This window comes from Engraulis encrasicolus, chromosome 14 (assembly GCF_034702125.1).
Source record: "Engraulis encrasicolus isolate BLACKSEA-1 chromosome 14, IST_EnEncr_1.0, whole genome shotgun sequence".
Taxonomy (NCBI): Eukaryota; Metazoa; Chordata; class Actinopteri; order Clupeiformes; family Engraulidae; genus Engraulis; species Engraulis encrasicolus.
The window spans coordinates 38,727,454-38,839,953 of record NC_085870.1 but is presented as its reverse complement, the minus strand read 5'-3'; the positions used below and the strand labels follow the sequence as shown (position 1 = coordinate 38,839,953).

Here is a 112,500-nt window from a genome sequence, read left to right as displayed (position 1 = left end):
AGAAGACATTCAAAGCAAAACAACGACTATATTTTCCCTCTGTGTGAGATGGTTGTTGTACTGTGGTGGCGCCGGTGCTCTGAGTGCTGCTCTGCATTTTAATGCGTGCTGCCTGCCTGCCTGCCCCTCGCCCATGACTCATGAGGGAGGGAGGCAGAGCACCTGAACGCACTCCAGACGAGGCATCATCATCGGAGCTCAGAGCCCACCTAACAAGTCTCTCTGATGCCATATGCCTACAGTATGCCCCCCGGGATCCATGATGAGTGTGATGTGGGGTGATGGTTGTCAGGATGACGAAGGGAGTGTCATGTGTTTTGGGATGGGCAAAGGTGTAGTCTGGTGGCATATGCCTATGTGTCCCACTGGTAACCTGCTAAGTATGGTATGGGGTAGGTAGTGGTGGTAAGGAGGAGGTTGCCAGGATGACTCAGGGACTATGTTGTTTTTGGGGATGGACATCATCATATATTGTATCTCTGAGGCGATATGCTTCCCAATTATACTGTTTTCAGACCGACCATGCTTATGCCCCCTGGATCCATGGTGAGTGTGATGTGGGGCGATGGTTGGCAGGATGTCATGTGTTTGGGGATGGGCAAAGGTGTAGTCTGGTGGCATCCCTTATGCAAATTGACCATGCTTTTAGTGTAGTAAGTATGGTTTTACTGTAGTAACCATGGTTTCTCTAAGTGCTCTGAGCCAACCATAGTATTATTATGGCTTATCCATGTTTTTTGGAGGGGGTAACTATGAAATCTGTGGTTCCTGACTAACCATGGATCATGGTTATTCATGGTTTTCATGTTTTGTTCAGCATGGTTTTGTGTCTATGGTTTAATCATAGTCCCAAACCATGCTAAAAAAAAACATGTCATGGTCATGTGTCATGGTCACCCAAAAACCATAAAAACTTGCACAGCCGTTCGCAGCCGTGATATAATGGTTAGGGAGTTGGACTGAAGACCACAGAGTTGCAGGTTCAAATCCCATCTTTACCTCTCCCTACACCTCCATCCATGACTGAAGTGCCCTTAAGCAAGGCACTCAACCCCACATTGCTCCAAGGACAGTCACCAATTTGTGCGTTGGATAAAAAAAACCCAGCAAATAAGTGTTATTTAATGAACAATTATAAACCGTGGTAAAACCATGGTTAATTTTATAGTTAAACCATAATGAAATAAAAAACTGTGCCTAACCATACTAAAAAATATATGAAATCATGGTTTATCATGGTCAATTTTCGTAAGGGATATGCCTATGCATCCCCCTGGTAATCCGCTAAGCATGATATGGGATAGGTAGCGGTGGTGGGGTGGTGGGTGCCAGGATGACTCACAGACTTAGTTGTTCCTGGGGATGGATGATGGCACCACACATCTCTGGGGCCATATGCTTCCACACTAAGGGAGGTGGTGTGTAGAGTGGGGGCCAAGAAGACTCATAGCCTCACAGTGGCAGAGTGCTCATAGAGCTCTATGGTGTGATTGTACATAGACTAGACTAGAATAGGAAGGGTTTAGGGAAGGGAGACAGAGTTGCACCATGTGTCCTGGTGTCAGGTCAGTTCATCCCTCCCTGGATCTCAGCATGGGGCACACATGCACAGTCCGCCACACATGTTCAGTCCAACTGGGAACCATGACAGTGCCCGTTCCGACACCTAATCTGGAACCGCGGCTGGCATGTTCACGGCGCAAGTCTGTGAATTTTAGAACCGGAAAGTTGGTTCTCGATGCGATGGGAAGAAGAAAATACTTGTTTTTTCTTCGTGAACCATGGTGACAACGTGGATGTCAGCAGGTTAATCCGGGAGAGTCCGGTATGTTCAGAGCCCGATATGAATGCGAACGGTTCCCAGGTAAGCACTTAAATTCATTCTGAACGTAACTGGTGTGGTAACTGGCCCCAAAACTGTTCTGGTCGGCCTGCAGTGATAGCAATAGAGGGCTGTTGAGAGTTCTCATGGAGTAGGATGTGATCCTATAGGCAAAGGGAGACATAGCACCCATACATGTATACTGTTTTCAGGCTGACCAGAATGGTGCCAGTGCCAGTGCCAGTGCCAGTGCCAGTGCCAGTGCCAGTGCCCGCACCCCTTAAGTTCGGCACTAAAGTGCTTACCTGTGGTCCCCTCGTGTTAATACTTGGCTTTAGACTTTTCCACACCTGTCTTACGCAGATGAAAAAATAAGATTTTTTTGGTTTGCATTGTGAACCAACTTTCCGGTTTTCGAATGCTCAGACTCGCCGATGCGAGATTTGGTGAGGAAATGGGCACTGGTACTGTTCTCTGTCGGCATGAACATGCCTGAACGAAAGGAACGATATGAGTGTCCATAGAAGACTATAATGTGATGGGGAAGGGAGGCGGAGTTTGTGGAAAAAAGGTTTGCACACTCCTTTGGATTTTTTTCTTCTTTAAGTTATTTTTTGTTTTCATTCATTCCTTGGCAAGCATGATGACGTTTTAACCTCTCTGTCTTCCTCAGATTCTCAGGAATTCTCAGGAATCTGAGGAAGACCGAGAGGTTGAAATGTCATCATGCTTGCCAATAAATGAATAAAAAGAAAAAAAACCTTAAAGAACATAAAAATCCAAAGGAGTTTGCAAACCTTTTTTCCACAAATATGTAATTTTTTTGTTCAGCACCAGGGATTGTGAGCACAAGTAACTCTCTAGAAGGGAGGCGGAGTGCCATAGAGGACTAGGAGGCAGAGTGGCACGTCTCTCTGTGGTGCCATATGCCAGCTCTGTTCATCCCTCCATGCCTCCCAGCATGGTGCACACATCGTCACACAAGCATCTGGGCCTGAGTCAACCCCTTTCTCTTCCACTCTTTCATCCCTCTCTCTCCCTTTTCCCTTCTAGGTAATCACTCTTCCACTCTCTCTCATTCTTTCGTGCCTGCTCTCTTACTGCATGTTGCCTTGTCTGTCTGTCTGTCTGTCTGTCTGTCTGTCTGTCTGTCTGTCTCTCTCTCTCGCTCTCTCTCTCTCTCGCTCTCATTCCTGCCTCTCCCAAACGCACACACAAACTCTCTCTCTTTTCCTATACCTATTTCATTTTCCCTTCTCTGTCGCATTATCTCTCTCTCTGTCTGTCTCTGTCTGTCTCTCTCTGTCTCTGCCTCCCTCCCCCCCCTTCTCTCTCTCTCTCGCTCTCCCTCTCTCTCCCCTCTCTCAAACGCACACAGAAACCTTCTGTGCACTCTCTCTCTTTTCCTATAGCACTCTCTCTCTTTTCCCTCTCTGTCGCATTATCTCTCTGTCTCTGTCTCTGTCTCTGTCTCTGTCTCTGTCTCTCTCTCTCTCTCTCTCTCTCTCTCTCTCTCTCTCTCTCTCTCTCTCTGTCTCTCTCCCCCTCCTACTGACTTAATCATGTCAAACGCAAAGGAACACTACACATAGTATTTCTAACATGATGGGGCAGATCAGTCATTCCCTATTGGTATCAGACATGTATTATATAGATTCTGAAGTATGTGCAAGCTGAAAGTGGATACATGTAGGTCCAAGCAAACCCAGCTATGTGAACTCAGTTCATATTGGAGGATGCCAAAGTAGTGCAGGTTGAATAGCACATTCACAAGCCAGACATTCGAGACAGTTAAATGAGTCCCCAAACAAAATTTGGCACGATTCCTCTAAAACCCAAGGGACTGTTTGCCACTCTTCTGTGTGCAGGTCCTCCAACAGTCTTCAGAACTGCAGCAGTCTTAGTAATATTGCTTTAGCAGACTAGCACCCCCTGGTGTCTGAAATGGAAAAGTGCAAGCGTGCAATCTACTCTCATGCGCCTGGCTTGATGTTGTTGTGCATACAAATTTGAGTTAAACAGCATGTTAAGCCCCAAATCTGTCATCTGGGCCACCTGAGGGTCTTGTGCAGTCTACAACAAACAGTAGCATAGCTCTCTTTTTCTGTCTTTTTTCCTCTTTGTGTTCTGTTCAGTCTCTCTCTCTCTCTAACAGTAGCATAGCTCTCTTTTTCTGTCTTTTTTCCTCTTTGTGTTCTGTTCAGTCTCTCCAGGCATTGACAGTAGTAATGTTTCATGCCTTTACAGTACAGTACAAGTTAAAAAATAATTTAATTTTGATGCACAAATGACTCATCTAAGTTATTTCCCACGCATTTCTCTCTCTCTCTCTCTCTCTCTCTCTCTCTCTCTCTCTCTCTCTCTCTCTCTCTCTCTCTCTCATCCTCCCTTTTACCCTATCTGTTGCTTTCTTTTTGTAAATATTCCTCTGTCATCTCTCCCTCTGTCTCTCTCCGCTCCCTCTCTCTCTCTCTCTCTCTCTCTCTCTCTCTCTCTCTCTCCGCTCCCTCTCTCTCTCTCTCTCTCTCTCTTTGTATCTCTATCTCATTCTCTCTTTTTCCCTATCTGTTGCTTTCTTTTTGTATTTAATATTCCTCTGTCATCTCTCCCTCCGTCTCTCTCTCTCTCTCTCTCTCTCTCTCTCTCTCTCTCTCTCTCTCTCTCTCTCTCTCTCTCTCTCTCTCTCTCTCTCTCTCTCTCTCCCTATATCTCTATGTGTCTCTCCTTCCCAGGACACCTCGGGCATCCCTCTCCACTTCTGGGGGGTGTTTGACGGCCACGCTGGCTCCGGGGCGGCGCTCATGGCCTCCAAGCTGCTGCACCGCATCATCCGCGACCGCCTCTGCGACGTGACACACCTGCTGGAGAACCCCTCCACGCCGCCCCCTATCTGCCTGGCCAAGAACGGCAGCCCCTACCAGGCAGACGGCAAGAAGGGCGGCGGAGGAGGAGGAGGTGGGGGTGGAGGTCAGGAGTCGGAGGAGCCCCAGGAGGCCCAGAGCGAGACGGCCACCACCCACTTCCACATGGAGAAGGTGGTCAGCCTGGAGGGCCTGGTCACCGGCATCATCGAGAACGCATTCAAACAGATGGTGAGAGCAGAGGTGGGGGACGGGGGACGGGTAATGGGGGACGGGGGCGGGGGAGCGGGGCTTCACCTGAGGGGTTCAGGACCCTGAGTATGGTCCAGAGCTGAGTCAGTCGACTGAAAAACTCAGAATCGTAGAATCTCATAATCTCTCCATCACTCGCTCTCTCTCTCTCTCTCTCTCTCTCTCTCTCTCTCTCTCTCTGTTTCTCTCTCTCTCTCTATTTTGGCGCTGCTTTTTTCTCTTTTTCTCTTGATTTCTCTTGGTATCACCCATACATATAAACACACATACAGGCACACACACATGCATACTGCATACAGTATTTCTTTGCTGACATGGGGATGCTAGTGTATAGATGTATCGGACAAAAGGATATCAAACTGTTTTGTAAATGAATAAGTTAATTGATTGGAACTTTTGGCAACTAACTCGATCTGTATTTTTTTACAGACAGTGCCACACGGATAAACAGACAAATCTTAAGTGATTTTGGCATCGCAGGACAGTTGATTTACAACAAAACTGCAACTTGATACATTGCTAGGCTTTTTCAGCAAAACCCTTAGTATCCCTCTGAATCTTTTATTGATCTGGTTCTGGACAATTTCACAGTAGGCCCAGTATTGACTGAATGGAAAAGGGCCAAGGTTTGGCAATGAATGCTTGTGAAACCCACCAATTGCAAAGCCTTATAAAACCATTGGGCTCACAACCAAAAGTACCACTGCTCTTCAATACTAAAGAATTTCTATTCACATTGTCAGCTTCACACTCACACAACTTTAATAGACTTTTTGAAATAAAGAATCTTCATTTTGCCAAGTGCACAAACTCCAAAATCCACGTTCGAAATCTTAATAATAATAAAGATTTTTCTTTTAAGCACTTCTCAGAATGCCCAAGACAATGAACATCAATCAGAATGAAATGGGACAAATGTTTTGAATGCCAGGATGACCTCAGTTGCACAAACAATGAATTGGCAAAATGCAATTAAGCAATTGACAAAAATCAATCAAACATTGAAGTAAGTGCCAAAGGACTCTGTCTGGATCTTGTACATATTTTTCCCTGTGACAGTACTTGGGTGCACCTAGGGTCAGACTTTTAGAGAAAGACCTGGGTTTCCTTTGTATGGAAATGCACAAACTTGCATATTCAACGGCATGCAGAGGCCAGCTTAAAGATCACCAAACAAATACTCAAATAAAAGCAAAATTATTCAGATAGATTAATTTCACATTCATTACAATGATCTGTTTATCTCTCCCTCTCAATATACTCAGCTAAGAATGACCTCAAATTGCTGATGAGCCTACAATTGGGTGCTCCCCTCACGGCATTAAAAAATACTGGTATTATGATAGCTACTGCTGAAAATTGCCCTTTGGTATATGCAAGGTCTCTACAAATTACAGTCGTAATTGACATTTTATAGTGAAATCGGGTGACAGACTGAAGCAACGAGTTTTGAAAAATAGCGTTAATTGTCTGCCCATGTTTGATGGAGCAAGGCACGGCAGACCGTAATCATCTTTTATTCCTGTGGCAGCTTTGCACAGATTGAGTGATAATGAACTCAGTTCTGTAAAATATCCTTTCACCTCCCTCTGACATTGGCACTGAGTTTTCTCCCCGGCTCAGCCAGTGATTCTGTCTCAGCATATTATTTGCTCGGGTTATGCACTGCGGTACATGGCAAAGTCTATCAAATCCTTTTCACCATCGCCAGCAGCCAACAGACATAGTGTTGTACAACAGGAATGAACTGAGTAATAACGTTTTTTGCACAGGGAGAGGGGGAAATGTTTTATTGTTTTTTCACAATGTTCCATTGCAAACGACTCCTATAAAATCACGCCAAGGCTTTTGTTAAAGGGGCCTTTTCAAAGTTACTAAATACAAAATACTAAATACAACTAAATACAAAAATCCCATAATGACCCTGATACCTATTTACCATACTTGGTTCTTTGTTTCAATTATTTTGCATTAGATTGTACATTATTCACCTTTTTGTTATGTAGAAATGGTTAAAGTGGTTTTGACCTCTATATTGATTAATAGAGCAAAGAAATTGAAAAAGAGGAGAAAAAAAAGTTTGAAAAAAATGAAAGAAAATGATACACCTCTATGAAGAATAGCCAGTTGGCACAGACGGGGAGTTACCACATAGGCATATTACACACAACATAGAAAGCTAAATACATGTAAGATTGGATGACCTGATTGAAAAGAAGAACAATGAATTGCATGTAAATCCTTGCAAGACATTGTAATAACAGAAAGACACAATTAGCAATAGCTGAAATAAACATGTCAGGGGTGAATTTCTCAAAACCTAAGTTGCTTACTACATTAGCTACTTTGTTGTTTTCAATGCATTTTCCCATTGGCAACTACCGAAGTTGCTAACAGGCTAACAACTTCTCTTTTGAGAAACTCACCCCAGGGCAGCTGTGGCCTAATGTTTAACTTAAGGAGATGGGGTCTGCATCAAAAGGTTGCACGTTCGAATCCCACCCTCCTACTCCCTACCACACTCTAGGGCTAAGGTGTTGTTGAGCAAAGGACCTTCCCATACTGCCTCAGAGACTGTAACCAATGCCCTGTAAATAACTGTAAGTTGCTTTGGAAAAAAGCGTCAACTAAGTGTAATGTCATGTAATGTAATGTAATGTAATGAGTACATTCCAATATGCAACCTTGCGTCCTCCACTTATGCTTGTGGCCTCACGTTTTGCTCATGCCCCGCCTCTGTGGAGAAAACAATTAAGTTTCCCCGCTGTCAGCCTAGCCACAACCATTTTTGTGGGACTATTCTTCATTCACCATCCAGTTTGCAAATGAGGAAATTACTTTACAATTGAGCTTTTGCGAGATAATGAAATATAATGCTGTTGTCAGTGATGTCATCACGACGTATTATTTCCTGGTAAGAGGCCACAAGCACAAGTGGAGGACGCAAGGTCACATATTGGAACGCAGCCAATGTCATGGGAGATTGACCTTTGACCTGCTGTGCCCTCTGTGCAGGATGACCTGATCGAGAAGGAGAAGAGCTCCTACAGCATATCAGGAGGCTGCTGTGCCATAGCTGCCATCCACCTCATGGGCAAGCTCTACGTGGCAAACGCTGGCGACAGCAGGTATGTCTTCAAATATCCCATTGTATTGACAATGACATGTGCATTGCTAATTAACTTAATGCTATAATAAACTGCACTGGCATTGTGATTGGAAAAAAACAAGCCATTGTATTTACCATTACAGCACTCTGTTCTGTCAACGAGGTTATATCACTTTTGCACCTGAAATATACTGCTTTACATCACATAATTATTTATTTGGACATTGCATACCTATGAAGTCACTCAAAGCTGACACCGGTCCCATTCTGTACAAATAGTACTCCAGCTGAAAAGTAGTACACCAGCTGAAAACATAGTGACATGTCCATAAAGAAACAAAGTAGAAAGAGCCAGGGATAACCACGTGTTGTTTTGAGGTTTGGTTTGTTTGGAAGTGTTACAGGCAGCTACGGTGTCTGTTTATCATTACTGGCTTTCTGTTGAACAGGGAAAGCCTAAGAGAAAAAAGGAATAGAGTAAACATGACAGACTGTGTTTGTGTGGTGTTTTCATAAAAGACATTACTTCTAAGACCTGGGCAAACACAGAGACCTCAGAGCTCTTCAGAAGTGCGAGGGAAAAAGCCTCTGGTATCCAAATGTCAGATTGATAACAGAACATTTTTATGGGAGCCTTAAGATATGTTTTTTTAGCTTGATACTTTGTTTGTATTTATTTGTTTCTTATTTATATATTTAATGCTTTGATGCCACCTATTATCCTTTCAAAGCAACACCCTTGTGTAAAGTATTTGGGATCTGCTGTGTAGATCTCTGTATACAAACCTTCAACCCACCCATCATTGTTCTTCATAACCATCAGTTTCCATTTTATATCACTTTCATATTGGCCTTGTTGTTGTTCAAAACAAGGCTTAGCTGTGTTCACAGCAGAGTATCATCACCATCTTGGCTGCTGAGCAGTCACTTGGCAGCTGTCCTTGTAGTTTCTAACACCCCCTGCTGGCTAAATCTTGTAACGACAGCAGGGCGATTGTGCTGCATTCCAAGCGAGTTGCATCACCTCAGTTTAATCATGCTTTGATACTTTTTTCCCTTGCTGCTAATGTCACCGGCTAGACTAAATAATTACACTTTGGGATGATGGTGCCAGACGTGCAATACATTTTATTCTTCTCCTCAGCAACACTTCACACTCCAATCCTCTTCCACTGCAGAGTATTTACATGAGTGTAAACATTAGGTGTTCATACTGTAATATGTCACTGTGAAATGCTGTAAAATATAAACACTGTCTTTATCTTTTTAATCTCGCTCCTAAATGTTAGTCTATTATTCCCTGTACTGATTTCACCCTGTAGGTCTATTTGTAGGCCCATGCAAAATGTTGTCACCATCTTTTCAGCAGTGACCAGACCCAGATATACAGAGCTAAAATACAGAAGAGTGAAATGCATGTTGCTTGTTGTCTGTTCTTTACAGGGCCATTATTATCCGAAATAATGAGGTGATTCCCATGTCCAACGAGTTTACCCCGGAGACCGAGAGACAGCGCCTGCAGTACCTGGTCAGTGTAACCTCCTTGTAAGGAAACGTCCTTTAGTGTACCAGGCTATGATGGGCAATGCCCTGCTGTTATGCCATAGTGTATGTAAACTGAAGATAGGAACTATACATTAACATTAGTTACATTGTCCAGTCAAATGTTATGAAGCTACTGTGTAATTGTGGTAACATTTTTATATACATGTTTATACCGGTATTACTGTATAGCAGGGCTTGACATTAACTGTGGCTAGTGATTTTCCCAAGTCACTAGCCAGCAGGTATTCCACTAGCCACGGATTTTATATAGATTTTTTCTCTATTATGATGGTGTACGTCTATCCTCAGTCAGAAGATGAAGTGCAAAAGCAAGATGATTATATAGCTTTCTACATGGAAGTATATCAAGCAAATAGAAACCGAGCTCAGCTTTTCTTGAAATTAAATACAAACATTTGATACTCAAGGGGCAAACAACAGAATATAGACTAAGATGAGTATGTCATACCAAGTACCAAGTACCATACCAAGAATAAGCTGCCAGCCAAAATGGCTAGTGACACTAAAAGCATTAGCCACGGCCAAGTTTTACCAGCCGGTTTGCAGGTGCCAGTGTCAAGCCCTGCTGTATAGCCTTCATGGTTATATATATGGGCACAGTCGGCATCAGCCAAGCAAATGGTAACTTGTATGTACAGTATGTTTATGTTTATTGTATATTTATGGGATGCAGCAAAAGATATAGGCAAACGTCAAAAGATATAACTTGTCTAAGCTTGTTTTCAAGAACACGGGGGCAGGTTAGGGAGGTGGACTTACGGTCAGAGGGTTGCAGGTTCGAATCCCACCCTTACCTTATATCCATCCAAGGCTGTAGTGTCCTTTAGCAAGGCACCTAACCCCCACGTTGCTCCAGGGACTGTAACCAATACCCTGTTAATAATTGTAAGCTGCTTTAGATAAAAGCGTCATCAAAGTGTAGTAATAGTAGTAGTAGTAGTAGTAGTAGTAGTAGTAGTAGTACTAAGTAATGTAATGTAATGTAATGTACTGTAACACTTTATTTTAGTGTTACATCTATTAGCACTAATATATACAAAGTGCCTGTAAAGTACCTTGTAAGGCATGTACTAAGCAAAAACAAACATTTGTTAGGCATGTATTCGGAAATGTCTTGTTTAAGCATAATAAGGGATTTATTACCAATCTAACCTTAGTAAGGACCTAGCAGGCCATACTGTAGTTGTGCTTAGTACATGCCTTTCAAGTTACTTATGCAGGCATTAACACTGTTATGTATATATACAATGTATATATTGTAACATTATATATACTGTAACGCTCAAAACAAAGTGTTATCTGTAACATTTGCAGGTACTGCACTGCACTGCAATATCCTCATTCCCCTGTTGATTTGCACGTCAGTATACTGAAGCATTTCAAGCCTCTGTGCCATACATTGTAGTTGATGAGAAATGTGCGGTATATGATCAAGGCAAAGGAGGGCTACGGTGTTACGCTCTTGCCACAGACATTTCTGATATCTGATAAGCAGCACAGGCGTGCAGTCTATGCTATTGCTCTTGCTATTGGTCCCCCCCCCCCTCTCTCTCTCTCTCTCTCTCTCTCTCTCTCTCTCTCTCTCACACACACACACACACACACACACACACACACACACACACACACACACACACACACACACACACACACACACACACACACACACACACACACACACACACACACACACACACACACACACACACACACACACACACCACAAAAATGCACTGTACTGCACTGCAACACCCAGCATACTGTAATATGTTAAAAAATATGTTACTGTAAGAAAGCTATCAGACCACTCACACGGTTTGTGCAAGAAAGCTGGTCGCTGGCAAAGATTATTTCTGACCTTTTTGACATCATTACATAAACCAATGCCTGAAGGAATGTAAAAAATGTTGGCTATGACTGCATGAAATGCCGTGTCTTTAGAACGCTGGTATGCAGAGTGTTGGTTATCAGTTACTGCATGTGAATGACTAATGTGCACATAGAGTATCTGATTGTGTTTGTCAGTTATTGTACAGTAAGATGGAAAGTTGCTCATGTCCATTTTAAGTAGGTATACATACAGTATATTTTGTTTCTTGTAATAATTATAGTAGTGGGAAAAGACCCTGAGAGGATTTATGTCACCTAATTTCACACTGACCAGAGGAACTCACCCGTGCTTGTCTTTCTAGTAATGTTTCTTTTCAGTGTGTGTGTGTGTGTGTCTGTGTGTGTACAATACATAATTGAGGCTTGGGCATTGAATTACATTTTGTTTAAATATAAATGGATCGTGTGTATAGTTGTGCGTTCTGGCATTTACACTGGCGGCCGTGGCTGTGGCCAAACTCTGTTTGTCCATTCAGGGCTTCCTGAAGCCGGAGCTTCTGGGAAATGAGTTCACACACATCGAGTTCCCTCGGCGGATCCAGCACAAAGAGCTTGGCAAAAAGATGCTTTTCCGAGACCACACCATGACGGGCTGGTAAACACCCATGTTTTTTATGTTGCTGTATTCTAGCATTGTTTGTGTGTGTGTGTGTGTGTGTGTGTGTGTGTGTGTGTGTGTGTGTGTGTGTGTGTGTGTGTGTGTGTGTGTGTGTGTGTGCGTGTGTGTGTGTGTGTGTGTGTGTGTGTGTGTGTGTGTGTGTGTGTGTGCGTGCGCGCGTGTGTGTGTGTTTGTCTGTCTGTCTGTCTGTCTGTCTGTCTGTCTGTCTGTCTGTCTGTCTGTCTGTCTATCTGTCTGTGTTTGTGTGCATGCAGCGTACATGTACTGTATGTCTGTGTTAGTCTCTGTGTGCATACGGGTTGTAGGCATGTACGGGTGTTTCTGTTTTCTTTTTTTGAACCACAAATATTTCTGAAATATGAAAGAGAAAATCTGTAAGCACTTGCCGGTTTATTGAAGTACTCAGTGTATGGCAGCCATGTTTCTAACGTTTCTTGAGCTGTTTTTTTTTTGTTCATATCTTTGTTTTCCTCCCCATGAAGGGCTTACAAGACGATTGTTGAAGATGATCTGAAATTCCCATTGATCTACGGTGAAGGGAAAAAGGTAACAAGCCTTGTACTTGCATGTCTGTTTCTGCGTTTTGAACCATTGTCTGAGAACACAGCAATATCATACGATCGCATGCTCCTTCATCCTTCTTGCTTCACGTAATAACACAAACCGAAAGCAAGCATATCGGCTCTGTCAGTGTTATTGTAAATCGAACAATAGTGCGGTGTAGAGACAGGCATCCCATTCAGACAGTTTCTGCCTTCCAGCCACGTGAACTCATGACCTGGCTTTCTTGGAGTACAGCACCCACCCTACTGTAAATCCCTCCCTTTCCATACACTTTAGCCTATTACACGCATCTCACTTGGCAGGATGTTGAGCTAGGGGAGGGGTTCCCAAACTTTTTTTTTTGCTGGCACCCCCTTTTGGACCTGAGAATACGTATATTCGAAACCCCCGAACCCCCCATATTCCAATCATATTTTGTCCATTAATTTTGCTACCCGTTTCCATTCTGAAATTCACAGGAAAATGAAACATATTAATTCACCATACCGCTGAATGCTATTACTATTACTATTACTATTACTATTACTATTACTATTTATAGAATTATGTCAGCTGTTAACCTGTGGCTTTCCTATTTCTATGCAAAGTCCCTTCTGTTTGCGACCGCGCTGCAGCACCTCTGCAACCCCCCAGGGGGTCCTCCTGACCCCCAGTTTGGGAACCACTGAGCTAGGGTGTAAGTAAAGTAAAGTAACCTCTGTCTCCCTCCCCCCCTGAGGCTCTTGAATGAAAGGAGGCCCTTCATACCACTCTCTCTTGTTCGCCTGTGCACTGTATTGCAAGAGGCCCTTGGTCAACTGCTTTAAAATGATGAGAGGCCCCTGTCAATGTTGTTCCTGCTCACTGATAAGGATTGGAGACTATAGCTGTGACGGGGGACTAGCCTGCAAATACTTGCACCGCCTCACTATCCGAATCTGTCCATATTTCACTCTAGCTCTAGCTCTCCTTTCCTCCATCTTTCTCTTTCTCGATGTCCTTATCTTGCTTTATCACTCTGTATATCTTTCACATTGTCTCTCTTTCGGTCATGCTCTTTCTCTGTGCCTTTCTGTTATTTCTATTTCTCATTCAATCATTTTCTCGCAGTGTCTCTCTCTCTCTTTCTCTCTCAAATAGTTTAAGAGAGAAACTATACAGTACTATAATATACAGTACTTGCTTCACATGTATCCCTCTCACTCTATCTCTTTTTCTCACCATCTCTCTGTCTGTCCCTGTCCCTCTCTTGCACCGTTTCTTTGCCAATCCCCTCTATCCATGTTTTTCTATCTCTCCATCACACTGTCTTTCTTCCACTCTTACCATATCCTCCTCTCTCTCTCTCTCTCTGTTTATCAGTCCCTTCCTCACATAGTTTACCTGTCTCTCTATATAGTCTTATCTACCTCTCTGTCTCCATATGCAGTATGCTTCCCTCTCTCCCTTCTTCCTCTGTGGCCTGGTGAGGTGCTAGTGCTGCTGTGTAAGAGCAGAGGCTGCCTCTGGAGAGTCTCATGACGGTGTGGGAGCTGTGCTGCTCCCTGGCCTCTAAGCTGCCCTAAGTGGATTTTCCCAGAAGCACATAGCACACTAGCGACACTCCCCCACATCCACACTGTATACTGTAGCACCCCAGCAACCAGGCTCCCACTCCAGCCAGACTTGTGGTATCCCTGGGGCTCACTCTAACACTGTGTGTGTGTGTAGTGTGTGTGTGTGTGTAGTGTGTGCAGTGTGTGTGTGTGTGTGTGTGTGTGTGTGTGTGTGTGTGTAGTGTGTGTAGTGTGTGTGTGTGTGTGTGTGTGTGTGTGTGTGTGTGTGTGTGTGTGTGTGTGTGTGTGTGTGTGTGTGTGTGTGTGTGTGTGTGTGTGTTTGTGCGTCTGTCTGTGCATGCAGCGAAGCGTGCATGTGTGTGTGTACGTGTACAGCATGTGTCTGTGTGTATGTTGTCATACTTTGGACGTCTTTCACAATGACGATTTGTGTCTGCAGTAGCACAGTGCGAGGGCATTGCTGCAAGAGTGTTTGCAAGAGGTCACGGTATTGTTCATTGACTGCATGCCCCGTGTTTGACACCGCTGCATTTCTTCCACACAGGCGAGAGTCATGGCTACCATCGGAGTGACACGAGGCCTGGGAGATCACGACCTGAAGGTCTACAACTCCAACATCCACATCAAACCCTTCCTCTCCTGCTGCCCTGAGGTGGGTCCTGCCAAAACCAAAATCAGGAAGGCTGAGGCTGGCACTCAGTGAAGACTAAAATGCGATGCCCATACAAAAGCGGTCGCACAGTATGCCATACTATTTACAAATACGCAAACGTTTCTCATGACCTCATTTTCAGTGCAAAACCAGAACAAACATTTGCAATGAAAAACCCACTTCAGTATGGGCATCTCTTTTTAGTTTTCTCTGAGTGCGAGCTTCACCCTTCCTGATTTTTAACTGCTCTTAATTCAAAGCCGATGCACCACAGCACTACAAAAGACACTTTGAAAGTCATTCATTAGATCACTTTCTACCAAGACCAGCCATAGTGTAGCCTGCTCTTAGATTGCCTTTCTATTATCAAATAAAAGGAAGCTCCGGAGGCACTCTGCTGTTAGTCTTTCTCATTTTTTTGCCACTTTGTGGCATTTTGTATCGAATATAAAAGAAAGATTAACAGCAGAGTGTCTCAGGACTTTCCCTCTTATTTGGTGTTAAAGCTACCTGCCGTCCTGCCTTGAAGAGCACCTGTCATATTGTTTACATCTCTCTTGGCATCTCTCTTTACACAGATGCGCCCGTCGGGCCCCGTAAAAAGACTCAAATACATCATAACAACATTGCTATGACATTGCCAAGAATAGATTAAGGTTATTACAAATTTGGTGACAAAGGGGTTAAAATACCCTCCTACTAGTTTCCTACAGAGAGTCTGAACCTGAATTAAGCACCAGTTACAGGTGGGAGGGTTGAACTGTTTGGGAGTTAAAAACATTTGGGCCTGATTTCAGGTCATTTGAGGTTGTGATTTCTGTAATGCGCTCGTATGGAATTCCTCATCGTTGACTTGTCACATTGTTCCCTACTCCCCATTCTCTGAATGGCCAGGTTGACTGTAAACTGGTGCAGCCTCACCCAGGACTATCAGACCTAGATGTGACATACGGCATTGGAAAATGACAATGAGTAGGAGCTCAAGGCTGATCGTAGTGTGGCTGGTTGTAGTGAGGACAGATAAAGCAGATACGACAACCTCAGTTGACACAGAGCTGTTTTTCTCTCTCTTTTTTTTACCTCTGCCAAGGAGGTTATGTTTTCGGTCTCGTTGGTTTGTCTGTCTGTCTGTTTGTTTGTTTGTTTGTTAGTTTGTTTGTTTGTTTGTTTGTTTGTCCGTTTGTCAGCAGGATAACTCAAAAAGGTATGAACGGATTTGGATGAAACTTTGAGGAGATGTTGGAAATGACAAAAGGAAGAAGTGATTACATTTTGCTAGTGCTCCGGATCACGATCCAGACCCAGGAAGCTTTTAAAGATTCTTCACCAAGGCAGGATAGTGCAAATTTTGACATTCCAGTTTCTAACTCCACAAAAAGAAGGCAAAAAGACACATAGGGTCTAACATAGTCAAATGTTCTATCAAACCGCTTCCTCGGCAGAGGTCTGCACTCTCTGTGAGTGCATTCCTATTTTTTTGTGATGTCCCTGAACATTTTGAAATTCCTTCAAATCTGAGACATGTGCCCATAAATGTGGGTCATGCATGTTTGATGTCAGCCAACCTAGCCAACCTAGCAGCAGTTTTCCCAAAGCAACAGAAAATGTTTGTCTGTCAAGCTTTGCCAATTTGGATTTTGTTGGGTCTGTTTGATCTGTTTGGAATCTGTTCTATTGTTTCCCGCCTGGAGCACACAACTGTTTCATGTCAGTGTAAGGCTCTTTGGAAATGGTGACAGTTACCAGACGACTAACATCTTCCAGAAACGTCTCAGAGAGACTAATTTGTCAGGTGTAAATCATTATAGAGATTATCAGTAATGAACACAATTCTCAAACCTGTTACGTAACTGCAACACTTGCGTAACGCTCTTAAAGTCTCTAGCGTGATTTTCGAAGATAGTGCTTCGCGCATAGCTATCTGATTGTAAATGACAAGTGTGTGTTCAAGCTTTGTATACTGCTTGTATCCTACTCGTTTGCTGTAGATTGTAGTCCAAATAGTCATTTCCTGGCATATGAATAGGTCCTGGAAAATAGCATTGCTGTGAATTATTTTTTTTACTTTTCAGTTATTGTTTGAATATACCACACATGTTATATCATCAGGTGACCAACAATACATTCCAATACTTGCAGTCAGCAAGTATCTGCTTTGCTGCACAAATGATGACAAAATATGTTACCAAGCCGGGTTTATGGTCTGTTTAGAGTTACAGCACATTAAAGATGAGAAGTTGAGTGAAATCTTTTTAAAACAGAAACATGAGCCATCTCAATAGGCCCATCACCTTTTTTTAAAACCCGCTCCTCTCTGATCACATATGGATCCTCCTAGAATAGAATGTGTGACTCAAGCCGTGTGGGTGAGCAGTAGTGAGAGGTGTTTGGTGCCCTGGAGCAACTGTGATTCACCAGCCAGCGCGCTTTAATGCAGCGGAACATTTCCCATTCGGAGAAATCAGAGCAGAGGGAACGCTTATCTCCTTGTCTCTTTTTGAGAGCCAGCTTTGTAATCTGTATGTACTGTATCACCATTGAATTGACAGAGCGGATTTCTCCTGTTGCTCGGTACTGTATGGACGAATGCAGCCGAATCCACAAACATTGTACAGTTGCTCACTGTAAAAAAAACAACAGATTCTAGTTTCCAGATTAGTTTCCATCAGCCAGTCTAGTTTCCGGGGCAGCAGTGGTCTAGTGGTTAAGGAGATGGGCTTTAGATCAATGGGTTGCAGGTTCGAATCTCACCCTTCCACTCCCTACCACACTGTATAGCTGAGGTCCCCTTGAGCAAGGCACCTAACCCCATACTGCTCCAGGGACTGTGACCAACACCCTGTTACCAACTGTAAGTCACTTTGGATAAAAGCATCAGCTAAGTGCAATATCTAATGTATTGGGAAGTGCAGATTTAACAGGGGTGTGACTTGTTAAAAAAACAGAGAGTGGATTTTTTTGACATTGTGCATCCATTCCACCAGTGGAGTTTTAGTCGGACTGTATTAGTCGAAGAAAAGATTTTCATGCTATCATACTAAACTACCATGACATTACACATTAAAAAATGTTATAAGATTGTAAGCAATATTCGTGCATTTGCACTAATTACTAATATTTGTCCCCATCAGAGATTGAAATAATTTAACAGAGATAGAAGAGATAGAAACCAGGGAGAAATCCGCCCCCTCCTTCCTGCACCCTGGCTCTAACAACCCCCAAAGCGCTCCCCACCCACGTCACCTCTATGTATGTATTGCTCTGTGTTCAGGTGTTGGTGTACAATCTGTCGGAGCACAAGCACGGGCCGGATGACGTCCTGGTCATGGGTACAGATGGCCTGTGGGATGTCACCACCGACCGGGAGGTCGCGGACGCCGTGTCAAATTTCCTCTCGTGCTGCGAACCCAGCGATCCCATGAGGTACTCCATCCTACTACAGTGTGCAGCACCACACGCCCCCACTGCACTGCCTGTTTTCACAAAGTGACATGACAGATCACCCCCGAATGACATTACTGTTGTTACCCACTCAACATGTCACTCATCATCAGCTGTGTGAATGACTTGCTTGTCAGTGCTTCGCAAAATGAATTATCTAGGAAAGTGTCATTCATGGGCTATAGGGAGCAGGTCGTTGTTGCCAGCTATGGCATAAAAAAAGGATACGAGATGTGAAAACATTTAATGCTTTAAGGCTTTTACAAGACCTTAAAGTATTTTACTTAAAGACATTAAGTATACTCAATACCTTTAAGTATTTTACACCAAAACTAAAAACTGGATATGAATTTATGTTGGCACAAGAGTGTAGGCTGTGTTTTCATTATACCGGTAATTATTGGGTGAACATCTCTTTGTAAAAAAATAATGTATTCTCATAATCTGCATGAGAAAGAGAATTTAAAGTTGTTTGCCCTAATTTGTTTGGCCCAGTGTAATCATGCTGAATAGAAAATTGCATGCACTTAGTGGCGGATGGGATGTATTTCATGTAAAAAGCCAGTAGATGTCAGTGGACACACACATACTTACAAATACACACACACACACACACACACACACACACACACACACACACACACACGCACACGCACACGCACACGCACACACACACACACACACACACACACACACACACACACACACACACACACACACACACACACACACACACAGACACAGTGCTCTATCAAATATTCACATGCGGTAATTCCACACAAAACTTTTGACTTTTTCGATGGCATCAGCAAGAAGTCCACACACAACACATCTCTAAGTGCTGACTGAGATTTTCCCGCACTCAAAACAAAATTGTCCAGACAGAGCCCGGGTGTTGTTATATTATTTGCATTTAAACAAGATTTTTGCTGTTTGTGTAAATATTTATTTGCTATTTTCCTCCTATCCAAAACCCCTCACCCTCCCCCACTACTCCTTCTTCGATGTCTCAGGTACACGCTGGCAGCCCAGGACCTGCTGATGCGCTCGCGGGGGGTCCTGAAGGAGAGGGGCTGGCGTCTGCCCAACGAGAGACTGGGCTCTGGGGATGACATCACGGTCTTTGTCGTTCCCTTAGCCGGAGCCGAGACAGAGACATGATAGACCAGCCTTCACCCCCATCACGAATCGCTGGCCACCGAGCACAAAGCCCCAACCACCAGGACTGGGGACTGGGGATGGGGATGGGGATGGGACAGGGTGGGGAGGGTAGGGGAGAGGAGGGGAGGGGAGGAGAGGAGAGAGACACAGCCCCACCCCCCTCACCCTTGCTGTCATATGTAAAAACAAATGGACACTGGAAATCTCGGGGTTAAGGCAAACTTGTGTGGACGTTTTCCCATCCCATGTCCATCGGATCTGCTCAGGTGCAACAGGGCTCCCTGAAGTCCTCTTGCTCCTGACTCCACTAGCCTAGTGCCGCTCCAGTGACTCCAACAGCAGGTTGTGGAGGACATCACCAGGATCCTCAGCTGCGCCTCTCCTCCACATCACCTCTATCTTCTTCTTCTTCTTCCTCTTCTTCTTCTTCTTCTTCTACTTACCCCGTCACACTTCTCCTCTGCATTGTTGTTGTTGTCGTCCTCCTCCTTCTTCTTCTTTTTCCATCTTCTTCTTTTTCCTTTCTCTACTTTTTCCTTCTTCTTCTTCTTACTCCTTTCTACTACTACTTTCTTCTCCTGCTCTTTAAATCCCCCCTTTTTAGTAACCCTCTCCTCCTCCTCCTCCTCCTTCTTCTTCTTCTTCTTCTTCTTCTTCTTCTTCTTCTTCTTCTTCTTCTTCTTCTTCTTCTTCTTCTTCTTCTTCTTCTCTTAGGCATTCCTCCCTGCTAGAGGTGACTGAGGTTCCTTCATGTGACTGGATTCTACCAGAGGGCATCTCCCTGGCCTGCTTACTGTATTTTATCACTCTCATGTGCCACTAGTACCATCATGGTGGAGTATGGATGTGATGTGAATGTGATGGCTGCACCCCGTAACATGGTCCTGGGAAAGTCTTAACTGTGGGTGTCTCTTAACGGGAGTTGCTGTTGACCTGTAGACGAACAGCATGGGGGAGAGGAGGGATTGTCAGCGGACTTTGAAATGAATCTCTCATGGCTTATTCATGAAGATGAGAAGGTCTTTTTTTCCAGGATGGAAGCACTTTATTTCTGATTCATCTGTGTACGTAGCAAAAAAAAAAAAAAAACTGCACTCATGTCCACGCTTTTCACAACAAGTGACGACACCGGCAAGTTGCAGACACACACGGCTACCATCTAGATGCCTATGTGAATGTTTCATACCCACCTTTTCCCCTTAGTCTTGTGCCCACATTTCTTGTATGAAATCGCCTCTGATCAACCAAGGATTGCAACGGAGTAAAGAAAGTATTATTATCAGGGAATTACCATCTCCCATAGTCGAGGTAAATACCATAATTAGAGGATCAGTTTGGCTTACTGACAATCCGTAAATGATTGGAAGAAAAATAGCGCCCAACCTTCAGCAAAGCTTCTGCAAGCCAGGGCCACGCTGCTATTTTTGCACACTTTTGGATGAAAAAAATAAATAAACATGGTTCCCTACCTCTTTATTATAGCCATGTAGAATGTAGTCAACAACTGAACAAAAGAAAAACACACACACACACAAACACACAAGGCTGTGTTCTCCTTTTACGTGTTCATCTGAGCTTTGCTGCCACACTTTTGCTAGGCGTTCTCTCTTGCGGCTGTAGATTTTTCATGTGTAGCTACTGTACATAGTCAGTAGTGTTTTAGATGCAGTTTCACAGATGCAGTAGAGGGGACTTGAACAGAGCTCCACCACGCGAGCAGACAAGTCGGCTTGCTAAGGACCTGACTCAAAGCTGCCTTATTGTTGCGATTGGTGGAGAGCTTCAGACGTGTCCAGGGCGAGACTGGGAGATGTCTCTCTCCCTGTCATACAATACAATACAATACAATACAATACAATACAATACAATACAATACAATCTGTATTTATATAGCGCAATATCACAACTAAAGTTGTCTCAAAGCGCTTTCAAAATACACATACACACACTTTCCCACATTCACACACCAGCTCTGGAGGCTGCCGCACGGCGCCAATTGTCCAGGGTTCATGTGAGAAGGTACAGTACATACAAGCATACACACACACACACACACACACACACACACTCTCTCTCTCTCTCTCTCTCTCACACACACACACACACACACACACACACACACACACACACACACACACACACACACACACACACACACACACACACACACACACACACACACACACCAGCTCTGGAGGCTGCTGCACGTCATGCAGAGCACAGGAACAGTTCCACTACCAGAGATGGGTAAAGTAGAATTAGAAGTGCTGTTACGGATGTAATTACAACACTAGTAGTGTACTTCTAGTTCTACTTTATACATATCTTTCCATTACACAGTAAATGTGTTCAAGTGTTCAAATATCACTGCAACAGTACTGTGTAATTATGAATGACATAGGATATTTATTCTGAGAGAAGCTTTGGTTTAACGGTCTCTGGTCTGTGATTTTTGGTGCATGGTGCAAATCATATGCACACTCTGTAGCCTACTACCACCCCCATTGCTGATTCATGTTGTGCTGTATCATGGCTTTATTTCTCAAATGACCTCTGTCTGTGTGACGTTTTGCTGTACAGTGTAAATTTGGGCAAAAATAAACTTTTTGCTTTTTAAAGCAAGTCTGATTCTTTTTATCCACCCTAAGGTCTATGTGTCTCATCTAAGCATAAAATTGGTAGTTTGAAATCACACATTATCTGAGTAGGTCAATGAGAAAGACTAGCAAGGTACGTGGTGGAAAGTCGCACAGAATCTTTTTTTCCTCCATTTGAATGCTATATGAATTATCAGGGCTGCTGACCGCTTTGGCAGGGCCCAGGACAAAGTCATTTGAAAGGGCCCCCCTGTCCAGTAGATACAATGTAATGAGGACCCAATTCTGGGCCACCTCTCTCCTTGGGCCCAGGATAACTGCCCCCTTTCTCCCCCTGTGAATTATTGACAAAGTCCCTCATAATCATTTTTAAATATATATACAAATGTACCTTTTGCATATGAATGACTGATGACAGGCACAATGTAACTCGGGTGACTTGAAGACGCTAATAATAAATGCAGGAATAACAAAAGTATTTTTGTCAATAGGTTGCCATGTCGTAGTCCGGCGGATTAGACACACAAAAGGGCCTAATCGTGCACTTTTGAGTAAAAGCATGAAAATTGGTACACATATCCTTCTCGATATGCTGATTAATATTAGCGTTGGAGGCGTCGCGAAAAATGAAGAATTTTCAAGATGGCCGCCAAATCCAACATGGCCAACCCAAATTAATGAAACTACCTGACACGTTGTTGTAAAAGCATGAAAATTGGTACATATATCCTTCTTGATATGCTGATTAATATTGGCATTGGAGGCGTTGCGAAAAATTATGAATTTTCAAGATGGCCGCCAAATCCAATATGGCCAACCCATATTAATGAAACTAGCTTATACTTTGTAGTAAAGGCCTGGAAATTGGTATACATGTCCTTCTTAATATGCTGATCAATGTTATCGTTGGAGGCGCCGCGAAAAATGCTGTATTTTCAAGATGGCCGCCACATCCAATATGGCCAACCCATATTAATGAAGCTACCTGATACTTTGTGGTAAAAACATGAAAATGGGTGCCCAGTTACTTCTTTATATTCAGATTAATAAAATAAATGGAGGTATTGCAAGAAAGTATAATTTTCAAAATGGCCGCCAAATCAAATCTGGCCAACCCATATTAATGAAACCATTGATGAATTTAACACCCACTTTGTAGTAAAAGCATGAAAAATGGTACACATTTACCTCTTGATATGCTGATTAATATTTGAAATGGAGGCATAGCAAATAAAACCCGAATTTTCAAGATGGCCGCCAAATCAAATGTAGCCAACCCATATTAATTAATCCTCCAGGTACATTGTGGGATATACAGTACCTCTAGCAGTTAGTGATGACTGCATAGGCCTTGTGTTTAATATGCCTGTCATGACTACAAATTCAAAAGGATCAAGATTTCAGGGTTGCTAAAGTTCAATTGATTTGTCAATTCATGGACATGGTTAAGACATGGTTAAAAAAAGAAACCAATAATTAATTACTACTTCTAGCTGTACTTCAAGGTTTTCAAACAAACCAATAATTAATTACTGCTTCTAGCTGTACTTCAAGGTTTTCAAACAAACTGCAATCCTGTCCCATGCATTTTGTATGGGTATGTCTTGCCTGGTTAACACCAGTTGATCTCACAAGTGAGATACTCTGAAGGTTACATATGCAATTTCTCATAGGAAAGGTGCGGTTTAAAATTGCCCATAGCCGTTAATTGGGTGTTACGAATGTTTCATTTGGCATGTGCATAGCCCAAAGCCAATCGTGTCAGTTGTATCTTTTCAAACAAACTGCAGTCGTCGGCTTTCCACCCTTCCCTGCTCTCTGAATGGAGCCCAAGATCTAGTACTTTGCTGAGGGATGGAATCTATGCTGTCTTTCATATCAGAGATTCAGATTGTACAAAGCAGCATGGGATTCCCCAGGCTGTGGTATATCCTATGCCCAACATCAATCAAACTGCCAACAATGCCTAATTAAAAGATACACACAAACCTTGAATAAATGGAGAATGGCAGTTGGTGCAAAGTCAACTCAGGGTATGTAAATTTGAGTAACCTTGAGTGAAAGTTTACTTGTACAGTATTAGGATTCATTTTTTGGCTATAATAATGGTGTGCAAGATTTGGCTTATGGTGAACCCCCATTTCTGTATTTGAAGAGTTCAGATGCAAAACCCCCTAACTCCATTTCTGAAGACCTGCACTTCTATATTTTTAGAGAACCCAGTTGTTGGTTTGGTTTACATTCATGTACTTGATAATACATATAAATAGTTATATTACATAAATAAAATAAAAAAAATTATGCAATTTTGATAGCTTTGTATTAAATAAAAATAAATTAAGATTAATTTCTGAAAAGGCACTTAGGGGGTTTTGCATCTGAACTCTTCATTTGTAGTTCGAGGTATGCAAACTATGCATCATATGCAAGGTGAAGTTGAAAAGATTTGATTTAACCCCCATGTTGAGGGGGGACAAGATTTTGTTTTGTGACCTACAGTACTTGAGTGAAAGTTGTGCACATGTATTTCAATGATAAATGGCTCAAATCCATTGAAACATGTGCCATGTGATATTTATTGACTCATCAAAGACTACAAATATGTTTCTACTACAAGTACAGAGAAATTTATACTGAGATAAATATAGGATATTTTATGCCCATTTATACATCTATGGGTTGGCCATATTTGATGTGGGGCCAACTTGAAAATTCTTTGATGAAAAAAATACATGTGTTTTCATGCTTTCGCGGCAAATTGTGCCCTGGTTTCACTAATGTACTGTAAGACAATATGCAACACAACATATATAACATTAGTAGGCTAGGGTTTGATGTTTCGAAATTAGGCTATGTTAGTATCACTTCCAGAGTAATCTTTTTTAGGACTATTACGTGTGTGTGTGTCCGTGTGCGTGCACGCACTTCTCACATGAACCCTTCAATATTATTATAAGTTACATATCAATAAGTATGTGTGCTGATTGCATGCTCCTGATACAAAGTGCATGGTGGTTTCAATAATATGGGTCAAACATGTTTGATTTGTCTTAAAAATTCAGATATTTTTTTCATACCTCCATTCCTAATATTAATCTGCACATAAAGATGTAACTGTGTAGGCTACCAATTATCATAATTTTACCACAAAGTGCCTGGTAGTTAATATGGGTTGGCCATATTGGATTTGGCGGCCATTTTGAAAATTCAGTATTTCTCACATCTAATATTAATCAGCTGAAATAGAAGGAAATGTGTAACAATTTTCACGCTTTTACTACGTAAATAATGGATTCACTCATCTGCTATACAATTCCTGTTATATGGGTCGGCCATATTTCATTTGGTGGCCATTTTGAACATTTCAATTTTGGTTTTACGCAACAATTCCATTTCTAACATTAATAGGTACATCATAAAGTATGTATTTACCAAATTTCAGGCATTTATGACCATGCATGATGGTTTCTCACTAATATGGGTTGGCCATATTGGATTTGGCGGCCATCTTGAAAATACAGAATTTTTCGTGGCGCCTCCAACAATAACATTGATCAGCATATTAAGAAGGACATGTGTACCAATTTTCAGGCCTTTACTACAAAGTGTCAGGTAGTTTCGTTAATATGGGTTGGCCATATTGGATTTGGCGGCCATCTTGAAAATTAATTATTTTTCGCTACGCCTCCAATGCTAATATTAATCAGCATATCAAGAAGGATATATGTACCAAATTTCATGCTTTTTACAACAACGTGTCAGGTACTTTCATTAATTTGGGTTGGCCATATTGGATTTGGCGGCCATCTTGAAAATTCTTAATTTTTCGCGACGCCTCCAACGCTTATATTAATAAGCATAGGAAGAGGTATATGTGTACCAATTTTCATGCTTTTACTCAAAAGTGCATGATCAATTCACCAATCCGCTGGACTATTAGTAGGCCTGTTATATTGGTCTATCAAGTTGGATTTCACACTGTGTTTAGTTTGGTATAATTTCATTATGCCGTCTTGTGCTGTAAGCATAGACATCATACCTAGGGTAGGCCAACTAACTTTTTATGAGAATGATTCAGGCCTATTCCGTTTATAAACTGTACATAACATCATTTGCCACCGCACTACAGGCAACGGTGCCTGCCTGCCTGCCCGTCTGTAACCGAGCACAGCTGCTGAGGATGATGTCATGATTATTAACAGTGGAAAGGGAGGGTTCCCAAGCATCCCAACAGCAGGCTGCCTCCTCCCCAACCAAGAGATTGGGCGCCAGTATCGCTGCCTTCCTTCCTATCAGTGGGAGGATCACCGTTTGCCAGCCGCCGCCTGACGTTCCTTAGCAATAGCCTACACCGCGTAATTCACTGCAGTGAAGCTGACAAGCAGGGCAAAGAAAACGGAAGAGCCAGAAAGGGCAAAAGCGGGGGAAAACAGAAATCAGGTAAGGGCAATCTGTGTAGCTGGTAACGATTGGAATGTAGTTGTACAGTCGCGAGGACAGAGGAATGGTCGCTGAAGAAGTAGCCTACTTTTCCTCGGTGTGGGGGAAAAAGTAGGTGGTGGCTCGTGACCAGAAGTAGTTCTAGCAAATCCGCAACTTGGCATGGAGGGTTACTTGCTCAGATTTTTAAACATCATTTAAACACGGATGGTCTATTTTTGTTACTTTCGTGCGTAATCCCATGCGTCTCATGTTGGTAACAAAACATAGGCTACTGGGTCGAATGTATCCTTGAAATCGCAACAGTATCGACTCTACACTCCACTGGTGGCAACAAGTCTTTAAGTGTTACTTTAGACTGCTAAGCGGCTCTCTGCTCTGCTGCGGTAACATAGGGCGTTGTACTGGTCCTCTGCTAAAGGTTGCAAAGATTGTGTTTTAAGAAACGACTTCAACTTTGCTCTTGGCGACACCCGGTCAAGCCTTTTTTGGTAAGTTCATTTGTGATCTGTATGAGTTGTCTGTTTTTGTCTTCGCCGAGTGTAGAACATACCAAGCGTTAGGGCGTTGTTTGATTCCTGTCGGAGCTGAAAACACCCTTGTGCTGAGCAAAAGAAGTGTTTGCCGAAGGAGTCGTAAACCATTGAAACTTGACGCTAAATACTTAAAATATTACACAATATGCTTACAATGGTCAATAGAAATATAACTACAACAATGATTGTATGTTTCAGGGTCCCCCAGATAGCACGCGCATACGGTGTTAATAAGGATACTTGTTGAAACCAAGTCGGGAATGCGTAGATGTTGTCTATTTATAGTGTAGTGGACAGACTGTCACGGTTTTGTCGTTTGTGTCCAAAAACATGTAGCGTAGACCATCTGTGTGGTGGTTCTAGGCCATAAGTATTTGCCAACATCATTAACCCTCGCTCTTCTGATCGCGTTGTCCAGATAACCCCATCCACCTTTTAAGAAATGGTGAGCTATTGGAATTTGTTATGACAACCTGTAAAGAACTCCATGTAACTTGATGCATGGGCTACCATAGGTGAGGTCATCATGTAGCCTAGACTACCAAATGGTACAGATTTTAACATGATTTTGGATGGCAGAGGGTACTGATATGAAAAAAGTCTGGTTAAAATTAATGAAGTTACAATTTAAATTGAAATTATAAGTTAAACGTATCAGAAGCAGTAGACTTAATCTGAAATATGTATTTTCATTTCTGGAGTGAGTGCACAATGGAAGTTCAAAATTGTGGTAGTGGTTTTGGAAGATTTCAATCCAAGGTGGTCTGTTGAACCCCCCGTCCCCCAAATCAACAGCTTGCCCATCAGGCAGTGTGACACATGCCATATGAACACCACTGTGTGTCAAAAACATGTCACCGATGATTGGGATGTCATCATTCTTCTTCTTGGGGGTGACAAAACGGCGGCAGGTCATCCCCATGATGTGTCACAGGGACAATTTAGCCCCAATCTGCTCCTGCTCGCACAGCCCACACCAGTCCACAGCCAGACAAATGAGTCATTGCAATGATTGTGACTGAGAGAGTGGGCCTGGGCGACGACGCACCTTCTGTGGAAGGTAATGCGATCGCTTGAGGGGTTTTTTTTTTTCGTCAGAGATGAACGCGTTCCAAGGCCTCGTATCTCATCTCAGATCAATTTGAGGCAAAGAACCAGTCATGCCCCTTACCCTCCACCGCCACGTCCACTCCCACCCCCACCAGCATCCTCCAAGCCCCAGCCTCCCACGCCTTCTGAAAACTCCCCACTCTGAACGGCTCTGCTCCCCTCTACTCTCCTCAGCAACCCTTGACTGCCTCTTCACCTTTCATTACCACGGGCCGAGCTCCCAAGTGTTGCTGGGGATGGGGATGGGAATGGGCCGATCTGTGGGAGGCTGATAACATGCAGGCCCCAGGTCGACCTGTTGGAATGGATGCTCACTGCAAGACCTCTCCTCTCCTCCTCATGGTGTGTGTGTACGCGCGTGTGTGCGTACGTACGTGCGTGTGCGCGTACGTACGTGCGTACGTGCGTACGTGCGTGTGCATGTGGTGAGGTCAGGAGAAGGTGGCGTGCATGACTTACAGAGGGGAGTAAAGCACAGGGGAAATGGTACAACGCGGGTGTTGCCATGACATGAATGATTACGATCTCGAGCACTGAATCTTTTTAGACGTGTTGAAAGTCCATAATTGTGCCGCCGTGACACTGCTTCGCTTCTTGTTACAGTAAATTTGCAGTGTATAAAGGTGACGCACCTGCTTTTAAAGCACATGGTGTGTCTGCTATCTGGATTGATACTTTGCCCCTGCCCATGCCTTGCCGATATGGGCCACTAAATAACATGCTGACTGCATAGAACATAAAGCAGCAATGTGCCATGATTTCTCACACCCCACTCTTTGCAATTATGCAACCAACCATTAGTCCTGGACACAGAATTGGACCGCTCTGAATAAATGGTACTCTAGTCTCAGGCAGTCTTGCCACCTACTCGCCCCACACATTTGTGGCTGGTTTTGGTATGTGCCTGCCTGCCATTTCACCTGAATCAAAGCTGCTGTCAGAAATTGCACTAAATTGTTATCCAGGCAGACCTGGTGCATGTGATTGAATGGCACTCGGTTCAGGCCCAGTCAAGGCTAGAAGGCTAAGACAGTGCTTGAATGCTGAATGTGGGTGTCCAGGGTGATCACTTCCCTCAAGTGCCTCTGTGGACTGTAAGTCATACTGCTCCAATCTGCTCACCCAGTTCATCAATACCTATTTGGCTCAGCTGGGCGCATCAGACCGCTCAAAACTGCTCTGAACGGGCTCTGAAATCATTTATTTCGGCCACTTTTCAGCGCCTTTATTGCAGAACAATTAGATATTTATGACCTGGTAGGTGATGAGGTGCCATTACGTCGAGATTAACAGCTCTATTGAACTTAATAGCCTTGCACTCGCACTGCTGCCCTGGGGGGAGCCAGCCAGGTAACTGAAAAAGGCTGAACGGAAAATGGAATATGACAAGTGTAAAGACTGAGCCAGCCACATTTGGATGGTTATTTGTGTTTCAGCCTGTGTTTGCAGCATGAAGCCCATCTGAGATTGTGCTGAGGGTGGGGAAAATGTATGGCACATTAGGGCTGTTTGTGGAGCTTTGATAGTTTACACATGATAGTTTACACATGGGCAGTCATGGGTGAGCGGTTAGGGCGTCAGACTTGCATCCCAGAGGTTGCCGGTTCGACTCCCGACCCGCCAGGTTGGTGGGGGGAGTAATCAACCAGTGCTCTCCCCCATCCTCCTCCATGACTGAGGTACCCTGAGCATGGTACCGTCCCACCGCACTGCTCCCCAGGGGGCGCCACTGAGGGCTGCCCCCTTGCACGGGTGAGGCATAAATGCAATTTCGTTGTGTGCAGTGTGCAGTGTTCACTTGTGTGCTGTGGAGTGCTGTGTCACAATGACAATGGGAGTTGGAGTTTCCCAATGGGCTTTCACTTTCATGAAGATGCTGGGATTAAAAACCTAAGTGAGTGAATGTCTAGGGCAGTCTAAGTCCCCCTGTGAATCTAGGACAGTCAAAGTCACTGGAATCTGCTAGAATACTGTTTTTGCGTTTCATGTTTTTCATGTTTTTGCTTTTATAACTTGCTGTATGGTGGTTTGGTTGTTGGGATTGGATGTTTTGATCCCTTTTCATTTTCTACTCACTGGTACGTTTTGCTTGAGGCCTACTATTTCAAGAACCTGGGGTGCAGTGCATGATGGGGCTGTGGGAAATGAATGCCTCTTTTCCACTGCCGGTTTTCTGGTAGGCCTACAGCTTGACACAGCGCGACTCGGCCGCCACTTTCTGCTTACAATTGAGCTGTGTTGTGCCTATTTGAAAAGCAAAAAGTGGTGTCCGAATTGCGCTGTGTTTGCCTACCCAAAAGCCTGCAGTGGAAAAGAGGCAAAGATGGTCATCCTTGTTTTTATGGCCCGTCACGTCACTATAGTTTGGGCAGATCATGGGAAATAATTGAATAGTTCAGAGCCTGACCAGATGTGCTAACCCCAACGTAAGGGGTAGCCTAGCATAAGCCAATGTAAGGAGCCGTGTGTCTTAGTTTTTCTGTTCTCAACAACAAACCCCACTTGAAGGATGTTTGCCGCATATCCAGTCGAGTAACTAAACCTGCTTTCCAGAGTAGCGCCTTGGGCACTGAATGGCATATATGAGAACATGAACAGGTACCTCAGCTGACTGATCCTGAAGTTTTTCATGCTTTTGAGACTGTTGCAACTCATTTCGTTCCCCTGTTTTCCCATTTGGATGTACATGGGTATGTTAATGGCACTGTATTTCCCCAGTAGCCTCATCCAGCCTCTTCTCCTCCATAAACAGCAACGCGGGACAGGGGAAGAAGGACTTGAGCGGTTCTCGTTTGTTTTCATTGGAATGTAAACTATGCGGTCTGATCACTTTCCGGCTTCCTGCCGTGCCGTTTGGCAAACGGTTTTAAGGTTGGAGAGCGAGCCTTCATCTCATCTAAACCCCCATGGCAGAGTTGGAACGGGAGCTTGGCCAAACACGGGTTTGTCAAGGCACCCAAACACACTGAGTCACGCCTTACCATTGAAGCGCATCTCCTCCATGACCAGTTCTTTTCAAGAATCCACCTGGTGACGTGAGGAAGGTCTCTCTCTCTCTCTCTCTTTCTTTCTTTTTTTCTTTTTTCTTTCTTTTTTTCTTTCTTTCTTTCTTTCTTTCTTTTTTTTTTCTTTTTTTCTTTCTTTCTTTTTCTTTCTTTCTTTCTTTTTCTCCTCCTTGTACCCATCACAGCTAGCTCCGTATTAAAATGAATCTTCGGCCTTCCTCTGTTGACAAAGGGTGGTTCTGGTGTCGTGGGCCGCGATGTTTGACACAAATCATCTTTGTCCTCGCAGACAGTGCGGTAATGAAACAAGACACTCTGTTTATGCTGGGAGCAGCTCATTCCACTCTTGGCCTCGTTTACGCTGATTCCCGAACTGCCGCTTGCCTTGCTTGCTTGCCTGGCTATTTGTTTTATTATCACCATGTCCTAAGAACCTTTTGTCATTTCCCAGAACAACGCTTCCATGATTTGAACCCGAAACCCCCACCCACCCACCTCTCCTTCCTCTACCGGAAAGAGTAACACCAGGAAGTACACTTGCAGCTTTGATTCCTGAGGGTCTGGGGGTCTGGCCTGTGTCCTACGTGCTGTAAACACTCAACACAATTTGTCAGGCACGTAAAACAAAGAGACCGCAAATGAATAACTCTCAGCAGTCCTCTCTCTGCACCCCGCACAACCCCCCCCCCCCATCCACCCAAACTGACAAGTTTGCTCATCCAATTACGAGTACAGAGGAAAGGCATCTACTGTGCTACTGTGCCCCATTTGTGACTGACATGCTCTCCCCAACATCACCACTGCCACCCCTTCTTGTTCGCATGATCTGCCCTGTCGTGCAGAGCTGGTAATCTGGCATACAGGGTATTTTCCTGGTGGGCAGACAGTCCTCAGGGGCCTATGATTTGGTTTTTTTGGTTAGTTTGTTTCATATGTTCTTTTAGAGACTTGCCCACAATTTTGAAGGGGCGGCCCATCAGTGCATTCTTTATATATAAGTGGACTGAGGCCATCGTAATTGTTGTATTGGGGTCGGGGTTAGGGGGATGGTCAATGCCAAAAATGCCCCGGCCGGTTTGTGGTCCCAGTCCAGCACTGCTTTCGTGGGTATGAGAGTAGGGCTTTATTCGCCCTGTAACCGTTGAAGAGCAGAGCTGTTGCTGCCCCACCCCTGCAGGTCCACCAACGGGGCCAGCTTGCTTGCCCTGGTTGCATAACCCCAGCTCGCTCAGCCCTGGCTGCCTCCTCACAGCAGCAGGAAACGTTGGAGCAGGGAACAGGCGGCTGATTGCCAGGAAGGACAGGGCAACAGTGGGGACCTACGAGGGCTCTCCTGTTTGCTCGCTCTTCTGTGTGTCTTGTACTCGAGTCGTGTAACCTTTTTTTAAAAAGAAAACATTGCTCAGAAAAGCAGTTGTTTATTATTTTTTACGGGAGTACAGGAGATTGCATCAACGCTCGTGATCGGAAGAGTGGGGAAACGAAACTTTGAACTTCTACTTTGTTGGCTAGAAAGATTAGAAAAAAGTTAAAAACATATTTTGGCGAAGAGAGGAACTTCACAAGATCTGAATTGAGAAAGCAGTTGGGAGAAACTAAGCAGGACTAAGGTATGTATTAGCTTTGGATCTTCTCCACCCCTCTTAACCCTCATGCATCTGTCATTAACTCTGATGACTGTCTGCCCTTGTCAAAGTTGTGACCTCTATTGCTGTCACAGAGAGGCCATCTCATCAGTGAGATGATAGAAAGTGTTGAAGTGTTGTTGTTGTGGGTTAGGTAGGGAGTGTGTGAGGAAAGAGAGAGACGAGTCTGTCAAATTTTTATTGCTGTGGCACTGAAAGAGGGCTAAGTACGTACGCTGAGTCAATAGCCTTGGTCTCATTAGCCGCGCTTCAGCGGCCCGGGGCCGCCCGGGGCTCAGGAGAGTGGCCGGCTCGGAGCTGCCGGCCCGGGCCATTTTTTGCCTGATCGGACTCATAGCCGACCCCAGGCACATTCAGGTACACGCCTTGTTTGTGAAACGTCAGTCGGGCACAGCCCACTTTCGCCCCAAATCACAGAAGGACAACAACAGAACGACAAAGGAGGAGAATAAAATGGAGCAAACTCTGCTGGAGCAGGTCGCCGTTTGGCTCGTAGCCTACGGACAAAGACGACAAGAACTGCAAAGAAAATGGCTTGCCTTTCAAGAACAGTTTTATTACATGGCAAAGTTGTCGATTCAGAAGCTGTATGGGACGCAGCGCATGTTAAGAAGACAAAGACGCATGAAAATACGAGCAGCTCGACAACTGAGAGTGAACAGAAGGAGACGTGCGAACATGCCCAGTTAATCCCCCCAATCGCGCACAGAAGCATGAGCCCCGGACATAGCGAGACATGAATGTGCAGGTAATTGAATAAGTTACGTGAAAGGAGACCAAATCCCTGAGACATAGCACCTTCATCAGTTGCTATAGAAAATTATATCATAGCCCCGGACATAGCGACACACCCCCTCGTTGCGGCGTGCCACCTGTCTATTCATTCATGTTATTTCCATCCATTTGACATTAAAGCCCTTGTGTAAATTTCAAACTGTGTTTGGCGATCAGTCTGAAACGTGCGATATAGCCTACCAGACCTTCGGCGATAATAGCGCAAAAGCTAAATAAGCCGACATAAATGTCATGTGTGAGTATTTGTGAGACACTTTTTATTGGTGTCCAGTGGAAAGCATGCCAAATCACGATAATGGCACAAGAGTTGGCGGCTAAAAGCAGAAAAAAGCCGACATGACTTAGCTATGACATCCCAAGTTTAAGTGTAGTGGTGCCCATGATCCGATAACAACAAAAAAGTTATGTTGACTAAATAACTTTAAAAACACAAACAGAAGTGCCAAGGTTGCATCCTATGAAATTATGCCATAAGAAAGCCAAACACCCCAAACTAATGCTTAACCATAATTTGCCCAGAATTTAGCGATAAGTCCCCCATGCAGCCACATTTTTACACAGAGGTTGACCCCGCCTCCGAGCCTCGGCGGTGCTTGCTGGCCCATCGAATTCGACGGGCCAGGGAAATCGGCCCTTAGCCCCACAACCTGGCCCGGCGGCCATCTTTAGCACCTAGCCCCCTTTTGATGAGATCACCGTCAGCCCCCTTTTGTCCGGGCCAGCCCGGGGCTGGCCCTGCAATGAGACCAAGGCTATTGAGAGTTGGTGGTGTTTTTCCACCCAAAATGCACTCCTCCGTTCCGCCGTACCCAGGCTCCCAGCGTTCATAAACTGCTTACTGTACAGTACATCACCAGGCCATAGCACAGCACTGTTGGAGTCCACAATTGCTGTTTAACTGTTTATTTTACCGGCAGACCATAAAATCTTGGCATTTTTAAGGGGCCTTTTGAAAGCAATCCAGTTTTATTGTTTGAGGATTCGCAAAAATAATGTTCATTCGAAGCAGATGCTGAAAAGAACAACATTTGTTTTTTTTCTTGGAAAGCATCGCAAACATTGTGTGCATGAGGGAAATCTGTGTGTAAATCAACTGGATTTACATGCAATATAAACCATTTACTTCCCCCTTAGCTCAGTTCAAACTCTGCTTACTTACTCACAGGCTGAGAAGGTCTTGGCCTCACTGTTGTCCCTGCAATGTCCATTTATGTGTGCGAAGACAAACAAGTCATAAGGCTTATCGCCTGGGTCCCTCTGCGCATTTTTATGGGGGGTGGTTGTCTGTCAGTCGGATTCCGCTTTCGCTATCAGCACCAGCGGGGTTTGTCAGAGGGAACGGGTTCAAAGGTCATCTGTTTTAACCAGTGGTTGCCAACGATGTGTGCTAAGCCGCTTGCATAAAGGGATCATGTTTTAGGTACCGGGGGAACGCTTTAACTTTGCAACACTTTCCTGGCCCTAATAAGCACGTTTGCGTCCTTACTACACATGCATGCGTTACACATACACAAGCTGGTTCCCAGCCACCCCCTCATGTCCTGGGCTTCTCGGCTCAATGTAAACACTTGGTCATGGTGAAACATTCCTCACGGGGGTGTGCGAATACGAGGAGCCGCGCAGTGCAGTGAAGTCGACCCTGGTCACTCACACAGACCTCAACCCTGACCACTCCCAGACCTCAGTTTGTCTCAGTAACCTCTGGGATGGTGTAGTGAGGATGAGAAAAGGGTTAGCTTTTCAATTGGTTTGTCTTGACATGAGACGTTTGTTTCCTGGTCTACTGCTGACAACAGACGTTTGAAGTGTTCCCAGACATGTGTAGTCTATGTCTTGCAGTTGTGGGTGGGTTGTGTCTTTCCTTCCACTTCTAGAGGTGGAAGGTGTTTTTCTCTGTCTTCATTTTACTTTCAAATTGAATTGTTGGTGCTGACATAATCAATACGGGGTGGGTGAGTACACAGAGAGATAAATTGTCTCTGTGAGTTGATGAAATGAACTAGTATGTCCCTGTCTTTAAATATTGTTTGGGCTTTTTATTGCCTTTATTTGACAGGATAGTGAAGGTAGTGACAGGAAGTGAGTGGGCAGAGAGAGATGGGGAAGGGTTGGCAAAGGACCTGGACCGGGAGTCGAACCCGGGTCATCTGCACAGCAAACGAGTGCCCTACCATTTGCGCCACGGTAGGGCTAGTATGCCCCTGTCTTTCAGCAGCACTGTAGCAGTAACTGGATGTAAGGGACAGAATTTTCAGTCCTTTTCAGGAGCACAAAAGGAGGTTTGTGGGTCATCACTCTTGAGAGTGAGCGAGTGAGCGCATTGCAGGCATCGGTGCATCTTCATCCTCATGCTCTTGGTAGGCCATCTTGACACATCGCTGCCCAAAGTGAACACGGCGTAGTAGTCCATGATTCTGGTGAAGAACCGTTGGAAAGTTTGTGCAGTAGCACAGATTCAGTAACACCCTTCACTTACTGCATATGATTGCAAATGGCTCGTTTGCTGGAATTTTTTAACCACTGTGTTCATTTTCCATCGACAGGCCAATGCCTGTGCACACGTCTTTGCAACAACATCAACAACCTCTTTGTCACCCTGTTCCGGCTCGTTGACTGAACTTGTTTTTTGTGGAAATGCACAAGTAAGTCAACTGAGAAAATGGATAGCCTAGAGATCTCTAAAAGCGCATCGTGTTTGAATATTACTTAAATGTGTAAAATGTATGGTCACTGGGGGCAAGGGTATTGTTGCGCTCTAGATGTTTAGAAAAATAAGAGTAGAGCAGACGTTTCAGGTTGCTGCCATCATCAGTTCTCACGTGAGCGTCTGAAACGTATGGTCACTGAAAGAAGTGGGGTCTTTTCATTCTTAGCCTACTTCCTTTTGGTGTATGCAATGCCCATGTTTAAGTGATTGTTATGAGGCAGAGTGGTATGTAGTGTCGTTTTCTTCCAGTTTGTCTGTGTAACTGACCAACAAGAAGAACTAGTTTGATTTCAAGCCATGTCATTCGCTTGACATTCCCCAGTCAAGAGGAAATCTTGGAATGTCCCAAAAACATTGACAAGAAATCCCATTACGGCATGAAAAACACTGCACCAAAAATAACTACAGGAAATGACGCAAGATTCCATCAACCACTATCTCCATGCATTTTATCATCATTATTGTGTGTTTGTGTTGTTATATTTGTTAGTCATACATTCCTGTCAGCTGTCCCTTGGAACAAAACATTTCCTTTTCCCCCTTAGATGGGTGGGACAGCTATGACGTTGCCCGTTGGCTGTAGGTATTGGGTTGCTGCTCGATGACTGGTACCTACCCAGCGTTAAAGAGAGCGAGAAAGAGAGAGGGGGGGGGGGTGGCAGGGAGGAGTGTTAGGCTTTCCAAGTTGCCTTCCCCACAGCTCTGGATTTTGGAGTCCACTTCCAGGAACAAGAGCCCACACAAACATAGTCTGGCCGAGCAAGAGAGTGAGTGCCATAGCACAGCACAGGGGGGTTGGGGAAGGACTGGTTTGGTCTCTCTGTGTGAGTGTGAGAGTTGGTGTTTTCCTCTACTCAGACCTCGTGTTAGCAAACATTCTTATTAGACCGTCTCTGGTGTTGGCTCTGATCAGGTGAGAAGTTGCTGCTCATTCTGATGCCCTCCAAGGTCTGCATGTGTATCATCATGACTCACCGACGTCTTTGATTAACTTACAGTTTTGAATTAGTTTTGTGAAAACATGAAATAACAACAGTGTCAAAAGTGTGAGTCAGAAGGCCCTCAAGATTAAATGTCGTTTCAGTGTTATGCATTATGGGACATTTCAATGTGGAGGTCTTATTATAATGAATACAGAGGGGTTTCTTTAGTCCCATTTGAAGGACATCCAGTGTACATAATAATGGGTTATGCTTATGGCTTTCAAATGGATTTTAGTAGGTGGTCGGTTAAATATCTTGTCACCTGAGCATATATGTGGTAGGATTTGGATGCCTAATTTGGGTGTAGGAGGCCTGTTGCCATAATAGCAGGGTAATGGTTTATTGTGCAAAATCCAAGTATAGACTACATGTCACTGTACCGAGGCGAAGAAAGGGATTTGGTGTTCTAGGGAGTGAAGCCATAAGATTAAGGAAATTATCTCCCCAGTATTGCAGCTTGCGTTATTTTGGTGTTTAAATAATTTTGCCCTCACTGACACCTGTAATGTCTATTATGTACTGCATGTTAGGGATGCAAATTATCGATTAATTTATCAATCGTTAGATGATTGACCTTATCGATCGCTTGATTAATTGATAAGCGCATCTTCCCCAACCCAATTAAATCTAAAGTAGACTAAAAAAATAAAAATAGAAAAAAATGCTAAAATGCTGAATTTAAATTGATTTCTATTTATATCATTTAATCCAAAGGTGATTGAAATTTTCCCACTCTACAACCCTCTTCACACACACACTTTGTCATGCCCATTTCGCCTGGGTCTCTCGCCAGTTGAGTTGGCAATTAATTGCAATTCATTTTATTGATTGGATTAACATTTTAATGGACAATTAGTTAGTTAATTAGTAAGACAATTAGTTAATCGATTAATTGTTGACATGCCTAATTTATGTATTGCCCTGGCTGTAGCACCAAGCCTGCAGACCTGAGTTTGGTCTGGCAAAGGTTCCAAAGACAGGAAGTTCTCATCCGTGGAATGCACCTTTTCCCATGAAATCATACTGCATGTTGGCATGCTACTAGACAACGCTACACCAATCAGAGTCTCAGACTGAGAACTCAGACTCAGAATGATTTTGTGAAGAAAGAAAGATGTTTTCATTGGATCCCTATTTTCAGTCAATCTGATTTGAGTGGCCCAGTGGAATGTTATCGGTCTCCTGCTCTCCTCTTTACCAAGTGGTCGTTTTCTTCCACTTCCTGGTAGGAATGTTCTGCTTTCCCTCAGACTACTGCGTGTAAAGACAGAGCCCGTCACTGACAGCAGTGTAAGCAGGTGGAGAGGAAAGCAGCTATTCCTCTGATAATGGCTAGAGCCAGGGCCTCTGACAGCTTTAGCTGGGCCCAGGACAAAGTCATCTGAAAGGGCCCCCACACCCAATACATTTAATATAATGAGATTGAGGACCCAATTATGGGCCCCCCATTTCGCTGGGCCCGGGACAGATGACCCCCTTGTCCCCCCCCCCTTCACTGGCTAGAGCAAGTCTGCAGTCACACTGCACTATCACCAAACAGGAATGACTGCAAAGTTTAGTGGCAAGCGAAACTGGAGGGAAAGCACACGGTGTACTTTTTCCAGTAAGTGGCGATGGAGGAAACTGGTCCGATTCTCCACGGTCCAGCTCCCTCCACCACTTGTCGATGATGGCGTCGGGTGTGCACGTCGTCTGATGATGATTTCCCCCGGTAGTCTTCATCTGAGTCACATCCCCATTGCCGTCCATTACACACAAGGCAACACCCGACAGGCAGTCTCTCTCCCAGAGGAGACAACTGTGTAAAAATAAGTGGATAACTTAATCATGACATGAAGACGTCAGTGTATGGCGCTCGTGCTTGCACTCACATGGGACAGCCGTGGATTAATGGTTTTAGAGAGGTGGTCTTCAGATCAGAGTGTTGCAGGTTCAAATCCCACCTTTACCTCTCCCTACTGCACCTTCATAGCTGATGTGCCTTGAAGTTGAACAAGACACCTAAACCCCATATTGCTCCAGGGACTGTAACTAACACCCTGTAAATAAATGTACGTCACTCTGGATAAACGCATCAGCTAAATGTAATGTAACACACACACACACACACACACACACACACACACACACACACACACACACACACACACACACACGAGTGCATGCATCACAAAGGGGAGCAAGGGAGAACATACAGGTCAGACCTAGTACTGTCTTAATCCTCTTCTTGGGTTTTCACTTCAGTGAGAACGAGGTTTCTTGACGGGGGCGGTTTGCAGGGGAGTAACAGAATGGCACTGCCAGCAGCCTGGACAGGCAGGCAGGCAGGCAGGCAGCAGCAGCTCCTGTGGCCATGATGGTGGGCAGAAGTTGCTGAGTGGGAAGACATCTGTGGCAGCCCAGTAGCCTGGCGGGCTCCAAAATAATTTGTTTGGTTTATTTATTTTTTTATTCGCTCGCTCGCTCGCTCACTCGTTCGCTCGTTCTTTCTCTCTTGTCCTCTCTCTCTCTCTCTCTCTCTCTCTCTCTCTCTCTCTCTCTCTCTCTCTCTCTCTCTCTCTCTCTCTCTCTCTCTGAGCAGCGCAGGGGTGATAAGTGGCTGTTTTGGTGACGGGCCAGACTGCAGCAGGGAATGTCTGACGGATTAGGCCGAGAGATGGAGAAGAGAGGGAGGGAGGGAGGGAGGGGGGAGAGAGAGGGATTGAAACAGAGTGAGAGAAAGAGGGAGGTGGCAAAGCAGATGGGGGTGTTAGGAGACGATGGGACTGGGGAGAAGTGGAGGGGGGGGTGTTGCAGGCCAAAATGCACAGATGCGCCCAGCCTGTGCCACCCATTCATCATGCCTCTGCTCCAAGCCATCCCCCGCCATCACTTCCTGCCCAAGCCCATAGCAGCAGTGGCAGCGGCAGGCAGGGGGGGCTCTAAGTGCCGCAGAGCACTCGCCAGCCCACCCCCATCACCAATCACCATCGCACCACCCAAAAATGGCCCGCCGGCTCTTGAGGTGGCATGGCCGGCATGTGGGTAAAAATGCCATAGCACTGTGAACCGTGCGCACTGCGCACCATGCACACACACACACACACGCACACGGTGTCACAACACAAAGTGAAAGAGTCTCTTGGGGTCGCGCTCGCTTAGTAGGGAGATTAGTGCTGCCGACAGTGATGATTTTTCACCCTAATGGCATGCAGTGTTTTTCGGGTGGTGGCAATTTTTCACAGTGACATCGTTCCCCCCCGTACGGGATCATTTGATGGAGAAGTGGTGGTGGGGGTGGGGGTGGGGATGGGGGGGGGGGGGGGGTTCTCTGGTGCAGTCAGGAGGATTTTACCAATGTTGCATATCAGTCTGAGAAACATCACTCAACCAAGACCAAGGGCATTCTGGGAGAGAGGGGCATGCATGTGTGACACACACACACACACACACACACACACACACACACACACACACACACACTTCCCCTCACTGCTTCAAAGAGGGTACTTTCTCATCAAATGTTTTTAGTCATTGAGGCTAATTTCCATTTTCATAGGCTTTCCGAGCATAATTATGCCACGTACGCTCTCGCTGATAAAAAGGCACCAAAAAAACCATTGCGAGGACTAGAAATGGGGAAGCCTTGGGTGTCTATGTAATCCTCCCACTTCTTTCCTCCTCTCTCCTAGTTCTCAACGCGCCGCCACAGCTCTCTGCTTCTCTGAGTGGCCCTCTGTCTCTCCTAAACAACACTGGTGCTACTGCGTGCGCGTGTGCTGCTTCACCATCCGTCCTCATTTCAGAGAAAGGTCGCCCGCCCACCTCACCTGTGCAATGCAGTATGTGCCAGCAAGTGCTGCCTGATCTGCACACAATGCCTGGACACGCAGAAATTTGCATGAGGGTTTTGTCTGTGATTATACGGGTGCCCTTTCACAGAAAAAAAGGCATTGGCACCTCACGAATGCAGGGTATCCGTATGCATGAAGCATTGATCTCCACATAATCTCGGTTTCTGGTTTGAGAGGCGATCCATCTGACCTGTGGAGGTCTTGTAATTAACCTGTAATCTCCAGAGGATAGATTGGCATTTTGGAAAGGCAGTGATATTAATATTGAATCCTGTTTTGCTTTTCCCCCCACCCATCTCTTCTCCCTTCTTCCCTGATCTTGTTGCTTCAGCCTACATGCACACCGGGATGTATGTCGTTGCTATTTTTGTTTGAAGGTGACTAAGGCTCGAGCGTGGCAGAAATGTATGAAGGAAAAAAACACAAAGGAGCGACATTTCCCTGCGTACTTCCGAAGACAGCTGGGTCGGCTCCTCTAAGTGCTGGCCTGTCCTCGCTGCGCTGCCTGCGCTCTCGTGATGTATCGCCTCCTGTCCGGGTTTGTTCTCTTTTGCAGCACGGACCTTTTTTTCCAAACTGGGTCACCCTGCTGTGCTCACTGAAAGCCGCAGTGTATGCATATCCACCAGTTAAATCATCTTCCTATCCCAAAAAGAAATGGTGACTGGAGCCGTCTGATCCTCCATGTAACCATTCTTTCATACTGGCACCATCCGCCAAATGGACGTGTCTGACTGTTAGGGGTTTGTCTTTCAGTGTATAGACTATACATGCAGTCTGATTGGCTGTGGGAACCATCACAGCCAGAAAAGTTGCTGGAGGAAACTGAGCCAACGGAACTGATGGGCCCACGCTTCGCCTGTTTCGCGTCCGCCCTACACACAGTCAATAGGATCTATCGGATTGGACAGTGCCAGTGTGAACAAAAGGTTGTTTGCAGGCTTGTGATTTGGCGATGTCCGTCCGGCCTTGAGGCAGAGGTAGCAGGATGAGGCAGACTCCTCAGGGCCCCATTGTGATGGAAACCCCCCAGACGGTGAGGCATGATTCACACAAACCGGCCATTAGCTTGTCTGTCAATGCGACATCCGCTTTTAGAAGTCCACCGAAAGCATCCCCCACCCCCCAAACAAACCTGTGGTCAAATGATCAGCAGATGGGGTTAAATTGTAGAAGTACTTTTTCTAAATTAAAGATTTTGTTTGCTGCAACACCTGCGGTACAGTAGATTTAAAGAAATTCTGCTTCCCAGGCCATGTTGTTGATTCTTAACAACTTTGTAAACAACTTTTAAGTAAAGTAGACAAAAGGGACCACAGTCAGTCAGCCCTCATAAACCAACCGTGTCGCTGTGAAGTTGTTTGGTGCTTTCAGTTGTACTGCTGAGGGAAATGGCTTCTCCAGCTGTTTGGCTTTCCGGCCATTTTTGTACCCCGTCTTCCTGTCCGGCGTGTCGTGGCGACGAGGGGAGCGGAAAAGAAAGAACAGGGTGTGGTCGATGAGTAGCCTGATCCCTCTCCCTCTCCCTCTCCGATCTCAGCTCCCTCTTACAGTATACATGGCCACAGTCTATGTCCCAGTTTTGCAGAGCTTTAAAAGGATCTCCTCTTGTTATACTGGCGGTACGACAGCAACTGTATCTGTGTAGGCCTATGTGTGTGGGAGAGACAGAGCGCAGAAAGTGTATGTGGATACTGTGTCCGAGAGTCTACTCATTCTTAGCCCTTAACAGTCTCTCAAAGTATTGAGAGTCCATACAGCCACTCTTGTCATCCTTTTTGTACAAGTGTCTCTAAATTGTCCTGTTCATTATGCATACTGTGGTGATGTAACGCTCTCCTGTGTCTGTGGCCCCTCTTGTTCAGATATGGCTGCCATCCGGAAGAAGCTGGTGATCGTGGGGGATGGAGCGTGCGGGAAGACCTGTCTGCTCATCGTCTTCAGCAAAGACCAGTTCCCCGAGGTCTACGTCCCCACCGTATTTGAGAACTACATCGCCGACATCGAAGTGGATAGCAAGCAGGTTGGTGTCCCCCAGTCCCACTGCTCAGGTTTTGGTGGTAGCCATGGCTTAATGGGTAGCCTCACAATGCACATAGTTTCACCAGTGAGACGCGGTAATAGTCATTAAGAGGTTAACTACCAAAGTAGTACAGTACTATGACATAAATGCAGGGATTTAGTAATGCACAATAACTTGCTCCTTGCCATTCTGGTAACAGCAAATTTCTAACGCTGTGTCTTAACGGGTTAAGGATATGGGCTTTAGATTAGAGGGGTGGCAGTAGGGTTGAATGCCACCTTTCCACTGCACTCCTACCTCACTCCATGGCTGCGGTGCCCTTGTGCAAGGCACCTAACCCCACACTGCTCCAGGGACTCTAACCAATTCCTTGTAAATAACTAACTCACTTTGGATAAAAGCCTCAGCTAAGTGTAATGTAATTGTACTACTACGCTGCTCACCGTTATGTAGGGCCAGTGTGTATGTTTTGATATGGGTTTAGGCCTTTTTGTTTATGTTGCGCTCCGGCTGTGGTTCTGGGGTATGTTTCTTGACAACATCATTGCAATCCAAGTTAGCAACTTACTTGGTTGCAATGCAATTTCTCATTGGAAACCTAGTTGTGATTTGCTAACTGGTTAGCAACGATGCTTTTGAGAAACGGGGTCCAGTAGTCTCTTGTGTACCCCTAGACAACGTGCATCAGTCTTGTTGGGCCGCAATGCACTCTGTTGCTGAAGGCAATTGCCAGTATAGGGCAGCAACTAGTTCTGTTAAAATAATATTTTTAATATTGGGTCATATTCAATTAATTAATTTAATCTAATACTACATCGCAGTGGATAACCGTAGTTTCATTGAATCTGGACTCTAATCCACAAATGTACAAATAAAAAATGTACAAATTAGAGTATCAGATGGTGATAATTAAATTGTGGCAAGAAGGCAGTCAGACCTTTTTGGTTTAGGATTGTGTAGGTCTGTGCATGGGCACGCACGCACGCACGCACGCACGCACGCACGCACGCACGCACGCACGCACGCACGCACGTACGCTGGTCAGTACTCATACTCCTCGTTCAGAACGTTTTTTTTCTCATGCAGCTGCCCAGCCAACTTTCCAAAGTTTTTGCTTGAACCCTCTGTCCTTCAGTCCTTAGCATGATCCATAATCTGATGTGAGGGCTTTTCTTTTTTTTATATAACTTTATCAAGCGAACTCGCTGACCCCAACCCCAACCCAGCCCACCGCTTCCTGACAGCGCGACAAATTTGGCCAATCAGCAGGAACCATCAGGAGACTCCAGTTAGTGCTCCACTTTTTTTTTTTGGCTTGGTCCACAAGGGAGCGAGAGGGAGAGGTCCTGTAGCACAGGCAGGGGGTGGGTCATGAGAGTGGAGAGGAGCTGAGGAGAGTGGAGAGAGGACAGGAGTGGAGTGGAGCCGAGCCGAGCCGTGCTTTCCTCTGCTGCATTTGTATCCACTTGTTATGGTGTTCGATGGGGGTGAGCAGGGCTCTAAACTAACACTGGCCAAATGCTGGTGAAATTTCAGTTTGGCTGGTAGAAAAGACCCAATTACAAGCCTCTCTCACTAGGGGTGTAAATCACAGCCTTCATGACGATACGATACATTATCGATTTCTTAAATCAGGGATTCGATTTTTTTTCCGATACTTAAGAATTTCCCACGATATGATGCGATTCGGTTCGATTCGATTTCTTCCAATTACTTTTCCACTACTATTGTATTATGGAGCTAGGGCATTTCACAGGGGCCAGCGATTCGATTCTTACGAAAGCCCCACGATACGACGCGATTCGATTAAATCGCCGGCCGATACTTCCGATACATCGATACATTTCGATTTTATTTACATCCCTATCTCTCACCCATTACTGAGTGTGTATTTGACTTGTAAGGTTAACATCTACTAGCCATTTTGGCTGGTGGTGAAAAAAGTTATTTTAAGGCCCTGGGGGTGAGTTATGGTATAGCAGCAGACCCTCTACTCAAAAGCCCCCCTTCCTCACCAACATTCCCCTTTGGAAAGCTCCAAGACACCCCCCCTCCACACGTCCCTCCTCCTAACTGAACTGACCACCAACTGCACAGAGAAGGAGCTTGGTGGTGAATAACAGGAAATGGCCGCACTCCCCGGTTTCCTGTTCAAACTGGGAAGCGTGGGATGTCTGGCTGTCCCCTTTTTTTTTTTTTTTTGGGACCCCCACGCCACCCAGTCCACCCCTTTCCCCTCTACCCTCTCCAGCCCTCCCTCCCCCGTGTGATAAACGGATCGCCTCATTTCCTCCCTGCCTGTGGGGGGAGAGAAGGGTGGAAGAGGGATGGCATTGTTTTTCATTACAGGAAATGTTGAGCTCAGGATTTGAGTTCTGTTGCCATGCGACTCGTGCAGCTTATGGTGGCAACTCCCAAACACACACACACACACACACACACACACACACACACACACACACACACACACACACACACACACACACACACACACACACACACACACACACACACACACACACACACACACACACACACACACACACACACACACACACACACACACACACACTGAACCTCCTCAGGCTCCTCATTTTTTGGGATTTATTGGCCACAGATGAGCGAACTTGGCAGTGCTGTGCAGCCCCACACCCCAAATGTTGAGTTCTGTCCTCCTCTAGGACCGCTCACTTTCTCATACTCACACCCCCTGCCCCCTCTCTCACCTTCTGAGAGGCTCGGACATGAACAAAATAGAAACACTTTTTTCCTTGTTCTGTTTCTCACACACACACAGACACACACACAGACACACACACACACACACACACACACACACAGACACAGACACACACACTCGTGACTAATACACATACAGGCAGAACGAAAAGAGGCTCCACTTTTTTGTTCCACTTTCCCCCCAAAAGTCTCTCTCTCACACGACACACACACACACACACACACGACACACATGGAAAAGTACCCCTATCTCTCTCTCTCACACACACACACACAGCACACACACACACAGCACACACACACACACACACACACACACACACACACACACACACACACACACACACACACACACACACACACACACACACACACACACACACACACACACACACACACACACACACACACACACACACACACAGCCAACCTGCTTGCAGTGCAGGCTCATTACTCAAGCAGGGCCCGTGGTGGCTGCCCACGCTTTGTTTAAGCCCTGTGGATGGCTACGGCTATTTCGGGAACATTGAGTAATACCTGCTTCCTGTGGCCCCGCACTCACTCGCCTATCGCCTATCTCCCTCTATCTTGCCAGGCGTTCTCTCTCTCTCTCTCTCTCTCTCTCTCTCTCTCTCTCTCTCTCTCTCTCTCTCTCTCTCTCTCTCTCTCTCTCCCTCTCACTCTCTCTCTGTCTCTCTCTCTCTCCCTCTCACTCTTTCTCTGTCTGTCTCTCTCTCTCTGTCTGTCTGTCTCTCTCTCTCTCTCTCTCTGCGGTGATGATGCTTGAGCTGCTCGTCCCCTGGAAAGCATCTATCAGAGAACCAGCAATCACCCCCCCCTCCCCGAAAAAAAGCACCCAGTCACCCCCTACAGTGGGTATCTTTCTGTGAGGCAGACGAAAGGTATCTGGCACGATTTGCCATGTCACTTCTTAATCAAATTGAAGCCATTAGGTCGCAAGTGATTGGATGATGCCAAGGCAACCCCCCACCCTTGGCTGCTACTCATCTCCATCTCCCGCCCCACCCTCTCCTCTCCTGTCCTCTCCTGTCCAAGGCTTCTCTTCACCCTCCCCAGCTAATGAGGCAGAACCAGGACTGAGAAGCCCCCCTCACCTCACGAGCTCCACCTCACCTCACCACCTCACCAGCTCCACCTCCTCCTCCCTCACCCTGGGAGGCTGGGAGTCGTCCGGTCTCGTCCTGTCCCGTCCACTTTACAGCAAGGGTTGTAGTCACACTAGCCAGTAGGGGTGTACAAAGAAATCATAGAGGCAATGCATCACGATACTTCATAATAATAATAATAATACTTTCGTTTTATATAGCGCCTTTCAAAACACCCAAGGTTGCTTAACAAGGTGTTGTGTAGGAATGTATGTATGTGTGTGTGTGTGTGCGCTTCCGTGCGTGAGTATGTATGTGTGTGCATGCATGTAAGTGAATGTGCTTGTGGAACTATTTTCATGATATACCACACTGATTCATGACGATCGATAAATTAATAATAATAATATCAAATTTGCCACTGGTTCGTTTTGTTCAGTAGAGAGATTTCTGTCGCAATGGCGTCTCTCTCCCAGATGCTAAAATGCTTAAATGAAATAAATGGGACTTATGAATGCTATATAGAAACTGACAGAATAAGCTGTATTTCTACACATTTACTGAAGTAAATATCGCAATGCATCACGATGGTACATGAATCGCATCGTGGCAAGTGTATCATGATGCGCATTGAATGTCAACCCCTTGCCAATACCCACCCCTAGTAGCCAGCCATTCATGTTTTTTTAGTATGATTCCCCTTCACCATTCCCACATGACGCACGACATCCAGCAGTGATTCTCCAGACAAAATGGAGGCTGGTCCTATAATAGGCAAGTCGGTGTCAAGGCTGATGCCACTTTCAGTTGGGTGCATTATTCGATTTTTTTTTTCTTTTTTAAATGAGTGGCTGAATATGAGCTGTCACAAAAGTCCCCTCGCCTCGACCTAAGGGTTCCATTTTAAGGGTTTGTTTTAAACTTTTCAGAGCATAAACTGCGCCACTGTGACTATTTGGGAGTTTCAGCTGGTAGGGAGGGACTGGACTGTAGGGTAGTGGGGGGTGGGGTGAGTCTGGGGAATGTTGTGTCTGCTGCTTTCTAAATGATGAATCCCTTGGAAAGGGCCCTCACATGCTACTAATTCTTCCATTTTAAGCCATGACTGGTCCCAGTTGGAATCGTCCGAGGCTTTTATTTTTTTTCTGCACTTCCTCCTTTTTGTTGTGTGTTTATTTTCAAGTCCCAGGGGTAGGTTGGGGTTTGTTTGTGTGTGTGTGTGTGTGTGTGTGTGTGTGTGCGTGTGCGTGTGTTGAGAGGGTGTGGGGGTCTTTCTGTGGAAGGGTCAGTTGTGGGGTCCTGGCTAGAACATTTTTGTAAAGCGGTTTCCTCTTTTTGAGTGTCTCCCTCCACAAACACACACACACATACACACGCACTCATACACATTGTACATTGACACACATGCTAAAGCATGTGCTGCAGTTCACCCACCCCTATATCCCTCTCTGGTTGTAATAATTGAGATGGTTACTCCCTCTCCTCCACTAGTTTAACATTAACTCAAGCACGGACATATTGCTCCCACATGGAGTCTTTCATGTCTCGTGACGTTATACTACAGGAGTGAAATGAAGTTATTGTAGCTATTGGCATGTAATGGGAGAACCTAGCTGAAAATTCCTCCCACGAGTCCCCTCATTTTTTTCCCTGTTGTGTTGTTGTGATATGTTATTTCTCACCCCTATTTTAGAGGGTTTATTTAGTAAGGATTGGCAGAAATACTCTGGATCCATATGCCCTCAGTGTTGTTAAGAATGCAGAGAAGACATCGGAAGGGGGCAGGAAGTGTAGTCGCACTGTTTTACTCCCATAATACCCATGTGAAGCGTATGCATATGCAAATACTTTGGTGTGCGTGTGGGATTTGAAATGCTTCAAAGTCCATGCTCAATTAACAGTAACCCACATTATGTCCGTCTGAATGTTGAATGCGTACTTCTGTAATCTGGACTTTTGTGACGCATGTACCGGTCGGGGTTTGTGTATTTGCGTATTTGTGTTTGTAAATGTGCTGCTCACGCAGTTGCTTATGTTTTGTGAAGGACAGTATTTAAAGTTCCTACATCACATCAGTATTGTGCATTTCTGTGTTTTTTTATTTTTTATTTATTTATTTATTTATTTTAAACAATTGTCTGGTCTTTTTATCTTATGTTTGGATAGTACAGTGTAGGAGTGGGCATTGGGTGATTCTATCACGATGCATTATGATTCATGTACTATTGCGATAGATTGTGATATTTACTTCAATATGTGTAAAAATACAGCTTATTTGTCAGTTGCTGTGTAGCATTCATAAGTCAGTTTATTAAAGCATTTTAGCATCTGGAAGAGGGCTGTCATTGCAACAGAAATATTACCTACTCCCTCTACTGAACAAAATCAACCAGCATATTCAGTTTTATTATTATTAATCGATTGTAATGAATGAATCAGTGCTGTGCAGTATATTGTGAAAATAAGCATTGCGATACATTGTCATGAATCGGTACATTGTATTGTGAAAATAAGTATCGCAATACATTGTCATGACGATATTTTGAACACCCCCAGTACAGTGAAGTTGGATCCTGGAAATGAGTGGGGGAGAGGGATGAGGTAGGGCTAGGATGTGACGCAGCCTGGATTTGAACCTGGGTCCCCATGTGCGTAGTGTACCAGCCTATACAGTGGTGCTCATATGTTTACATACCCCAGCAGAATATACGGTTTCTTGGCGATTTCTCACAAAATATGAAGGATTACACAAAACCTTTTTTTCACTCATTGCTAGTGACTGGCTTAAGACATTTATTAGCAATCTTCTGTGTTTACTCTTTCAAAACCATGGTCACAACCCAAACTACCCAAATGACCCTGTTCAAAAGTTTACACACCCTAGTTTCTGATACTGAATATGGGACAGTTTAACATCCGGGACCGCTCTAAATTGTTTGTGGTAGTTGTGGATAAGGCTCTTAATTTTCTCAGATGACAAAACAGCACATTCTTCCTGGCAGAATGGTTGTTTCCTATAATATCTTTGAGCCACTCAGGCTAAACCTCAAATGTGAGGTTCCAGCAAGACACCCAATGATGTTGAGATCAGGAGAGTGAGACGGTCGCTCAAAAACTTCATTTTATTCTTTCTGAAGCTAATAACAGGTTGATTTGGCTTTCTGTGTTGAAATATTATGTAAACATATGAGCACCACTGTATGTGGAGGGCTTGGTGCCCTGTTCCACAACACCCCCTACAGCATTGTGTGTTTCCAGGTGTACTCTGCTGCCGTGCGCGCTTGTGTTTATGCTGGAAAGTACTTGAAAGTTCCTCGATTGCTTCAGCACTTTGTGTTTTTATGGACTTTCAGGTGCACTAAAACTGCAGTGCACGTATCATCCAACTGCAGTGTTCCGGATAGTGGATGCCTTTTGTACTTTGTGTCCTGCATTTTTACATTGTGACCTGATTGTTTTTTTTTTCATCCTGTTGTGTGTCTGCGTGCGTGCGTGTCTGTGTGTGCGTGCGTGCGTGTCTGTGTGTGCGTGCGTGTCTGTGTGTGCGTGTGTGTCTATGTGCGTGCGATTCTGTGTGTGTGTGTGTGTGTGTAAACCAGGTGGAACTGGCCCTGTGGGATACAGCTGGCCAGGAGGACTACGACAGGCTGAGGCCCCTCTCCTACCCAGACACAGACGTCATCCTCATGTGCTTCTCCATCGACAGCCCCGACAGCTTAGGTAAGCACGTGGAGCCCAGGACTACTCTGTACATGGGGAGAAGAACCAAGGGGAAAAGAGATGGAGAAAGATATGGAGAAGGAGGCAGACTGCCCCGACAGAGGTGGAGAGGGGAAGAAGGGAGAGGGAAAGTGAGACACGGTGAAGAGGGAAGATTGCACCAAATATCTTAGGTAAGGTAAAACGGATGTAGCGGAGGACAGAAGAAGATGGAGAGACAGAGACCTACACAGGGTCAGAAAAAGATGGAGAGACCGAGATTGGAATAGGAGACAGAGCAAGAGAGGGGACAGAAGTGAGAGAGGGAAAGACATGGCGAGGGAATACGGCCCTCACAGCTTAGGTAAGCATATGTAGCGGTGGACTACTGTCGAGGAAGGGGGAGAGAGGAGAAGAGAGACAGCTTTGGGATGAGGGGATACGGAGAAATACAGAAGAGGGGAGTGAGGGAGGGAAAGAAAAGAGAGACAGAAGAGGGGAGAGATCCAGACAGTTAAAGTAAGCAGATGCTTCACAGGGCTGCTCTCTGCATGAAGTGGGAAGAGGCAGAGAGACAGACAGCGATGGGAAGAGGGGAGACGGACATAGAAATCGAGAAGAGAGAGGGATGAAGAGAAGACGAACAGACAGTGAAGGTACGCAGATATAGCAGGGGAGCGTTCTGTTCATGGAGAGGAAGAGAGACATTGGGAAGAGGGGAGACAGAGATGGGAGGAGGAGGAGGAGGAGGAGAGAAGATGGCACTGACAGCTTCGGTAAGCACACACTGCTATGTAATGAAAGAAAGACAGAAAGAGATGGAGATGGGAAGACGGGAGACTGATGGGGAGATGAGTTGGGAGTGAGGCAGGCAAACAGAGGCAGGAGAGGGAAGGAGAGGCAGGAGAGGGGAGTGAGAGAGGGAAAGGGAGGCAGGAGAGGGAAAGGGAGGCAGGAGAGGGAAAGGGAGGCAGGAGAGGGCCTAACAGTTTAGGTAACAGATGCTGCACAGTTGTTGCTCTCTACACCAACATGCCATCATGCCAGAGCGTTAAGATAGCACGCCGACTTGAACCATCTATGGTGTTTGTGCATTACACCTTTGTATGTTAACAAATGGTTTTGGTCAGGGCACATTTTCACCACATTTTCACCATTCCCTTGCTTGTTTTGCTGTTCTTGGCAAAAGTGAAGCAGCAGAAACGTTGCTTTATTGTCCGGTTAGGGCTCGGCATGGTTTTGGTCAGAGCACAGCAGAGCATTTTTCGCGTATAGCAACAGCAATTCGCAGCGGCAACAGAAATTCACAGACATGACGGGAAAACTGTGCAAACCTTGTCGCGTGACAAAAGCGCTTTCCCGTGGCGTTGAGCACGACTTAACTCCCAAAGGAATCACACCTGTACGCGGAATGGACTTGCGTGAAATAAATACGCCTTTGCATGATGACAGTCTGTGTACACGCAGAGGAAGAGGGGAGAAGAGAGACAGCAAGGAGAAGTGGAGATGGAGAGGGCAGTGAGGAAGAAGAAAAGAAAGAGTAGACAGGCCCTGACGGTAAGCAGAGGCTGTACAGGGCTGCTCTCCACAAAGAGAGGAAGAGCGAGAGGGACTGAGGGAAAAAGAGAGAAGACTGCAGGGAACAGAAGTGGGAGAGGGACAGTCCAGGTAAGCAGCTGCTACTTAGGGCTGCTCTACGTAAAAGACGAAGGGTTAGAGCATGAAAGCAAGAAACAGAAAGAAGGTCAGGGAGAAGAGGGATGGGAGAGTGTGAGAGAGTCAGAGTCGGTGGTTTTCAAACCTTCTCAGCTGGGACCCCCTTTTGGACTAAGAATATTTCCGTGACCCCTGACCCACCACAGTCTTAGCCAAGCAATGGATTTCTAGCAATATTAGCGGACAAACTATTCATGGAAAATCTAGCAATATTAATGGACAAAAATATAGCTAGAAAGGACCACAGGACCACATCTATTAACCATACAAGTGAATACTGTTACTAACCAAATAATGGAATTGTGTTAGCTGTTCACCTGTGGGTTTCCCACCTCCAGTTTGGGAGCCACAGGTTTAGAGGGCTGCTCTCAACACCAAGGCAGAGGAACAGACAGGGAGAGACAGAGATGGTAACAGAAGGAGAAAAGAAAGATGAAAGAGACCAAAGAGAGGAAGGAAGGAAGGAGTGATTGAGTGAGTGAGTGTGAGGGAAGAGATGGGAATGAGAGAGTGAGTCTGGAACAGAGGGAGAGTGAGGGAGAGAGAAATGAGAGTGAGGATGAGAATGAGGAGAGAGATGGACTCTGCACACACATGCGTACAGGCAGAGCTATGAAACGATGGATAGAGAGAAGACTAGATGTAGCCTCATCACGTGCATAGAGGGAGAGAGAAGGGAGTGTGCATAGAGAGAGAAGAAAAAAAAAACGAGAGGGAATGAGACGGGCACTGTAGCTGGAGAGAGGGAGAGAGAAATTGACTTGGCACGGTGTCAGCTCTTTGCCTGCAAAAGAACATTTTGTACTAGGTTAGGCTTTTTGTAGCATGGGCATTGTGTGTAGGTGTGAGTGTAGGTTTGTTTGGTGTACAAGAGCAGGAGGAAGACACCGGGAGACGATGTGAGGGAGTGTTCAAAATGCTCCACAGAGTCGATGACGTGCGGACCTCTCTGAAGATGTCTGTGTCAGATATCGGTATTGAGGTCAAATGATAGACATATCTGGCAGAGCAGCGCTCCCACAAAGACATGATGAGGATGATGATGATGATGATGATGATGATGAGGATGAGGTGATTAGGAGCTGAGGGAAATAGTGCTGTCCTCATATGCCCTCTCTTTAGCTGTGACATGCCAGCTTATGCTCTCTAATTCTGTTCTCTCGTTCTCGCTTTCACTCTCTCTTGCTCTCTCCGTCTGTCGTTCTCTGTCTCTCTCTCTGTCTCTCTCTCTTGCTCTTGATCTCTCTTTCCCTATCTCTCACTCTCACTCTCACTCTCACTTACTCACTCAGACACACACACGGACACATGCACACAGCTGACCCCTGGTTTTATGATGGACTCTTCCGTTCATTTAACATCATAGCTTTCTTTGTAACATTCTTCTTTCATTCCCTTTTTCTCTGTTCTCTGATCGTATATCCATCCATCTCACCCTTCCTATTCTTCTTTTTTCAGTCTTATTTTATCTCTCCATCTCAATTAAGCACACACACACACACTTTCTCTCTCTCTCTCTCTCTCTCTCTCTCTCTCTCTCTCTCTCTCTCTCTCTCTCTCTCTCTTCTCTCTCCTCTCTCTCTCTCTCTCTCTCTCTCTCTCTCTCTCTCTCTCTCTCTCTCTTCTTCCTCCTCTGCCCCTCTGTTGCCTCTTCTCACTCCCTCTTTTCCATTCTTCTCTCCCTCAAGCAAAAAAAACTAATGTAATTCTCATTTCCGTATGTTCAATCCCCCCCCCCCTTCAACCTCAAAGTTCCCACTAATCCTCCTCCTCCTCCTCAGAATGCCCCCCTGGTTATTTCACTACCTCTGCCACTGCACGTACACAATAGCGCATTCTGTCAGAGCGTTTGTAAGGCCTGTTGAATAAGTGAAAGGGCACCAGAGGGAAAGCGGGAGGGAGGTTGAACTGTGTGCGCTTGCTCTTGCTCTGCTCGGACCCTAATCCATCACCGGCTACAGCTAGCTGCTGCTTTATGGCCATTGCGTAACGCACCTTCGGAAACCCGGCAGCCGTAGATCATATCGGCTTGCTCAACAACAGCGTTACATTATGCAGCATACTTTAAATCGGCCGAATATCTCCAGTCAGCACGCAGCACTTAACCCCCAAGACCTCTGGGCGCATTGTGTTGTGGCCATCCATTATCTTTTCAAGCTGAAAGGGACCTGGAGAATGTGTGTCCACGCGTGTGGGGTGGATGTTTCTTTTGTTGTTGTTGCATTGGTGTTTGAGGTATTTGTCTGTCTAGGAATATTTGCTTTCAAAATTCAGAAACGTGCATCTTGCACTTTGGAAACTGAATCCCATGGTTCAGCCTCTAAGGAGAGAATGCAAGAAGACCTGAGCCTTTTAAATATGAGCTACATAAAACAAGCAGAGTTACATTTTATGTATTGCTGATGAACTCTCTTTTGCGTGTAACAGAGGCCAACAAGCAGAGTGTTGTGTGGAACGTTAGTTAACCTCCCTCCCAAAGTCTCATACAGTATCGTAGCGTTGAGCTTTCGGACTGGTCCTTTAGCTCAGTAGTATTGTGCTGTGCCTCTCGTGCTCGAATTGGAGCGTTGACTGCGAGATGGTGGGTTCAAGCCCCGAATGGCGGACTGCGCAGGAACACGTCCGTTGCATTACTGAACTCTGTACCTCCCCACATTTTCTGTAGTGCTATACTCTGTATATCCCCATTTTGTGTATTGCCGTTCAAGTCCTCTTTTCTAAGATCCTTTTGTATTGCCGTTCAAGTCCTCTTTGCTAAGATCCTTTTGTATAAGGTGTGTTAAAAGCAGTGATGACTTGGGACGTGGGTGTCTTTTGTGTTTTCAAAGAAGACTTCTGTGAAGGGGTAGGGGATGTTTTAAAATATGAAATGCGCTACAATACAGATAAAACTGCACTTGATTAAATGTGTGGTTCCCTTGCTTGTGATCACCAGAGAACATTCCGGAGAAGTGGACGCCCGAGGTGAAGCACTTCTGCCCCAACGTGCCAATCATCCTGGTGGGCAACAAGAAGGACCTGCGCAATGACGAGCACACACGGCGCGAGCTGGCCAAGATGAAGCAGGTACAGTACAGTATGCACACACGCACACGAGCACAACACAACCTGGCCAAGATGAAGCAGGCACAGTAGACGCACACGCACACGAGCACAACACAACCTGGCCAAGATGAAGCAGGTACAGTAGACGCACACGCACAACACAACCTGGCCAAGATGAAGCAGGCACAGTAGACGCACACGAGCACAACACAACCTGGCCAAGATGAAGCAGGCACAGTAGACGCACACGCACACGAGCACAACACAACCTGGCCAAGATGAAGCAGGCACAGTAGACGCACACGCACACGAGCACAACACAACCTGGCCAAGATGAAGCAGGCACAGTAGACGCACACGCACACGAGCACAACACAACCTGGCCAAGATGAAGCAGGTACTGTAGAGTATGCACACACGCACACGAGCACAACACAACCTGGCCAAGATGAAGCAGGCACAGTACACGCGCACACGCATGCAAACACACACATGCACACGTTATGCATTCATATTCCACACATGCACATAGCAGGTACCATATAGCACCTACATGGCCATATTCTACCTGCATATGGACCATGCACACACACACACACACACACACACACACACACACACACACCAACACACACACACACACACACACACACACACACACACACACACACACACACACACACACACACACACACACACACACACACACACACACACACACACACACACATATTTCACATGCTTACGGACACACACACACACACCAACACACATATTTCACATGCTTACGGACACACACACACACCTCTACACACAAGCCAGAGTGCACACCCATATTTTGCATGCATATGGACACGCATACATGCACATACTGCACACCCTACACCCAATCCCTAGTGCACACACAGCACATTTCCTCATCCCAGCACGCTCTCTCACTCACTTTCTATTCCACACTAAATATGCATGCACACATTCCTACACAGATTATCATGCGATGTTTTTTTCAGTGTGCGCATTTGTAAACATGAAAATCCAAACACTGGTGGTACACAGAAACTTGCACCTTTGACATATAATTTTACCGCCATCATTGCAAATGCTGCAATAACTTAAACCTTTGACTCACAATTTTCCCATCATAAATGAATGAATAAATAAATAAATGCAAAACAGGCACGCACACACACGAGCACGCGCACACACACGGACACGTGCACACACACACACGGACACGTGCACACGCACGCACACGCACACGGACGGACAGACACACACACACACACACGGACAGACATGCCACACGGACACGACCATGACCATATATGAAAAGACACAAGCAATCACCACATACACACTCCACTCGTGCAGGAGCAACAACATTCCTGTCTAGTCGCTCACTCCACAGGTTTCAATGCTGCTTCGTTAGTCGGGCCCATTCATCATGGCTCTTGTCAGCGTCCTACTGTCTTTAATTAAGAGGCAGCTGATCTACTGGTGCAGTGCAGTGCTGCGTGCCACCCTCCCTGCTGCCAGCCACCCGTCCAGCCGTCTACAGCACACCGCACCACAGGCTTACTGACAACACCCTCCTTAGCACACGCTAAGCAGCAGCGTCACCACATCTCCCCAACGGAGCCTGCCTAAGACCGAAGAGATCTGCCATGCTCTGCTCTACAGAGGCCCTAAACTCAGCTCCTAAGCTGAATCCAAATCTTATCTGTGTCGTGCAATGTGTATAAATGTCTTGGTCTACAGCAGGGTTGGGGAACCTTATTCATTCGAGGGGCCACTTCAAATTCCTCCAAGGACCGTACTATGAACACAACCCAGGATTTCCCCCTGCACTTTAAGCCTAGGCCTATATTGAAGGCAGCCACCTTTTAAAACAGACCCCACCTTCTCTAGGTCCCCTGAATATAACTATTGCAAATGTGATTTATAAAGATTCCTTCAACAGGCCTGCACAGCACACTCCTTAGCACACGTTAACCACTAGCCCCTCACTCATAAACATCATGGGCCCAACAGTGTCTTCAAAAGACTTGAGAGATCTGCCCCGCTGTGTTCTCCAAAGACCGAAGCTCAGTTCCAAAACAAGATCCAAAAATCTTCACTATGTAGTGTACACTGTTAAATATCTTTTTAAGACTTCCTGACCGCACCCTCCTTACCACCACCACAGCCATTTATTGAAAAGCATTATCGGCCCAAAGAACTGGACATGGCTTCCCCTCCAAAAGATCAGAGAGATCTACTGCTCTGTTCTCCAGAGATCTGGGCTCAGCTCCTAAGGAAAGTCCAAAGTGTTCATTGTGCAGTAGTGCACTACTGGAATAGGAACGGTGTGTAGCTCTCTTATTTTGCCGTCGACAGATCACACTATATTGTGCACATTTTTGCATTTGGCTACAGCCTTTTCAGAAACAGCCTTGCTTAAAGACAGAGACACATGCACTACTATTTTATTCTCAAATCGGAAGCCAAAGATATAAAGATCTAGACATGGTTTGTTTTCCAAAACCTAGAGATGGGTCCTTTTTTATTTCTTTTGCCTATGTCTAAATATGGTTCCTTCCTTTACCTATGATCTAGACAGAGCTCAGTTTCCCTCCCCACCCCCCACTCCACCCCAACCAGACGCATCATGGCTGAACCCTGTCATGTGGCGTGTCTGACCAGGACCCCCTAGTCCCAAATTAATCAACGGGGTTGCGTAGCTAATGTAGGCACCTTCATTAACAGTGACACATGCACACACGTGCGCGCACACTCTCACACACACACACACACACACACACTCTCCCAGGCAGCAGGAACATCAGCAACGCTGCGTGAAGGGGACTCTGCAGGCTCTCACAGCGTATGCATAGCAATCAGCTCTGCACCAGGGAGGAGGGAGAGATGATGTGGAGAGAGGGAGAGAGATGGAAGGAGGGAGGTACGTAGTACAGAGAGAGGGAGGGATAGAGCGAGGTAGGTAGGGAGAGAAAGGAAGACGGGAGGTGGGGAAGGAATGGAGGAATAATGGCTGGGTGGTTGTCGTAGAGGTGAGGTGGGGAAGCAACAGGAAGATGGAGGGAAAGAGGGATGAAGGGGAGGGAGAGAAGGAAAGCATGCAAAGAGGTGAGGGCAGTAGAGGGCAAAAAGAAAGGAGGATGACCGATGGGACTGAAGGATGAAGTATGCAGGAGGCGTGCCGGAGGGGTGTGCGTGCGTGCGTTTGTGTGTGCGTGTGTGTGGGTGCGTGTGTGTGTGTGGTCACATGGCGAGACAGAGAGTTGTTAAGATGGAGAGCAGGAGGAAGGAAGAGTTGTGGAGCTGTGGACTAAATGAGATTATACAGTCTGATTAAGTGCTTCAATTAAGTAAGAGAGAGGGGTCGATATAAATGGTCAAATAAAAGTGTGTGTCTGTGTGTGTGTGTGTGTGCAAGTGTGGTTTCAATGGAGCAATTCGACTTCTCCTGACGGGGCTTTTGGCAGCCAGTGGTGGTTCCTCTACAAAGCTGAGTTGACATTGGCCAACCTGTGTTGCCCTGAGACTGTGTGTGCATGTGACTCCTGAGAGGCTTTCCTGGGGTGAACGTGCAGAATAGCAACACTCCTCAAACACGGCAATTATATCAAGTCTCGTTACTGCGGGTATTACGGACAACCCACCACCACTCATTGGGTGTGTGTGTTTGTGTACACATCTGTGTGTACGTGTGTACAGGAATGACATTCCCATTGCTTTAAAAAAAAAGGGGGAAAAAGGCAGACAACATGTATCAAAACAAGTGGCAAGTCTCTCTCTATACAGCTCTGTGTATGGGAATGCAGACACGATCAACGCGTGACATTTGTCGCTCAGATTGTGGACCCAGAAACTGTGGCTGGCCGTCATTCGACGGAGAGAGAGCGAGCTAGAGAGCGAGAGAGCGACTGAGAGGGAGAGGGAGAAAAACATCAGGAAGTCTTCAACAATGCATGTCAGGGGACACGTGCAATCTCTCAGGATGAAGGGATGGCAGTGTTGCAGAGCGAGCACCTTACTAGCACTGGGGGAAATGGTGTGTAGTAGTGCGTGGCGCATGTTAAGGTGAAGATTGCGACGGGTGTTGCAGCTTTGGTGAATGAACGGCGCCTGTGGTGTAATTTGCGGCGGCCTTCACCGTAACTTGCCCTGTCTCAAATGGGGCACCAAGACGTTTAAAAAAATGACCCCAGTACATCGGTCCAATCGAAATGTGTTAGTGAATTGCATGAACGGTAAAAAACTCCCAGGCCCTTTTTTGACCAGGTGTGAACTTGGATTTCCAATGAGATTAGGTGCCAAGGGGGTTTATTACACTATTGAAAGAGTAGTTATTGCTGTAATTAAAGGGTTGATGTGGTTTCCATGTCACAGCTTAATGGACTCCAGGTCAGTCTTGCTTGCAGTCACTGGAGCAAATGTGCGGTTGGATGACTTGCTCAAGTTACGGATGGTGTGGCAGTGTTTCCTGCAGAATGTCGTTAGTCAAGGTGGTGGTGGTGGTGGTGGGGGGGAGGGGGGTAGGTTAGAGGGGTCAGAGACTACCGTGACTACCATCATTGGAAGGACTATGCTGTGCAGTTTCACATGAAAACACATACATGTCAACATTTTTGGTGAAACAACTATTGTTGTGAAATTAAATTCACAATAAAGAATATCTTTTTAAGGGTACTTACTCAAGGCAGTAGGTGTTTGCTGTTTGCTGTCAAAGTGCTGGGGGAACCCTGTATGGGTCGGGATTCAGGTCTATTCCAATTCCAATCCCCTGTAGATAAATGATGAAGTCGCTTTAGATGAAAAGTGTCACTGTGTCATGGAACTAAATGTAATGTGTAATGTCCTCATTAATGTGAACTCTGTCTCTCCCTCTTCTCTCCCCCCTCAGGAGCCGGTGAAGCCCGAGGAGGGTCGGGACATGGCCAACCGCATCGGGGCCTTCGGCTACCTGGAGTGCTCGGCCAAGACCAAGGACGGCGTGCGGGACGTCTTCGAGATGGCCACCAGGGCGGCGCTGCAGGTGCGCAAGCGCAAGAAGAGGGGTGGCTGCCTCCTGTTGTGAGGAGGCCCACGTGGGTGAAAGGGGGGGGGGGGGGGCGGCAGTATCCCCCCACCACCACCACCACTACCCTCCTGATATATACCCCCTCTCCTCCTCTCTGCTACATTCATGCGCCACCAACTGAGAAGAAGAAGAAACCTATACAGGATGAGAAAAATCATTGAGGGTGGTGTTTACCAAACAACATCTTTTTGTACTGTATTTTTCACATTTCACGCCAACCAGAGGAGGACTAATGAGCGCAAGTGCAAAGAAAAAAAAAGAAAAGTAAACAAAAAAACCTGCATTTATAAAAAAATTAAATAAAAAAGCCACCCAGTCTGGGCTGTAGCACAGATTAGATATTGAAATTTTCCTCCTTTTTTGCCTTCATTTATTTGTCTGTCTGTCTGTCTGTCAGCACAATGGGTCTTTGTGTGTGTTTTTATGTTTGTTACTGGGTGTGCAGTAAGGAAATGGTATTTTGTTGTCTCTGTAATGTTTGTACTCTAATCTTTTTTTTCCACGCCCCTCCCCTTTCATCTTTGTGTAACATGGACTTTCATTCCAACATGGGGCCAAAGGACCTCTGGCTCTCTCTCTCTCTCTCTCTCTCTCCACTATCACACTCACCCAGCTGAGGTGAAACCGCCCAATAGGATGGAATTTAGTTCATTTCAGTCCGCAAGGGTTAATCATTACAATCAGTGCCTTTTGTGTGCACGGTATACCTGTCTGTCTGTCTCTCTTTTTCACAAAAGGATAATGGCCTTTTTTTGTATCATGCACATTTCCTCACTACTTGTTTGTTTTTCTTTTCTTTTTTTTAACATTTCCTTTTTCACATGTAATGGTGCTCTGCAGTGAATGTTTGGCAAGGCAGGCCACCGAAATGGCAAATCATCATATCCAATCTCCAATCGCCAGGCGACTGCAGTGCAGACTTCAAAACCTTCCCTTGTTCTCTCCACACCGCCTCTGTGCGCACACACACCATAAACGCACACACTGATCCTTTTCATCTTTGTACTGTCTATATTGGGCCAACAGTTCAAGGCAAAAGGTCATATTGAGGTCTTGTATTCCCACAAATAACGACATGAAACACAAGATTGAGGTTGGCTGAGGGGCTTGCTGTGCTGTACCTGGCCATGACTGAACCCTCTTCTCCTGATTAAAGGCGCTCTATGTAGGATTAAAAGTTTAATTAATCACTGTCCTGAGTCAGCCGATGCTTTTTTGAGACACTAGTAAGTGAACGATGACTCGCAACCACTTTCACGGTCCGCTGTCAGAAAACCCCAAATGTAATTTTGGCGAGAGCGGCCCGCTTCGAGTGTCGTGGGAAACACTTCTCATACGAAAAATCACCTAACATACTGTATTCAGATTTGTATCGACTGCTGGCAATCCGTGATGAAAAATTCACACAGCGAGTTTATTTAAACAGCATTTTTTTCATGACTGTGTAGATTTTGAGACAGACATGCCACGGGCACCGCACAAACTACATCATCCTACATTGTGCTCCTTTAAGCTCTGTGCCAGTCTAATGCCATCTGCCAGCTACAGTAAATGCCCCCCCCCCCTCCCTGCTGAGACGCCTGCCACTGCACTCCTGAGCTGCTGAGGGTTTAATGCCAGGCTGCCTGGGACACCAGACCTCAAGCTCCTGGGTCACACGCACATGTCCTCCAGACATGAATAAGTCTATGCAGCGAGTGAGCCCCTACAAGGTGGTCTGTCAGTGTATGCTCACGTACTACTAGGACATCAGAGTTCATTTGGCCTGGGTCATGGCCACCTCCATTGATTGGAGGGAATACTTGAAGAAAGTCGTTTGTTTGTTTGTGGCTCAGAAGTTAGCCGGCTGGCTAGACGGGCGCGGCCAGGGCTGGTGGAGCTAGTCCAGGCAGCATGCAGGCAAGCAGGCAAACTTCCCTCAGCCCCCATATTTAGTACCCCCTGCTCCAAACACACACACACACCTGCTCTGCTCTGTATGGGGGAGTGAAGGCCTTGACAGCAACACAGTGAAAGGGGGAAGGGGAGGTTATAAGAGAGCAGAAGCAGCAGTACCAGCTAACCAGGTGGCGGTTTCTCAGTGCCTTCCTGCTTTGAGTGACAGGTGACCTGTGTGCCTTTTATGTTCAACTGTAGACATTTAGGCCACAGATTCAGACAGGTGTGCTAAAAGTTGAGCTAAGTTAAAAAAAAAAAAAAAAAAAAAACGCGCACAAATGCAGTGAAAAGGGTAAAGTGGTTCATGTGACGTGGCCTTGTTTCGGTTGAGCATTTTTTTTCTCTCTGTGAGGCAAGTTATGACTAGTCAAAGAAACTTGAAGTCTTCCTAAGGAATTGTACCTTCTGTTGTTTTGCTTAGGGCAGCATTCCACATATCTGCTGCTGTGGTGGTGGTGGTGGTGGTCAAATGCTTGGGCATGGTCCGGTGTTGTTAACAAGGCAATGAGTCGGTGTGAGCACTGGGCCTTTTTCACATGATCTCAGAGACTTTCGATTCAATGCTTTTGAAGTATCTTCTGGTATGGACATAAACATAACCCCACTATGGAAACCGGTAAACGGTTTATAAGTGCTTCACTTCAAAAGTAAACTTGTTTGACGAAATTGCGAAAAAAGGCTGATGAGAAAAGAGATTTTTCCTCACCTAAAAAGTTCACTTCCCACCTTTTAAACTCCGACTTCTGGGATCACTATAATTTTCTGACATTGGAAAAAAACACTGTCAACAACAGTGCACCCAAGACTACATTTCCCAAGATGCAACTGGAACATGATTTAGTGGCATGCACTTGCCCTCACACAATGCATTCAGGCTGACCTTTGCTGCTGGGTTGGGCCGTGCTAGTGCCAGTGCTGTGCAGTGCAGTGCCATTCGCACTGATGAATGTTCCATTGCGGTGGCATGTGTGATCGTAATCAACAGGAGGAGGGGTGGCGACTTGACTTGTCTCGTCTGACGAATGGGCCTTCAGCAGTGCTGTGATCTGTAATTTAGCAAAATGTCGGCAGAGAGGCAAAGCAGAGAATGCTACTGTACAGAAGTATCTGGTTTCACTGCTTGAGGAGGTGTGTAGGTTCCCCATTCCCCGTAGGCCAAAAGAATGTGAGAAAGTACAAATGCTTGGATTCCTGTGTGTGTGTGTGTGTAATGCAGAACATAACACACTGCAAGTGAACATATACACCCCCTTTTTTGACTTAGCTGTACTTGCCAAGCACAGTTTTTTTAGTGTTTGAGTCTGTAGTGGTTGAGGAACTGTACCTGAAGTGTGTCACCCATGGGTATGGCTAATGACACTTACAAGAAATCCCTCTGCTTTTGTTTACGCTGTCCATATCCGCCAGCCAGCAGCATGGATCCCTCAGAACCTGGCAAGGACGGGATTAGATTACCCTGTTGCTAAAGCAGAGGTGTGTGTGTGTGTGTGTTGGAGAGAGGGATAGCGGTAGAGAGAGGTAGAGTGCACTTGTCACATGATCTTCCCTCTCTGATGGCATGTGATCTGTTAGAAGAGATGTGTGATTACGGTTGAGATTACCGGCAAAGATGACTAAAGGGTGTGAGTGAGTGACTCAGCCTAGGTGACTGGTGTCAAGGCCTATGAACGTTATGAACGGTTGGCAAGGAAATACCATGTCTCCCACAAAAGGCATTGTTTTAGTCATGTGTTAAGTTTGATTCTCCAAAGTAACACCTCAGCAAATTATCGCCATTTTTTCTCCCTTTTGATATACTGAAGATTGCAGCTCGTGTGTATTGTGTTTTGATGGTATCAGAGGACAAGAAAATGCCTTGGTAATTGTATTACTTTTCTCTGTTTGGGATCACGGGTCTCCAGTTTGAACAGATTAAAGGCATGAAACTCCTGAGTTAGTGCAGGCTGCTTTGCACATATCACACACACACACAATACACCCACACGTATGCACAGAGACACAGTCATCAATGACCAACGTCAGCATTTTTGCTCAAGTTTACAACCTGCCAAGGAATTCTGAGTAGTCAGGGGAGACAGTTGAGACAGAAGCACACAAGTGAACAGCACAACAATGTCACAATATCTTAACCACAAACAGGGTTGAAGCCCTCTACACAGGAAAACAAATCACACACACACACGCACACATCAGCTGAGAATCGCCACAGCACGCACGGCCATTGAGATGTGATATTTGCCTTCATGCCATTCCCCTGTGTCACAAAGGCACAAGCTATGTATATCAAGGGTGGTGTTCCTCAGGCCAGGTTTATTCAGTTGGCCAGCTGTGTGTTGATTTTTTAACTTTGTGATTGATATTCCGAGCCCATTATGTTCTGTTGTTGAGACATTACTAGTAGGTTTACATCTTAGGCCTACTGAGTTTACCTATCTGGGTTTGTCCCTGAGTCACCTTTGTATAATGCACCCAAAGGTTGAGAAATTCTCAACTGGGTGTGATCAATTGGTGTTGTAAACCACGCAAGTCAGAAGCCCTGTGACTTTTTTTTTTGGCTACAAGACTGAAATCACCAAGCTTTTTTTTGTTAGATTTACGACAGCCAACCGTAGTTAACCGATGTGGGCCTGCCACTAAGCCACGTACTTAGGAACTACCAGCCCCCAGAGCTGTAAAACATAGATGTCAGCATGAGCTCACTACACCTCCCTCACGTCCGTCTTCACCAGAGGCACCTCCTGCTAAGTGTTTTATTATTTTTTCGTTTGTCTGTTTTCTGTGTGCGTGCGTGTGCGTTATCTTCCTTTTTTCTGGAAGTATTAAGACATGATTATCCAGATTTATACAAAAGCTCACTGTTATAATGCTTTGTAAACAGAAACTAGTGTTGTAGTGAATGTTTTGATTTTAAGTGAAACCAACCAATGTTAATAAACTATTTTTGAGAGAAGAGCACCCAGGTTTTGGTTGTTCTGCATTATTGTTCCCACACACAGCATTTACAGGTATATCTACAGCATTAATGTTTGTGTTAATAAGATTATACATTAGCAGATTAATCCTGTTTGTGATCGTGGCGTTTCGACCTGGGATAGGTCACTATAACCAACACACAGCACAACAATTCACACAACCCATTCTTTTATTGCTTTCCCACTTCCATTACAGTACACATTTTTACTTTAACTGACAGAATGGTTCTGAATATACGAGCCCGTTTCATCTTGAACCAAATATCGGCCAATCCCGTGATGCATTCAGAGCCCCTAGTATGCAGCTGCTGTGTAGGACACTAGAGGTTCATCTGAATCAGAGCAAGACACCATCTAACAAGCAAAGAGGCGAAGTGCTTTATATCATCCATGAACTCAAAGCGTCCTTACAAAGAGTGGAAAGTCCCTTATGGTATGCCCATTGAAATTAGGAGAGAAACAAAGATTAAGGAGTGGAGAGAGTCACAGACAGCCCTTGTGTTCATTTGAAATAAACTATGCACCAAATTCATGCTTGTAAGTGCTTTTTTTGTCATGTAAGAGAATACATAATATTTAAAGAAAAGAAAAAAAAATCACTGTTAACTTCATATTCCCCCAAAGTCCTTAAAAAGAAAGTGTCCCCTTTAGTAAACCAAAATTGATCCATAAAAATAAAACTCTTTACTATCTAACCATGGCAGCTACTGAATGTGGGAGATGTTTCCAGGTATTTTTCAAAGTAGGCACAGATGAAAAGTCTCAGGACCTGCTACAATAGGTGTGGTCTGACGACGGTACACAAGTGCTGAGATGGAAAGTGAAAACAACAGTGAAGGTGAACAAGACTAGCGCCAATGCTGAGAAGAAATATCTTCATCGTTGAAAACACAGATGCTGGGTTATCAGAAAACGAACGGCCACAGCGAAAACAAGTTGAGTAGATTATGAATCAATTATTATCCACTTGGTCACTGTATGTAGGAGAAGGGCTGGTTTGATTGTCAAGGCAGAAGCTGGTTGTGTTTGGATTTGTCTCGTGCCGTCGGGCCGATCTGGAGGTGCTCCGGGCTGGGTGTCCCTGTGCTCACTGTTCGTTCCTCCACTCCAGGTGGACATGCTGCTGCATAGCGCTCTCCTCCAGCTCTGCACGGGGATGGATGGATGGAGTATATTACCACACTTCATATACAGAAAACATTAGATGCCAATGAAATCATATTCATCACAATAGGAATCAATAACACAAAAGTAAAGCACAGTCACTAGTAGGGGTGGGTATTGGCAAAGGGTTCACGATTCAATGCGCATCACGATACACATGCCACGATGCGATTATATCACGATGCTTTGCGATTCATGTACTACTGTGATGCATTGCGATATTTACTTCAGTAAATGTCTAAAATACAGCTTATTTGTCAGTTGCTGTGTAGCTTTCTTAAGTCAGTTCATTCTATTTAAGCATTCTATAATCTGGGAGAGAGCTTAAATCACAACAGAAATATTACCTATTCTCTACTGAACATAATAACCCGTGGCAAATCGAATTTTATTGTTATCAAATAATCAATTGTCATGAATCCATGCAGTATATTGAGAAAATAAGTATCACGATACCTTGTCATGAATCGATGCATTGTATCGTGAGAGTAAGTATCGCGATGCATCGATTTGACGATTATTTTGCACACCCCTAGTCACTAGAGTAATCAATAGTAATTTACACAGTGCATCACCATGGCCATGGAAAAAAAGCCCAATCAACTGGGGGACCTAGTTATCGCATACATGTAAATGACTCTTGAACAGGTATCTGCTTAATGTTAGCAGTGTATAAAACAGTAGAGGTTTAAGTTTAAAGATTTAAGAGTTTAAACATATTATGGAGCATTATGGTACCTACATTGGTACATACCCAACAACAGTAACCATAACCCCATGACTAACAGTGTTAGTACATAACATACACCAAAAAAAAAGGTATGGTAAAATAAATGATGTAGTCAATCAAAAACATGCACAGGCAGAGACTTTAGAGTAAAGGCATGACGGACATGATGCATACCTGCCAACCTTTTAAAAAAAAATTGAGTAGCAACTTATCGCGGCGCGGCAATTCACGGCGCAACAACTTGGCATGGCAAAGCAACGGGGTCGTCGGCGGGCCCATCTGAGAGGCTACTTTGTTTTGCATAGTCTGCCCTACACCTAGGGTTGCCAAATGTCAACAGGGAAGATATGAGACACTTCATTCAGGCAGGGGGGTCCTCCCCCAGAAAAAAATGCTTTTCTTAGATGCAATTTCCTGCATTTTAATGCATTTTAGCCTAACATCCCGTGTATCTGGCAAATAGTTTATCTTGCTCTTCACAGTACTTTGAACTACCATAATTTATTAAACTTTCATGAAAGATTTTTTTTTTTTTGTTTCACACCATAACACCAATAAAATGCTATGATATAGTGTGCTGGAATTCAGGCCTCTAAATTAACTTTACTGATCACCAGCCAATATTGCTGTTAATCTTACTAGTCAAACATACCACCAGTCTGGCTAGTAGGCCTAAGTGGCTATTAAGTTATCCTATGTACCAGCCAAACAGAGCATTTGGTCACTTGGGGGTGTTAAGGAGCTGGAATTGAGTATGAAATTGAAGCATTTGCAGATTATTTTTTTTGGCTGTAGAAGGTACATGTAGGAAAATGTATAATTTGATTATAAAATACAGAGGCATTTCAGTGATTTTTATGAACAAAAAGTTGAATTGTAATGATTCTTACATCATCTCCCCCAATACTAATAAATGGTGATGTCACCTTCTGTGAAGAAGCATCAGCAGTAGAGAAAAAGATAAAGAAAAGTGTTATCTACAGTAAGATAGGATAATATCAGGTTAATATTATTACCTTGGGGGCTAACATCAAAATCACACTTTCAGCATTCATTCAGTACAAAATGCGTCATGTAGTGGCTCTACTGAGGGACGGGGGCTAATGGCCAATGCTCTTGGAACTTCCACAGTAACTTTTGAGGGGCATCGCTTCTTTTTTTCACTTCTCTGCATAATAGTAGGCCTATCTACCCTCATCTGCCGTCATGAGTTGGCTATTGTTCACTGTTCGGCACATATATGATGATAGGATAATTGATTTTATTAATAGATTGCCATACGTGATTACGGATAGTAGTCGTGGAGTGATGCATATTTGGTATGACGCACGACCTGTTACACCTGTTCACAGAATGGGCCATGACTCAGGGGGAACAGTATTCCTATACGGTGTCATGGTAGGTTACGGATGTAGACCTACTCCGAGCACAACCGTTAGAACTATCGCTTTATTTTCCAGAGTTAAAATGATCCGGCGCAAAGGGAAACCGAATTTAGTTTGCTGCTAATCAGCTAATTTATAGCGCGGTCATCGACACATTTTCTCATTCGGAAGTAATCTCGTTTCGGTCCAATATCAAAACAAGCAACAACATATTGCCGTCAAATACGGCGAAACATTGGGTGAATCATTACGACAGACCTCGGCCTTTATTTATTTTCATAAGTTTAGGGATTTAGCAATTGGACGCAATTCACTATTCCCATACAGGCTATTTCTCAAAGTCCATTTACCTTTGAAACGGTGATTTTGACGGTGCTCACTTGTAAAACTACAGCGACAGTACCAAGATGGATAATACATGATGACAGGAGGAGGACACTTGTTTCAGAGATTATAGGAGTAGGCCTAGGCTACATTAACCAGTCTCTCTGCTTGTGTGATTTCGAAGCAAACTTTCTGTCGGCACGCAGCTGATGCCTCGGCTCGAGAGGAGCGCAGCATAACAAATGAAGACATCCAAACTAGCGCTCTGATTGGTCAATATTCCCCCCCACACGTTGCTGGCCAATGGAAAGGCCAGCGCGAGACAATTGCAAGCAGAGCCATGTCTACGGCTCTGTCTGGTTGCAAGTCTACAGAGCAATTTATAAGGGCCCATGAACACACTTTGCTATTGGTTTTTCCCGTATTTTGAAGTGACAGCGCCGTAGTTTGATGTCAAAATCCGTATCTGCTACACAAAATGCGTAATGGTCGGCAGGTATGATATTGATGGCTAATGCAGTTATGCAGTCATTTCCACCAAGAAGATAGTGCTACGCAACCCAAACATCCAGGCCACAGTAGTACGTACCCTCAGCCTCCAGATTAATGTTGAGGGACGCGAGCCTGGTCACCACGTCGTCCTCACCCTCCGCGTCATTATAGTCAAATCCAGTGTAGCCTCCCTGGTCTTCACAGTACTGAATAAACCTGCACACAGGACATGCAGGTTCCAACACTTCATTTTTACATTTACTAAGTCCTCTCTGATAATTAGTTCGAATAGATCATGAAACACAGAGGCGAATGCAGGTAAACGATGCAATAAAACATCACCTATTCAGAGAACAGAGAATAAAACAGCTCTATTTCAGACGAGATTATGTCACCATTGCATTGAAAGGGTTCATTTACAAATGGTCATAAACTTGACAAAAAATGTATTTCAATAACAGGTATATTTTGAGGTTTAAATCATTTTCAAGGGAAACGTGTTATGAGCATTAGAGACAAAAGATGGATAATGCAAAGCCAGAAGTTAATTCAAAACGTCAAGCAGCGATCAGCAGATGTGCCCCCTCACCTCTCCCAAGTAGTATTCTTCTTTAGAATAACAGGGTTTCCCACCACGACCAGCAGGGCTTTGGCTCGAGTCATGGCCACATTAAATCTCTGTGGAAACACACCAGCATCTTGGAATGAGTAAGCGAGGAGGAGACACGCTCAATATTATTTTGAGCAACTGGGTACATATACACCCAGCTGACATGCTAATAGTCTCGGTTTAGTTTCTAAACATGGAGAACATTTTCCTGCACCGCGCAGCATATATTTTCCTTAAATCTCTGTCGCTTGTGATGTTTTCCTTGTATCGCATTGAGGTTAGTGAGTTTACACAGAAATGGCCAAAATGTAGGCGCAGTGCATTTCCAGGCTCAGCAACACAACAGATGATCCTGATAAAACTACTGTAAATAATCCTCCAGCAATAATACAGTACAGCGGCTCGCGGTGGAGCTGGCTGTGTGTGCTCAAAGGCCCTTTACAACCAAGGCCTCATCTTATACAGCCAGGCAAGGCAGCCCGCAAGCCAGTCACCGCCAGTGAAGAGCAGCCAGGCAGCAAGGCACCAAAAGCAGATCTCTGACAGCAGCGGGTCAGTGCTTTTACTCAAGGACACTTCAGCAAGAAGGCCAGGGAAAAGGAGAAGACTTGTAGGGATGTGTAAAGCTCTGTCATCGGTACAGGACCCTTTTCACACTGGGAGATTTAGCCAGAACATATTTTAACATTCTAATGCTGCTCACCTTTTGTAAAAAAATAAAAACTGTACATGCTTTTCATCATTGGCTGCCCTACAATTTAACACTTTTTCCCGTGTCTAATTTTAACTGCAGATCTAACAGATCTTTTACCTTGTGTGAGGCACCTGTGGCATACCAAGCCAACTGATTCAGCCAATTCAGAAGTGCCATTATGGGTTCATGAATCATCAAAGAGATTATGGATACATTATTAAGGTTTTAAAAAGGTTTAAGGAAGACACCAATGTAACCGACGGATGTGCTCTAATCCGGTTTTAATTATTTGATCAGTAGCAGTCTGCCATCCTGTTGCGGAGATCAACCTGATTTATTAGTTTCATCCTGATTTTAGTAGTTTGTATGTCGATTGCATGGCAGTACAATGTCAGAAAATAACATCTGGAATCCTTTCAATGGGAGACTGACCAATGTCCTGGTTCATATAACTCATCACCATCTGTATAACACATAATCAAGCTGGGGTTAGATATAGTAGATGTCGGCACACTGGAAGCTTCAAAATAAAAATGCAAAGATTTTAATCACCAGTGATGTGTGACTGAAGCGTTACGCGAGTGGTGATTACAACCATGCACTATACATGTATACATGAACACACACAAATGATCAACCGAGAGTTTCCATTTAACGACTCATTTATGCATCAACCAACTTGCTGAAGATGATTTCACAAAACTTAGACAAAGTTGCCTAGTCCTCCTTTAATATTCCCCTGCAGTACCTTCTCGTTGGTGAGGAAGCCGATGTTGAAGTCTTGGTCCATCTTGACGTAGTTGACGCTGCTGCGCACGGTGGAAACCATGACGACCAGCCTCTCCTGGCCCTGGAACTCCTCCACTGAGCCCACCTGCAGCGGCACCACACAGCACACACCACTTAATAACAACAACATTACTGCAATCGAAGCTAGGTTTTTAGTGACAGGCTTGCTTTGCCTATATATTTATAGAACTCATCACCCTCGAGAGTCTGCAACATCATAAATCGATCTGGGGTTAGATATACAGTATATGATAAAAGCTCAGCCGCAGCAGTAATGCAAGGTTTGGAATCACAATCACATTACAGAAATACTGTATCTAGCATGGTAATAATTTAATTTAGTGCTATACAGTGCCATGCTGTATAGTGATAAAGTATTTGCTATGTTACCATCTACTGCTGCATAGTGCATCTGTTGGCTGCTCCATGTTTAATTGGAGAGGAAAGAATAGCTCTGCATTTTCAAATATCCAAAAATGTCATTACTACAGATCTCATTCAGGCCTCTTCTACAAACTGAGGACTAATGTTTGTGAACACAGGAAATGTTATATCCAGGGGCTTATAATACAAAACTGGTTCAAGAGTAAACCAGGTTAAGCTTTGTAGTTCTGCCCCTGGAGGGAATGTGTATTACTTTCATGGCATAATCTGTAGCTACCCTGTAACTACACTGTAATAACAATGTCCAGTCTCCACAGGCAACAAAAGTTCTGGAAACTTCAAACAACCCCAAACAAACCGTGACAAACGGCAGGGGAGGGGGGAGAAGGATGAAACACTTCCTGTTTTGTTCAGTCATACACAATCAACAGAAGTGTGGTCACCAACAATCGCTGTGTGCACCCTTAAATGGTGAGTTATATTAATGCATTTCACTTTGACTACAAAAAATATTCTCATCCTGTTTATTTAGTTTATATATATCATTTACATAGTTTTGTATTCCAAACATACTCTAGGGCTCTCATCATGCGCTCAGATGTAAACAGAGACGCTTGAGTTCTGTATAAGCTTTGCTGTAAAAATACAGTTGGCACCATCATTATCCGTGTGTAGAGGTGACAGCACCGTGAGATGAGAAACAGCACCCTACCCTGCCACATCATTGGCATTGGAGGAAATCCATCAGCGTCAATCTTAGTCATAAACACAGACACCTGGCAGTGAGCGTAGCAGAGTAGAGCAGAGCAGATCAGAGGAAAGCCATTGGCATTGCACCCACCTTAATGTCATTCCACTGATCCAGCTCCTTCACAGACCTCAAGGCCTTCTGGATCTTCTCAACCTGTGGAGAAGTACAAAAATATTATATAAGAAAATGAGGACTACAGGCTCTTCTATTAGATGATTTACCTCTTAACTTAACCTGGTTTACTCCTGAATGACTTTTGTAGTATAGGCCCATGCTCCAGTAATGCAGTGTACATACCTAACTCCAGTGATAACCATAACCATATGGTACGATTCAAGTGCACAATGTTTCATGCTTGTTACAGTTTCAGTTACATTAATTATGTACAGATTAACGTTTAAAATTCAGAGTAACATTTCGAAGATCCAGAAAGTTATCCAGTACATTGACTGAAATTAAATCATAATCTCAGTGGTGGTTAAAATATATATAGATATATGTATTTTAGATGCACTAAACAAAGAAACCATACAATAAAGTGCCACAACAGATTTTTTACAGATTCTTTACTTCTGTGAGATCGTCTTGGCAGTGGTATGCAGTCTTGTTTTTTTGTCAGAATTCATATCCAATATATGCTGAGCAAACTAGAGGGGTGTCATCTGAGCAAGCATTACAAATCTCACAGAGACTGCCTGCCAAAACCCAAAAAAACACAATGCCCGTCAGCCAAAGCTCCTGTCGATGCAGTTTGCTATGCACATTTGGTTGGTTTGGCTGAGTTGTGAATGCTTAGCTTTGTCAACGCCTTCATGGCAACTTCAGCCCACAGAACATCTTGAGACACTGAAGTGCCAGCAGAAAAAAATCCTTGATCTTTTATGTGTCAGGTTTTGAAAGCCATGCAGGCCATGGAGTTCTCAAGAATTGAAAATCTATACTGGCATAAAAATACACATTTTTCCATCCCTCACACTTTGAGTGCTTTTCATCTCAGAGTGGCAGCAGTCCATACAAAATGATTTTGTCTACTGTGGTACGTCAAGCCAGATTTTATTTTTTACTATTATTTACTCCCGTCCTCTTGTACTTGCTTGTGGCCTCATGATGCAAGGCAAGACATAATTCATTATAGAACGTTATTTTCTCATTTACAATTGGGATGCTGAATGGGGAAACCCCCCCCAAAATTTGCTCTGCTTAGGCTGACAGTGGGGAAACTTCATTATACATTATTGTATTATAATTATTGCACATGATCAAGCACACTATTGCAGTGTGATTAAGTGAAAAAGCTCATGTCGTTCATTCATAAAAGATTTCTACATGGGCCCACTACTAGGATGGAGGTGAGGTGTCAGCGGAGCACGAGGCCACAGGCCATAGGGGAAAATGGCAGTTACCGTTTTGAAGTGAAATGAACCCAAAGTGTCTGCTTACCTGTTTCCTGTAAGGAGCGATGATGCCGATGTCCTTGGAGGTGAGTTTGGGGACGCCCTTCTTGCCCTGGGTCTGCTTGAGCTTGCTGAGGTAGCCGATCAGGGTCTCCACCTCTGTCACGTTGAAGAAGGAAGGGCTGTTTGCCTCTCTCTCGTCCTTCCCCATCACCCCATGGAATATAACTGGGAACCCCTGCAGTGGGACAGAAGATTCAGAACAGTCACCAACGTTAAAGTAACAAAATGTGAAATGTAAAAACCAAGCAACAAAAGAGGAGGTAGCCGAGCGACTCCTTCCCCATTACCCTGTGGAATATGACTGTGGGCAGAAGCAAACAGTCACAAACGGTTTAAGTCGTAAAAACGTAGCAATAGCAGAGTAACTGAGACTTGAGAAGAATATAAAAGCATGAGAAATCGGTTGAAAAACACCTGGACCTATGCGTATTGGCCTTAATATCTCCTGGATTTCGACTTCACCCAGAGCAAACAAGTACCCGAGTAATATTATCTGCAGTCTTCTGAGCGCTCTAAGCCCCTTTGTGTCTGCTTAAAGTAGCACTTAGGCCAGTGATCCACTATGTGTGATGCAAGCTTTGCTTTAAAAAAGGTACACTGTGTGAGATTTTTAGTTGTTTATTTCCAGAATTCATGCTACCCATTCACTAATGTTACCTTTTTCATGAATACTTACCACCACCATCAAATTCTAAGTATTCATTATGACTGGGAAAATTGCACTTTTCATACATGAAAAGGGGGATCTTCTCCATGGTCCACCATTTTGAATTTCCAGAAATAGCCATTTTTTGCTGCAAAAATGACTGTACTTGGGCCATACTAGAAAATATTAGTTTATTAATTAGTGAACTTTCATGAAAAGATCAATTTTGACAATAGGCAACCCAGTTTCAATGAGCAGCATAGTTGCAGTGCCCTTTTTGACCATTTCCTGCACAGTGTACCTTTAAAACACCAAGCACTTCTCTGTACTCCTTGAAGATGTTTTGATAACTGTAGGCTAGGCTTTAATGATATGTGACCAACCACCAGAAAACAGGCCGCAAGTAGGCCTGGGCAAAAGCTGAGGTCTTGAAGAGGCTACTCAATGCTTCAGAACACAGTATTCATTTGTCTAAAAGCATACAACGGGCTAACTTCATTCACTTTTCTACGAGCGAAACACACTTTCAGAGCTGAATTCTCTGCCATTCTCATATCCAAAGGCCACAAATTCTTCAGACATTACTGGATTGCCATGTGTATCGTCATAAAGCTTAGAATCTGCACTCTGAGATTCTATGATTAATTCAATATGCCCTGGGCCACTTGCGGACTGTATAGCCTACCTCCGAGTCTTGCTTGGCTATTGGGCACTCACTTCACCATATGGTCGCAACGCAAGGTACATTTGCATGAAGTTGGATCGCCTTGCCACAATAATGATCAGGAGCGAAAGATGGATCATCAGAGTAAGGCCGGTTTGGCCTTCAGTTGCACTAAAGTTTGTGAGTGAAATGGTCTCTTAGAGCTCTGTTTTTTTATTTCCTTGCCGTTACAACCCCATGGAGGGTTGTAAATGGTTCCTGGCTTTCACCTTGTTACGAATCGATGAGCCCCTTAAACGTTTTGTAAACACTTAAGGACTGAAAGAAAATACTTAAAAGTCTACATTGAATACATTACTCTATACTGCAACTGAATCTAACAAATAGTAGCCTAGCATAATCAAATCTAACAAATGTTGAATACTCACGTCTCGTCACTGTGTGTATAGTGGTTAAATGGTCAAAAGAATATAAAATAATCCATTATTACAGCATTGAGCATTCATTAAGAGCTTTCATGATAGTTAAAAACACACTATTATTTTTCTCATTCATCATTTCTTCCATGTAGTACACATTCATTATTGCATGTTATTGGACCCTTTTTTCCATCTCCTTGATGTGAAAAAGCTTTTGTAATTTATAAATGATTTCTACATGGGCTACTACTAGGAGACAACAGCAGCAGCAACAGCTGTGGCTTGCTCCTGCACAAGTTTTAGCTAAATCTTTTTAAGTTTGCTTTAAAAAAAAAAAAAAAAAAATCCCATCTCACCCCACTCCTCCCTAATAACATGTCCAGGGATGCCGGGCTAACTGGGAGAGCAGTCAGGTGAGACAACTCATCTCCATAGCTGTGAAGCTTTGGAAGCCATTACCCTGGCCCCGTGTTCCTTTGTGCTGCTGGTGGAAGTTGCTGTATCCGACTTGGCTGTGCTATTTAGCTATGCAGTCCAGCTACAAATTTAATCACCCCCACGGTAACTGTAGACGACTAGTCCGTGTGGGCTTGTACTGGCTTGTTGAAATCTTATTAAACACACTTCAGCCTATGTTAATTACTTCTTGCGAAAGGTGTGTGTTTAACGCAGAGAATGAGGTGCGTTGTCTGCACGCATGCACAGACACACACACACACACACACAGACACATGCGCACAGCCATACACACACAGGCACACACGCACCCATATGCGCACACACATGTAATTATAGAGAGACCTGACCTGAATCTTAGCAAAAGGGACCACGGATTCGAGAGAAACCTGTGCACACAGACAGACAGACACAGCTGCTGCATTCAAATGTGCTGAGCTCCTCCTGCTCCCTCGCTTTAGTGCCACACACACACAAACAAGCAAATAAGCAAGAACAGGAACCACTTCTCCCTGTATTTCAGTAGGTAATTAACCATGGAAGAAGAATGAGTGGCCGCCTGTATGTGCCCACGCCCGGGTGGCGTAGGACACAGGGTATTAGCTGTATTGGCCATTCGCAACATAACAGACCTTCTTGGGCAGGTGCTCCCAGTTGCAGAAGGCATCACGGTCCATTTTGTTGGCAAACACCTGCAGCTCGTTGTCATAGAAGAGCTCATTAGGCATCTTCAAGATGGCTGGGTGAGACCTGGGAGAGGAGAGGGAGGGAGGGAGCAGACACGCCAAGCAGACAGGGGGATGAGAGAGAGAGAGAGAGAGAGAGAGAGAGAGAGAGAGAGAGAGAGAGAGAGAGAGAGAGAGAGAGAGAGAGAGAGAGAGAGAGAGAGAGAGAGAGAGAGAGAGAGAGAGAGAAAGAACATTGAGAGAGGGTGAGAGAGGGAAGAAGAGCGAGTTATAGGGAAAAATGGAAAAGGCGGGAGGGAGAGAAAAAGAGGAGGGGAAGGGGACAGAGGCAGAGAGGAAAGGAAGGGAATGGAGGAAGAACGGGAGGCACAGACGGAGAGAAAGAAAAGGAGGGAGGGAGAAGGAGGAAGAGGGAGGGAGGGAAGAGGAGAAGAGGGGGCAGGGAGCAACAGGCAGAATTGGAGATGAGACCCTGAAAATGGCAATGACACACAGGACGAGATAATTGTAATACGCTTGCTTACTGTGGCTATGTGTGTGAGCATCAGGGGTGGAAATTAACTTTGTACAGTAATGTGAACCATTACCAGGAAAATGAGAAATAAGTCGTCAGTGAAAAATCTATAATAAATCAACCAGGGAATCAATAGCAAATCATTATTTTTTATCTGAAATTCAGCAACTTAATTTTTCAATATTTTACCAGCTTTTAGCTGCTGCTGGATGGAGATCTCCACCTCCCATAATTATTGGCTGGCTTAGTATGGGTGTGCTTTTGTGTGCACGCATAATAGGTTTATGTGTGTGTGTGTGTGTGTGTGTGTGTGTGTGTGTGTGTGTGTGTGTGTGTGTGTGTGTGTGTGTGTGTGTGTGTGTGTGTGTGTGTGTGTGTGTGTGTGGTGTGTGTGTGGTGTGTGTGTGTGTGTGTGTGTGTGTTCTCCCACCTGTAGTTGCGCAGCAGCTTGGTGACGAAGCGGCCATTGTACTGGTGTGTTTCTGGGCTCTTCTGGTAGACAGGATTATGCTTCATCAGCCTCTCCAGCAGAGAAAGACCTTCACATCACACACACAGACACAGACACAGACACATTCAGATAAACACACATAGAAAGACAGACAGACAGACAGACAGACAGACAGACAAACATGTGCGCACACACACAGGCGTGCGCGCACACACACACACGTGCGCGCGCACACGCACGCACACACACACCAGCCGCACGCGCACGCACACGCACACACACACACCAGCCGCACGCGCACGCACACACACACAAACATGTGCGCACACACACACACACAAACATGTGCGCACACACACACACACACGTGTGCGCACACACACACACGCATGCACACACACACACGCATGCACACACACACACGCATGCACACACACACACGCACGCACGCACGCACGCACACACACACGCGCACACACACACACACGTGCGCGTGCACACACGCACAGACACACACACAAACACACAAACACGTGTGCGCGCGCACACACGCACAGACACACACACAAACATGTGCGCAAACACACACATGCGCGCGCACACACGCACGCACACACGCAAACGCACACACAGACGCACACACACACACACACACACACACACACTCTACAAGTACAAGGTCACCAGTAAAGTACTGACGACTACTCACAAAAGAGAGTCAAGACTTCAGGGAGCCCTGCTCCCCAGTCTCATTTACCATCCAGCACTTAGATGACTTTAAAGTCCCTGACAGAGGCGCAGAACAGAACCCTCTGACTTACTTAGTATGCAACGTCTCCACAGCAATTCATACTAGCCGAGTAGTCTGGGGTTTTTGTGTTTTTTTTTGTTGTTTCTATTTAGATGTTGCAAGTGCTGTACTAGATGAGAGATATGGAGGAGCGCATTTAGGGAGTTTCATCAGAGATAAATATATGTTTTGGCTGCTAGGAGTGCAGAATGTGAAAACACACTGAGGCTTGTTTGCTTGCTCTGCCATTGCAGACGTCGTCTGGCTTTAAAGGGACAGTTTGGTCAATTTCAACATGCAGTTGTAATGCTCACACTACCCTGGACTTGTCAGTGCCTGAGATTTTTTCTTCTTCTTCTTCAGCCGTTTCCGAGATCCTGGTCATTGTAATGGGGGCAGCTCTTTGTTTACATTTCAAAAAAACATTTTTATTTATTCCCAAAAACATCCAAAAGGTTATAAAACATCAGCAGACAACTAGCAAACAGCAGTACCTTTTGGGAAAATATTTGGAGTTGGCCTATGTTTCATTTTTTAAAAATGTAAACAAACGCTGCCCCCATTAGAATTGCTCATATCTCAGAAAGGGCTGAGCCGAAAAATGTGGCATCACCAGGTACTGACAAGTCAAGGGTAGCGTGAGCAATACAACTGCATGTTGAAATTGACCAAACTGTCCCTTTAAGTGCTTGCAAACGGGCAGTTTTATCAGCAACCACCCACCCACCAACGGCAAATGTCTTTGGACAAGCAGATTTGTCCGCAGAGTAAAACATCAACAGAATCTCCAAATAGATGTACTGCATATGGACAAAAAAAATTGTGAAAGAAATTAAATCAATTAGTGTCGTTCATCAACATTGATCAAAATGTTCAAAGATATTTTAAAAAAAAACTGGAATGGGAAACTGTACACTGCATGCTTTACGCAGTGTGTATTGTACACACGGAGATATACAGTTGCTTTTGTGGTCTTCAACTAAGATTGTTCATCTTTATTCATGCATGGTTACTGGAAATAAAGTTCAAAGTTTAACAAAATATTGCACATGTTGCTTCATGTTAAATGGATATTGTTTTGTACAGGTGTGCCTGAAGACTTTTACTCCATTATATTTGTAGTGTACATGGGCCGTGTTGAAGGGCCCTTAATGCACGCCGTACCTCCTGTGGCACGCTGTAATAGACATTGAAAGTTAATTACCATAGTACTACACTACTATGACAGTGTACGGGGCCTTTAGTAATACATTACGACGTGGTCATTGCCATTCTGGTAACAGCTAATTTATAATGCTGTGTCTTAAGGGGTTAATGAGTGTTCAGATCAGCAAACAGACGATGAATGATCAAACATGTGGTTCAGTGAAACCAGTTTTTTTATTATTTGCTTCATGTTCCATGGCAGCATGTGCAAACACATTATCTAATACATTAGTTTCATCCGTGAGTATTTTGCATCAATCATGGCATTTCGTAAACAAGCATGAAGGCAGAACAAAGCATCGCCTTTTGAATGCACCATTTGGTGAAGTTAACACAGTAATATTCAAATGGGCAAGTTTAGATAACCTGACTCTCACCAGCTGGTATGTTTCGCCCTCGTCTTGTATTGTGTATTGTAGTGTGTATTGTATTGTACACACTGAGATATACAGTTGCTTTTGTGATCTTTAGCTAAGATTGAACTTTATTTCCAGCAGTGTTAATTTCGTCAACCATGACTATGACTAAAATATTTCGTCAATGCCCTTTTTTGATTTTCGTCATTTAGACTAAGACTAAGACTAAATTGGGAAGGCAATGACTAAAATATGACTAAGACTAAAATTGATTTTCGTCATTGTGACTAAGACTAAGACTAAATTTTAAAAGCTGACGAAATTAACACTGGTGTTAAATAAAATAGAGAAAAAGACCACCAGTGTGTGAAGAAGGTTTATTCTGCACAGTGTGATATATGTTAAAAAGAGAAGCAGTGTGCGGAGAAGGTTTATTCTCTACAGTCAATGGTATATGTTAAAAAAGAGAATCAGTGTGTCGAGAAGTTCTATTATGTACAGTGTTGACTAAAATGACTAAAAATCGACTAAGACTAAAATTGATTTTCGTCATTTAGACTAAGACTAAGACTAAATTGGGAAGGCAATGACTAAAATATGACTAAGACTAAAATTGGTTTTCGTCATTGTGACTAAGACTAAGACGAAATAAAAAAAAGCTGACAAAATTAACACTGATTTCCAGTACCCACGCATGAATAAAGATGGACAAAGTTTAACAAAATATTGCACATGTTGCTTAATGTTAAATGGATATTGTTTTGTACAGGTGTGCCTGAAGACTTTTACTCCGTTATATTTGTAGTGTACATGGGCCGTGTTGAGGGTGTTTTGCTTCATTGTACTTTCATCGTTTGTGGCTGTGCTTGTGTTGTCTTACTGCATGTTGTGTGCCTTTCAGCTATACTATGCTGTGCCCTGGTGTGTGTGCTGCCTATTATGAGCCGATTCATTTCATGCGGTGTCAACTGGCGTGTGCTGTGACTTTGGCTATGATGTGTTTCCAGTGGGATTTTGTGAGCAGGGCAAGGTGTGTGTGTGTGTGTGTGTGTGTGTGTGTGTGTGTGTGTGTGTGTGTGTGTGTGTGTGTGTGTGGTGCGCCTCACCTAGTCCATGGCCCAGTGCAATGGGGGAGCGGAGGATGGGGCCCAGCTGCTCAGGGTCTCCTGCCAACACCAACTGGCCCTTCTGTGGATGCAGCAATCCTGGCACACACACACACACACACACAAGCTCATAAAGCTCACACACATGTGCACGGTGGCAGTGCCATAAGGAGCAGAATATCGCGCACAGGCGTGCACACACACGCGCACTCACACAAACGCGCCCGCACACACACACACACACACACAAGCTCATAAAGCTCACACACATGTGCACGGTGGCAGTGCCATAAGGAGCAGAATATCGCGCACGCACGCACACGGCAGTGCCATAAGGAGTAGCATATCACACGCACACACACACACATTCATTATTTCATCAAGAGGAGGAGCATGTGTGCCTGGCAAATTGAGCTGAAGAATCCCCAGCATCCCTGTAAATGAGCCAGCTCTGGGGGAATCTGATGACAGAGCTGACTAAGTGTAAGCCGTTAATGACACACTCTCAGATGTCTGAATTACACCGTAACATCTCGCATTGTTTTCACTTGTTGCTTCACACGCAAACCCGAAAGTCCTGTCAGGAGGCGCTTTGTAACGAAAACAAACTCTGGTGAAATTGTAAACAAGGCGTGACGGATCGTAATTTTTTTCACCCACGTACAGAAATGCTCAAAATCAGTCTTAAGGCAGAGCCAAACGAACCTGACGTGTGTAAACACGAACACACACGGAGCCTTAATTGCTTCATCAAGAAAAATTGTTAAAGCACCAACAGTCGAGATCCCTCACAACTGGTGCTGCATCTTAATGAAGGAATGAAAGTGTGTTTCCAACAGTATAACAGCGTCAGTGTGGTGGGGAACCAGGGGCCTCATTTATCAAGCGTTCTTAGGCACAGATCTGTGCGTAAAGCGTGCATGCAATCATTCCTGAGCAAAGTGTGGGATTTATGAACATGTACTTGAACGTAGAAATGTGCCTAAATCTACGCACACCTCAGACCATGCGTGCCAGTGGAAGAAACACGAAATTGCAAACAAGGTACCGTGCAAGGTACAGTTTACTTTGAATGACAATGGAGTATGACAGTGTGCTATTTTACAGTGTTTTCGTCCATGTGTGTCTCCTTCTTTTACTTATTTTGAAACACTGTCCTCCTCCTGTCGAAAGCACCTCAACTTCTACCGCGGAAATGTGTCTATCTCCGCACGTCCCGCCAGCGCTTTGACTGGCGCGTGTGTCCGCGTGTGTTCATGATGTGTCCAAACAGGGTGGCGCCTTCGAATTAGCATGGCATTTGAATATATTTTAATACCATATATGGTTACTTGGAGGCGTTTTGGGATGCAAATTACCCCGAATGCGCGCGTGCACAGTGATTTGGAAGGTGTGGGATTTATCATGCAGACGTGTGCGTAGGAGCAGCCAATGCACGTTTGATAAATCCCGATTTTTCTGTACTTGCGAACATTTTAAATTTCACTCGTAAGACACAATTTAGAAGACATTCTACGAACGGATGATAAATGAGGCCCCTGGACTTTAAGGATGAAAAGTCAAAACGCCCCTAAAAAGGTTGCTTGGAATAGATAAGTACTGAGTTGTTAGCTTTTAAGGGTGTTTCTATTTTTTCGACCATACATACAGTTTGAGAGCGAGTATTTATGCCTCATTCAAATTGGACTTAATTTTGTCAATATAGCTCATGGGGGGGCTACCCAACGGATTTAAATGGGCCTGCACCTTGGCTGCACACCAATGAGTCCCCAAATGATTTTGAGAGTTGAGAATAGATGAGAAAGGTACTTGTTGTTAGCTTGATGTAGGTGACTTGAATTGAGACACAGCTCTCTCGCTGATTTGAATAAGATAAATGGCTGGAGCAATTTCCTATCATGGTTACTGTCGGAGATGGTCTTCCTGGACTAGTGTGCTCTACAATGTACCCGCAATCCCGATGAGGCACTCTGGTTCCACGGCTTGTCCGGCCTCATCCACGAAGATGTGCGTGAAGTGATCCTTGGGGAGGCCCCCAGACACCAGCCTGTGGGGGAACAGCCAGCAAATGGTTGCACTTTCATTATGCTTACTCGACAGGGACGACACACATTACCCAGCATTTCATATTGAATTTAAAATGTAAATGTGTGAGCAGGACTAGGAAATGAGCCCATCTTCCTGTGCGTCCCCCTAGTGGGTCTGTACAATAACACATAATAGAGCCCTATTAGAGGATAACTTCAGGGTAGAGTGAGCATTACAACTGCATGTTGAAATTGGCTGGACTTGTCAGTACCATCTTGATTTATTCCCAATAACATCCAAAAGGCTATGCAACATTAGCAGACAACTAGCAAACAGCAATACCTTTTGGGATAATAATTTGAGTAGGCCTATGTTAAGAAAGTTTTTAATGTAAACAAAGGCTGCCCCCATTACAATAGCTCATATCTCGGAAAGGGCTGAGCCAAAAAATGCAGCATCACCAGGTACCGACAAGTCAAGGATAGCGTGAGCAATACAACAGCATATTGAAATTGGCAGAAGTTATCCGGCTATACAAAGACACTACAACAGGAGAATGACAAGAAGATCCAAGAGAAGCCTTTGTCAGAGCCAAAATCAGATCCGTGTTTACGGTCCGATTTTGTAAGGCATCACTTGGACGGTTGAATTTAACCCCCATTTAAATTACCTTGACATTAAAACAATTGGTTAGAAAAGATCAGGTCAAATTCTTCAATTCTTTAATTTAACTCTCATTCTGGCTGTGAAAAGACTATGGCCTGACTTTCAATATGTTCCGCAGATTGTTTCCTCCAGCCTCCAACCTCCAACCTCAATGTTATGGATGATCCAGCTCAATACGAGCTCAGAAGTTATTCTTACACAATATTGTGCAAAAACTAAATTCAGAAGTTACTCTCTCATTTACAATCAGGATACTGAATGGGGGAAAAGTCATTCTGAACTGATTGACAGCAGGCAAACATTATTATTTCATTCACTGGAGGGGGGGGGGGGGGGAAGCTGGATAATAAGGGTGGAGGACGGAAGAAACGATTGGATTGAGTAGCACTCAGTGTGTGACCTCCTGTGACTGTCCAGTTGTCTACAGTACATTCTGTGGTCCTACCTGCCGGCAGTGACCAGGGTCGTGACCATGACCTTGTAGTCCATCAGAACATTCTTGTCAGGGAAGATGAAGGTCTCCTTCTGCCCATCCCAGTTGCTGTGTTTCTACCAGCGAGACAGACCAGAGACCAGGGACACGTGAACTATATAAATACACTCCTCACAATAAGTTAAGGAAACTGTTATTTACACTCGCCCCAATTGCTGCTTTTTCTACCAATGACAGAATAGACCAGAGGCAGTCGACTAACCAAAGTATGTGTTTGAATTATGTTATGTGATCATAACGGAAACGTACATCATTGTTGTCAGTGGTTACATAACATTGCACTTAGCAGATGCTTTCATTGGAAGACACTTGACTGTGAAGGGGGGGGGGGGAAATCCAGTTTATGAGAACTAATCTGTCCCTTGATGCAAGTATGATAAATTAGTCTTATTAGTCCACATTTTTTTTTCCATTTAACGATTTTTTTTTTGCTTCCAGACATTTAGATCCACACTCCTCTTCAGAAAACAAAAGGCCAGAAGTTGCTCTCTAGTCAGTAAAGTAAAGTGGGAGGTTTTGGCAGCAGGGCTGTATTACAAGGGCGGTTTTCATCACGCTGACACCTAGTGGCCCAAAATACACAAATAAAACATTACTCTTCCCAACCCAAATAAAACATCACTCTTTCCTAACCCAGCATTACTCTTACCTTTCCCAAGCATTACTCCAAGCTTTCCCTCAGCACTTTTTAATTAAGGCACGTTGAAAACAAACACCTCCCACCTTGACCAGGTCCCTTGGAAACATTAAGATTTTGTATTGACATTTTACAATAATTTCTTAATTGTAAAAATTGTAACAAGTGGTGCGTTGGGGTGGGGGTTCATATCATATGATAGAAAGACTATATTGTGTTGCTTCAAAGAGAATAATAGAAATGGGTCTCTGATACTGTCTAATCACACCCCGCACCGCACCCCACCCCACCCCACATACACACCTCTTCCCCAAAACACTGCCTTTGAGCCCTTTAACGTTCTCTTCTGTATTGGTGTGGATGCAAAAGAGCATTTTGGGTATTTAACAAAACCTCTTAACCCTGGACCCTAACAAGGGGCAGTAATAAAGAATAATTTACAGAATAGTTATTTTCAGCTATGCATCATCAAAATGGTTTAAGGTTATTATAACTATCTACAGTGCTAGACGAATGTTAAATGTGTGTCCCTACAGTCCCACGCCCGAGTTTAGGCATCAGGCCCGAAATCTTTCAGCCCTACTGATGTACGGTCTTGCTTTAAGGACTGACTCGCATTACGTCAGACAGAGGGTCCAGGAATGTTTTCTTTTTTTTTCAAAACGGCTCTGTCCAGATCATATTAAAATAAAAAATAAAAAAGAATGAAAAAAGCCAGAGATTGATCGGCTCCATATACTGACTCTGAGCCTTTCCTGTTCCCAGCTCAGTGTACTTCCTGTCTCATTACCGTGAGATACTGTGCGGGTCGAGCCCAGAAGTCAGGGAAACTATTTGTATCACACCAGAGACTCATGAACGCCGAGACGGCAACAACAACGAGAGAAAAAAAAAACGGGCACACCAAAACAAAACAAATGCCATGCTGGCTCCATTCTCCTTGGAAACCCAGCCAGAGGGAGGGATTGGTAGATGGCAGGGTGCCTCTTCTCTCTCTCTCTCTCTCTCTCTCTCTCTCTCTCTCTCTCTCTCTCTCTCTCTCTCTCTCTCATCTCTCTGCTTATCCTTTATCCCACCCCATCGGGGGAGCAGGCTAACTATAGTGCAATCATATCACATCAATACATCAAAAAGAGCACTGGCAGAGGCGCCGACACATTGAAATTGGAAACTAAAGATGAACTAGCCGACAAGCTGTCCTCATGCGACACTTTATCATCAGTGTTTTTTCCCCTCCTGAATGGAACAACCAATCCGATTGCTGGAGGGTTGGAGGATGAATGCTGTTTACCTCAGCATGGGTTCGAGTGTGTGGGCTTCCACTAACGAGTGACGATATGACTAGAAGAGCTGCTAACAAACAAATAAAAGAAAAAGTCATGCACTGATGATGACTTATGGCCGAAACGTGTTTGGGTTGGACATTGTTTTTTAAAAAAAGGAAGAGAATTGTTTTTCCCTTTAATTTCATTGTGTTCTCTTTTGTTTTTTACCCACACCCAAAATCGAATTGTATCCTGGAAGTAGAGCACAGCTCTGCTTTTCAGATGATAGACCAACGTCGCTGACTCCACACAGTAGCATTTACTGGGGTCGCATCTGCCCCATATTATTTATTTTGCTACAGTGCTTCATCAGGGTGGACTTTTATGAGAATATTTTTACAGATCAGAACTTGGCAGTCTACCAACCAATCAAAACAACAGGGTTAGATGCAGTGTGTTGGTTGGCAGGGATATGGCACAAGTACTAGTTTTCAGAATGAATCAAATGCATACAAGGCAGAACATTACTCTATTCCATGGAATAATTCACCAGATGTTTGGGCAGTTTAGTCCTGGTATGGTGGGACAAGTGGTGCTTGTAGGGGTGCATAGGGGTCTCAGCAATATTTTTGGGGGTAGGGTCCCAGTATGGTGGAATAGGCTCTAAGGGGTGATTAATTGTAATGATGAAATAGGGACAGGCCTCACCAGTAGTTTGGGTGGTATGGTCCTTGGCTGGTAGATATGTGGGTGGTGTAACTACCTACTCACCAGTAGTTTGGGTGGTATGGTCCTTGGCTGGTGGATATGTGGGTGGTGTAACTACTCACCAGTAGTTTGGGCGGTATGGTCCTGGGATGGTGGATATGTGGGTGGTGTAACTACTCACCAGTAGTTTGGGTGGTATGGTCCTGGGATGGTGGATATGTGGGTGGTGTAACTACTCACCAGTAGTTTGGGTGGTATGGTCCTGGGATGGTGGATATGTGGGTGGTGTAACTACTCACCAGTAGTTTGGGCGGTATGCTCCTGGGGTCTCGGCTGCTGGCGTAGAGGCGGTAGATCTGGTGGGCATCCACGTAGCCCAGCATGCGCTCACACAGCAGGTCAGAGGCGCTGTTGGACGGGGCACAGGCCAGGATATGGGCAGACGAGTCCGACATGTGGATCTACAACAACAAAAGAGATGTTTGTTCACAACAGTGCTGAGTGGATATAGGATGATCGGCAGGGAGTTCTGGAAGGTCTCAAGAGAGATGAACAGACCAAGGATATGGATCACTGGAACCATGTCGTGTGGTCTGATGAGACCAAGATAAACACATTTGCTTTAGATGGTGTTAAGCATGTGTGGTGGTAAACAAGTGAATTTTACCAAAAAAGTGCATCATCTGGCTAGTCAAGCATGGTAGTGGGACTGACATCGTTTGGGGATGTATGAATGCCGTCAACATTGGAAATCTGAATTACATCTAAAGAAGCATGCATGTCAACATGCACTGTGACTACAGAAGCAGATCATGATACTCTCCATAGGATTTCATTCAAAACTCACACCCATCTATTTTAGCCAGGTGCAGACTCAAAATGTACAATTTCAATGTACTGAAAGGTTGAAACACACACCGATGACCTCCGTTTTGATCCCTTTTCATTTTGAAATGATACAGTGAATGTAGTTGCTACCAGTGGTTCTAAAAAGCATTAAGCAAAGGCTGTGAATACTTTTGTAAATATGATTTCTTTGTTTTATATTTTTACACATTTTCAATTTTTTCAAATTTCAAAACAACTTGTTTTTCACATGGTCATAATGGAATAATTTGTGTAGGATTTTGACAACAGAGATTCATTTGTAGCATTTGGAATAAGGCTGCAAGATAATAAAATGTGAAAAAAGTGAAGCGCTGTGAATACTTTCCGGATTGACTGTATCTGATGCTTTTATCCAAAGTGACTTAAAGTTCTTTTTAGTACAAGGTATTGGTTAGTCCCTGGAGCAGTGTGGGGTTAGGTGTCTTTCCTTAAACCGGCAACCCTCTGATCTAAAGCCCATGTCCTTAACCACTAGGCCACGGCTGCCCCCTATCATCCATGTATGTGATCATGGAGTACTGAGGGATTTTGCATATCACAGCAGATTCTGGAACATACAATGACTTGTACTGTACATCACAGTAGATGGAAGCACTGAAGTGAGTTAGATGTAGAGCTGCTGCGCTAGTCGTGAGAGAGACAAACAGCCAAAAATAGAAGAAGAGAGCAGCTTCCTGAACCTGATTGATGGCCTCCACCAGCGTGACCGTCTTGCCGGTTCCCGGGGGCCCGAACACCAGGTAGGGAGCCGGCCTGGAACCCCCCGCCAAGATCCGCTGGATAGCCGCATTCTGCTCCGGGTTGCTTTCCAGGTCCCGGTTAGATATCCTGGCAGAACAAAATAGAGGAATATAAATAGATTTGAAAATTATAGAAGAAGCGCAACACTGCTACAGTTACGGTCAAGGTTTTTATGTGAAAGCTGACGATGCTTCTTCTATCATTTAACTTCCATTGAGATAGCTGCATCTGCAAACAAAGATTCAAGCTGTGCAGGCCACCTCCTCCATTGTACTTGGAATACAAATACATTAAAATAAATAAATAAAAAAGTAGAGTGAGCAACAGTTCCTGTAAACTTTTTTCTTTTCCTCTTGCATCGTTCCAAATTTGCAGTAAATGTCTATTAAAACTTAACTAACGGGACTTCCGGCCGGCCATGACGCGGATGGCAGCATAAAGCGGTAGCTCCCGAGTAAATTTATATTTCAAGCCCTAATTCATTAAATTTCAAACAGAACTATAATTTACACATTAAGGGGCAAATATGGCAGGTAGGGGCCAAAAAGACTCGAAAGAACCCAGGACACAGAGGCAAACAGGGACTCGAAATACTGCTAATCCAGTCGAGGAGCCCACGGCTAATTTGGATCTGATACTTCGAGAGTTAAGAGAATTCCGACAAGATAACAAATCACAGATGGAAGAAATCAAGGAAGAACTTGCCAGAACCAACACAAAGCTGGAGGAAGCCGAAAGTCGAATCGAAAAGGCAGAAGAAAGAATTCAAAATGTCGAGGATATTGTGTCTGAAATGCTAAAGCTACATGCTCAGATGGAAGCGAGGCTAACCGACCAAGAGAGCCGCTCACGGCGTGATAACCTTCGGTTATACGGGATCCCAGAGGGGGCTGAAAAGGTCAGTACATCAGTGATTGAGTTTGTGGAACAGTTGATACGGGACAATCTTGACGTTGGCGATACAGCCCTGAACATTGAGAGAGCCCACCGCTCACTAGGAGATGTGCCCCCACAAAACGCCCAGCCAAGATCTGTCGTTGTTAAATTTGCCAGCTTCCTGACCAAAGAGATGGTTCTCAGGAAAGCGTGGCAAAAGAAAGGCTTATTGCTGGATACAAACCAAATTAACGTGGACAATGACTACCCCCCGAGGATTCTACATAAAAGAAAGGAGTATGCGGCGGTTCGAAAGATCCTCAAGGACCATGACATCAAGTTCAACACGCTGTTTCCTGCCCGGTTGAAAGTGCGATATCAAGAAGGGGAGGAGATCTACGACACGGCCGAGGAGGCAACAAGAGATCTGGCTCGGAGAGGTTTCGACATCGCCGCCCCTGTCAAGCAACCGGAGACGATGATGGAGCGCCTAAGGAAATTATCATGGCAGAGGACCGGGCGAGCCCGCCGGCGAGGGAAAAACACCGGCGCAGAAGCGCCAAACTACAAAGAGCGTTTACAAGCATTCCGAAGAGATGAATCTTCCCACAACGCGGGTAGCGGTTAGTAAGGGAAAAAGTGAATGGGCTTGATCCCTGCCTCAATATGGTGGTGAGTTTGCTTGTGTGTAGTCCATAAAATAACAATGGTTCAAACCTTTGCTATAAAAAGTTATACTGTGCTATTATACACTCGGGAATACAAATGGACATGGGACCTAAAGCGGACACTTCAGGGGGCCCTCCTACTTACCGAGAGGGAGGCTATCCCCCAAACCCACCTACCTCCACCTGGTGGAGGGTCTTCAGTAAGACTCATCGCGTGGAAGTTTTTTTTTCTGTTTATTTCTTCATTTTCAGTTCAATGTTTACAATATGTATGTTTGCAGTTGTTCTTTACTGCACAGGGGTAGTTTTTCACTCAAATAGGACATGATTATTGACGAGCCTTAATGCAGAACGTAAATATAGCCACATATAATGTTCATGGTTTAAATAACCCAGTCAAAAGAGGGAAAATTTTAGCACAGCTCAAAAAAGATAAGGTTCAAGTAGCCTATCTGCAAGAGACTCACCTAAATACCACAGAGCATGCCAAACTTAACAGAATGGGTTTTAAATATGTTTTTGCATCATCAGATAGGTCAGGACACAAAAAAGGTGTTGCTATATTGATAGCAAGGGGCGTGAATTATGAACATATGTCAGAACTCACAGACACAGAAGGCAGGTATTTGATGATTACAGGTAAATTAGAAGGCACTGTAGTTACTTTACTCAATGTTTATGCTCCTCCAGGCAGTGGATGGCTGTTTTACAGGAAAATGTTTGATTTGATGACAACTAAAGCGCAAGGGGTGGTCATTTGTGGAGGGGACTTCAACACACATCTCCAGCCATCGCTAGACGTCTCAAATGGCAAGTCTGAGACAAAACCTATTAGTAGAAAAATGGTTGACTTAATGAAGGAACTGGGTATTATAGATATATGGAGAGAACTACACCCTACTACCCGAGACTATACATACTATTCAGCACCACATTCAGTGTATACCAGGATAGATTATTTCTTTATTTTCAGTAGGGATTTACATAAAATTGAGAGGTGTAACATAGGTCCAATTACTCTTTCAGATCACAGTCCTGTGTTTATCCACATGTCATTTAACAGGGAAAAAAGATCTACACTATGGAGACTGAACTCAAATATACTGAACAATCCAGATATTAAGAGGTGTTTACTAACGGAAATTGACATATTTATGGACTTAAATGATAATGGGGAGGTCACACCTGGTATCCTCTGGGATTCACTTAAGGCTGTTATGAGGGGTAAAATCATCGCCATATCCTCCTTTTTAAAGAAAAGTAGACTACAAAAGCGTCAAGAGTTGGAGACTAAACTAAAGCACCTGCAAAGGGTCCACAGTACCACCTCAGATGAGGCCGAAAAACAAAAAATCAAAGAGGTTAAGAGAGAGATAGAGGAAATGAGCACACAAGAAATACAAAATAAGCTTCTTTTTCTAAAGCAACGGTACTATGAGGTTGGTGGGAAGGCAATGAAATTATTGGCTTATAAATTGAAAAAGCAGCAAGCAGACAACACAATTTCTAAGATTCGAAATCCTGATTCTGGGGCAATTGAACATAGACAAGGGAAAATCCAGCAGTGTTTTGAAAAGTTTTACCAGACATTATACTCTCAGCAACATATAGACAATTCTTCACATATTGATACATTTCTGGCTGCACTTGACCTCCCCACTATCTCTGCAGAAGAAAATCAACAACTAGCTGCAGCAATCACAACAGATGAGATTAATGCCGCCATCTCAAGGTTAAAAGCAAACAAGTCACCAGGCCCAGATGGTTTTACTGGGGAATGGTACAAATCTTTAAAAGAAAAGTTAGCTCCTATATTGTTGGACACTTTCAACTGGGTCTTGAGGGAAAACAAAATTCCACCATCTTGGAAAGAGGCAACAATTTCAGTAATCCCCAAGGAAGGGAAAGACTTGTTGGAGTGCGGCAGTTTCCGCCCTATTAGTGTATTAAATATAGACTACAAATTATTTACATCTATACTGACACATAGAATTGATAAAATTCTACCAATGTTAATCCACACAGACCAGACTGGTTTTATAAGACAAAGGCAAACTCAGGATAGCGTGAGAAGAACACTTCATATCATTAATCATATTATACAAAAAGATACAGAAGCAATGTTGGTAAGTTTGGACGCAGAGAAGGCGTACGACTCAGTCCGATTGTCCTTCCTGTACAAAGTTTTATCAAAATTTGGATTTCATAAATCAATCATCAAGACATTCCAAGCCCTATATGACAAACCTACTGCCAGGATTAAGGTAAATGGAGCCCTTTCAGAATCATTTACCCTGGAACGGGGAACAAGGCAGGGATGTCCAGCCTCCCCTATGCTTTTCGCACTATTCATAGAACCCCTGAGTCAGTGGATAAGACAGAATGGTGACATCAAAGGGATAACTATACACAACGAGGAACACAAACTTGCCCTTTTCGCAGATGATGTTTTAGTATACATAACAAAGCCTAACCTGACATTCCCTAAACTTATGACTGGATTGGAAAATTATGGTGCCCTTTCTGGTTATAAACTAAATGTCCAGAAGACCCAAGTGCTAACATTCAATTTTTGTCCCTCCAGCTCCCTGGTAGGAAAATACAATCTAAAATGGGAGACAGACCATATTAGATATCTTGGAGTAAATCTCCCAAAAGATATCACAAAACTAACCTGCTTAAATTATGGGCCACTAAATAACAACATTAAATCTGACATACAGAGGTGGGGCTCTATTCCCTTCCTTGGTCTCTACTCAAGGGTGGAATCTATAAGAATGAATGTGCTACCAAGACTTTTGTACCTCTTCCAGAGTCTGCCAGTGGACATACCAATAAAACAGTTCATAGAATGGGACAAAATGATATCTAGATTTCTGTGGCAAGGCAAAAGGCCCAGGATTAGGTTCAAAACTCTCCAACTACATAAAGACCATGGCGGTCTTGGCCTCCCATGTTTGCGGGAATATTATTTTGCAGCCCAATTAAGACCTCTTCTGTGCTGGAGCAACCCATCATATTCCGCAAGATGGAAAGATATAGAGAGCAATTTCAGCAAGATTCCTTTAGCAGCAGTAATGGCAGACACAAAATTAATAAACAATATGATTGGGAAAAACAACCCATGGATTAACACTACATTGAAAATATGGCAGAAAGTAATAAAACTTTGCGATTTAGAACAAAGCATAAAAATACTACGTTGGTGCGCCTATGACACAGATTTCTCCCCTAACACTTTGGATTCTAGTTTTAAGACCTGGTCTAAAGTAGGGCTGACTACTTACCACTCCTTTGTAAGCAAAGGCGCACTCAAAAGCTTTGAGCTTTTGCAGCAGGAGAATAGATTACAGCCTCAAGATTTCTATAGATACATTCAACTAAGGCGATATTTTCAGGAGAATATCGCCAGAGCGTTAGAGGGGCAAAAGACGGGCATCTTAGATGTGCTCCTTGTGACAATTAGCTCAGGAACTTGCAAGAAGGGTGTATCTAAACTATATCAAGCATTACGCCAAGCTAGCCCAGACAACACCCTTTACATTAAACACAGATGGGAAAAAGAAAGTGGCATTATAATATCTGATGAAGAATGGGGAAATCTGTGGAGATTGCAATGGGGAACAACATGCTCAAACACATGGCGCGAATACAGTTGGAAAAATGTATCTAGATTTTTCATAACACCACTACAGCAACGTACACAACTGCCAAGTACTGCCTGCTGGAGGGCTTGTGGGGCAAAGGAGGCCAACCATTTTCACATCTTCTGGGATTGCCCTGTAGTATCACCTTACTGGCAGGATGTCCATTACCACCTGAACAAGGTCTTTGATGTAGACATTCCTTATAGTTTTGAGACTTTATACTTGGGAAATATTACAATGGATGTCTGGGATTACTGGGATAAAAAGCTGTTACTTATTCTGCTGGTAGCAAGCAAAAAAACAATATCCAGGAGATGGTTAAAGCCAAACCCTCCTACAATAGGAGAGTGGTTAGATGTAATTCATGATGTATATACAATGGAAAAGTTGACCTACTCCCTAAAAACAAAGTTAGGAGACTTCTCCAGGATCTGGCAAAGATTGACTGGATATGTTAAACAAGCGAATTTAAGATCAGATTTTGCTTGAGGCACCTTTTTCTAATATATACTATGTACATGTCCTTTATTTCATTTTGTCATTTCTTTTTCTTAAGCAATACAGTGAAACTCCCCTCAATGTTCAAATCTTGTTCTGTTTTCTCATTGTAATTGGGAAAAAAAAAAGTTTTGTCGGAAAAAGTGGCTTAGACATACAGTGTTGAGAAGACTGGTGGGATATTCTCTGGGGATTCTTCTGCCGTAAACAATCCTATATATACCTTTTTTTTTGTTTCTTTTTGTAACCAGTTGTGGATTTGGCAAGGAAAGTGACTCTATAAACAATGAGGGGAGAAAAGCCTGAATGATATCCTGTGATGTATGTATCTGTTAAGCCTTAATAAAGAAAAAATAACAACAAAAAAAGAAACTTAACTAACTATCCCGCCATCCATTCTGCCGATGTTAACACATTTTGCATCAAATGTTCCAATCTGGAGTTGAGAGTAGCAGCAGCAGTAGCAGTAGCAGTAGTAGTAGTGATAGCACTGTAGCGAATGGCGAGACCGGCGAGATGAGGGGGATGAGGGCTGTAAATCTGGGCTGCTGTAAAAATCTGGCCTGCGCACACGGTAATTGAACTATCCGCCAGAATGTATTCATAGCTTTATCACATCTGTCAGTTGATTTTCTCTCCGGCCATCGCCGAGAGCCAGCCGCCGGCCCTGTGATGAGAATACAGATTTGCTCGGTCCAGAGAGCAGCGGAAAGGGGGTGACAGGACCGGAGCCGGCCCGGATCTGAGCCCGACTCAGAGAGACACACTACAGAGCCAGAGGCAGTAAGAAGAGTGAGCAGGTTGGGCTATCTGGAACAGTCTCACAGGTGGTGAGAGAGAGTGTGTGCTGCGGAACAGAGAGGAGCAGGGCAGGGTAGAGGAGAACAGAGCAGAGCAGAGCAGAGCGGAGCAGCCAGTCCCCAAAGCCATTAACATGGACGTTTACAGGAGGATTGGCATTGTGTAGATATGTGTATGTGCGTGTGAGTGAGACAGTTAAAGAGAGAGAGAGCAAGAGAGACACACAGAGAATGAGAGAGAGAAAGGAAGAGAGACAGACAGAGAGAGGCAGACAAAGTCAGAGATTGGGTATGACTATGTAAGAGTGGGGTGTGCGTGCGAGGGTGTGTCTGTGAAACCAAGAGCAGAAAAGAAAGGAACTGATCCCGATTATGCATGCATGTGTCAAAGTGTGCCTTTGCAGATACGATGTACTAGTATGTGCACACTGTGCACATAGCATATACTCATACACCCAATGACCCATACACCCAATGACCCACAGTGATCGAGCGCAGAATATACATGTCAAGGAAAACGCAGACACAGGTAGATTAAATAAAGCATGTCTAGGCCTGCAATGACTGCAAATTAGCTCTTGAACAACACATTTTCCTGATTTCTTTTCTTGCTTTCCTGCATATGATGAATTCAGATGCAACACCTTTCTGATGAGCATCATTTTTGGCTGGCCCCACTTCGAGCACGCAACTGGTGAAATCCTGGTGAAAAACAGGTTTTATTCACTTACGCACGCTTACGCGAGTGGGAGAATACAGCTCTATGTTAAATGCAATGCAATTTCCCATTGGCAACCTACTCAGTTGCTAACTGGTTAGCAATGATGCTTTCGAGAAACGAGCGTGTATGCCTGGGGTCTGACCTTATACGTGGAGGGGTTGGCGAGGTTGCGCTAGAGGTCTCGGTAGGGAACAGCACAGGGCCTAGCTGATGTTGGTTGGCCAGCTCCACAGCACGGTGCTGCAGCTTCAGAGGATAGCGGCTGACGGTGAACTCCACATCAAACTTCATGTTAGGAAGGAAGTCTTGCAACAGCCTGTTGAAAAATAACACAATAGGAATATGAAATGCACAAACACACGCACGCACGCACGCACGCACGCACGCACACTTGTGATCATATGCAAACATGCATCTCTGAAACGCAGTATAAGATTAAATTTCAGTTTTCAGCCTTAGTTTAGTTAGAGTAAAATTGATAGGTATTGTGTGTATAAGTCATGGCGTTCTGCCAGAGATATAACAACAGTATCTCTGGTTGTGCTGATAGAAAAAAAGGCAACATGTAGCATAGAAAAATGACTGAAACTATGTAGCATAGAAAAGTGAAATGGTAGGTAGTACTAGGTGAGTGGGGCACTGAAATACTGAACATTAACTTCTATGCCCCTTTCAATTACAGTAAAAAATAGCTTCCAGTTCATTATTCCATGTGTGTACCATCAAAGTTCAGATTCATTTTCCTGAACGAACAGTACCCTAGACATCAGGCCCGCTGACAGCTTTGGCCAGGCCCAGGACCAAGTCACCTGAAAGGGGACCCTCACACAATGCATACAATGTAGTTCTGGGTCCCCACTCTCCGTGGGCCAGGGACAACTGACCCTTTTGTATCCCCCTGTCGGCTTCCCAGCTAACCATTGACCTCGACAAACACAGCTATTTAGTGAGTCACACAAAACTCATGCTTTAAAGGCAAAGCATATCAAAGTAGACTTACTAATGAGGGGCATTCGTTAGGTTTCCTCATCAAATGTCACAGGCAACATTAAATATGATGACTAATAGCTGCATATAATGAAAGAAATAATTATGACACATTTATCAGTAATGCTAATTTGAGTCAGTGAATCATCAGTGACAAGATTCCTCCCAGAGACTAAATCCGTATTAGACTGATCCCAAATCAGCCTGGTCTTGACAACCTCTTCAAATTAGCTGGCACAACCCACACTGCTCCCTCAATTAGCCCAGAGGGCGTACGCCTATGAATGCTAACGCTAACATAGTCACAAAATCATGATCAGCCATATTTCACAGCTATTATGAGGGCAGTCTAAGCCAGGGGAATAAATCTAATGAAATCTTGCAATGTCACCAATAATAACCCACCCTACACTCAACGTTTCACATTAGTGATGGGCACGGGACCTTGTGGTAATGGAAAATGTGTGTGTGTGTGTGTGTGTGTGTGTGTGTGTGTGTGTGTGTGTGTGTGTGTGTGTGTGTGTGTGTGTGTGTGTGTATAGGGAGGAAGTGAGGGATGAGGATTTGCAGTTCTGGTTTTCATATTCCCAGCACTGCTTAATTGCTTTAATATCTGGTGGCAAAGAGCTCTTAATAGTGATTAATGCAGCTCCACTGATGTTGGTTAAACTCTTTAACACCACCTCTCTTGCTTTTAACCCATAACCCATTAAGGAAGCCTCCAGATAAACCGGCACTGTACCATCACTCTTGGAAAAGAAGCAAAGCAAAATGATAAGTCTAAGATATGGTGTGAATGTGATGTTGTGCTATGTCCGTTGTCTGTGTCTGTGTCTGTGTCTGTGTCTGTGTCTGTGTCTGTGTCTGTGTCTGTGTCTGTGTCTGTGTCTGTGTCTGTGTCTGTGTCTGTGTGAGCGAAAGAAAGAAAGAAAGAAAGAAAGAAAGAAAGAAAGAAAGAAAGAAAGAAAGAAAGAAAGAAAGAAAGAAAGAAAGAAAGAAAGAAAGAAAGAAAGAGAGAAAGAAAGAAAGAGAGAAAGAAAGAAAGAAAGAAAGAAAGAAAGAAAGAAAGAAAGAAAGAAAGAAAGAAAGAAAGAAAGAAAGAGAGGATTGTGTGCCTGTCCTACACACTTCCTGGAAAAGCCCAGCTTGACTCTGTCTAGCTCCACTCGGTGTACGTAGCCGATGTAGACTGTGAGCGGCTGTGATGGGTCTCCTGTCTTGGAGGCCTTCAGGTAGTCTCCTCGCAGCACTGACGGCCTGTTCTCCGCCACCCCTGGCACCTGAGGGACACAGACACAGCAGCACTGACACTAGTTGTATACTACATAGGATGATGGTTTCCCACTGCCAACCCCAGCACCTGAGGGACACAGACACAGCAGCACTGACACTAGTTGTATACTACATAGGATAATGGTTTCCCACTGCCAACCCCAGCACCTGAGGGACACAGACACTGCACTTGACACTGACAACTGTCAATTGTATACGTACATCAGTGGTTCCTCAAGTCTTTCTGCTGACCCCACCTCTTTAAGACCTAAGAATCTTTTTACGACCATAACCTCAAATAACTTTAGCAATCACACAAGTGAATAGCGTTACTAACAATTTTATGAAATTGTTCTATAATGTTATTTTGGTTCAATGTCACAAATACAGTAAAGACTCAAGTGACTGAAGCTTGAGATATGGATTGGTCATGAACTTCTAAATAAAAATACATCTGAGTGTCTCACTGGTTGAATGGTTCCCTATACTCAGAGAGCAGTGAGTCACAGTGGAATATGAGTTGGCATCGGTACAATGGAACAAGTACAATGTAGCCCTTTCTTTTTTTGACACATGGTTCACTTAAGCTTAACATTATGTTTGGCATTTGTATTGTCGTGTCTCCCCACAATGCATTTATTCTACTGCCAGAGCAATGAATGACAGCACTTTTCTTTCTGCTTCATTGTACTTTAGTCAGTTTCATTAGGATTTGTTTCATTCTGACAAGTCTGTGATATAACAATGGATATTATCATTCCCAATGAATTCTGGCTGGCTCATGAACGCCACATCCTGAGTAACTTCCTATTTATTGTCTAATAATGATTTCATAAAAATGAATATGGTCATTTTTGCTGAAACCTTAATATATTTCCAAGATGTTATTGGTTGATGTTGCATTTTTTAAACCTTGCTGCCATTTTAACTATTATCATTACTACATCAATTGTCACATAATTAAAAAAATCATTAGCCACTGAGACCCGAGCACTTTGAATAAACATTTCAGAAAAGTGAAGAGCCGACAGGAACTGAGGCATTACAGAGTGCCTTAGGTAATGCATTATCACTTGGTCATTGCAATTCTGGTAAGAGCAACAGGGGCTGTGTCTTGAAAAAGTGAAAGCGAAAGCCCACCTGGGAAACTCCAACTCCCATCGTCATAGTGACACAGCACTCTGCAGCATACAAGTGCATACTGCACACAACGAAATTACATTTATGCCTCGCCCATACAGGGGGCAGCCCCCAATGGCACCCCAAGGGAGCAGTGCGGTGGGACGTACCATGCTCAGAGTACTGGGACGTACCATGCTCAGAGTACCTTAGTCAAGGAGGTACAGGCGCCTCCGTTCCCGTACCACCAGGGTGGCAAGCAGCTCAATGCACCAAGCGATCAAGTTACTGAACACTCAACCCACTCTCCCTCCACTGTCAGCCTCTAGCCAGCAAGGCCACTGACACACACACACACACATACTGCTGCTGTTGTACTTGATAGACCTTTTTAATATTTATTTTTCTTCAAAATGCTACTATAACTATGTCAGAACGCTATAAAGGACTCTTTAGGAAAAGCAAAAAAGCACAACAATTACCTCGTAATGTATGTTCTCTACAAGTCTTCTGTTGTCCAGTCTTGCACTTTAAATGTCTGTATGAGCACTGTCTATGTCCATACTGTCTTAAGTCCATGTATAAGTACTGTCTATGTCTATACTGTCTATGTCCTTACCTAGATTAGTCTATGTCTGTATGGGAAAGCAAGAAATGTCATTTCAAATTCTTTGTATGACCAGTGCATGTAAAGAAATTGACAATAAAACCTACTTGACTTGACTAGATGGGGGGGGGGGGAGCACTGGTTAATTACTCCCCCCACCCCCCTGGCGGGTTGGGAGTCAAACCAGCAACCTTTGGGCTACAAAGGTTGCTGCTTACCCATGCCCATGACTTCCCCGTCTTAACACATGTATGAGTAAACAATAAGAGATGTAATGTGGCTGTACTGTTAGGATGAGGAGCTTCTTGTTGCTCCTGTCTCGGGTCATGATCTGGCCGCTCAGGTCGTACTTCTTGACGTCAAACTCCATCTGGATCTCCTCCAGGTACAGCAGCAGATGGAAACGACTGGTGTACGTCTTCATGCGCAGGGCAGAGTCCAGCACACCTCTGGCAATGCACACAAATTATTTGAATTATTAATAAATACAGTACATTCATACATATTAAAACAAGCATGAATACTGGAGCTTACTGCCAATCACACAAAAGTATTAGATGATTTTTTTTTTTTTAGTGCTTACTGCACTCCTCACCCATGGAGTGCTACCAGAGTCTCTCTTGTCCATATTGCTTGTCCCAGTACTAAAGGACAAAGCAGGGAAACTGAATAGTATAGACAACTATAGACCAATAGCACTGTCTAGTATTCCTTCCAAGGTTTTAGAACGGGTACTCATTACAAGGCTTGATACTTTTTTAATAACGTCAGATAACCAGTTTGGTTTTAAAAAGAAACACAGCACCGATATGTGTATATTTGCTTTAAAGGAAATGGTTGCCAAATATGTAAACCAGAACTCCACTGTTTTTATGTGCTTCCTCGATGCTTCTAAGGCGTTCGACCGCATAAATCATACAAAATTATTTATTAAATTGCTACAGAGAGGGGTACCTAAGGTCATCATTAGGATCCAGGGGCCTCATTTATCATCAGTTCGTAGAATGTCTTCTAAATTGTGTCTTACCAGTGAAATTTAGAATGTTCGCAAGTACAGAAAAATCGGGATTTATCAAACGTGCGTTGGCTGCTCCTACGCACAAGTCTGCATGATAAATCCCACACCTTCCAAATCACTGTGCACGCGCGCATTCGGGGTAATTTGCATCCCGAAACGCCTCCAAGTAACCATATATGGTATTAAAATATATTCAAATGCCATGTTAATTCGAAGGCGCCACCCTGTTTGGACACACATGAACACACGCGGACACACGCGCCAGTCGAAGCGCTGGCGGGAAGTTCGGAGATAGAAACATTTCCACGACAGGAGGAGGACAGTGTTTCAAAATAAGTATAAGAAGGAGACACACATGGACGAAAACACTGTAAAATAGCACAATGTCATATTCCATTGTCATTCAAAGCAAACTGTACCTTGCACGGTCAACATTATTTGCAATTTCGCGTTTTTTCCACTCGCACGGATGGTCTGAGGTGTGCGTAGATTTAGGCACATTTCTACGTTCAAGTACATGTTCATAAATCCCACACTTTGCTCAGGAATGATCGCACGCACGCTTTACGCACAGATCTGTGCCTAAGAACGCTTGATAAATGAGGCCCCTGGTGTTCTGGTACAGCCACCAAACAATGCGTGTCAAATGGGGGTGTGGAACATCATCCCCATTTCATGTATCTAATGGTGTCCGCCAAGGTGGGCTTTTATCTCCGGCACTGTTTAATGTTTACATGAATGATTTATCTGTCCAGCTGAGCATGTGTTCCACAGGCTGTCTAATTGGCAGCTCTGTGTTTAACCATCTCATGTATGCAGACGACCTGGCCATTGTGAGTCCTTGTAGTGCTGGCTTACAACAACTCCATAAGGTATGGACTGAATATGGCCTCTTGTATGATATTAAATTCAATCCAAAGAAGAGTAATGTCATGATAGTGAGGAGTAAAGAGGATAAGAAGATGACATTCCCTGTTTTTTATCTGGGTGATAGTTCACTTATGGTGTGCAAGGAAGTTAAGTATCTTGGTCATATAATATCTGATGATCTCTGTGATGATCGTGATATATACCGGCAACGGCGTAAACTGTATGCTCAGGCTAATATGCTTCTTCGCAAATTTAGCATGTGTTCTTTTAATGTCAAGTGCTCCCTGTTTAGAGCCTTCTGCACACCCATGTACACTGCCCATTTATGGTGCAAATACAAGCATAGCAGCTATCAGAAGCTAAAAGTTGCATATAATGACACAATGAGACTGCTGATGAGGATACCCAGATGGTCCAGTGCCAGCTGTCTGTTTGTCCACTCCAATATCCCTGGGTGTGATGCAGTCCTGAGAAATGTAATGTTCAAATTCATGGGACGACTGGATTGCTCCCAAAATAGCATAGTTGAATCTCTGGTAAACCCGGCCAAGAGTTCTGTAAGGTTCTCTTCTGAGCTCAGGCGACATTGGAGAAAGTGTCTTTATGTTTGATGGCTGTAGGCCTATCTTGTGTTTTTCATTTATTTTATCCTTGACTGTCTCTTATTTAACCTATGTAATCTGTATTTGTATGATATGGACCATTGTGTCCGTCACAAATAAAGAATGAATAGATGCACAACTGTCTTCATATCGCACAGGAGGTTGACGTTCTTTGAAGACTGATCTTCAAGCAGGCAAATCTACTTTAGGCATGGCTCAACCAATTTTGCTTGTTTCCATTTACATAGGCATGAATGATTGAAGGTACCACCCACCCCCAACAACAAGAACCTTCTAGCAGGTGAATGCATCACTGCTGCATATGAGTAGACACAATGTATCTTTGCACAAACTACACAGGACTTGACCACACAGAGCTGAGGACAAAACATGTTTCACACAAGCGGTGCAAACGGACTGCACATTGGCTACAGTGGGGGCTCTCTAATGAATGGCCCGCAGGGTGAACTCATACAGCTCATATAAATGGCTCCTCTGTGCCCCATGTTTCATCTGCTCCCATGATTCAATGGTACAATCAATTAAACTCCCAGTAAATACGCTCCAACTGTCCTCGCTGATTTTATTTGCGACATAAAAAGTAATGACTCCGACCTTGAGTGCAGGCACCTGAGGACCCGAGGGCGGCGTTAAATAAGTGAAACGTACGACTGCGTTGCGACATATAGCCTAGCCTGGCCTGCCCTGCAGTGCACTATTAGCAATTAATAATAAACGCGACTCCTGTGTCCCTGGGCCAAGGCCTTTAAAACCGGGGTCTCCATGGTTAACTTACCATAATGCTTTACTGTGCTCTAGGCTGGGACAGCTTTTGCTGGGCCCTGGGACAAAAGTAATTTGAAAGCCCCCCCCCACCCAATATATTCTATATAATGATGACCCGATCATGGGGCCCCTCTATTCCTGGGCCCTGGACAGCTGACCCTCCGTCGGTTTCCCTGCACTTGTTCATAGTGATGCTGTTGACGACCAACTTGCCAGACCGCCAGGCAGCCTCCCTCCCTTGCCCCTCGCAGTCATGAACAGTTTCATATAATATCTGTTCTTCTCTTGGGGAACCTGAGGCTGCAAGGGGGTCTTGCTCCTCTTATTAACTCCATTGACATCTCATAGAGAAAAGAAAAGGCTTGAGGAGTGGTGGGAGAGTCGGTAATGCAGTCTGTCCTACTGTAGGACTCCTATTCCCAAGTATTATGGGGTCATAAATTATAGCAATTCAGTCCCGGTGAAGGAAGGTCTAAGGTATGAGATTTTTTTTCTAAATGTAAATTAATCACAATGTTGCCGAGTCATATCACCTCAATTTAAAGTCTGAACAGGTCATCCATTATACTGTGAGGGTCAATTTGGGACGTGCTCAACCCCAGAGCACTAGTGTCACACCGACACATTATACTGTGGTAGCATAGACCGTGTCTGGCAAGCCCATTCAGACATGTTCCTAAAAAGCAAGAATAACTACTCATTGAATGTCAATATAATCCAACAGCAATTTCAATTCACTATATGGCTGTTATTTCACCCGGAAAAAGGGCTATGTGACAGCAATGGTCATTTCAGAGTATACTGTACACTCAATCTCTAATGGGAACAAAAGGGCTGGACTTGGGGGTAGGGGGTGGAAAGACAGGCAGACAGACAGACAGACAAAGGGTGGAAGACTCACATAAAGTGAATCTGTGTGTAGCATACTATAAATCATATACAATACCACACCTTAATATGTTGGATTTGAAAAGGTTTCTGCCTTGATGACAATAGTAACTTTTAGTGCCTGGCAATGGCATGTACTGTGCGTCTACATGAATATTCCATCTACTCCAGCCATGGCAATAAACTGAAGTCTTGTGTTTCTTCTGTTTCAGACATGTAGAAAGTTTACATTTTTAAAAATGTTTATCCTTTACCTGACATGTTGACGATGTAACTTCCGTCTTCAGTCACATGGATGTTGATGTGGCATGCTTTTAAAATGTCAGAGGTTACACCGTCGTCACGTAAGGGATAAAACTTTCACATGTCTGAAACAAAAGAAAACCTAAGGGTGCATTCCAATATGCAGACTTCCGTCCTCCACTTGTGCTTGTGGCCTCACATTTTGCTGACACCCTGCCTCCGTGTAGAAAACAATTAAGTTTCCCCACTGTCAGCCAAACGATTTTTGGGGGACTGTTCTTCATTCACCACCCCGATTGCAAAGGAGCAAATGACATTAGAAGAATTGCATTTGCAAGATATCAAATTAATTTTCTATCGTGGATGACATCATCATGAGGTCACAAGCAGGCAAGTGAGCATGGGAGGATGGAAGTCTGCATATTGGAATCCACTCTAAGACTTGATGTATTATGTTCATTATGTCTTCTTATTAACTCATATCAGTTACTACTACACAAGTGTGTTTCCAAATGAGGCTCTGAGCATTGTGCAGTGCACCCACCTGACCACTGGGAGTTGCTGTCTGGCACCAGGAGACAAATACTGTGAGTCCTCCAGCCTCTTCTGGGCTAACTCCTTCAGATAGGCAGGGTATTTGTAATCCTTCAGCTTTAGCACATTCTTCAGCGGGTGGCTGAAAGACCTGTAAAACAGGGTGATGATGGCGATGAGGGAGGGAAATTGTGGAATCAAGTCAGGCGTGACGGGAAATTCGTCTCTTTCCTCCCATGAATACTTAAAACCAAATTGAAGCAGCACAAGCCATTATGCTCCTCAAACTGTCTAAATGAATATTGCAAATGTGCTGAAAAAAATAATCCCATTACCGTGACTGCTTCAAATCCAGAAAGATCCCCTTCACAATCAATCATGGAACATTTCGCCTGAAACCCAACTTCATATTATGGTCTATGATTTACTGGTTTAAGATGCAATACAGCAGAATTGGGTGTGGAGAGAATTTTTTTTAGCTTTCGTCTCTTAGTTTCCTTTATGGCAACAGAGTGCAGATATTCAAACATTTTCTACTACAATTCCACATTATATAATTATTTTAATTTTATTTGAATCAGGGGAAGTCCCCATATAGTAAAACATTTCTGGGTGTACGCTTTTCTACAATACTAGATCAGGAGGAACTCATTTTGTGTATCTGCTCGGGTGCCGTCACAAGACCAGACCAATAACACATCAAGATGCATACAGCGGTGAAGGATGAAACAATGGACAAGGGCAGACAGCCAGAATGGACACCACGTGCACTTAAGAAACCCACTCCATTGACTGTGGGGGAGGGAAGTGGTTTAATAAGGGTGTCCTCCATGTGACTCAAGAGCTTGTTGGGTCCACACAATAACCACTCTAGTGCTGCTAATAAAACTGCAGTGCTTACCATCCTTGTTGCTTGTTGCCAATATTATTCATTTGTATCTTCGGGTGCTTCTCCCTGACTGAGAGTATTTTTTTTTGAGACACTTGAAAATCTGGGGAGCAAACTTTTCACCTACCTGCACTTCATTTGCTCGAGTCTGCCTTTTTAGAGACAATATGCAGTGTTGAACTAAAAATGACCCCATACCAACACAGTGATATTTCAGAAGACTTGGTCCAGTGACTTTGCTCCTAGCTTAAAAAGGTACACTGTGCAGGAAATGGTCAAAAAAGGTACTGCAACTATGCTGCTCATTGAAACTGGACTGCCTATTGCCAAATTTGATCTTTACATGAAAGTTTACTAAGTAATAAACAAATATTTTCTAGTAAGATCCAAGTACAGTCGTTTTTGCAGCTAAAATTGGCTATTTTTGGAAATTCAAAATGGCGGACCATGGAGAAGATCCCCCTTTTCATGTATGAAAAGTGCATTTTTTCCAGTCATAATGAATACTTAGTATTTGATGGTGGTGGTAAGTATTCATGAAAAAGGTAACATTAGTGAATGGCCAGCATGAATTCTGGAAATAAATAACTAAAAATCTCACACAGTGTTCCTTTAAGGTCACAGGAGTGTTTCCAATATACTGTGACATCATTTCCATTTTCAAGCAGCAGAGTATGGTTATCCCCTAGTCTGGCTATAGTGTCTACAAAACTCTGGTCTGGCTAAGCTGTCTTCTAAACAAAGATCGCAGAGGACAGGCTAAACAACTTGTGGACAGGTTAAACAACCTGCATTCAGAGATGTTTATTAAAAATGTGGGTATGTTAGAGGTGAATGAACACTTTTTAATGCAAGACGGGGGTCCTAGCTTATAAATGTGTTTCATTTCATGTTTTTATGGTGCGTGTTATGAGATATTTAGGTTTTTATAGGCTGAGGGCACCTTTTCCCAAAAAGGGTTTTTTGAAAGAGCCTCAGGCTAAAATGGGTTAAATGCCTCTGTAAGCTACAATCGATCAGACCACTCTGTCCTCTGATGTAGCTACCAACAGGGCCAATAACGGAACTAGCGACGCTTCTCCATACGTACGCCGCATTAGGCAGTTGGAAAAGCTCAAATTTAGGTGGCTCCAAAACAGAGGCTGCCAATTTGAATTTCACCAGGCTAGACTGACTCATTCTCAGATTGTTTACAGCATCACAGGAAGGAAGGATGAGCTGGCTGAGTCAAGCGATCTCCATATCTGTAGTTTTGTATGTTGATGATGTCTTATCTGTTGATCTGGAGAAGCTAATACATGCATTCAATTCTAGTAAGGTTGATTACTGTAACAGTCTTTTTACAGGCCTCCCCAAAAATACCATCAAACAGCTTCAACTTATACAAAATGCAGCAGCAAGGGTTCTTACAAAAACAAGGCAATTCGACCACATTACTCCAATTTTGAGATTGCTGCATTGGCTCCCAGTAAGCTACAGAATTGATTTTAAGGCAATGCTTCTTGTGTTTAAATCATTAAAGGAAATGGGACCGACCTATCTACTGGATATGTTTCAGCTGTATGCACCAACCAGGTCACTAAGGTCAACGGAGAAGAATTTGCTGGTGATTCCAAGAGTCAAAACAAAGCTTCTATGCTGCAAAGCTTTGGACCCAGCTTCCAGATGACATAAAAATAAAAGTAAGAATGATATACAAGTTAAGCAAGGGGAAAGCATCGGAGAACAGCTTTGTCTTGAGTCTAGATTTAAAGCTATCTAGTGGGTGCATTTTTTTATTTTATTTTTAACCATACGTTTTATCTTAATGTTTAAAATGTTCAATGAATCTAATTTCTTTCTTTCTTTCTTTCTTTCTTTCTTTCTTGTTTCCTTTCTTGCATTTGTTTTTTTGGGAAGCACATTGAGTTGCATCTGTGTATGAGATGCGCTATACAAATAAACTTGCCTTGCCTTGCCTTGCCTTGCCTTGCCTTGTTGTATGTTCAGTGTAGACATCAGGAAGAGTAGCAGTAATATGAGCATCAGCCAATAGGGATCCTAAATATTCACCTCTCTGGAGGTTCTCCCTCCTCGATGACAGTGTTGAGAGCCCGGAGTTTGGCGCCCTTCTTGGGGCTGTAGGGGGCAACGGGCCCCAGCTCCACAGCCAGTGGGGTCTTGGCCACCGCCTCCATCTCGCGCACGATGCAGAAGGGCTTGGAGGAGGGCTGCTCGGCGCAGAATTCAAAGTACATGGAGGCGGGGAAGTGGCCATAGAGGTGCAGCTGGTAGTGGACCTCCACCACATAGCTGTCACCTGCCCAGGGGAGGGGGACACATTGGAAGGAGGGGGGTAAACTGGATTACTGATTTCTCATATCACTGTGGTTAAAAACATTATGCAATAGTAGTCAGGTCAAGTTGCCTGCCAAGACATGAAAGGGAAGGAGAGGGGGAAGAAGTGGGACAAGGTGTGAGCAGAGGGGGGAACAATAGAACTAGACTCATGATTACTCACATTGCTTTTGTGAAAATATTACAGTATTCAAGGGCTAGGTTTTTCACTACTTAAAGCAAACTACACTTCTCCTGCACTGCAGTTGACATACATAACTGGAACCGCAGGTGAGGGGGGTGTTCATAGATCTGCCTTCAAGTCCGCCCTTCCAGGACACTAGAGGGCGTGGCGGTTTTTACCACCAACAATTCAAGGATTACGTCAATTCCAGGCCAATCAGGACCTCGTACTGTCCGCTAGCGTACTGGCCGACAACGGACCTTTCAACCTGGGAGAACCATCCGCAAGGTGTCCGTTCAGCTCTGCAAAGGGGGCGTGGTGGCTGGTTTCTGTACGGTGGTGGTCTGATTAGGACAAGTGTAAACCTAGCTTTAGACTAATATAGTACATTAGTTCCCAAACTCCAACTTCCATTGTCATTGTGACACAGCACACAACAAAACTGCATTTATTCCTCAACCGTGCAAGGGGACAGCCCTCAATGTTGCCCCAAGGGAGCAGTGGTACCATACGGGACAGTACCATGCTCAGGGTACCTCAATCATGGAGGAAGATAGAGGAGATCACTGGTTAATTACTTCCCCCATGAAACTTGCGGGTCGGGAGTCGAACCGGAAACCTTCACAGATATCCATGGGTGTGTGTGTGTGTGTGTGTGTGTGTGTGTGTGTGTGTGTGTGTGTGTGTGTGTGTGTGTGTGACATGTCTGCAAGTTGCGTTTACACTCACGTCTGCTGAAGTTGTGCGAGTGCTACAGTACACCTCACCTGGACGGAGGAGGAGCGGGGAGATGCGCGTGACTCTCTTCTGGTCCACCAGGGTGAAGCAGCGGATGCGATGGAGGGCTGTGTAGTAGTTGAAGTAAATGGAGTTCAGCGCTGCGTTGCGGATATGGAACCGGACGATGACAACTGTCTTGAGCTGCTCGATGACGAGGTGAACCTTCCCATTGGTCGCCACAGGGTCGGAGGTGATCTCGATGCCTCCTTTGTCTGCGATCAATTTAGCCCTGTGAAATCAGAATTGACAGTCTTAGCCACTGTTCACAAGCATGTCGATTCTATACGAACTATATTTTATACATTGTATTTTTAATCTACACATATTTTCACAAAAATTTTTGGCAGCTGGGCCTCTCACTTACATGCAGTGTTCCTGAACTGTACCAATTTTTGAATTTTGTGAATTTCGCTGAAGTGTATAGGCAATTAACAAAATGGATAAAAAATATCAGATATGTGCAAATGTTTCTTTGGTATTTGCATTGAGGGGTGATTCCATGGACTTCCAACAATGTGTTTACAATGTGCCTTGCCACTGGTGAATTTGCATGCAAGCGCTGCCATTGCCCTTTGACTGCAGGAGAGAGATTGGCCATTTATCGATTCCCTGCGATTATCAAATACAGTAAGCACAAACAAGAAACTCACCTGTTTGCCTTCAGTTTGCCGACTATTTCTGTGGCGAGCTTCTTTTTGGGCGTCAGGACGGGGTTGACCACAGGGGGCGAGGCAGCCGTTTGGCTGCGGTCTGGGGTGGAGGGCACTGCACTGGTCCCCTGCTCAGAAGCTGAAGCCGTCCCCCCTGGCTTAGCAGCAGGCCTCCTCCATTGGTCACAATAGTAGACTCGCACCTTATGAACACACAGCAGGGAGATTATACAAATGACTTAAATTGACTTTACTTTTTCACATTCTTTATCTTTACTATTTTTATTTTTATTTTCCCCTCCCTGACTATTCCTGTATTATTTGTGTCTTGAAATGTCCATGTGGGCATTCGTTTATTTATGTATTGATGTAAGCTACTGGATATCTGAATTTCCCCCTGGGGATTAATACATTTACTCTACTCTACTCTTCTACTCTACAAGCAGGGAGACAGAAACTCAACCTACAGTATCCTGAATTAACTGACCTCGGGAAAACTGAAACTATCTAAAAGCGAATCGGGATAAGGGATGAAAATTGAGAGTAGTTAACAAAGTCAACACACAAATTGACACAGCCTGGGAAGCCAGACTATGACTATGAAACGTGTAGTCTGGGAGCAGTATGTAGGCAGCACTGAAGCCTGCGAATGGAAACAATGGCCATTGACCAGGTTCTCAATATGGGACTGCATGAAACACAGTGGGTGCTTCTAATGAGTCAAGTCATTCTTCTTTGCTTGCTTTCTCCCATACTTCCAGCATTTCCTCATCCCTAAACCCTGCTGTATTGAAGGAACCAAAGCTAAAAAAAGATATAAGAACCAAGACTAATTGCACACGAGGATAACATCCTCTTGGTTGCCCAAGAGCCACTTTAAAATGCCCTATGTTGTGCGTGATAGGAGTTCTCCGAAAACCTTCCAAGAGAACACGTCATCCTTACCGGCAGAAGGGGGAAAACAGTGTTGATATTTATTTTTTTAAAGCTACATTTGTGTTTCTCTCCACTCTGAATATATTCTCTTTCCACGTCTTGGCACACTGCAAATAAACATCCCTGATGGCATCAAATATGGCCAAAGATGCAAAATAACATAAGCACCCTATCCTGTTCGCTTGTGCATCATCCATCACTACACCACTGACATTAATTTCAAGCCTGTTCAGTTCACTTTCTAATTCATTAAGCAGGGTATACGTTTACAGAGCTGGGCAACAGACTTTACAAAATGTTTTTTTTGTTTTTGTTTTTTTTTTTACTTCTTTTTGTTTGCCCATTTTCACTCAACTAAAAGTAGGCAAGACTTAAGTGTCTTTTGTCACAAAACTAGACAAAGTTAGCTTAACCGGTATCAAAGCCATGGTCAAAGTGCACACAAGGAAGTGGGTATATCTGAACATTTTGGTGTAATTCTACAAATCGCAGAGGGACCTTAATTAGTTGAACCTGGGATATTTGAATTGATCACAATGAAATATAGAGACAAAAGGTCACATGTGACAGGTAAGGTAATAGAGTAGAGTAGCCTACCAGCATTATGACACAAAATGATACAAAGTACCCTATGTGTTTCAACACAGACAGAAACTGAAGCACCTTACTCCAACTGCAGCCTTCTTGCTTACATTTATAGGCTACCCTACATTGACTCCATCCTTTACAGGTCTTGAATGCCTCAACCCTGCTAATTGCCCCAAATGGACTGCAAGGTGGCAGCGTTGATTGGGCCAGGGGAATATCTTACCTGTGGTTTTACATTTAAAAATATTTTGTCTTGTTTTATGGAGGCTTTGTTGAATTTCTGTAAGGCGTAGACCACACTGGAGAAATTAGGGTCGTTGGCTCCATTCCTACAAATAAGGCACAAACTAAGTTAGAAAGTGGCATCAATTGCTTTGAAGACAGCAAATGCACGAGACTAGAATCTAGTTTATGTTTCCTGAACATAGCTCAGCACCACTCATGGTCAGTTTACATCAGAAGATTCTTTCAGTTGACAACCGTACAATGACAAGTTGTTCAACATAACCTTGCTTGCCAAGCTAACAACATGACAGAACGATTCAAACACCTTTTGAATTCCAAATTGTATATATCCTTAAGCTCCTTTCTATCGGTTTTCGACTTCCTCTCTCCCAAGAATTCTACAAAGTCCAGTCCGGTCTCTAGAACGGATCTTAGGGCAGGCATCACGATCCACCACTGCTCTCTATTTACGATGTACACATGTACAAAATTACTTTGACGATATGATTAAACCCCTAGAACTACACGAACACTTCGCCAGCTTCCATGCAAACTGTGGCAGATCTTGTAGTTCCGCTCAGCCATTCAGACCCAGGCCTGTGCAGTCTGGCACTTCAGGAAAAGTATAATCTGTGTATCAAAACGAAAAGCAGCACAAATACCGTCGCCGAGAACCTACATAGAACGTATCAAAAAGGTTTAAAAGACTAAAATTCAACGGAAGTGTAACTGCAGAGTTATTTAACAATCAGAATTATATATTTGTCTTGTAGTTTCCCCACAGTGATGACTTTTACACTTGACGTTTAATAGATGTAGTTTATTGACACTTCCTTGCCTATTACATAAGA

At 44.3% G+C, this 112,500-nt stretch overlaps 3 protein-coding genes across 5 annotated transcripts in view; 2 read left to right on the top strand and 1 right to left on the bottom strand.

Moving 5' to 3' along the window:
* ppm1j (protein phosphatase, Mg2+/Mn2+ dependent, 1J) overlaps positions 1 to 20,940 on the top strand; it is a 49,110-nt gene extending 28,170 nt beyond the window's left edge. Inside the window, exons 3-10 of the mRNA XM_063215706.1 lie at positions 4,555 to 4,914; positions 7,951 to 8,063; positions 9,488 to 9,572; positions 11,977 to 12,095; positions 12,602 to 12,665; positions 14,763 to 14,870; positions 18,142 to 18,293; positions 19,325 to 20,940. Of these exons, the coding sequence (XP_063071776.1) occupies positions 4,555 to 4,914; positions 7,951 to 8,063; positions 9,488 to 9,572; positions 11,977 to 12,095; positions 12,602 to 12,665; positions 14,763 to 14,870; positions 18,142 to 18,293; positions 19,325 to 19,472 (1,149 nt within the window). The 3' untranslated portion in view covers positions 19,473 to 20,940. The remainder of the gene's footprint in view (positions 1 to 4,554; positions 4,915 to 7,950; positions 8,064 to 9,487; positions 9,573 to 11,976; positions 12,096 to 12,601; positions 12,666 to 14,762; positions 14,871 to 18,141; positions 18,294 to 19,324) is intronic.
* Positions 20,941 to 26,295: 5,355 nt separating this feature from the next.
* Positions 26,296 to 65,428, top strand: LOC134462601 (rho-related GTP-binding protein RhoA-D). Of its 3 annotated transcripts, none has more exons than XM_063215701.1 (5): positions 26,296 to 26,509; positions 42,990 to 43,147; positions 50,592 to 50,712; positions 55,343 to 55,473; positions 60,359 to 65,428. In XM_063215701.1, the coding sequence occupies exons 2-5, from the start codon at positions 42,992 to 42,994 to the stop codon at positions 60,530 to 60,532; spliced, it is 582 nt and encodes a 193-aa protein (XP_063071771.1). In that variant the 5' UTR covers positions 26,296 to 26,509; positions 42,990 to 42,991; the 3' UTR covers positions 60,533 to 65,428. The 3 variants fall into 3 exon arrangements, with proteins under 3 accessions (XP_063071771.1, XP_063071772.1, XP_063071773.1); XM_063215702.1 differs by lacking the exon at positions 26,296 to 26,509 and adding an exon at positions 26,544 to 27,000; XM_063215703.1 differs by lacking the exon at positions 26,296 to 26,509 and adding an exon at positions 31,867 to 32,770.
* A 169-nt stretch (positions 65,429 to 65,597) lies between these two features.
* Positions 65,598 to 112,234, bottom strand: mov10a (Mov10 RNA helicase a). Its single transcript, XM_063215699.1, has 22 exons — positions 111,975 to 112,234; positions 111,648 to 111,753; positions 109,901 to 110,103; positions 109,238 to 109,479; positions 108,023 to 108,269; positions 105,092 to 105,232; positions 100,427 to 100,589; positions 98,271 to 98,422; positions 96,298 to 96,471; positions 88,885 to 89,032; positions 87,616 to 87,777; positions 84,659 to 84,762; positions 83,469 to 83,566; positions 81,520 to 81,618; positions 78,041 to 78,149; positions 77,043 to 77,160; positions 74,209 to 74,400; positions 72,859 to 72,921; positions 71,593 to 71,718; positions 70,130 to 70,218; positions 69,638 to 69,756; positions 65,598 to 66,591 (listed from the first exon to the last, which is right to left on the bottom strand). The coding sequence occupies exons 1-22, from the start codon at positions 112,091 to 112,093 to the stop codon at positions 66,533 to 66,535; spliced, it is 3,033 nt and encodes a 1,010-aa protein (XP_063071769.1). The 5' UTR covers positions 112,094 to 112,234; the 3' UTR covers positions 65,598 to 66,532.
* Positions 112,235 to 112,500: the final 266 nt, after the last annotated feature.

Coding starts and splice junctions, on each gene's coding strand:
- LOC134462601 (XM_063215701.1), top strand. CDS start 42,992: ATGGCTGCCATCCGGAAGAAGCTGGTGATCGTGGGGGATGGAGCGTGC. Junction 43,148..50,591: donor TCGAAGTGGATAGCAAGCAG/GTTGGTGTCCCC, acceptor TGTGTAAACCAG/GTGGAACTGGCCCTGTGGGA. Junction 50,713..55,342: donor CGACAGCCCCGACAGCTTAG/GTAAGCACGTGG, acceptor TGTGATCACCAG/AGAACATTCCGGAGAAGTGG.
- mov10a (XM_063215699.1), bottom strand. CDS start 112,093: ATGCCTGCCCTAAGATCCGTTCTAGAGACCGGACTGGACTTTGTAGAA. Junction 81,619..83,468: donor GTGCCTCATCGGGATTGCGG/GTACATTGTAGA, acceptor TGTGTGTGCCAG/GATTGCTGCATCCACAGAAG. Junction 71,719..72,858: donor ATCAGTGGAATGACATTAAG/GTGGGTGCAATG, acceptor GTGCCGCTGCAG/GTGGGCTCAGTGGAGGAGTT.